The sequence below is a fragment of the Brienomyrus brachyistius genome, chromosome 13, assembly GCF_023856365.1.
Source record: "Brienomyrus brachyistius isolate T26 chromosome 13, BBRACH_0.4, whole genome shotgun sequence".
In the NCBI taxonomy this organism is placed as follows: Eukaryota; Metazoa; Chordata; class Actinopteri; order Osteoglossiformes; family Mormyridae; genus Brienomyrus; species Brienomyrus brachyistius.
Window position 1 is genome coordinate 12,850,441 of NC_064545.1, and position 143,808 is coordinate 12,994,248.

General features: G+C 46.3%; 6 protein-coding genes across 15 annotated transcripts in view; 4 read left to right on the top strand and 2 right to left on the bottom strand.

The window, feature by feature from the left end:
• The window catches only part of snrkb (SNF related kinase b), a 23,897-nt gene extending 19,158 nt beyond the window's left edge, over positions 1–4,739 (bottom strand). The window contains exon 1 of one of the 2 annotated variants that reach the window (XM_048972317.1): positions 4,617–4,739. The gene's annotated coding sequence lies outside the window, so the exon portion shown is untranslated. Of the gene's footprint in view, positions 1–3,604; positions 4,050–4,616 lie in introns of those variants that run through there. The other variant, XM_048972316.1, reaches the window with a different exon arrangement.
• Positions 4,740–8,780: 4,041 nt separating this feature from the next.
• On the top strand, positions 8,781–13,435 carry ldhd (lactate dehydrogenase D). The gene is made up of 11 exons (XM_048973149.1): positions 8,781–8,989; positions 9,340–9,452; positions 9,649–9,790; positions 10,390–10,531; positions 10,644–10,803; positions 10,967–11,166; positions 11,743–11,871; positions 12,023–12,150; positions 12,356–12,446; positions 12,614–12,725; positions 12,868–13,435. The coding sequence occupies exons 1-11, from the start codon at positions 8,888–8,890 to the stop codon at positions 13,031–13,033; spliced, it is 1,485 nt and encodes a 494-aa protein (XP_048829106.1). The 5' UTR covers positions 8,781–8,887; the 3' UTR covers positions 13,034–13,435.
• On the bottom strand, positions 13,426–40,841 carry znrf1 (zinc and ring finger 1). Of its 2 annotated transcripts, none has more exons than XM_048973151.1 (5): positions 39,509–40,841; positions 24,041–24,136; positions 16,890–16,995; positions 16,204–16,286; positions 13,426–15,484 (listed from the first exon to the last, which is right to left on the bottom strand). In XM_048973151.1, exons 1-4 carry the CDS (start codon positions 39,894–39,896, stop codon positions 16,229–16,231), a joined length of 648 nt encoding a protein of 215 aa, XP_048829108.1. In that variant the 5' UTR covers positions 39,897–40,841; the 3' UTR covers positions 13,426–15,484; positions 16,204–16,228. The 2 variants fall into 2 exon arrangements, with proteins under 2 accessions (XP_048829108.1, XP_048829107.1); XM_048973150.1 differs by lacking the exon at positions 39,509–40,841 and adding an exon at positions 25,172–25,886.
• Positions 40,842–42,054: 1,213 nt separating this feature from the next.
• gins3 (GINS complex subunit 3) lies at positions 42,055–45,951 on the top strand. The gene is made up of 3 exons (XM_048972766.1): positions 42,055–42,471; positions 43,223–43,456; positions 45,349–45,951. Exons 1-3 carry the CDS (start codon positions 42,301–42,303, stop codon positions 45,577–45,579), a joined length of 636 nt encoding a protein of 211 aa, XP_048828723.1. The 5' UTR covers positions 42,055–42,300; the 3' UTR covers positions 45,580–45,951.
• A 7,257-nt stretch (positions 45,952–53,208) lies between these two features.
• On the top strand, positions 53,209–90,108 carry ndrg4 (NDRG family member 4). Of its 7 annotated transcripts, XM_048972236.1 has the most exons (19): positions 53,242–53,348; positions 54,421–54,494; positions 59,481–59,574; positions 61,547–61,708; positions 64,488–64,526; positions 68,732–68,837; positions 71,806–71,926; positions 72,019–72,081; positions 72,357–72,417; positions 72,535–72,621; positions 75,619–75,675; positions 75,766–75,869; positions 80,125–80,181; positions 80,312–80,363; positions 81,727–81,774; positions 81,996–82,031; positions 82,279–82,330; positions 84,010–84,048; positions 84,788–90,108. In XM_048972236.1, the coding sequence occupies exons 2-19, from the start codon at positions 54,421–54,423 to the stop codon at positions 84,940–84,942; spliced, it is 1,407 nt and encodes a 468-aa protein (XP_048828193.1). In that variant the 5' UTR covers positions 53,242–53,348; the 3' UTR covers positions 84,943–90,108. The 7 variants fall into 7 exon arrangements, with proteins under 7 accessions (XP_048828195.1, XP_048828197.1, XP_048828193.1 ...); XM_048972238.1 differs by lacking the exon at positions 54,421–54,494 and having other exon boundaries at positions 53,209–53,348; XM_048972237.1 differs by lacking the exon at positions 84,010–84,048.
• Positions 90,109–109,564: 19,456 nt separating this feature from the next.
• Positions 109,565–143,808, top strand: part of smpd3 (sphingomyelin phosphodiesterase 3) — a 62,318-nt gene continuing 28,074 nt past the window's right edge. Inside the window, exons 1-2 of one of the 2 annotated variants that reach the window (XM_048973190.1) lie at positions 109,565–109,741; positions 129,130–130,994. In XM_048973190.1, coding sequence (XP_048829147.1) covers positions 129,432–130,994 — 1,563 coding nt within the window. In that variant the 5' untranslated portion in view covers positions 109,565–109,741; positions 129,130–129,431. Of the gene's footprint in view, positions 109,742–119,170; positions 119,293–129,129; positions 130,995–143,808 lie in introns of those variants that run through there. The other variant, XM_048973191.1, reaches the window with a different exon arrangement.

The window sequence follows — 143,808 nt, forward strand, 5'->3', positions numbered from 1 at the left end:
TGGTCCGGCCTGTATCCTCGACGGAAGGGTGGTGCTGCTTTTCAGCTAGAAAACCTGTAGGTGACTGGGGGGCCTGAGAACCATTAGAGGGCAGTGTGGTCTGAGAGGGTTCAGGCTGCAGACTATCGCTAGGTGATGGATACAGACCATGTCTGCCTGCTTTCTCACTGCTTTCTTCAGTTTATTTTTATGTTCCTGCTCATCGCTGACTGACGTACAGGATTGCCAGTCCCAGTCTGCTCCCCTCTATGTGCGTCAGACATGAATAATCCTGGCAGAGTTACATTACCTACCATCGGCTCTCCTTTCACTGTACAGTGGTTATAAGCTTATAAACTCTGCGACTTGTGACTTGTAATTGCCAGTGATTGCTTGAGTTACGGGAGTGGTCACACCAGTGTTAATCAAACTATCCTACTGGACAATAAAATGGCTGAAAGAGGCTATGGGTGTGGGGTGGAGGGATGCCCAGTACAGAGAATTTGGGGTTTGTGGGGAGGATTTTATTTATGGGGGAATTATAATTAAAGCAGAAGACGTTAGTAAAAGATCCGTCTTGTGGAAACATCTCTGCAAATTCTGGTTTTTCAGGTTGCTCTGATTAGACAGCTAATGCAAATGCACTCACACACATCATTACAAACAAACATGCTTCACTGCCTGCTCGCCCTAACGCACACATACTGCAGACGCACACACAGAGCGTCACACATGGCTACACAGCAGTCGCCCAGTCACCTGCTGCATCTGTAAGCAAATGCAGGAGTGCAGAGTGCAGTGTGGAGCGTGTGAGATAAAGACCTTGTCTTTGGGTGCCCGCACAGCCTGCAAGCGCCACCCTGGCACTGCATCACCAAAATGAGACGCTACAACTGCAGCAGTGAAAATAAATGACCATTGTGCCTGTGGAAATCACCGTAGGCCTGAGATGTGCCTAATTTCCTCCAGTGAAACACAGAGTTCTCTACAGGGAGAGGTGCGGGGTAAACCTTGCTCAGTAGGAAGGATATGCACGCCCACCCAGCTCAGAGGCCACCACACAGAGCTCCAACATCATGCTGTCTGTGTATGCAGGTGTCCCACGGAGAGCAGGTCACTGCAGGAAGTGAGTACATAAAGGAGACTCCCTGAAAGCCACAGTGTAAAAAAGCAGTGATCTCTCTCTCTCTCTCTCTCTCTCTCTCTCTCTCTCTCACACACACACACACACACACACAAACATGTTGGTGTACATATCTAAATGGGGACTGTTCATTCATTTCTATGGGAAAAACCCTAGAATGATTCCTGGTCTTAGAGGAATGTCTTATGAGGAGAGGTTAGCTGAGATGAATCTGTTCAGCCTAGCGCATATGAGATTGGGGGGGACACTATAAAGGTATATAAGATCCTAACAGGTCTTGATGCTGTTCAGCCAAATGGCTATTTTAATATTAGTTTAAATACTAGAGCTTGTGGCCATAAGTGGAAATTAGAGAACATTTTAAACTGAATTTGAGAAAGCATTTCTTTACACAGCGTGCAGTTGGAGTATGGAATAGTCTTCCTGTTAGTGTAGCGCAAGTTAAAACCCTGGGTTCCTTTAAATCAGAGCTAGATAAGATTTTAACAACTCTGAGCTATTAGTTAAGTTCTCCCCAAATGAGCTTGATGGGCCGAATGGCCTCCTCTCGTTTGTAAATTTCTTATGTTCTTATCTACAGCAGAGCACTGGGAAGCAATGTTTGTGTTTGGTGCTGAAAGTGCCACAATATGACTCTCCCACTACAGAAAGGCTTCTTTGGGGGCATAAGCTTCTCTGCCAAAAGAAACAGGGATTAAAGAGTGAGATGCCACTTTAAATATGACCTCATCTCGATCGTTTCCCACCATGCAGCATGCCTGCCCCCCCCGTCCACAGCGGTGAGGTCATCTTAGAGTCGGGGAGCGCTAGCGCTGAGCATGTTGGATTTGAAATATTCATCAACATGAAGAACTTTCAGCTTGAGTGAGCCATCTGGTTGGATAAGGTATAACTACCATCTGGTCTGTTACTATCAGAGTTAGTGCAGATGACCCGTCACCTGAGGCCGTGGCCCACATTTCGTAGTGTTCACAAGACTTGCTGCCACTGACCCGCTTAGTTAACAGGGGGCTCCATGAATACATCCTGTAATTATATCTGACGGACTCCTCTCATAACTAAGGACACCTCAAGAATGCTTTCCTAATGTTCCCAGAATGTTTTTTAGATAGACTATTTCTGAGCAAGAACGTCTTTTTGTTCCAAAGTTATTTTTTCAGGGAACGTCCTCATTTTTTCCCCATCTCGTTTTATTCATTGGTGTTCACTTCATAAGTCCGTCCCAATCCTATTTTTGTAGCTTTCACTCCCCCCTCCCCCGTCAGCCTGGGTCTGCTGGGGACAAATGGTCCAGTGTGGCAGAGCGACTGTATCCTCTGCACATACATAATGGCTTCCTTGCAAGCGAACAGCCCCTCATCTTCACATCCCCCCCCAGGGTCCCCTTGTGACAGACCACTTGTGTGTGGAAATACAGTGGCAGGGACGCTCTGTCCTGCCCCAAGTGTCATGTGACTGGGGGGTCATGAACCTCAGGGACTTTTCCAAGATCTGTGCTGGAAACAGAAGTTAACACTTATGGATCTAGTCCAAACCAGGAGAGCCTGTAGGGAGTCTGATGTCTGCTGCTCTGTCATACTGAAAGCAAACATGTCATCTTCAGCACTAGCTCATGAACCCTTCTAAGAACCATTTTCTGTATCCATGCAAGTGTAAAAGTGTATCCTTATTCCGTATTGCTAATCCAGAATTATGCTTTTTGATGCTCTGCATGACAGCAACATCACACAGCTCTACATTACACTTGTATGTTTTCTTCCAGAATTTCCCCACATTAACCCCAGCATGGTCTTATTCCCTTCCTCTGCTCCAAATGCCAGTGAGGTACCCATGTTCGCACTATAGGTTCTCAATCAGTTTTCAGTTCTGAATAGTTTAATTGGTAAAATTGATACTGCAGTTTGTGCTACATTCTGATTTAACTGACTGCTGTTTTAGCGTGATACCTGGTTTACAGACTGATTTAATGGAAGCAAGGGAGTATAACACCATAAGCAAGTCTGCTTCTTATGCCAATAAACCTTCATCGTTATCATCATTAGGCAATGGTAAATTATACTAAGTTATATTATTAGGATGTCTGTTACAGACTTACAGCCACCGTCGTCATTTAAGCATCAACAGTGTTCTTCATCATCACAATTTTACGTCATCACACATCGGCAGTAATTAAAATAATATTCATCCTGATTTTGTCCTACTCGGGGCTTCTCGCCCGAAAACGACAGCAGTGACTGAGACCCAACATAAAACGCCTGATTTCCCTCCCCTGGTACTTTCACATTCACACTCACAACTTCTGCGGTCCCAGCGCCCGACCGACACGCATTTCGCAGGAAAACAAAGTCGGGCAAAAACTCGGGCAAATCGCAAGGTGTCGGCGTCGTCACATTAAGGCAAATCGGCACATCAACCACATTTAGCAATCATGACACTCAGCGCACAATAATCCCGGTGGTCATCACTAATATAAAAACTTACCAAGAGAATAACACGGGTTCGTATATAAATGATAAAGGCTCCGTCCCAGCACTCAGGGTGCGTGCGTTCAGTGCCGCCGTCCTTTTCCGATGAACTTGGGCTACTCCTTGTCTCCTCCGCACGACTTTCACCCGCGTCGGTGCGAATCACGACACGGCTTCCTTTTAACGCGGCGCGTCCCGGATCTCTTCACACTCCCGCAGCGAATCGCGCTCCCGGCCCTCCGCGCTCCCGCTTCTCGGACCTGGCTCTCGGTGTATAGCCTCTCGCTGACGTCAGCTCTGCGGGCTGCCTCGGAGCGCTAGAGGCTGGGCATCTCAGGAAGCTGCGCTTCCCGAGGCTGCCAAGGCTATTATGCAACCGGGATCGGGCGGGCGGGGTTCAAAAGACGCGGAGAAAAGCATTGCTGGTATGTTTGCGTCGCGGGGCATCCTTCATTCAGTGCTCACTGCAACTTAGATGCAATAATTAGCTCAGCAAGCCAGCTACGCTGTATTGCAGTTTTAATATAACGCAAAACACCAAAAGGTAAATTACATTTGTCGTAAATGTATTTTATTATCTAATTAAGCAGAGGGAATATGAGTGACAGGGATTTTATTATAACTGCATGGATAACAAAGAATACTCCACCTGACTAAACATCCAATAACAGTGCAAAGTATTCATCATGAACAATGACGACCATTCAGGACAAATAACAGAGCGCTAGATGTGACCGTGAAAAGGAAGCAGTGGCGGAGCCACCCGCACTTCGGAGTCCAGGTCCATAAGCTCGCAGCATCACCTGTTAGGAACACGGGCCCCTCATCACGGATTCCGCGTCCGCGCTGTCTGACAAGGAGCTGCTGCTGCACCGTCCCGTCGTCGCTCCAGCCCCGGCTGACATCAGAATACATTACGGGCGACTCGGCGCGCCACATGATGACAGCGACACGAGCACACGCACTGACGCGCCATAAATCCTATATACTAATTAGGTCGCGAGGCATCGTTTGCCGCGAGAGCTCACCCGCTCGGAGATCATGCCTGGAGCTCAACGATGTCGCAGAGAACTGCAACACTTGCAGTCGATTTAGGTGTCTGCAGTGTCTGATCTGCTGCTCCCGATGAAAGCTTAGCCAGTGATGTAGCACAGCCTGACTGATGCATCATACTATTGTGCGCGCTATTCTTAGACGCAGAGCTACACACATGGTTTTCTCATTGAATTTACATCCTAAAGGGGAAAGATGTGTGAAAAAGCAGCATTTGACAGGTAAACAATTAAGGAGGTGACCACCCAGGGGCTGTCGCATCGTCACAAGCTCTCGAGCCTGACGATCGTTTGGCTCTAGATTAATGAAAGGGAAGGTCGCAGGACGACACTTGCGTGTCTGGGGAGAGTGATGAGTTTGCTGAGTATGCTCATCATGCCGTCCTGCCAAGGTCCCGTGGCCTTGTTATGTTGTACCAGCACGCACACACCCATAAAAACAGACATAGTCTGGTTTTCTCAGTACACACACACTGTATATCTACTGTTCAATTCCCTTAGGACAGTTCATTGAAAGTACAGCGTGTCCTCAGTCTGTAAGGCAGAAACCAGTGCAAAGGGCTGCGATGTGTGCAACAGGGACATGAGTAAACAAGATGAGGAGAAGGTGCAGAAAGGAACGTGTTCCTCTGCAGCAGGCCCTGGGCGGGAGGGTGGGGGCTCAGTGAGATGGGGTGAGTTGAGACTGACTTCAAAGACTTGGGTCAGTCTGACAGCTTTCTGTACATACAATTGTGCAATATTGTACATCTCTTTTTATTTCAGAGGTTTTACCTCACCCTACTGCCTACCAAATTTCCTGATTCAATATAACATAAACATTCCACTCCAATTTGTTCTTGATTCTTGTACAAACACCCTACATGCAACACACTGCTGATTATTCAACCATTTTTAGATGGTCTCATTGGTAAATCCTGAAAGTAGTTTTAGCGCCTATAATGGTATATGCCTCACGCATCAAAAGTTTAGCGGGAAAAAGTCAAGGAGGCTGGTTTTGACTAATTGTACATTTTATTTCCCCTACTCCTCCTGGGGGGTGATGCCTGGAGACCTCAATCTATCAAGATGTCCAGCATACCCTACTACATTTTAATGAATGCGAGTGTCTAAGTACCATTTTTTTTCCAAACTGCTTATCCTACTGGGTCACGGGGGGTCCGGAGCCTATCCTGGAAGCAATGGACACGAGGCAGGGAACAACCCCGGATGGGGGGCCAGCCCATCGCAGGGCACACTCACACACCATTCACTCACATATGCACACCTATGGGCAATTTAGCAACTCCAATTAGCCTCAGCATGTTTTTGGACTGTGGGGGGAACCGGAGTACCCGGAGGAAACCCCACGATGACATGGGGAGAACATGCAAACTCCACACACATGTGACCCAGGCGGAGAATCGAACCTGGGACCCAGAGATATGATGCAACAGTGCTAACCACTGCACCACCATGCCGCCCCTGTCTTAAGTACCAGTTTCATCAAAATAACCACCCCTTGCCTTTATCACAGCAGCACAGATTCACAGCATCCTTTACAGCAATATTTGGAAATAACCTGTATCCAAACCCTCCCAGAACCTTTTTAAGCAGGCAAACAGTTCTGTCTCATTTGCTAAACGCTCAATTTAATTCATGTTGGTCCAAGTCGTCCCATTGATGGACTTTCATCCGTCCGGAAGACTCGCTCCCAGTCCTGAACACTCCAGTGACAGTGTTGCTAAGCCTGTAGTGGCTCTTTTTCTTAATATCACGAAAGTGAAGGTTTTCTGCCAGCAACTCGACCATGCAGTCCAGCTGCTCTCAGTCTTTGCTTGACTGTATTATGTAGATAACCGGTTTCCCTCTGTTCAAATTAATCGCAGCCCTCAGACCTCTGCAGTCATCTTCCGATTTCTTTTATACGTCACAACTAAGTGTTGACTTTCAGAATGTCATGTCACTTCCCTTGCTCCAGACCATTTCTGGTGACTGTTGCTCTTTGTCGACCATTTTCTCTGTAAACAGCAGGTCGCTCATGCCTAGAGTTATTCAACTTTCTGGCTATTTGGCAATGAGAAAGCCAAACATAAAAAGAACTAATTATCAAAAATTTATTTTAACTTGTCAGTTGTGATGCAGAAGATGATCCAACAGAAGACTTAAACAAGGAGCAGACAGTACATGAAACCTCTCACAAACTGATCTGGGACAAGGCAGACAACTGGCTATCCTTTAATTTATTAAGACACAACCAAGAGAGGCCCAAACCAAGTCAAGTTCTGACATTAGTAAATAGAGGGAATGTCAATGCAGTAAATACGGACCCGATATATCTTCTTCAAAACCAACTGCAGCTTTTGTGTTTAAATGATGTGTTACTACAAGCTATAAAATACTGGAAGCATTCGGTTACATGTGTCATAAGTATTTCTAATATTTTCTTGTAATAAAAGTTTGAGAAAGTAGTGTATAGTTTAGTTAAAATCCATGTTTTAAATCCAAGAGTGGGACCAAACTTCTGGTCTGTAATGTGTAAACACACACACACAGACACACACACATACACCATCGAGCTCAAATCCCTGTAGTAAGGCATAATGTCTCCCATTCCAAAAAAGTTTTTTTCCACCTAAGTTTGAAGCATTAGCTGGAAAGTCCTAATGGAGGTGATACAGATTACATACACTTCCGTGGTGGGGATATATCCCACCTAACAGTTTCTGCTTATTAAAATGTTCCTGTTTTGAGCATTTTAAGTGTTTCAGGAAGGAGAACCTGCTCATGTCCTTCAAAAGGAAGCATAGGGTATGTTTTGTACTGGCTGGTCAAAATCCTTACCCCTTTTACCAACAGTCACTAATAGTTTCTGTAAAAAGCAGAAATGAACCATCTGATACACATTCTTAATATGTGTATACAACTTTGATATAAGACATCCCAGAACATGTGTGTGGCACCGGTGTCCTTTAAATATTCTGTTTTCCTCCAGCAGTCTAAAGATGTGCAACTAGGCTAATGGGTTCCTCGAAATTGGCTATGGTGTCTGTATTAATTAAAATGTATTTCCCATAACCTAGAGGACAGGGGGTTGACTTCCATTGGCTACAGAAGGCCTAGAGTTCATTTTAGGCGGTATTAAGTGAATCCAGCCCTACCATGTGGTAGCCTTGCCCTGCTGGTAGTGGACTGGGCAAAGGTTCATTTCAGTTTCACAACCACAATGACTTGTGATGGTTTTTTCATTCTGTAGTCATGTTTTTCCCCTTTGCCTGTCGGTATCTCTGCTCCCTTTTCACAGCCTGAAACCCTGACCAGCACAACCGGCTAGAAGATGGATGATGAATTTATCGTCCTAAATGGACAAAGGGTGCTTTTGTATACACTTTTAATGGTGATTTCAGTATTACGGGTGCACTTCAACATAATACAATGTAGTTTAACAACAATTAAGCATTAATGCCACCTGGAATTGATACCTGGAAGATAATTTCGTCAACAACTCTGCCAAAGTAAACATTTTTAACTACTCTGGAACGCTTTGAGAACAGTAAATTGGGTTTAAATGTTTGGATAGTTTATAAAAGAGAAAATATTGAATTCAAGGAGTAGATATACAGTACAAAAGCGCCAAACGTTTCACGCTTGAGTAACACCACTGTTTTTACAAAGCGGATACCTCGATCAGGAAGACGCTGTGACTCTGTGGGCAGTGGTTTGCTTCATCTCACAGGCTTTGTGATTTAAATCTAGCTTCTCCAGGTATTGCATCCCATCCAGGGTGTACATACCTTGTGCCCTATGCTCAGTGGGACAGGGGTCTGTTCACTGGCGAAAAATGAATGGAATGCTTGATCGCAGTCTATTACAGTTCTGTCGCATTGTTTTTTTTTCTAACACAGGCGACCACGAGAAGATTATACATCTTTATGAAATTTTCCTTGTACTACTACTTTATAGCCTTAGAAATGAACAAATTTCCGCGTGCATAAATAGTCTCCATATCATTTACTTACGTTTAACATCGACCACAATAGCGGTAGGTTACTTAATGCCCTGCATTAAATATATGGCCGCAGAATTTATACGAAAATTTCATAGAATTGCATGGGATCTTCTTTTAGGTTAAATGCGGTACTAAGCGCATTGGTTAGCATTCCACTATGGTGAAGCTTATGTAATTTTACCCGGAAGTACATTTATATGATAAGAATGACAAGGTCGGGCAAATTTTAACTTTATTATTTTGTGACTACACTGTAAAAATGGTCTTGGCTTTTTTAAGGCGTATTGGCTCTCTGCATACAAACCCCGTGTATCGTTTTGCCCACCAGTACTCTGTAGGTAGGAGATACTACTCGCCACGGGTAAGGGCATTAACATTTCTGTATTGTGTTTGAATGCATAGTCCATTTGGGAGAGAAATGCACAAAGTGTGTAAAGAGCAACGAGTGTAAAGTTATGCTCACTCGGCTGAAACAATTCATGCAAGATATCTTTGTTAATCATCTCCAGATGTTCCGTAATTTTCATTAAACATATGTTATTGCCTCGGCGTCCATAGATCCTGTCGGATCACGCATGTTCATTATTAATGTTGTTGCTGTTTTTTAACATCCCGTAACAAGCTCGTTTATGACCAGGATTGCGATGCTGTGTGCACCAGGCTTGCAAAGTAATGGCTTGAATCGAGGTGCAACTCTGCTGCCCCCTACAGGGCAGCACTCTCGAGCAGGCGGTGGCAGCGTTCCGGAGCGTAGTGGGGGAGGATGGTGTGTCACTGGGCACTGCAGTCAGAGACCAGCATGGCAGAGACGAGTCAATGCACCGGTGAGGGCAACTCATTCATATCCTGTCAGTTAGACACCTTCTCTGCTAGCAGATAGAAGCTCTAATCAGGGTGCGGCCCTGGTTCATGTCTGCTTGACTGCTAATTCTGCTCCATCTGGGGGTGTGTCCAATGCCCTCATTGAGTCGTCATTACTCTTTTTGATTCACCTGTGGGATCTCTGTTGGTCCTGTCCAGCTGTTGTCCTCCAGATGTAGTAGTTTGGCCCTGTTCTGTTGAGGAGGTCAGCGCCCTGGCCAAAATCTGCTATCAGCACCAGCTTCCCATCATCCCCTTTGGTACAGGCACTGGTCTTGAGGGAGGAGTTGGAGCAGTAAAGGTGAATGTCAAAAGTGAAGCTAACACAGTGTTAACGGAGTTGGGTAGTAGCAGTGTCGTATATGAGGGGAGAATGGGGAATGATTGAGCAGGGAATTTGAGCGTCAATTTACTGTACATTATTACAATTCTAAATTATAAAATCACAAATTGGGTTATGTTAACATCAGACTATTACCAGTTTGCACATTTCATTATTTAGTGAAAATGATCCATATTTATGTAGTCGCCCCACATGAACATCATGGTATAGTCCAGACTTGAAGAAAAAAAGATATCCACTGAATTCAGTTATATTCTGTACATATATGAGCATCCTAACCCAAAAAACATGTTACAACAAAAAAAAAAACAAAAGTAATTCCTAGTTTTTACCTTGGTGACAGGAGGGCTAATAGAGAGCAGACAGAAAGGACAGAAAGCTTAGGTCCTCAGGGACCCCCAGAGAGTCCATACCTTTGCTGTTGTGAAGGAGCAAAAACATGGATCATCTGGGGGCCCCTGAGAACTGGGTTGAGAAACACTGGCTTAAATGAATGACTGCTCAGTGATGTACATCTAGAGTGGCACTATCTCCTGGCCTGTGTGTCCTGTTGTCAGGGAGGCGTGTGCTTCAGCCTTGGCAAGATGGACCGCATCCTAGATCTTCATCAGGAAGACTTTGATGTAACAGTGGAGCCGGGTGTCACTCGCAAAGCCCTCAACGCCTCCCTGCGTGACACTGGCCTTTGGTTTCCCGTCGGTAAGTGCCACGCCCTGCCCCCAAAGAGCCCCGTCATTTATGCCTGTCTATCCTTCTGTCCCATTTCTGTTCTTCACTCCGCGTAACACGGGGAGTGTGACCTGCCCTGCAGATCCAGGTGCAGACGCGTCCCTCTGTGGCATGGCGGCCACCAGCGCCTCAGGCACCAACGCAGTGCGCTACGGTACAATGAGAGAGAACGTGCTGAACCTGGAGGTGGTGTTGGTGGATGGCACTGTTATACACACTGCAGGCAGGGGGCGCCGTCCCAGGTAGCGGAACAGGTTTGCTCTTCTAACCATGTGACCAGTGCATTTGGTGTCATTCATATTTCTTTTAGATATCCGTCATGGAAATATTATTATTATTATTATTATTATTAGTGCCCTGCTTGGTCACTTTGAATGGTTTCAGCCCAGGGTTCTGTACCTTCAGGAAGACATCGGCAGGATACAACCTAACCAACCTGTTCGTGGGCTCAGAGGGCACGCTAGGCCTGCTGACCAAGGCCACCCTGAGGCTCTCTGGCATCCCTGAGGCCGTGGTGTCGGCTGTCTGCTCCTTCCCCTCAGTGCAGGCGGCGGTGGACAGCACTGTGCAGCTTCTGCAGGCCGGGGTTCCCATCGCACGCATTGGTGAGCATGTCGTAGGTGTAGTTCGTGTGACCAGTGATCAGTGTGATCGGTGTGGTCGATGTGATTGGTGCAGTCCACATTACATGATTAGTATGGTCGGTGCAGTCCATATGATCAGTGTGATCGGTGTGGTCGATGTGATTGGTGCAGTCCACATTACATGATTAGTATGGTCGGTGCAGTCCATATGACCAGTGTGATCGGTGTGGTCGATGTGATTGGTGCAGTCCACATTACATGATTAGTATGGTCAGTGCAGTCCATATGATCAGTGTGATCGGTGTGGTCGATGTGATTGGTGCAGTCCACATTACATGATTAGTATGGTCGGTGCAGTCCATATGACCAGTGTGATCGGTGTGGTCGATGCGATTGGTGCAGTCCACATTACATGATTAGTATGGTCGGTGCAGTCCATATGATCAGTGTGATCGGTGTGGTCGATGTGATTGGTGCAGTCCACATTACATGATTAGTATGGTCAGTGCAGTCCATATGACCAGTGTGATCGGTGTGGACCATGTGATCAGTTCATTCTTCCTGAGCCTTGTTGACATGTGTATCCCTCTTCTGCAGAGTTCCTGGATGATGTCATGATGGACGCCTGTAGGCGTTACAGCAGCCTGCCATACGTCGTGGCCCCCACGCTCTTCCTGGAGTTTCATGGCAGCAAGAGCAGCCTGGAGGAGCAGGTCACCATCACAGGTGAGTGCCGGTGCGGGGGTTCGCATTTGGTGAGGCTGCCCGAGGTATGACCTGTGCACTGCTCCCGTGTGATTGTATGAAGTGGGGGTGTGATCATTGGTCCCGCCCTGCGTGGACCCTGTCTGACCGTCGTACCTGTTTTGTGGACCAGAGGACATCATACGGGGGAATGCAGGCTCGGATTTCAGCTGGGCTCGGGATGCAGAGACTCGCGAGCGGCTTTGGAAAGCACGTCACGACGCCTGGTATGCTGCCCTGGCGTTGCGGCCTGGGTGTAAGGTGAGGCGTTACCATGGCGACACAGGACGTGAGCAGTCATCTCCCTCAATGACACGTCCGGCGGAGAGCGATATACATGCCGAAACTGTGTGAAAATGCCCGTTTGTCTCTTCCATATTTATTAACGTCTATGTCGATTTTGCTCTCACGCTGAGGCGTCACTTTGCATTTGCATCCTCACTGCGGTGCCGTGTGCTTCCCACAGGCGTACAGCACAGATGTGTGCGTTCCCATCTCGCACCTACCTCAGGTTGTCGTGGAGACCAAGCAGGATCTGATGCAGAACCGTCTCACAGGTACCGGAGATGACACTGAACATACAAGCACATCACATTCCATCCACGTGTCCTGATCCCTCAGATACAGTCACAGTTAGCCTTGACATTTATCTATTTGCCCAAACACAAACACCCAGACCGCTCGCCTCGCTTGTGTAAGTGTGCTTCTGTGCTGGCCTCTCCAGGTCCCATCGCTGGCCATGTCGGAGATGGAAACTTCCACTGCTTGATGGTTTTGGACCCGAATGACACAGACGAGGTGCAGAGGGTCCATCAGTTCACAGAGAGGCTGGCTCGGTACGGTCCGTTGCCCTGTCTGTCTCTCCAAATGACCATTCTCCAGCTTTCAAATTTAAGTACTGAAAGAAAGTTTCCAATAAAGTGAAAACATACATGAACTGATAAACGTAGCATTTGTAAAGCATTTCCCCCAACACAGGAGGGCTCTTGCCCTGGATGGGACGTGTACTGGAGAACATGGGATTGGTTTGGGCAAGAAGGCATTGTTGCGTGAAGAAGTGGGACCCCAGACCATCAAGGTCATGCATTCCTTGAAGGCCGCCTTTGACCCTGCAAACCTCATGAACCCTGGAAAGGTGCTGTAAGAGAGCGTTGAGTAAACGCACAATCCATGGACTGCTATACCCAGGTTCACCATTAGGTGGCAGCATTTGGTTAAAAGCATCATCTAAATGACTGAGATCTTTTTACTGTTGTCACTTTTCGGTTCATGGTTGTAAGCACTGTGTGGTGAGTAGTTTTTTTTGTATTATTTATTTTGAATTTATATGTCGTGTATTATTTACTGTGCCTCCGTGTTGATAGCGTAACCAGTTGTGTAAATGATCAGACTAAGCTAATGGACAGGGCTGATCCATTCAGATGGCGTGCTAATCCTCCCCTTACTCAGCATAGCTCTGTGAAATGAAGGTACCTGCATGACACTTTTTTTTTTTTTTTTTTACCAAAAACACCAACGTCCCATTAATAAACACAATTTAAATGAACAGCGGTTTTACTGTAACAATGACTATGCAGTTCCAAAATTAAGCATTTTCGTCTATTTGTTTTCTATAAAGCAGAAAGAGCACATCTTGTATATTAATTTTAATTCTGTATTGTATTATTCACCCCACAGGTTGCACATCAAAATCATTCAGGTCTACCACCTAAAATCAAGCCTCCTCTCACATCTTGGAAAAAAAAAACCTGAACCAGTCTGATATGAAACAAAACAAAACCATAGATGTTTTCTCTGGCTCGGACTTGTGGGGTGGAGCTGATAGTGATTTCTGGAAAACAAGATATTCTGGGTATCTGAAAGAACTGGTCCATCTGTAGTTGTGGTTATTCAGTACTTCAGTCTGTTAAGCTGGTCTGAAGTGTGGAGGAAGGCTGATAATATATTACTGCCCTTTGTTGTTTCCGCACAAGCATTTGACTATACTTGACATTTGACTCTATTTGACTTTTTTTTTTTCTTTCAAATCAAGGCAAAATACAGCAAAATACATACCACAGCTCCCGAAAAACAAAAAAACTTTAAATGACTCCAGTCATTCTGAAGTTTGTGTGAACTCCGTTGATACTCGCCAACCGTTATTAAAAAAAAGTCCAGCAGCTTTTGTGAGGACAGTACTGTCATGTTGTCATGTTAGGCGTCAGGCCTCACGGACGTCACTGGGTTTGATGAAAACATGGGCAGGAATCTTGTAGGATGTGGTTATCGTGTGAGGCTTTCCCCTTTGACAGCAGCAGAGATAACCTCCATGTAAAAGAAGAGAAAATATGGCACCAGCTACTGCAGGTAGAATTGCACCCCGAGAATACACACGCACACGCACACGCACACGTCTCCCTCTGGGCTGCTGGGTGATTGTCTACAGGCAACACAACGCTGAGATGTAAACGGCGTCGCCTCAGAATCTGGACACGCTGTAAAAAGGGCAGGGATGATTGGCTTATTACACTTGGAGAACATGTTCGCTGCTGAGGCCTGCATATTTACAAATGACTGCACTTCAGGCAGGTCTGATTAGATTCGGCAAGTCTGCTGGAGAATTCAGGGAAATAGATGTTTTCTATAACATGTGGTACATTTGCAACCATTCAGGGTAGTCGCTTCAGCAAGCCTAGAAGGAAGGTTCCCCCTCTCTGACTCACATACAGAGGATGAGCCCCCTGCCCCCCCCCCCCCCCCACAAAGAAGCCATGTTGATCACAGGGTGTGGAGCCCCTGCACGCTTACCACTGAGGAAAATCAGGAGTTTTCTCAATAAAGTGTAAACATCTGTGTGAAGTTAAAAATAAACTGAAAAAGCAGGAGGAGAGAGGCAGGCGAAATGCATCTGTAAACATCTCAAAGCCCACCACGATGTCCCAGGCCCACCTCTGACCTCTCTGCCATTTTCGGAGTCTTCTCCTATGTGAAGGACAGATAACCCACCCCCCCCCCTCCGGTCATGCTGAAACTCCTCCTGGTCAATCCTTTTTCTGTTTCCAGCCGGTTTCAAATTCTTTATTTATCCAAGTAAGCATTACTGACTGGCTAGTTTGGGCCTGCATCGCACAAAGAATCCTTTCAGTACCACCCCCATCTTCTGAGCTGGTGGATGCTCTCGTGGGCTCTGACCCTGGCCCTCCTCCCAGCCTCTGCACCTCCTTCCTGTGAGGTCTCCTGCTAATGAAATGGAGTCTGGTGATACATGCGGCATGCTGCTCCAAGCTGTGCCTCCTTGTCCCAGATTGTCCACCTTGTCTGCTTCTTCATCCTGTCTTTCTGCGGGGGGGGGGGGTCGGTGGGGGGCTATCGGCACGCTGTACAGCAGGGCAGGGATGAGGTGGGGTGTGGCAGCGGGGCTGGGGGTTTCTGGGGGGGGCGAAGGGGCCAGTCTGTCAGGCTAGGGGGGACACTGGGTCAGTCTTGGAGGTGTCAGTGTTGCTCTGATATTTAATTTGCTATGTAATTTTCTCACTTGATTGGCTGATTTGCTTCTTTTGTTGTTTTTTGGTTGTTTCAGTGCCCAGGTATCTATCCATCCAGGCGAATAAAGTCCCTGGGATAGAGAGGATGAGAGAGAATGCGACACTGCTTATCATGTGCCTATATTTATGAAGGACTGAACAGAAATGTGACTGAAACTGCATATGTATCACTGTGCATGTGTATAACTGTGTGTGATGGTGTGTAACTGTGTGACTGTGTGCATCAGTGTGTGTGTGACTGTTTGTGTGTGATTGTATATGTGTGTCGTATTTTGTTCGGCTAAGCTTAGGGCTGGGTAGGGGTTGCCATTGTGTCATTGTCGTTCTGACCATAGAAATGAATGGATGATCATGAGAATACAGGTCTGTGTTTGCTTGTGTGTGTGTTTGTGTGTAACCATGTGTATGTATGTTCATGTGTCTCCACTGGTGTGTGTGTGTGCGCGCTTGTTCATCCCTGTTGATGAATGTGTGTGTGTGCTTGTTCATCTCTGTTGATGTGTGTGTGTGTGCTTGTGCATCCCTATTGATGTGTGTGTGTGTGTGCTTGTTCATCCCTGCTGATGTGTGTGTGTGTGCTTGTTCATCCCTGCTGATGTGTGTGTGTGTGCTTGTGCATCTCTGCTGATGTGTGTGTGTGCGCTTGTGCATCCCTGCTGATGTGTGTGTGTGTGCTTGTTCATCCCTGCTGATGTGTGTGTGTGGGTGTGCTTGTTCATCTCTGTTGATGTGTGTGTGTGTGTGCTTGTGCATCCCTGCTGATGTGTGTGTATGATGTGAGCCGCCATACCTGCGACAGGTGTATAACATGGGGCTCAGTCTGATGGATGTTCAGGGCAGGACCGGTTGATCTCAAACCAGGAATCTATACAGCTGCAGAGAGACTAACTTTAAATACAAATCTGAAGATAAACATTGTCTTTTCATGCTCTCAGTGCTCTCAATGGCATATATTATTCATATTATATATTATATAATATACAACACATATATCGTCTAGCATCCCATCCAGGTTGCATCCCAGCCTTGTGCCCTGTGCTGCCTGGTGCAAGCTCCAGGGCTTTCCACTCCCCCGACCAGAATAAGAGCTTGAAGATGGATGCACAATTTGAACTGTTCTTTTCAGTTCCAGACATTACTATATTTAGTGTGCTGCAGTATTGTGTGATCTGGTGCTCAGTGAAGCAGTGTTCAGTTTCCTGTGGGTGTCTTCCTCCCCCAGGGATAACATGCCAAATGAAATTGCTCTCACCCACGTTCTGCCTACTCATGGTCAAATTTGGAGGGGGGGGGGGGTGGGCAATCCATTGTTTAATGATTACCCCTATGCGGATAACCGGTTAGACACTTTTTAGTGTATTGTGTGGGCAGAGCCAGTTCCCTTAGCCTATCAGCCAGCTGTGAGCTTTGGTGAAGCTTAATTCTCACATATCCCTCTTCTGGTAGTTCTGAAGGCTTTGGGAGGCGGCCATTTACCTTTTGTGGTAGATGCAGAGGCAGGGTAGTCTGGCGATGGTGTCTCCCTGCTGGAGCTCCTCCAGGCAAATCACACACTCACCAGCATCCCTGGCCAGCACATCGTCTGCACAGAGCACAACACAGCGACGATGCTTACACACGGCATAGTATAAACTGCAGGTACACATGGCACAGTGCAGACTGTCGTTTCACACGGAACAATGCAGACTGTGCTTGCAGTGGACGAGGAGACTACTTACACACAGTACATTGCAGAATGTGGTTACACATGGCACAGTGCAGATTGTGTTTATGGTGGATGAGACTGGTGTTTACACATGGCACAGTGCAGACTGTGTTTATGGTGGATGAGACTGGTGTTTACACATGGCACATTGTAGATTGCTTCCAAGGCATTAATGAAAATGTTAGACACAGCACAGTGCAGAGTGTGCTTACAGGGCACAGAGGAGACTGTGGTTAGACACAGCACAGTGCAGAGTGTGCTTACAGGGCACAGAGGAGACTGTGGTTAGACACAGCACAGTGCAGAGTGTGCTTACAGGGCACAGAGGAGACTGTGGTTACACACAGCACAGTGCACATTGTGGTTGCAGGGCTCAGAAACAGATTAGCAAGGGGGCAAATAGATTGTGGATTTGCAGCACATCAGTTTGTGTCCTTAAACCTCAATAAGGTGAATATTCTAGAAAGCAGAAATTAAAAAGGTAATAAGAGCGAGTTACTGCCTGGAGGGGGCAGCATTGAGCATTGAGAACCCCATTCCTGTAGGGAGGGACTTCTCTGACTGCAGCAGTAAAGCACGACCACTGAGTCAGACTGAGCGGCTCCTTCCCTGACAGAGTAGTGGTGTTCCTAATGGTGGGGCTGCACCTTCGGAGAACGGGCAGCGCTGATGCATACATGGCGAGCCTGTTAGTCATCTCACAGCAGCACCGATCCTTATATCACCTGTAGCAGGTTCACGCTGACATAGCCCATCCGGGCATTTTTGAGATCTGACCGATGAGTTAAAAAACTTCTGCACAAGCTAAAGCTACCACAAGCAGCACTGGGGACTTGGCTGCACTTATCATCTGTAAGGTCCCTGTCATACGAGGCTATAAATACAATGACCATCTCTCACCTGTTGATAGACGAGTTTAATTTCTGTTAATCTTTTTTGCTCTCCCCCCCCATAATCCCAGTGCCTTTTCATTATCAGTAAACTTTGGGCTTATGGTTAGCTGGTGTGCTTGGTGAGTCATGGCTGCTCTGTGACACCTGGTAAGCACCCTCGCACTTCTCTGTCCTCTGGCCTGAAGTGAGGGGTTTGTGTGACAGGAAGTCAAATCTGAGACACACTTGCTGTGGTGCCTGCCTGCTTCCTGTAGTCAGCACTCTGCCCTACGTTTTTTATAGAAAAGATCTCACTCGACTAAAGATAACCGAGTGCATGCGACATTTTGGTGATCCATTCGATAAATACCCACATGAGTGTTAAAGCTGTCTCTAAACTGCCTGAATGTAGTGTGTGTCCCCTGGGTTGGCCTGTCATGCTATGCCATGTGCACCCTGCCCTTCTGAAGCCTGGTTCATACTCCGCACATGTACCAGTGGACGTATCCGCTCAGATGTTCATGACACGTTTGACGTCATCATGCGCCTCCGTGGACAAATGGCTGCTGCACTCAAAATTTGTGACTGCGGCGCAGTGTACATGCAGCTCTGGGGACACAGTGCATGAGTGATTTGCTAGCCTCCACCTTTAAATATCAACAGGGATGTTTTTGACAAGTATTGGCATGGTTTGCAAACCCTACAGGGTGACCTTACCTTTTCAAGGTAATGGATCTGTTACATACATGTAAATGAGTGTGTATATGAGAGCAGACTTGTCTCGAATTGAAAATCTCACGCCAGCCAGTGTGGCCACACGGTCAGCTGGCTCTCAGAATTTGTAAAACTAAGAAATGGACTAAAACCTCACTGCTGTGGTACGTGTGCAGGGAATATCAGAATAGTGATTTATATTATTATCCATCCATCCATTTTCCAAACCGCTTATCCTACTGGGTCGCGGGGGGTCCGGAGCCTATCCCAGAAGCAATGGGCACGAGGCAGGGAACAACCCAGGATGGGGGGCCAGCCCATCACAGGGCGCACTCACACACCATTCACTCACACATGCACTCCTACGGGTAATTTAACAACTCCAATTAGCCTCAGCATGTTTTTGGACTGTGGGGGGAAACCGGAGTACCAGGAGGAAACCCCACGACGACATGGGGAGAACATGCAAACTCCACACACATGTGACCCAGGCGGAGACTCGAACCCGGATCCCAGAGGTATGAGGCAACAGTGCTAACCACTGCACCACCATGCTGCCCCTATTTTATTATTATTATTATTATTATTAATAATAATAATAATAATAATAATAATAATAATAATAAACATGCATTGTGTGCATGTGCTTGACCAGAGCACTATGAACGATCCCATGTACGCATATGCAGGGTGGATATGCGAGTGCTGCTTGTGCAGAGAAGTATGAACCAGCCTTTAGGATGGACACCAGTCTCTTACTCCAGTTAAGAGGTTGATAGATGGGTGGGTTAATAATTTTCACTTCACCAGTTTATATGGCACGTGAAGTGTCTGTTGTGATAGCTGTAAATCTGACCAATTGTTGTTGCTCTAGTCCAAATTCAGGAAGGACCCGTTTAATCCTTCCCATAACTTGCATAAAATGCTGGATCATGCGACGCTTCACATGAACACGCATCTGTGGCAAACATGCATCGGCCATCTGTTCTAAGGAGCCGCAGTGTGTCTTAAGCTGATCTCAGGCCCCAAAGCGAATCACCAGTGGTGACAGGGCACTGAGGCTTTCAAGCAGAAGGAAAGGGAAGTGAGGCTGTTGTACTGTAGATATAAACAATGACCATGCGTGGGGGAGGGGTAATGTGACCCAAAGCTCCAGCCCCTCTGCTGTGTTAAAGGCTGTGCTTACCAGTGAGGCAGAATCATACCGCTGTATCTACCATCATGGCCGAAAGCCAGCGTTGTGTCTGGTAGTGTGGCAAAATTGTTGAATTATGCCCACCAGTGTAACAGAATGGCACCAGTGTACATATCAGTATGGCACAATTCACAATTGTGGCGTTATGTCTGGCAGCCTGACAGAGTCGTGGCGTTATGTCTGCCAGCCTGACAGAGTCGTGGTTTTATGTCTGCCAGCCTGACAGAGTCGTGGCGTTATGTCTGCCAGCCTGACAGAGTCGTGGTTTTATGTCTGGCAGCCTGACAGAGTCGTGGCGTTATGTCTGCCAGCCTGACAGAGTCGTGGTTTTATGTCTGGCAGCCTGACAGAGTCGTGGCGTTATGTCTGCCAGCCTGACAGAGTCGTGGTTTTATGTCTGGCAGCCTGACAGAGTCGTGGTTTTATGTCTGCCAGCCCGACAGAGTCGTGGTTTTATGTCTGGCAGCCTGACAGAGTCGTGGCGTTATGTCTGCCAGCCTGACAGAGTCGTGGTTTTATGTCTGGCAGCGTGGGAGAATCACGACATTGTGAACACCAGTGTGGCAGAATCATGGCACTCTGCCCGGCAGCTTGACAGAATCAGGGCACTGTGCCAGGCAGCTTGGCAAAAGCATGACATTGTGCCCACCAGATTGCAGAATCCTGGCGTTGTGACCGCCAGTATGGCAGAATCGTGCTGTCGTACCTGGCATCTTGGCAGAATCTTGGCTTTGTGCCAGGCAGCTTGGCAACATCACAATGCTATGTCTGCCAACCTGGCAGAATTGTTGTGTTGTACCCGGCAGTTTGGCAGAATCGTGGCGTTGTGACTGGTAGCTTGGAAGAATCGCAGGATTATGTCCACCAGCTTGCCAGAATTTTGCCAGTGTGCCACGCAGCTTGGCAAAATGGTGGCATTGTGCCCAGCAGAGTGGCAGAATTGTGGCCTTGTGCCAAGCAGCCTGGCAGAATGACGCCAGTGTGCCTGACAGCTTGGCAGAATTGTAATGTTGTGTCCACGAATGTGGCAGAATTGTGGAATTGTGTCCTGCAGCCTGGCAGAATTGTGTCCGCTAACTTGGCAGAATTGTCACATTGTGCCCGCCAGCTGGGGCAGAATCATGGCATTATGTCTACTAATGTAGCAGAATTGTGGCATTGTGCCCAGTAGCTTGCCAAAATCACGATGTTATGTCAACCAGCTTGGCAGAATCATGTTATTGTGCCCAGCAGCATGGCAGAATCATGTTATTGTGCCTGGCAGCTTGGCATAATCTCGATTTTATGCCAGATAGCATCTCAGAATCGTGGCACTGTACCCAGCAGCTTTACAGAATTGTGATGTGTTCACAAGGAAGGCAGATTTGCAGCGTTATACCTGACAGTTTGGCAGAATCGTGAAGTTATGTTCGTCAGTTTGGAAGAATTGCTCCGGTGCACTTGGCAGTTTGGCAGAATCATGGCATTGTGCCCACCGACGGGGCAGAATTGTGACATTGTGGCGGCCAGCATGAAAGAATCATGGCATTGTGGTTAACAGCTTGGCAGAATCACGCTTTTATGCTCAGCGGCTTGGCGGAATTGCACTTTTATGCCTGGCAGCATGGCAGAATCATGTTGTTGTGCCCGGCACTTTGACAGAATTGTGAAGTTATGTCCATCAATGTGGCAAAATCGTGCTTGGCAGAATCATGGCATTGTGACTGACAGCTTGGCAGAATCACGGCATTGTGCCCGCCAGCTTGGCAGAATTGTGGAGTTATGTCCACCAACGTGGCAGGATTGTGGCGTTCTGCCCACCAGCTTTGCAGAATCGTGGCATTGTGACCGACAGCTTGGCAGAATCACAGTGGTGTTCTTGGCAACGTCACAAAATCAATGTGCTGTGCCTGACAGTGTGACAGAATTGTGACATTACGTTGCAGTGTTGTGTCCACCAGCGAGGCAGAATCACACAATTGTGCCTGGCATCTTGCTTAAATCATGATGTTATGTCGACCAGCTTGGCAGAATCTCGCTGGTATGCCCGGCAGCTTTGCAGAATCGTGACGTTGTGCCTGGCCGTATGGTAGAATGGTGGTGGTGTGCCCAGACAGCTCTGAGCAGCCCGCTGGCCTGACATCCCTTCTGAGATGTAACCCTAATCCCCTAAGGCCCCATGACTTGCCCATAAAGCCAGTAATGGGGACACATCCTCCTGGTCAGCGCGTGTTTTTGTGGCTTATTGTTGATGGTGAAAAATGTTGACATTTGATACGTCAATATACACTAGGGCAGGGGGTATGACGGGGCTCTACAGTGCTGGTCGGGGGGGGAGGGGGGTGTTCCTTATGCAGGTTGTGATGAGGGACAGTAGCACTCACCTCGACCACCCTGCCACATGAAGGACTGGATCTCCTCTGCAGACCTCATCCCTGGAGATGAGGGACAGCCTGGGCAGTTTTGTGCTACACCTGTGACCTGTGGTGGTGGCCCTCCCCTTACGGAGCATACACCCCCCACATGAGTCTTTGAGGCCTGACTTTGCCGGATGATATTTTAATACCTTCGCCTAAAAATAGCTTGTTTTCCCGGGGAGGGGGGCACAAAGGGTGACAGCTTATTGGACAGAGTCGTTCTGCCCCTTGTGTTACCCTTGTCATGACTTTGTGTCACCAGTCTGCTGTGTGGGTACAGCCCATGTACTGGGTGGATGAGGGGAGCTGGGGAAAGAGAAATGGCCACCGGAAGACACACATGCACATGCGTGTGCACACACACACAGATACACACACGTAGACAGGAACACCACCCTCACCTATAAGTCATTTAGGGAATCTGCACATGCAGGTCATTATAGCAGGGGTGCTGAGTTGTCCACAGAGTTCTGGGAAATGACTTGGCTTCTTGTTGTGTGACAGAGGGGAGGGGGAGTCTGCGGCTGATTTAGGGTGATAGAAGACAGGCTTTTCCCTGTGGGCTTAACTGTATGGTATGTGTGTGTTTGTATATTAATCTGTACTGTACAGTGTGTGTATTAAGTGTGCATTCGAATTGAGACACAGCAAGAACTTATACTAATTACCGAGGAGAATTTATGGATTAAATTTTCCTTCTAGTCCTAAATTTAGGGGTCCCCCAGAAATGCTTCTTTTCTTATCAATTCCAGATTAAACCAGTTTTCTGCAGAAACGCAAGAGTTCTAAATGAAATCAGTAACCATATACAATATAACCCGTATGCACTACAGTCACCTCTCTGTCCATTTATATTAAATGGTTCTATGTCAGAACAAACCAGAAATACAAAAGAAACATCGCAGGGCACACTCACACACCATTCATACACACATGAACTCCTACGGGAAATTGAGCAACTCCAATTACCCTCAGCATGTTTATGGACTGTGGGTGGAAACCGGAGTACCCGGAGGAAACCCCACGACGACATGGGGAGAACATGCAAACTCCGCACATATGTGACCCAGGCGGAGAAACCATTAATTTAATAAATAATTTCATAGACCCAATGCAAGTCAACATTTTGGGGGACCTTTAAATTTTGCTCAGTCCAGTCGATATTTTGTATAAAGGTTCACAGCATGAAATGGAAACAAGGCACAAAGTGTCTAATTGTGTAGCTAGAACTTCTTTTGAATGCTTTTGTTGATGGACTACTCTAGTGTGTATGTACATTAATCTGAGCTGTAAGGTGTAGGTACATTAATCTGTACTATATATTGTGTGTTGGTACATTAATCTGTAGTAAATGAGGTGTACTGTATATGTACATAATTCTGTACTATATGATGAGTTTATGTACTGTACTGTATGGTATGCCTGTACATGAATCTGTACCACAGATAGCATGCATGTACATTAATCTGTACCACAGGGTGTGCATGTACATCTGTACTGTAGGTAGAATTTATGGTAATTGAAAAAAGAACCTAGTGCTTTCAGTCGAGTAAATGAGTGAATCTTTATTATACTGACTTGCATGCAAGCTCACGAATCATACATATGCAGAGCAGTCAGTCTGAATGGCCCAGTGCAGTGATAGCCTATGTGAGAAGGAGAGCGGCGAGTGAGGGAGACAGGGAGTGAGAGTGAGGGAGACAGAGCGTGGGGAACGAAGTGTGGCACATACAGGCTTCACTCACCATTATAAGACAGGCGGGGCTTGCTCAGACACATGATGAAATGTACCTCCATCTCATTGGAGGCCACAGACTTGGAGCAGACGGGACACTTGAAACCTGCAGAATAGACAAGGTGAAAAGGACATGTATAGAAGGCCATTAAACCATAGATACAGACTATTACCGTACACCAACCCAGGAGGTCACTGAATCACAGAGATGTACTCTGATATTACTATACACCAACCCAGGAGGTCACTGAATCACAGAGATGTACTCTCATATTACTGTACACCAACCCAGGAGGTCACTGAACCACAGAGATGTACTCTGATATTACTGTACACCAACCCAGGAGGTCACTGAACCACAGAGATGTACTCTGATATTACTGTACACCAACCCCGGAGATCATTGAACCACAGAGACAGACCAATACAGTACTGTATGTCATCCTAGAAGGTTATTAAACCACAGATACAGATGATGATAGTACTGTACATCATACCAGGATGTCATTAAACCACAGATACAGACTCTGATAGTACCTTACAGTAGGCCGTCTGAGATTAGGCAATGTAGTAAATGACACTGAAAATGCTTCGACAAATATTTTAAATCAATGCATTTAAAAAAAAAATATTTCAATGAAATTACCTTTTTGATTTCTAAAATTGCCCTGCGATGGGCTGGCCCCCCATCCTGGGTTGTTCCCTGCCTCGTGCCCGTTGCTTCCGGGATAGGCTCCGGACCCCCCGCGACCCAGTAGGATAAGCGGTTTGGAAAATGGATGGATGGATTTCTAAAATATCACTACATAAGTATAGGAGTAGTTCAAATGAACAAAAAGGTGGTTTTACTATGGTTTTATAATGTACAAAGGTTTGATGGCATACCAAAATGACACTAGGTTTATGCACGAGCACCAGAAGAGACTGACTGAGGGAGAATACAGCGATCTGGTCAGCAAGGCTAAATATTGGTTGCAGCAGCCCAAGGTCCAAGATCCTCCGGTACTCCGTGGCTCACGCCCTGGCTCCGACAGAGGACACATTCCTCACGGAAGAGGTCCATCTAAATCTGCAGCAGCTAAGGAAAGGGGTAGCGGAGGCGGTGATGTGGCTAGTTGCCCTGGACAGCGGTATACTGTACCCGAGGGTCCACTGCTGGAGCGTCCAGAGTTGCTCCCATCTCCACTGCACAAAGCAGGAGGGAAGAGAAAGAAGCGGAAGAGTCGGAGATGTAAGGAGAAGCCAGAAGAGGAACCGACGATTTTCTTAGGGGCTGTCTGCCCTGCTGCATACCGGGAGGAGCCCCTCCCGATCCTGAACTTGGCAGTGTTTACACCGGAAACCACGTCCCTGCAGCCACCCGATGCTCGCCTGCCCATAGCCACCGCCACTACTCTGTCAATGTCGGCAACACATCCGTTTTTCGGGACTCGCCTGGCTCTTAAAGGGGCCAGGTCAGTATGGAATGCCATCCCGCGGGTCCCATGGTCCCTTAAAGGGGCAGTGCCTGCCCTTACGGTGCCCACCCTGGCGGCCATAATGGACGTGTCTGCCCTGCCTGTCCTGCCTGACAAGCCTGATCTGCCTGTCCCGCCTGAGCCCGAACTGCTTGTCCCGGTGGCTGCGACGCCCCTGCTGGTCCTGAGTCGCCGCCTCCACCCCACGCTGCCTCCACTCTCTGCTCTGTCCGATGCCCCTGCGCCACCTCCGCCTGAGGTCCCGGCGCCGCCTCCACCTGATGCTCCGCTTCCTACTGTACCTGACCTGCACGCGCCTGCTGTTCCGGCTCCTGCTGGGTAACCTGTCCCTGCTCCACCTGCTCCGCCTGTCCCAGCTCCGCTTGCTCCGCCCATTCCTGAGGCGCCACTTCCGCTTGTGGCTCTGCCCGCTGCACCGCCCGAGGCTCCTGCTACGCTTCTGCCTGCTGCGCCGCCTAAGGCTTCTGCTATGCCTGAGCCTCCTGCTGCACCCGTGCCTCACGCTCCAGCTCCGGCTCCACCCACGCCTGAGGTCCTGGCCCAGGCACCGCCCGTCCCAGTTCCTGACTCTGCTCCCGTAGCCCCTGTCCCTGAGGAGGTCCCTGACTGCTGGACCGTCGCTCCTCCTCCCTTAGTGGAGATGGTGGAGGAGCTCAAATGGGACCCCTCGGGGATCTACCTGATATGCCCTGTGACTTCCCCTCCACAGCAGAGGAGAAACCAAAACAGTCACATGTGGCGTGCTCTGCTAACCAAATTTATTAAGCAGAGGGATACGTTGACTTTACAGATTACTATAGGATGCCAAAAGGGTAAAAAATGCCTCAACTTACATATTGTCTTAAGAGCACGTAATTTCTGCGTACATTAGGTATAAAATTTGTGTGTTTGAGGCGTTTTTTACATGTGCACTTGAGATGTTTTTTGAGTGTCCTCTTGACATGTAATCAACGCCTTGTTGAGACGTCTTTTGTGTGTTACGATGACAAGTAATTGACGTTTTATTTACACATTTTTGACACGCTAAAAGTGCCTTGATGTCACGTAATTTCCATGTACTTAAGGCGTACAGTACTCATGTTTGACTCGTTTTTGTGTATGTACTTAAGACCAGGTTCAGACGTTCAGCTGTTTATGACCCTTTTGCCGTTCCATAGATTACTCACTTTTGGGCATCACAATACCTCTCATTAATCTTTTAGGCCTACTACTGATATACTTATCTAATTGTGGGCATAAGTCACGTCCGTATAGTGCAGAAAAGCAGGTGTTCTGACATTTTAGCATACCTATCAAAATAGCATACTCTCCGTTAGAGCGCATGCATAGAACAGAATTACATAATGCTCTCTGCTGGTCCCCGCGGCTTCCGCCTCTCGCCCGCTGGGGTTCCCTCCGGCTCCCCGTTTCCCCCCACCCTTTGCCTCCTTGCCCCCTGCCTTTGTGCCTCCCGTGTTTGCTCCTTGTCCCTCTATGCCCTTGTCCCCTGCTGGTCCCTTTGTGCCTGCTGTAGGCTTGTCCCTTGGTGTTCTCCCTCCGTTGTCCCCTCTCGTGTTCCCGGCTCCAGTGATTCCAATATGGACCTAAGCCTCTATGAAATGTTCCAAGCACCTTGTTGGATCTACGGCATAAAGAATAAAGGCTGTTCAGAAGGCAAAAGGGAATCCAAACTAGCGCTAGTAAACTGTACCTAATAAAGTGGCCAGTGAGTGTACATTCACTACAGTGACAAACGTGGATTACTGTGAGAAAACATCTGTCTCTAAATGTCAGTCTCCTAGACCCCAAGCAAAGTAAGACAGAGAATAAAAGTCACATAAATCATAAAAACAAATTAGCAAATGAAGAATGTTTTAGAGCCAATTTGCCTGTATCTTAGACACTTGTGTATTACCAAGAGATAGGAATGATACTGATGGACATCAATCAAAAATACACATCAAGAAATGATTACCCCTCAACTCAATCATAAATTTAATTGTGACTAAATAAAATAAAATATTTATGATATTTAGAATAAAAAATATAAATATTTCAACATTAAGGTTAACTGTGTAATACAATCACTTCTTTTAGATGTAAAATTTGGTAATAAATCTACAGACAGCAGCAGCAATGAACCAAACACCAATGCACAAATAATTCAATTTATCATTATGGGGACAGAATATTACTTATAATATGAATAAATTAGTGATTTGAAAAGCTGCTAAATCAGGGGGAAAAAACTCCCAGGGATAAAGCAGTGATCGAATCTAAGACGTAGGAATTCTTCTTCTGTCTACAGGGAGCCCTCGGAGGCGATGGTGAATCATTCAGGAGCTTCTGAAACAGATGAAGAGCGACGAGGTGGCCTCCGGGGACAAAGACATCTTAAGCACAGCCATAGCGTGCACCTTCAAAGGCAGCTTTCCCACAACAGCTGTATTTCCCAAGATGAGCGATAGGAAAGTCAGGTCTTCTTATACTGAATCACTGTTAATGGGCATCCTGACATCCAGGATTTTCCTCTGCCTTGTGTCCTGTGTTTCCTGGAACTGGGAAAAGCTCCAGGCAGTTATGGAAAATGAATAGATTGTATATTTATACACTATCGACCATCATGTAAAAATGCCATAACTGACATGACAAAATTATATCAAACTGCACTGGGAAAAATGCAGAAATGGGCTCAGACACAATTCACATGCTCTCCTCAAAGAACACACTCAGATCTTCGGACTTAAATGCTTGTCTTTAACCTTCAGGAGGTAGCTAATGAGCAAGAGGGCTGAGTATGAAATGTAAAGAAAATGGTCAAGTACAGATTAATCAGATCTGAAAAGATCTTCTAACTGAATCAAGGTGTGTCAGTGGGTGTCCCTTCTAACTGAATCAAGGTGTGTCAGTGGGTGTCCCATCTAACTGAATCAAGGTGTGTCAGTGGGTGTCCCATCTAACTGAATCAAGGTGTGTCAGTGGGTGTCCCATCTAACTGAATCAAGGTGTGTCAGTGGGTGTCCCATCTAACTGAATCAAGGTGTGTCAGTGGGTGTCCCTTCTAACTGAATGAAGGTGTGTCAGTGGGTGTCCCTTCTAACTGAATGAAGGTGTGTCAGTGGGTGTCCCTTCTAACTGAATCTCAGTATGTCAGTGTGTGTCCCTTCTAACTGAATCAAGATGTGTCAGTGGGTGTCCCTTCTAACTGAATCAAGGTGTGTCAGTGGGTGTCCCTTCTAACTGAATGAAGGTGTGTCAGTGGGTGTCCCTTCTAACTGAATGAAGGTGTGTCAGTGGGTGTCCCTTCTAACTGAATGAAGGTGTGTCAGTGGGTGTCCCTTCTAACTGAATCTCAGTATGTCAGTGTGTGTCCCTGCTAACTGAATCAAGATGTGTCAGTGGGTGTCCCATCTAACTGAATCAAGGTGTGTCAGTGGGTGTCCCTTCTAACTGAATGAAGGTGTGTCAGTGGGTGTCCCTTCTAACTGAATGAAGGTGTGTCAGTGGGTGTCCCTTCTAACTGAATCTCAGTATGTCAGTGTGTGTCCCTGCTAACTGAATCAAGATGTGTCAGTGGGTGTCCCATCTAACTGAACCTCGGTGTGTCAGTGGGTGTCCCTTCTAACTGAATCTCAGTATGTCAGTGGGTGTCCCTTCTAACTGAATCAAGATGTGTCAGTGGGTGTCCCTTCTAACTGAATCTCAGTGTGTCAGTGGGTGTCCCTTCTAACTGAATCAAGATGTGTCAGTGGGTGTCCCTTCTAACTGAATCAAGGTGTGTCAGTGGGTGTCCCTTCTAACTGAATCTCGGTGTGTCAGTGGGTGTCCCTTCTAACTGAATCAAGATGTGTCAGTGGGTGTCCCTTCTAACTGAATCAAGGTGTGTCAGTGGGTGTCCCTTCTAACTGAATCTTGTGTTGGTTAGTGTCCCTTCAAACGGAATCTAGCAATTTTCACTATCAGCAGTTAAAAACAAATGACATATAATGTTCTTGTCGCAAACTCAAATTTAATTTCCACTTCCATATGTTCTCTGACACAATAAAATTAAAGTGACTTGGCTTATTTTACTAAGTATTTTTTTTTTAAAAATAAATGATTTATCAAAGAAGTACCTGGTGATGGTCTAACAAGCCGCCCAGTCTATGACAGATGATAGCAATCCACTCCGTGTGAGAGCTACTGCTTTTAATCTGCATGATAAATGACTGAATGAGCAGCTCTGGACAGGTAACCTTGGGGCATCATGGCCCAGTGAAAGATGCCTGCAGCATATCAGCATTAAGCCTGAGTGGCACTGCTACACTCTGGCCCTGGATGCTGGAGAAGAAGCTCAGCAGGCTGCCATTTTCTACTTCTTAGTGATACGGTACATATGACATCACACAGATCATGAAGAGAGAAACACATCATAATGAAATAACAATCTTTCGGAGTATGGCGGAATTTGGCCGTAAGGGACACGCTTCAATAATCTGTTTCTGCCCGATAACAACGACTAAATCAATGGGTCTGCAAAACAAGGACACAGGCACGTTTAACTATCCATCCATCCAACCATCCATCCATCCATCCATACATTCATCCATCCATTCATACATCCATCCATATTCTAAGCACTCGTTTAACCTGAATGGGATGTCATTCCACACAGGAAACATTCATGTCCACGCTCACACTCTATGGCCAATTCAGAGACACCAACTGCTGTAACTGCAAGCTATTGGAGTTTGGGAAGAAACTGGAGTGTGTAGCGGAAACCCACACAAACACCAGGGGAACAGGTAAACTCCATATACAGCAATAAAGGTGGAATTCAAACCCCCAGCCCCAGTGATGCAAATGCGGATACATATTTGCAACTGTTACAAACTTGCCGTGTCTTCAAGATGATCTCTGATTAAAGAAGGACCTCTTAGCAGCTGTGACATGCTTCCATTTTATCACACAGTCGGAGCTAACAAAACAGAGCCACAACTCTCTATATGGAGGTGACATCATCTGCTGGAACAGACACAGCGGAGAGCGGAGGAAGCCTGATGACGCAGTGGCGGAGTCAAGCGGCAGAGCGTTCGGCAAACAGCCCTGCCATCGGCGCTGGAGTTGGACCTGGACAGCCCCCCCGGAGGTCAGGCTGTGGCCTGCAGAGTCCCACTCACTCATTAGCAACAGGGTGACCCCCTTTCTTACACGCCTGACAGGCTTCCATGGAGACAATGTTGCTATGACGTGCATAACACAGCCATTAGCCTGAGAGACAGAGCAATTACTGTGATTCTCTAATGACTTTTTATGGAGACACAGGGACGTTGGGGAGCTCTCTGTACAGCCACTGTCATCAACAGCTCATCGTAAACAAAGGCTTCTGAAACCAGGTGTGCATTTCCAACAGTGGAATATCATGGGCAGTCAGACATTCGGATTATAGCATATCACACATGTATGCGTTATGGCTTGTTACATTCAGTATAAAGATACATCTTTTGTGGAAAGTCTCACATTAAGTGTATTGGCTTTCACACTAGTTTATTATGGGATGTTGCATATACATATGAGGAGGGGGGGGCAGGCAGCCCACGTGCTGCTGCTGAACAGCACCCCTCCCTCGTGGTAGCTGACCCACTTTTCCACTGGCTGCTATTTTCAGTAGTTCTGCAGGGAGGCGGTGAGAGAGAGAGAGAATGAGAGAGAATGAGAGAGAATGAGAGAGAGAATGAGAGATGGAAGGAATGAAGGAGAGGGGCAAAGACAGAATGTGAGGTTTTTTTGGGTGCTGGTGGGCTCGGTCCTCATGCAGGTTCACTGCGCTGGGGTGTGTGTGAGGGGGGTGTGTGTGAGGGGGGTGTGTCCCTCTCTCTGTTTCACTCCACACACAGACTCACATCTGCTTCAGACACTCAGACAGTGTCTGCAGGCTGGACACAGGGCAGCAGCTGCTATGCACACTCTGGATATGAACTCGTAACTTCCTAGGAATCCCTGGATTCACTTTGCTCTTGTTCCCTTGTGAGGTATTTAGGTTTTATTACTATAGAAGATATCAAGCTGTAATATTACTTTTGCATAATTATAATCATCATCGAAGATCCTTCTGATAGTGAAATAATGACAGTGACAATGATAATAACAATAACAGCTGAGGTCACATGATGGGAAGAGCCAGAGAACCAATGAAACGTCTTAGATACTGGAATATTTTTGTTGTGGCACTCAATGAGTATTACAGCTATGGATAATTATTCCAAGGAATTATATTTTACAGTAAATAGTTCATAGTTTAAACAACTGATTAAATCCCAGTTACTACTTGATGCTATTTAAATGAAAAAATATTAATGACAGACATTCCATCCAGCTGCAGAAAGGGACCCTGTTGACAGTAGGATCTACCTGAACATGCGATTAGATCGTAGGGATGGGGAAAGGCAGATTCATTGCAAGGTGAATGGAGAAGCATCTCCCAGCAGAGAGGACAAAAACTCCCTCTGAGAGGACCCTCAACCTTCTAAGGAGCTGAAGAAGATCTTAGGAATTTCGGGAAATCCACTTCTCATGCCGTGACACCAGTGGGGACTCCACCATACTGGAAGTAGACAAGTAGGGAAGAACGGTGATGTGTCACCGTCATGTGGGTCGAGTCCTCGGTGGCTATGCTCTCTCTTCAGGAGCCCCCCAGCCCCCGCCTGCATATATGTCGGTATGGCTCCAACACGATTTCAGCCTTGCAGTCTGCCTGTTCTCTCCAACACCTGCACACGGCACTTTTCCAAAGTACACATCCACCCACGGTCGCTCGCCACTGAATACCTCTCTCTCCCTGAAATGACATCATCCTCTAAAACTCCCCCTTGAGATATAATTCCGATTTCTTTGCCTTTTGCTATTGGAACATTTGCTGTTACACGACACAGCGAGTGGCAGGGGCTTCAGCCGTTTACGTGTGAGGTGCGCGGTTAGCTTGCTGCTATCTGCTGGTAATTCGCACTTCCAGGCCCTCATGTGTTTCCTGGCACAGATGTGTGACTACTCTGCTTGGTGATGGCCAAACCTTAATTCACTCCAGCAAACACCACAAAGATTTACATTTACTTATTTAGCAGGTGCTTTATCTAAAGTAGCATACAAGCGAGGATCAGAGATCTGGGTCAGGCCCTGGAGCAACTGATGAGGTTTCCCAGCACAGCCCTAAGGGACCCTCAGACAGTCCACATTTTTGCTCCCTCTGGGAGCACAAACATGGCTTGACTGGGATTTCCCGAAGACCATGATGAGAAACACTAATTTAGGGCCCTGCTTAAGGACCCAAGCATGATATGATTACTCTGGCAGCCATGGGATTTGAACCAGCAACCTTCTGATCATGAGCCTAACCTGCAGAGCCACACAATACCCAATGGGAAGCAGCAGAATATTTGGAGGGTGTCAAAGGCTGCACAGGTAGCCTGCAGACCAGCCAACCAGGGCTCTGCTCCTCACTGAAATTGAGTGCTTGACGTGTTATGAAGTCCCGACACCCCACCATCGCATAGGGGAGTCAGGTGGCCACCAGTGGGCTTTAATTAACCACACATCACATGGCTAAGGTCTCCCCTCACTCCCCTCACAGATCAGACCCCAAAACCTGAGCAAGGTCGTGGAATTCATCACACCCCCTCACTATTCCGCACTAACTGCTGACTAGTTAGACAAACTAGTGAAATGCAAGCATAAACTAGTCTACAAAATAAATAACAAGGCAGACTAAATGTAACTTAATGTTGAACCAAGATTTAAGGAGTAACGTTTGTGCACCTAGTTTCAGGGTCACACTGCGAGGCTGTGAGATGTAATTCATTAAAAGGAAATAATATATAACAGGAGCACACAGACTAATTATTAGCACTTAAAAATAAATTATCCCTTGTTGATCTCTGGTTCTGCAGTTCAGAGAGATGAAACCATTTTGCTGGGGCAGCTCTTAGGGGGCGGTTTACGGATTTAGCGTAGCCTCATGACCCGATGCATAGCAGTCTGTGGTCGGGCTCAGCTGTTGTACTGCTGTGGAGGTAATAAAACCCAAAACTCTCCCACAAAATTTGCTACAGATTATTTGGATAAATAGCCATTTGACTTTCAATAAAAGTGTCAGTTAAGGATGTAAATGTACAGAAATATTGTGTAAGCTGTTGTCAGACAAGGTACGTATAGGGTTTAGGCTGCTCCAAAATTAAACAGCAGGAGTATGCACATGCGCGTGTCATTCATCTCCCAGGCCTGGTCTGCTGTGAGCACCAGGGGTATTGAAACCAGCAGGAGATGAGTGTGAAATGAACTATCGATGTGGGCAGACGTCCATGTGGAGCAGCAGGGTGTTTTTAAACATGCGAGTGGGGGGCGGCCACGCTATCCTGCCCAGTCATGGGCATGGCGAGCGTGTTTGGGGTGTGTGACGGCCGTGTCAGCCCCCCACCAGGCCTGGCAAGGAACCAGCCATCGTGTCACAGCCCTCCAGGACGAAAGCTCAGTAGTTGGGGGGGTTCATGTTTTCAGTGTGTCGTCCCCCTTGTGTTCAATCAATCCAAAACACACAAAGCATCAGCACGCTCAGCTAATCAGCATCACACCTCCTCTGTGCGTCTGCAGCTTAGTGGATTTTAAACGTCACATTAATCCTACCCTTCCTCCATGATCACTTACTCAGCACAGGGTCACTGACAGTCTGAAGCCTAGGACGGGATGCATCTCAGGGCACACACATATCTTTTTGGGGACCGCTCATTCATTTCTATGGGAATAATGCTAATACTAACAATGACAACCTTAACCAGCCCTAACCATAACCATAAGTAACCAAGCAAAATTCAAGAGTTTTTGCATTTTTAGTGTTTTCATTGCAGTCACGGATTTTTATAAAAAAATTTCCCATATGGGGACCACGAAACTGGTCCATCAAATACTTTTTGAGTTATTGTATTAATTAAGAAAGTAACTACAGTGGTGGAGCACTGGTCCCAAAACCATATGTATTCCCCATCCGAGGAATATGATACTATATAGCAATACTCTGGGCCGCTTCTCATATAGTACAGCAATTACACGGTTATCCAGCCTAACACAGCGAAACGTCAGATCAAGTTCAGCACTCAAAGGTACAACAGTAGTTGCAGCCGTGAGGTTTCACCCTGTCAGTGCAGTTTTCCAAATGGCCTGTTTGTCTGAAATGCTCTTCACTGCTGTCCTTTGGGGGGAACTGATGAGCACGTGAAGAGAGTCCTTTCACTCTTCTGTTCTCTGGAAGGATGCACATCTCCATCTGACTGGCTCCCTCTCAGGGCTCCTCACTTTAGCTATGACATGCAGCTCCCATTCTCCTTATGCTGGCCCAGTTATCTAGCTGTGTGAGCATCTCTGTCAGCTCCGAAGTGGATTTCTCCCAACTGTAAATTACTGTGGGCTGAAAGACGATGGAGAGGGAGCTGGAATGAATGTGACATGTGACCTCTGTGTGTGTGTTTGTGTATGGATGCATCAAAGCAGGCTCCTTGATTTTAGGGTTGACAAGGTGAGGCTGTACGTCAGAGTGTGCCAGTGTGAGACGTAGAGTCCACATGTTTCATGTACAGAAAGAAAACTCCAGACTAAGATTTTGTTTCAGCCAACCAGTTCATTTCTCTATGACTATAACTCTTTATGCTCAACTGGTGAAGTATTGTGTTTTTGTTGCACAGTACAGGAAAACAGTAATTTAAAGCAGTAATGTACAGATGTGTAGCTTACTTATATATTATCAATTTTACTTGTATTTCTATAATGACTGTATGACTTTCATAAAAGGGTACGGCTATTGAAAACTGTCAAAAATGACTTAATTTTTGCTAGCATCACTTTCTAAGCATCAGGGGCCTATATCACAGGATTTTTGGGTCAGCAGAATTACTTGTTGGATTTAAGGTAGTCTGGGCTAAATATCAGTGAGCAAAGATAAAGTCCATTTAAAATGGTACACCTTTAATCTGACAAGTTAGTTAGCTAACCAACAAATCTCACTTTGTGATGTAGGCCCCAGTTCACCAGGTTAATAATCACAATACGGCTACATATAATTAAAAACACCAAACAATAGAATATGTTTAGGACTAAAGTGTAATGAATTTGTTAATATTTAGTATTATATATTGTAATGACTAATATATGAACATTTTTTAAATTTTATTGGGGGGGGGGGGTCAAAATTTTGATCAGCTGTTATTGCTATGGACAACCAACACCTGGGTGAGTCACCTTCAGAACGAATAGCTAGATTTCATTACCAGTTTGAGGCGTACAAGCATGTGTAATATCCAGACATGTCAAATAAGTAACATTATCAAATTACTGAAAACATACATATGCAGAAGGGAAGGTGTTCATTGTGTGTGTCCATGTGACCTCAATGCTATGGTGACCTGCAGGGGCAGGCAGTGGGGTGAGGGATGAGAACCTGTAAGCACTCGCTGAGATTGCAGCAAATAGCCAGGCTAAAAAAAGACTCGAGCAGTTTGGCTTCACATCGACGTGTGCGTTTGGCAGCAGGATGGCAGCCAAGTGATGAGGCGCTAGTAGAAGATTCTCCAAGTGAGGGAAAGGCACCGGTCCTCCCCAAGGTGGGCTTCTGAGCATTAAACGCTGCTGGAATACTTCCCCAAATACACACACAAAGGTAAAACCCTACATAAACAGGCGTTAATCACCATCGTCTCCCCCGTCAGGTGGAACACCTGTTGCCCATATATGGTCACACATCCTGCTCTGAGTCTGCAGGGACTCCGACTAAAGGGAAAGGACACGCGGTTCCCATGGAAACAGAAGACTGGGAGAGAGAGAAAGAGCGTAGGGGTGGGGGCAGCGAGAGATGAATAAAGGACTGGGAGAGCGGAAGAGTGAAGCGCGGTTGTTGTTGCCTTCCGGCATGGTGACTTTGCTACATTTGAAAACATACACATATCTCAGCCACTAGCCAATATTATCACACAGAAAGAAGAAACTCAGGTTAGCAGTGCCCATAGAGAGGATAACAGTTAGGGAGGTGGCTCCCAGGGCATGTTGGGTGTGTCACAGACCGGGGGGGCAGCAGTAGCAGTACGGACCAGGTAGAGCAGCCAATGGTCAATAGGCCAGGGCAAGCAATTCTGACAAAACCGACTGAATGTGGTCCCCTAAAGTCCAGGGCCCAATAGAAAAATATCGCACCCACCCCCACTCCATGCTCAGCCCTTATTCATGAGGATACATTAGGGTTATAGTAGACTGAGAGTTATGATACTTGGGTTATACCTGTCAGAGAATACTGCCCACATACTCATATCTTTGTCTGGACTCTCAGTTCATTTATATGGGCATAACCCTAATCCCAACCATGACAATCTTAACCCATACCCAGCCATAACCTTCACCATAGATAATCAAATAAATTACTTGAAAAATTGACTTTTGGCATTTTTAGTTTTCCAATTACAGTCACAGATTTTCATAACATTGAATTTCCCCTTGAAAAAAAAGCCAAAATAACAGGTAAAAAAAATCACATTGGGGAGATATTTGGTCCCCACAGCGTAATATATACATGATCCACACACACACACACACACACACACACACACACACACACATTTGTATGAGGCAGAAGGTACTGTGTGTGTAGCAATGCGCAGTGTTTGAGTGTCAGAGGATACCGTGTGTGTAGTAAGGCTTCTAACTTTGGGATTATTTGGGGGGTCAGTCCCCATAATGAGAGCAAAGACTGAGCATAGAGCAGAGATTCTCTACAAGCTAAAACAATCCAAAGCTTTGCCATCAGCTTTCAAGTTTGCTCGTCCAGTTGAGTCCACACAATGACAGGCGTGTGCATGTGTATGTGTTTTTTGTATGTGTGTGTTTGTGTGCGTATTTCTGTGCATATGTGTTTGTGCAAGTGTGCGTATGTGTTTGTATGCGTATGTGTTTGTGTAAGTGTGCGTATGTGTATGTGTTTGTATGTGTATGTGTTTGTGTAAGTGTGCGTATGTGTTTGTATGCATATGTGTTTGTGTAAGTGTGCGTATGTGTATGTGTTTGTATGCGTATGTGTATGTTTGTGTGTGTATGTGTGCATATGTGTGTTGTGTATTTGTGTGTATGTGTGCGTATGTGTGCATATGTGTTTGCGTATGTGTGGATCAGTTTAGCTGTTTTGGGTGGACAAATGTTTCTATCTTGTCAGAGAAAAGTTGTCACAAGACAAGTAAAATTAAAAAACAAACACTTCATATTTTTTCAAATACAGGCAAGTAAGTCAGCCAAAAGTGTTTGTTTTGTTGGTAATTTTCATGTGTTTCTGAGTGATTATGGTCTGTGGTTAAAGGTCAGTGACATCAGAATGGGAGTCACTGTGTATTTACCACAGCTACAATCATGGAGAGTGTGTTTTTGACGCTTGTGCATGTAAGGATGATCCTGAGCCTGCTGGGGGCATGGGGCAGGGGGTGGGATGGACAATAAGAAACAGAAACGCTGGATATTAGAGCTAGAGGAAGAACGGGAAGGGGAGCAGACTCCTTGGTCCTGTAGTGACCCATATTCCTCAATCATGCAGACTTTGCTGCTCTGCAGAAGGAGCTACACAGATGTTCAGGAGTGTTCCGCATGTCTTCCTGAAGAAGAAGGGCCTGACTGCAGCAGCCCCCCGGCCCTTTATTTGTTACCTACCTGCACTCTTTTATCCTATGGAAGGCACTGAAGGCTACATGCAGGAAGGAGCTTACAAAGCCACAAATCACTGCCTGAGAAGCCTGCCTGAACCAGCCTGACATGCCCACATTTAACACCGCAGGGTCCCTAAGCCCTGAGACTCACTCCTTTAACCGCGGTGTCATCTGATACACATGGTGACCAGGACTTCCTTACACAGACACGAAAGGGGAGGCACAGATATCTGTATGTGTGTGTTTGTGTTTGCGTGAAGGAAGGATGGAGTGAGATCAAATAGGCTAACCTTTACTTAAATCCCTTCACTTGGTTGCAGGATTGATCAAGGATTAGCTATCCAAACACCTTCTATATCTAAATATCAAACTTACCAAGTATTCTTCATTCAACTTCCAAAAATGTGATAAGACAATGTGAGTCTTATTATATTTGGCATTTTATGACAAATAATACTTCCAAAATAGACATGACAGCACTGAATAACTTTGGTTACACACAGGTTCTGTATGTGTAAGTTTTTGCATACATAAGATCTGTGTATCATGCACTGTTCTAGGAGGTGAAATAGATTACACACCTTTTGGGGTTTCCCACCACAGTTACCCAGGATAACACCGCTGAACGCTGAGGTACCAATGGTCCAACTCTCCCCACAGCAATGATTGGAACATTTGGGCCTCCCAGCCCCATTTGGTTGCAGTCACCCCCAGAGGTTCACCCTCACTGCCCCTGCTCTCTCCTCTCCTCCTGGGTGCGGTTTCCCTCCTTGTTTCTCTTTCCCCCTCTCCATGCAAAGCTGTCTTCCTTGACCCCTCCTCTTTTCGCCACCCACTTCACCCCGCAGATTGGGCTCCTTCCATCCCCCTGTTCCTGCTCTCACAGGAGAGGCACCTGTGGCTATACTGATGGACAGCCATTTTACAGGCAGACTCCATCTTTTATAGGCCGAGCGTTTCACCTGATACTGGAAGAGCAGGGAGTGAGCGAGAAGTATGAAGCCTGCCTTTGCCTAGAATTTTTCCTGTCCCCCACGAGATGTGTATGTGCAGCCCAAATCCTGTTAAACAGGAGGTGATCATGACCCCCATGCTTCTCAAATGCTAATCAGAGGCTGAAGTGTCTCAAGGCAGATGCAGCTTTGACAGGATTCACAAAAGACAAGACGCTGTGGTCGCAGGGAGCACCTACACAATGCCATGGCTTTGCGTTTCCAAAGGTCCATATGGAGGCACCCCATTAACCAATCCGTCAATGAATTGAATGTTGTTTAGTAAACACACTGGCTGGCACAGTGTGCGCTATTAACGGGCTGCACTTACCGCTGTGGGCGCTAAACCACCGCGGCGCAATGTGCAAGGGCAAGGCGTCTGCCAGCGACCCCCGGGATCCTAAGTACAGCATGCCGTCTGTGTGGTGTCCGCCTCCAGGCTCCTGGAAGCCGTTTCCGTGCGCAGCATCCGAGCCTGAACCCCCTCCGCCTCTGTCCGTGTCATTGGCTCCTCGGGCGGTGTAAAATCCAAACGGCACCGTGGCGCTGTGGTCTATGCCCATACCGGCCACGGAACTCACCGACCGACTCCGCAGTCCCATCGCGCCGCCTGGCCGGTAGTGCCCAAAGTGAGCCGAAGGTGGCACCGCGCTGTCATCCGTCGAGACGCCGGGGAAGGCTCCCCGGGGCCGGCCCGCCGTGCTCTGTTTGCCTCCCATCGCGGAAGTGGTGACTCGCTGTCAGCCGGGAGCCGTGGGAAGAATGGGCCCCCCTATGCGCCCTGTGTGCGGCGGTCCGCAAACCCCCAGATCCGACCCGGGAAACGGGAGCTGAAAAAAAAGGGCTGTCAAGTCTGACCGAACCGGCTGTCTCTAAGAGGCGCAACAGAGCATTTCCCCGAGCGGATCATGGGCGAGATGAACGTCCCAGTTCCCCTCGAATCACAGTATAACCTGAGAGATGGCGAATAATCGCGTTCGAATGAATCGCAAAATTATTCCTGTTTTTAACGGGGTGGGAAAACGCAACACACTCCTTTCCCGCGGCGAACCGCAGGGCGGTGTGTCCCAATCTCAGCCGGAATGGTCGTTCACAGGCAGGCGGCGCGCCTCCGCAGTATCTCCCGCTCCGTTATCAGCCAGTCTGCTCAGCCGACGCAGTGTGTCTGTCCGGTCGCCCGTCGCACGTCGTCGGTGTCCCCTGTTTCCTCCGGGCGCCCGCAGATTCGGCTCAGGTTGCGGCGCTTCCCCGCGTTGTCATAGCCGGGCTGCCGTCCTCTCAGCTCTGCTGCTGGAAGACAATAGGGGCGCTCAGTGCGCATACGCGGATTAACGGCATGGGGATGGGGTGACGGCGAAAACGGTCACGATACTGTACATCTAAGAAGAAAAAAGTTTATAAAGAGAGACGGTCACTTGACGAGCCACATTTCGGGTCATCATCGCCCCTTCGTAGCAATGCAACAAGATGTGGCAGATGTGATTTGCCATTATGGAATAGACTGCGGGATCAAAAACCTATGAGACTCATGATGGTGTACACGTCTCGGTGTACATTTAGTATCATCAGATGATATAATCAATCGGGTTCTTGAATTTTCCTGTGAATGCATCACTATAAATTCGTGACAGAAGATGCATGCACCGTAGGTCTGTGTCAGTGTCTGCCTCAGGGATCTCCACCCGAAAATACATTATTTCCGTGATTACATATTTTCTGCTTCGTGAGGATACTCGCCATGGTCACAGTGTCAGATGTTAACAAATTTATGTCGTGTTACGTCGTGTGTATGCGTGTGTGTTTATAAAGGGCATGCACACCAAGGGTTTAATAAAATACTAGCTGTTTATACACGATAGTAAATTATAACTACATTGTGGTTTTATATATGAGACTTTATAAATACAGCATTCTTAAAGGGATCATACTGCTGAACAGAATATGGTTGTAGGAAACTCGTGATTGCAACACGGGATGCTCGAGCCGATGAAGTAAGGGTAGCACTCCAGCCTCAGACAAGCTACCGGCTCCGCTCTCTGTGTGAAGAACTTCCTTGTCCCCGCTCTGTCCTGCAGTCCAAAGGCGTGCAGTTACAGTAGCCGGGATCCCTAAATCCCCCGTAATATATGTGACCAGCGACTGAGGGGCATTCCGTCCAGTGTGTACAGCATGTTTGTGCCACATGCTGCCTGGAACCTACTCCAGGTCCATAGGATGCGATAAATGGATGAAGACCTCTAATGGTCAAGCGGGTTACTGCAACCACCTTCATTAGCTCTTCACCTAGTAGTTAATTAAGCAAACTTACTAGTAACTTGGCGACATTGTATAAATATGCACATGAGTATATTTGGATCTATTTATGTTTGCGAACAATTTGACCTTAAAATATCTGAAATATTAACATGGTTATCAACAATTTATAGCAAACAATCCACAAATAATACATAATAAACAACAATTTATTGCAGTGTACCCTAGAGCAACTGTGTTGTAAAAGACACTATATAAATATTATTTAGAAAATTAATTGAAATGAACTATTAGGGACCACTATCTGATGCTTGTTATGAACATTTACAAAATTGCCTACTGATTTATTGTCGATAAATCTCATGTTGAAAAAAAGGTAGTCTGATATAATTATTTTGGCCGCAAACTTGTTAATAATAAACTTCATTTATGTCATTGGGAAATATCATTTTATGACACCGTAAAATAAATGACTATAAATTGATTTGGTAGTTAAATCTTTTCAAGAAGTGGAATTCGCGTCCAGAAATCCAATTGTACAGAATGAGATAGAAAGAGCTCTTTCGATAGATTAATGTTCAGCGTAGCCATCGAAAACACGACGCTTTCTTCTCGTAAAACTACTGGTAACAGCTATTGGAGAACAGCTTCGTAAGCCACTCACGGCGATCGGCAGTAGCTCGGCATTCGATTGATGCTGTCTGAAAGGAGCGTAAACAGTGACGTCAATTCGAATTTGAGCGCTAAAGTTCAGCTTGTGCTCGTGCGAGGGCGATTTAGGTCTGTTTTGTTGTTCGGTTTAGGCTGTGACGAAGTTCTTGGGACCGCTGAACATCTCAGTTTAACCCGCCCGGGACTCACCGAGTTTTCATGGAGAAGCAGTCATATATGCCCGTACCACCCGGAGTGGGAATGGAAGAGAACTTCTTGTCTTTGGACGACATCTTGCTCTCTCACGAGAAGCTGCCCTGCATGACCGAGACCGCTTTTCCTCGGCTTGGTTTTTTGGAAAAGTCCAGCGATACGCGGGACATCCCCGAGGTAATACCTTGTCACATATTAACTTATTTATGGAAGTAACCGGTAATTTGCGCCTGAGCAGTGGATCTAAGGTGCCATTAGCGGTGATCGTATCCATGACGGCAGTGTATAGTGTAACACTTGCTATACCACTAAAACAACAAATATTGCAGAGAATTGTTAAAAATTGCTTTACGCTAAGAAGTATTTGGCTCTACAGAAGTATTTCATTGAAATGCCAGTCATCATGGCTGCCAAGCACCCACAGTAAGTGTTTCTGCAAACACTCACCTTTGTAAGACACAATATTTTTGACTTTAAGGCTTTTGCTGTGACCTATAGGAGGACAAAAAATGTCCTCCTACGAAGTAGTTGCTTGACAGGAAAGCCTGCAATATGCTTTTGAGATTGGCAGGCTAGGTTCAAATCCTGTCTCTGCTCTGTGTATTTGCGTGGTCAATCTATTATGCTGGCTTGCTTCTGCAGCCCGAAGCCATGCAATTCGCTGTATTGGTATCTCGAAATTGACCATAATATATGTCTGTGTGTGTGTCCTCTTCAAAAGGCTGGTTTCGTGTCTGGGGTGTTCATATGCCCTGTACTATCTAGGATTGGCTCCATGCTCCCTAGCTGGTGTAAGACAACCACTAGTTACTGTAAGGATTTAGCCTTAAAGCCTGGATCCTCCTTTGTGCCATTTTCTTGTTCTGTATGATGATTTGTAGGAGGATTGGTTTTGTGTGACTGATGCTGGTGTGGCTGTTTGTTGTAGGGAGTGAAGATGGAGATGCCACTGTGGCTCGCCAAAGGCCTGTACGAACATAAGCGCCGCACGCTGGCTGTGCAGCTGCCCAAGGTGTACCGACAGGGCTGGCGCACCGTGTTTGGGGCTGACCCCACCGTGGTGGACCTGCACAAGATGGGGCCCTATTATTATGGCCTGGGCTCCCAGTTGTTGCACTTTGACAGCCCAGAAAACACAGAGATTGCCCAGACTGTTCTGCAAGTGAGTGCTGCCTATGATTTCACAAGGTCTCCGTACGACATTCCTCTCTGTTTAACTGAAAACAATGGAAATTAAAATGATGTGTACCCACAGCTACTACTGGGTGATGTATATCCAAAAAAATCTCAGTATTTATAGGCAGAACAGCCATTCATGAAATATAGCTTGGTATTTTCTGTGATGTGGGCTAAATGTTGAGTCGTAAGTCAGTCTTCCATGAGGTTCATGAGGTCCATGCTAAATCAACCAGGGGCTCCACGGGCATCATTCCTGATTTTGATGAAAACTTGGTATTTTGATCCTTATAGAGAACACTGAAAATTCCCCAAGTTTTATTGAAAAATTCTGATGCAGTCCAAAGTTATGGCTCTTTCAAATTTGGGTGCCACGCCCCTTTTTTGCACTCACGAATCGCGCATATAATTTGTAAGGGTTTTCAGGAGACCATATCTTCGCTTCTAAACATGCTAGAGAGTTGAAAATTGCTCTCCTGGCATACTTGTCCCTGCTCTTTCAGAATCGGGTATTAAGCTCAGGGGAAGCACTTCAAAGTTATGGACCTGCAAATATCAGTTTATGGTTCAACCCCAGACAGTTTTTTTTTCGGATTCTGAACCCAAGCTGTGGGGTCGCCACTACACCAACATCCAATATTCTTCTATATTTTTGTTATTTGAGGAATATACTGTAAGCAGATGCAAATTCATTCTAAATAGCAATATATCAAAGAATAAATGGTTATCTGAAAATGGTCACAGGACTGCATCAGAATTTTAAAATAAAACTTGGGGAATTTTCAGTGTTCTCTATAAGGATCAAAATACCAAGTTTTCATCAAAATCAGGCATGATGCCCATGGAACCTTTCTGGACATTGGTTGATTTGACACGGACTGACCCATGAGTCAAATAAAGCAGCTGCAGCATGAAAGCATTTTAGTCCACTATGTCTAGTAACAGATATTTTTTCCCCCTCAATCTATGACTTTGCTCTCAAAACAGAAGGTGAATGTTTAGGTAAAAAAAAAAAATACCCTAGGAATCTATACCTCAAACCTATTTCTGTAACCCCTCCCATCAGGTTCCCTGTGAGATGCTGAAGTTTGGATTTTAGCTGTGCATCCTGGGATTGTGTGCAACATCATAGCCAAACTTTGACGGCCATAATTTTAACACACTATAAAGTATATCAGTTTATATTGTTTTATCCCATGTCTCATAAAAAAATAATACTAATATTAATGTATATTGTAAGTAGACGACATATACCGCCCAGCCCCTACCTACAGCTTTATTTGTTCTTGCATTTAAAGGACTTTATTATATTGGGCTTTAGAGCATAGCTTTTGCAATAATGAGCCCTGGCTCTTGACATTATTCCGTCTGCTGTGCTGTATTTAATTGGCAGCGATGTCAAATGGTCTGGAAAACAAAGGAACTGGTAGAATGACATTCTGTTGCTTTTCTCCTGTGAGCGGCATAGAATTGTCCCCTTTGGCCACCAGGGGAAGCCATTTCTCCCTCTGTTGCTAAATCCAGGCTTTAGCTTAGTTTTGGATTTCTCCTCATAATGGCTCTGATTAATCAATGCAAATAGGTAAATGGTTTTAATCTTTTGAAATGAATTTACTCTATATTTACTGATATGCCGTGTTACAGGGTTTTGTGTTTCTACCAAAGCAATTCAGGTTAAGTGCTCCCCGGGGTATAATAGCAGAGCCCCATCTAGGACTTAAGCCATTTACAAGAACAGCTTTTTGAACCACAACGTTTACCTTTGTTCCTGATTTACTTTAGTGAACATGACTTCTTTATGTATAATGTAATTCTGGTCCCTGCTTGCTCCTCAGATATTTGTACTTTTACCTTGCTCACTGCCTGCTGTCTCCATAGACTTTCATTGGACGCTTCCGTCGGACTATGGACTCCTCTCAGAACGCCTACAATGAGGACACGTCTTTGCTAGTGGAGCGTTTGGATGGCCTGGAGAGAGCGCTATTCCAGGCTGGGCAGAGCGGGCTTAATGATTTCCAGCGCTGGGAGAAGGGACACTCTTCACACCTCACAGCCTCCAGCCTGGTTCTCAACTACCGCAAGAGAAAGATCACGGAGGTGCAGGAGTGAGGAGCCAGGGAGCTGGGCGGCCCCTTTGGTGGCGCCTCTATCTTTTTTAGCTTTCTTTTGTGTTCACACTGCTGAGTCACTGGTTCCCCTTTTTCGGATTCCTGCGGAGAGGTTAATGAGCACAGTTTCGATCTGAATGTGTGATCCGAGCAGCGCACAAACAGGCCATCCGGTTGAGCAAATGGGAACGAGGAGCTGTGACCTGCCAGTGCTGCACAAAGACCCCCAACGTCAGACAAAACAAAAACAAACAAAATGGAGAAAGCGAACGCAGTGTTGATTGGTAGTGGTGGGGGAGCGGTGGACAACTTTTACCGCGGGCCCCAAATCTCTGTGGATCTTTCTGTTTTTGAATAAAAACTGTTTATTTTCTGTTGGTGTTTTTTAAATTTTTTTTAGGGTTTTTTTTTTGGAAACCCCAGGTTTCTATAGAACACCTGTAAATAGTAACACATATAAATATTCTTTAATAGCTTGTCACCACAGTGCTGTGGTGTGTCCATTCCTCCTCTTGTCGGATGCTGGCTGTCCTTGTCGCCCGATTGCCAGATGCAGTTTCATGAACGTGTATGTGATCATTGTAGGGTGTGGGTGTGGGTGAAGGTTGTGGGCTGTGCTCAGACCGGCCCACTTTGAAACCACGCGCGCACTGCAAGAGCAGGGCTACAGGCCTATTCCATGACTAATTACCAGAGCAGATGGTTACGTGTTAAGCGAATGTAGCTTTATGAATTTTAAAAGCATTTCTTATCTCTACCTTGCTGTTAAAATGACATAACAGATCTTGCAGGGGGGTACAGGCCTGCCTCACATTAATAGGCAAATCAGAATATATTAGTTGTCAGGTTTGTGTTTGGAGCCTGAGGGTTTGTTATATGAACGTCCAATCCAGATATATTTACAGTGTCATATGAACCTGGGTAAGACACCTGGGCCCATCACGCATTGTCATGTGTGTTTTTATAAGAATTGTTTGATATTGGAGTCCTCGGAACTGTTTTGGAAAGACTGTCTATCTGCAGCTCTTGTAACTGCTGGTTTATGTCATGTTTATTTTCTGTGTTTTTACTTTGAGTTTTCATTTCCAGTTTACTCATACAGGAAGCTGTAAGTGCTTTTAAATCCATAACGGAATTCATCTGGATGAGCCCGGAAGGTTGCTGAAATTTGACCCTCAGTGTTTGTTTCTGCTTGAGATAGAGATCAGTTAGACTTTGTGAAAGCCAACAAACATTAAATTCAGGGAAACTGTTTGCTGACTGTTTGGCTTCAGTGCCAACTCAGGAATACTTGTTTTTTTTCCTCCCCCGACTCTCAATCTTGGTATAATAGTAACTGTTTATAGAGGAAAGTCTGCTTTGCCGTAAACTTGCTGTGTCGGGGGCCCATGTTGCCATGTTAGGCCTGGTGGTGGTACTGGCAGGGGTCGGCTGCTTGTTTGTGTCGGAGTGCCGCCTGCCTGCTCCTCGCGGCTGTGCTGCTGCTGCTGCTGCTGCTGCTGCGAGGTGACATTCAAGTTAGTGACAAGGAGGTGCGGCTGTCGTCATGTGCATGAGTCACTGTGCGAGGCCCTGGGAGTGAGCCTGCGCGGCACTGTGCCGAGTGCGGCCGGCCCTCCCCCCACACACCGAGGGGAGACGGAGCTTGGGACCATTATTTGACCTTGAGCACACGGTTTGGCCTGGCTGCTGCCCGCCAAGTTACGTGTGTGATGTTCTGCGTGTGCTTAAGATCCTGTTTACTATGGGAGAGGTCTTGCTCTGCGTTATCTGTCTCAGCCTGTGGGGATGCTGTAGAGCTGGGCTGTACTGACCTGAGCTTTGATGGAGGTGTCAGTTCAGCCAGTCAGCGATGGTGTTATCCTTGCAGAGCTCAAGGTGCATCTGATTGCTATAAGCTGTTAACTTGTCTGAAACTTTGCATATCCTGACCAGCTTAGGACATCGCTTAGGGCAGAAGCAACAGGCAGGGTTCGGGAATTTAGGCTGTAGGGAGGAAGAGGAGTCCAGTGTGGTTGGTACATAGGGCTGACATTTGCGCTTAATAGGATGTAAGTATACAGATGAGATGAGTAAACATGTGTCTCATCCATTCTAGTGCCCTAAATATCGCTTGAACTGTGGCTAATTCCTGACATCTGGGTGGTCCTCTTACCTAATTTTCTTCAAGGCCAGAAGAGAGAAACAATGTGGGCATTGCTGAGGGTTCTAGTTTGACAGACCCTGGAGTTGATGGCACACATTGTACACTGGGGAGAAGGAATCTGAAACAAATGGTTTATTTAAACAGCAGTCAGGTTCAGCGTGATTAGTGTACACACGATTAATTAACAAGTGCTTTTATGGGGGTGGGGTGGGGGGGGAGTCTGCTGTACTGTGTCAATAAAGGGAATACCTTATTCTCAATCTTCGTAAACAGCCGCATTTTTTCTGATGAGTGATGCACTTTGGGTATTATTATATCTTAACATGGTAAATATGGGAATTGCTTAGCTGCGTGTGGAGAGTTATAGAGAATAATTTGAATTTGAATGAAAAGGGGGTGTCTTGTTGTCAGACCTGGAAGTATGAACTCTGTCTCAGTAACTCCCCGCTCAAGGTGAGAAGGAACGTTTGGGCGGTAAGCAGGGAATGGTGGCTCTCGGCCCATAGCCCCTGGGGCTGCCTGTCCACCCCCGTTGTGTGATGCCCTCTTCTACACCATGTGCTCTTCCAGAGAAAGCATGGCGAGGCACTCTGGAAAAGTGGCAAACAACAGAACGGAAAGAAAACAACCCTCTCTTGCTGTTGCCAGGCACGGAGTCGTGGGGGGGAAGTAAGGTGGAGCTCAGCAACTCACTCTGCCAGCGGGCAGAGGGAGGGGGCTGCGGCACAGAGGATTGGGGACTCTGAAGGAGCTTTTAAGCCCACCCCCTAGACACTCCTGAAGCTGCTGCCATTGGAAACGGTTCGATCATCCTATGTGGAAGGGAAGCACTGAGGGAGATGGCTCTTAGCACTGTGCCTGTGTTCTTCCAGTACCTGAACAGGATTGGCGGTGTATCTAGGGGGATGGGCAGGGGTGGTGATGCGTATCTCACCTTCATAAATGTGTGTCTGTGGAGGGGATTGAGGCGGGACACCATCGACCCCATGTGGCTGAAGTGGATCTGCAGCTGACTGCGCAGATCATCTGTCGTGTTATAAATACAGCCTGCAGAATGTCTCCTTCTGAAGAGATGTGACTCAGGCATGAATGCTGCTATGCCTTCAGCTGAGACATGTATAGACAATTACATGATGAAGGCCTCCTTGCAGAATATTACCGTTCTTTGTACTCGGAAGTCATGTTCTGGGGCTTGCTGGGGTATTTTAAGGCAGCATTAATGCTGTATGAAATGGTTGTCATGGAGCTGTGTGCTTTGTGTTCCTGTGTGAGCATGTGTGAGAGGGATTTCAGGGGTGCCTCTAGGAATATCAAAATGCAACACAAGCTCAAGTTAATCTGGTTAATCTAAAGTAAATACATAGTTATGTCTGCATATTTCAAATAGTAGCCAGGGCACACTTTCTGTACACTATGTCTTGCCTTGTGTCAGGTGTTTTGTTGATTTTTATATTTCAATAGATAACCATAAGGGGTCCTTGTGTAAGAATATTTGGACCTCAGTAGACAAAGTGTAGGTCCAGTAACTACGAATGGTCCTTAAAATCACACATTACTGTAAGTGTTCAGCACTCTGTAATATTTCGCAAAATAATGATTCTCTAAAGTGTTCTCTCTAAAGTCTTATTAACATAAACACCCACCTTAAGCATCCCAAGGGGCTTCAAAAGGGATTATGTGGTAGTTCTCTCTTCCCAGGAGTGTCTGTGAGTGAGAGGGAGACACTTTTGTCCCTTTTGTCATCTGCTGATCAGGCTAGGCAAGGTTCTGAAGTGTTCTCTGAAGTCCTTAGGGTGGGCCGTTTTTTCCAGCGATAACTCCTGCAGTGAGCGTTCTCATGGTCTTATCACCTGTCACCACTGGGGGGCTCTGCACCAAAGAAGAATGGGGTTTGGGGATGAAGGACAGCTGCTGACCCTTGGTGGGAGGGAGTGTTTATCATAAACTGTCCCCTGGGTGATTTAACAAGCCAAATACAGGTAAAATGAAATGTTTTGTGCAATATCACGTTGGCTTCCTAGCACTGATTATAGTCCTATCGTGTATAGACAACACACTTCCAGGAAACACAGCATCCAGACTTTCATATCAGCTGAACTGTCGCTCGTGTAAGAACATGGTCTCTTCCCACGGAGGCTACACTTGGACTGGTTCCTTGTGAAACCACAAAGCAGATGCCATAGACAAGTACGATGGATATGGTGCTTTTAATGCCTGTTGTGTTAATTATTATTAAATTAATTTTTTATCAGCTTCAGTTGGTTACTCAGAACACAAGCGTGAATCTGCTTTCTCACCACCTGACAAGTTAGGTCTGGTAGCTAGAAGTTTCTGTGTGCTTGTCCATCTGTGTTCAGGTGTCAGGACACCCTTGGCCCTGATATAATTGGTGTCTGGTTTGCAGGTCACTTATGACTGTGAGACATGGACAGAGAACCAGATGATGGACAGAGGTGAAGATCTGATAGCAAACAGCACCGAGAGCTTGATCCTGCGTGCTGGAAATGAACACCTTCTGCTGCGAGTGGGCGACTGGGAGTGCCTATCTCTGAGCAGAGAGTATCACATGGAGCTTATTTCAAGTCCTGTTAAGACTGTGTGCCACACAGGGCTGTAGGAGACTCCTGAAGGACACTTTTATTTTACTGGCTGTTCAGTTGCTGACCTGAGTGATACTCTATCAACAAGCAAAAGAGGCCAAAAAGAACAGAGGGGGCCCAGTTCCCGATCTCTGTTTGAAAGGTAATATCAAACATGGAAAAATTATCATCAGTGCTACAGAGAACTACAGAGTACATAGTACCAATTTGCGTATATGCATACATATACGCGCTGCGATTTTTACTTACTGGATAATAACACTTTATTCTTTCGTTGCCTAACAATTTTCCTCTTGTAATACTGGGAACCCAACTGTGTATCCCAGGTAACGGGGTTACAGTCCAAGAAGTTACAGCTGCTTTGTGGCGCCTTGTGGAAATTACCATGGCCATGTGCTGTTTTTTTTTTCTTTTTTTCTTTTTTGACTTTTCTCAAGTTTCAAGCTTTAAAAAATGACCAGATTTTGCGCAGTGCTGGTCCAGGATCAGTAACAAACTGCAAACTACCACATCTAAAAGGAATGCAGTGGGACAGTGCATTTAGTAATGAAAACCATATAGAATCTGTGGAAACAGTTTCCAAGATGAGTACAATTTTATTTATTTTTTCAGGATGCATTCTTGTAATGTGTTCTTGTAATGTTGCACATTCTTTGGGCCTGGGTTCTTGGGTATATACTGCAAACATAACATTTGTGAGCTGTTCATTTAAAATCTGTTGTGTATTCACTGACATCTAGTACCTGGTTTGTGATTGGTAAGACCAGTCATTTTCTGTTGAACAGTAACACTGTTTCTGATGTATTCAGTAGAAAGTGTTATCCATCTATGCATGCATCCATGCATCATCCATCCATCCATATCGTAGCACTTACCCTGGTGAGGATTGTGGGAATCCAGGAAGTTATGTCAGGCAGCCTAGGGCGATTGTGGGTTGGGACATACTCTGGATTGGATACCAGACTATCATACATGCACACACTAGCACAGCCCTGGACTTATGCAATACTTAGAGTGTAGAAGACATGATACACTTCAAATTATGACTTTAATTCCATTTTGTTAATCGTTTTCTCAATTGTGGTGTCTGTCTTTAAACACTGATATAAAATGCATAAGACGAGGTAGTGTGCCTGTCAGCAGAAGGTCATTGGTTCAGATCCTGTTGTTGGCAGACTGATGTCACCGTTGGCCTCTTGAGCAAGGCAGCATGGGGGCCTTAAGCCCCAGTTGCTCCAGGGGGTTGTCTGGCCCAGCTTTCTCCAATGTCCGTCACTTTGGATAAACATTAACATAAATGTAATTTCAGGCCTGGCTCGCAGAGCTGTGCCGCAGAGAACCTTTCATTGACCTGCATGTCCACCTTCATCGGCTATCCGAGACCTTTTCAAGAAGGATAAAATGGTGGCCTTTTTACTTTCAGAGTGGATGCGTGAGGACAGTGAGCCGTGACCTCTCCTGAAATGGTCACTGAAACGGTGAGTAGACCCAGCACCACCTTGTCCTGTCTCTTGGAATCACATCAGATCCACTTTGGATGCCAAAATTAGTTTTGTAACATTCACATCACAGATGACGAGTAACTAATTGCATCTCGCCTCAGCCAGTGGCACTTTTAAATCGAGCAAGTCAATTAGCATTTAAGATCATCTTTACCCTTAGGCTGTGACCGAGTTCCTAGTGCCTGGCAGACACGCTGTGTTCATCATTCCTGATAAGACCAGTCCTTCTTCTGAAGCATTGTAGTGAGTGGTTTTGGGAAGATGTGTTTTTCCACATTTCGTGTTATAACTGGAGCCCTAAAGTCTGTGTACAGCCTTTTTGTTTTGGTCTTTCTCAGTTTCGTCGAGCTGGTTGTGTTTATACGCTGAGCCTGTTATTGCGGCTGCTTTTGGTGTGTCCCTCCCAACGGGGTTGTCCTCTCGGGTTCATTGTGCTTGGCATGGCTCCATGTGGGGCGCTCTGCGTCTTTCGTAATTTGCTTTATGCTCAGATGTGGCGTTTTAGCAGGGATTGGCATGTGTTGTATGTTAACGGGTTGGCCAGATTCAGCCCCAGAGTGCTACAGCATGTTCCAGAGAGTTCTAGTGTGTTCCGGCAGTCCCTACTGAGTGGCCTCTTGTGTGGATTTTCTTTTCTCTCCTGCACCTATCTCCTCCCCCTCCTCTCCCTCCTTTCTTGTGAGAAAGCGGGAGAAGGCAGTGATCGTAATGACATCCTCGTAAAGAAAAGGATCAGGCAGTGGAGTCAGACAGCAGACGGAGCGTGTATGAGTGTGTGTGAGCGTGTGATTGTCTGTGGTGGGGGGCGGGTCAGTTGGCAGATGTCCCTTTCATCTGTTGTGCTTCTGGGCAGAATTGTCTATAGGTCTCACAGAACAGAATAATAACTGTTAATGCCACGCAGCCAGGCTGGTGGGAATCATGTTGGGTACAACTGGGCTGTATGCTGACAGATACTGTGACATACACTGAGAAGGAATTGCGACAGGAGCATGCATTGGACTGCGAGGAGCGGGCAACATGGCAAGCACAGCGTCGCGCATTCAGTGATGGGTAGATATGTGATATTTGGTTAAATGTAGATAATGAAACGTCTCCTCCAGAGAGAGGCATCTGCAGCACCATATATGTACTTGAACCCCCCCCCTCCCATTTATTCACCCTCCTCTCTTCCTCTCTCCCAGTCTGTCGAGGTGGCATGTTCGCGCCAGGCAGCCGAGCACTGCATCATCTGGGCTGACACGTGCTTTCTGTTTATTGCTACGGAGGAGGAGGAGGAGAAATGGAAAGATGGAGAGATGGGAGGGCTGAGAGAGTGTGAAGGGGCGGGGGCGGGGCCGCAGGCTGGGGGAGAATACAGATAGGAGCGACCTCATAGGACAGACAGCCTCTGAGACGCGCGCGCGCGCACACACACACACACACGCAGACACGCGCACACATTCCCGAAGAGACAGAGGGAAAAGCAAGAGAGACAGCCAGACGCTGACTGAGAGAGGAGAAACCTGCACCACCATTACAGGTACGATACTGCCTCCCACCCTGCGCTGCTCTGCTTATTTTGCTCTTTATTTGATTCAGTAATTCATTTATTGCTGTTGTTGTTGTTTCCGAGATTTGCGGGGGTCTGACAGTGGGAGGTGTCTCTCCAGGATTGTTATGGTGTCTGAGATTCTGAACTCGTTAGGTTAACCTCCTGAGATGCTGGGGGTTGGGGGGAGGGGGGTAATGGTAGAACGAGCGCTGCTGAGGGAACCCACGCCCCGTGTGCCCTGATGCGTGTGCGTTTGCCATGGATCTGTCACGCCATCACGGGTAGGGTGATCGACACGGACACAAAGGGGGCTGCCAGAACCGAGCACTTCTTCTATGCAAAGCACTGAGCACCATCGGGGCCGCAGTAATACAATCATGTGGCTTGGAGATAAGAGCTGACACTCTCCAGTGACAGAAATGACGGCACACTGGATGTTTCCTGGCGCCTGTAGCGCAGACGGGGACGAGGTCATGCGTTTTGTTTACCGATGCTGCTGAAAGCCCCGTCCCTCAGCTTAGAGCTCTCTGCCGAGGTCGCTATTCCATTTGGTCGACAGCATCTTTTGTTCCTCTTGGGTAACTTGTTGATACCGGGAGGTGTATAAAGGGTGGGTGTGCAAGGTCACGGCGAATGTGCTCAGCACCCGGGCAGACAGGGTCCATTGGAGGGCTGCTGCTGGCTGGAACCGGACTTCAGTGGACTGTGTGGGTGTGTGCTGGGTTCCGTGAGACGCCATGTGCACTGCCCAAACAAAACCAGGCGTATCGTGTTCGCGGTGAATTCCCGGGCAAGTAAGATCAACACACTCTAATCGTCCCCCCGGGACATAACACTGTCCTAAAGGTAATATAAGAATTATTATTACGAGAAAGAAAAGCAGTTTTGAGTTTAACACTTGCAGGAGCAGAAGATGGATGAGCGTGTCAGTGGCTCTGCTGGCAGGTCAGTGCTGCTAAGATGCCGCCTGACTCACCCGCCTCGCGTTTCTGTGCCTCTGTGTCCTCTGCGAGTTCCCTCGTTTACCATCAACTGGTTTGGTCTGGTTTCGTTCAAATAGATGGGGCCTGGACTGGTGGGGAGCTTCCTTGCTACGGCTAGCTGCCGTGTTGCACAGAGCCTGCTCCAGACCATGTACGTAGCCTGGGTGTGTATGTGCGCGGCAGCTTCCCGCCTCCCTCCTATTCTCCCCTCGAATTTTCCGTCATCCTCCACCCTAACCCCTCGTTCCACTGCACCTCCATCTGGTCATGAGCCAGCCCTTTCAGTGGGGTCGACGGCAGGAGGTCGACAGCGGGCGGTCGCCCGGCGACGGTCGCCCCGGCGTCCCCGTCGTGGCCCCCCTCCCGTCGTGACTGCGTGCGTTTCTGCTGGGCTGGGGCCATGACATTCCTTCATGTTGGACCTGTACCCATCTGCTTTAAAAGCTGGCTCTGGATGTTCTGTTTGGGATTTTGATTCTGGAAGTGCATGGCCTGTCCATCTCACATACTTGTCACGTCTTTGTTTTTTGGTTGAGGCAGCGGGGTGTGGGGGGGGGGGGGTGAGGGTGGGGCTGGTTCCTTTTGAGATTAAGCTTCACTTTTTCAATCAGATGCTTGAGGCGACGAGAGTCCGCACATCTGATCTTTCAGAGAGGAGCTTACTGAGGGGATCACGACATCCTGTTTGGGCTTTGGGAATGATGGAGAGTACTTTTCTACATCCCAGCAATTGAGCAAGCTGATCTTCTGATCCACAATAACTGATATGGCTTCTAAAGAGGATTTATATGAGTATCTGACTGTGGGGGGTGGGGGAGGGCTGGGAGGTGGAGGACATGTCCCGATGTGGGCTTGCGTGTCGCTCAGCTGAATTATGAGATTCTTCTCCCAGGGCTAGCTGATCAAAAAAACCTGCCTGCTCTTAGCCGGCATTCGCATCTGTAGGCACGGCACAGATGGACAAAAACACTAGCGGCATCGCCTGCTTGTGCACCGTCGGAGCTTCACACAGGATGGACTGTTTTTGAGAAACATAGTGGAGCCCCAATGAATTCAGGGTGGTTTTGGGAAACAGGACTGCTGGTCTATAGGTTCCCTTCTTCTTCCAGTCAATGTTTCCTGTACATCTCTGAAGGCTCTGGAATATTCAGCCGAGGGGATCTGCGTGACAGTGGAGGCGAAACAACCATGCGGGAAATGTGAATCGGTCTGTTTCGCCTGATTTTAGACTCAATCTTCCCGCCTTTTGTGGAAAAAGGGGCCATCTAGTGAATTTTTAAACACCAGTCTTTTGTGCCCGTGGCATCAAAGGTCTGCAAAAGCTGCAGGCTCCTCTGAAGGTGAAACTGGGCAGCGAGGGGTTAATGATTCAGTGCTGGCAGAGCCCCGCTGAGGGCCGCACACGGCCTCTCCTTCTGCCCGGCTGGCACCGGACCTGAGCCCCGGATGCGGGCTCTGTATTTTGGCTGCCAGGCACGCCAGCACACCCCGAGGGCAGAGGGGGGTCCTTCCGCTTTATTTTTAATCAACAAATTCATTTTTGGCACTGGACTCAGCAAACTCTACACACACTGTGTGTGTGTGTGTGTGTATATATATATATATATATATATATATATATATTTTTTTTTTTAATGATGGCTGCTTCTCAAACAATGCCCATTTTCGGAGTCTGTTGCTAGGTTTGGAAGTGGGGGGGCAGGGGGTGTCACACAGAGGCATAGAGCCAGTTCAGGGCTTTGATGGAGCTTGATCCTATGGCGATCCCCTCCAACGGGCTCTGTGCACACAGAGGGCGGGGACAGCAGTGAGCTGCTCGAAGCAGAGGGCGACGTCACCAGAGCTTTCCGCCTGTCCTCTGTGAGGCGGTCCGAGGAGCAGGGGGCCGGGAGGAGGCTTTTAAAGGCACGCGAGGCTTAAGCCTGAGCAGAACTCGGAGAGATTTCCTGAGCTCTGCCGACAGTTGGCATGGCAACGAGTTTGGCTCCAAATGCGGCCTAGTTAGATGTCGGTGGAAAACCAGAGAATAGGGAAAAAACAAAAAACGTCTTATGTCCTCTGTGAAGAAAATACACTTTTTCTGTTTCCTAGTCTGAACTGGAAGAACTGGAAAGGATTTCTTCCCTGTTTTTACTAGGTATAATATAAGCCCATAGGGACTGTAAAATTTTCAGTAATACAATGTGTACTTTCCCAGTGAACTCTAAAACCAGGAGGGGCCCTAATTTTCTTCACTAACACATTAAATATAATTCTAAACCTTAATCAAATCTGTAAAACTGTTACGCATTTAAAAATCCATCCATCTGTCTTCCAAACGCTTGTATCCGGTCACAGAGAACCAGTCCCATGAAGCCCAGGGCCGTCCATCGCAGTACACTGTCATGCTGTAGGGGACCCACACAAACACTGGGCTAGCATGCAGCCTAACCGAGAACCAAGGGTGGGATTCAAACACTCGCCCTGGAGGTGTGAGGTAATAGTGCTGTCCCTTGGGAAATTACTAGAGATTTTGTGAAGAAAATATTCAATATTAAAATTTTCCCTTGTACTTGTACTTGCCAAAGCATGTACTTGTAATTTGTCAATATTTATTAATGAATGTCTAATGATTAGGTTAGCATCATGGCTCAGTGGGTTGCACTATTGAGTCACACCTCCTGCATTGGTGTTTGAATTTGGGCTGCATGAGGCTGTCAGTTAAAGGTCTTTGCTAGTGTTCATAATGCTGTGGGTCTGAATCCTATGCCCAGCAGAGTAATGCAGAGAACCCACACACATCAGTGGATCTGACCAAAAGATTAACTGCAAGGAACCTTCATTTCCGGTGTTTGTTCACATATTCACTTTCACTTCTGCTTTTGAATTTGATTGGGCTCCACCAACCTTCCTTTGATTGGATGGCTGAGCTCGAAAACAGATGGGAGAAGTATTTGAACTTGATTTACCTTATCATTTTTCAGCTTGATTTATAATTTCTCGTGGCATTTTCAACTAGAATAACCTTTTTAACTTGTCTGACGGGCATTGTCTTTTTGAGAAAGGGTCTTTAATGTGGTGAGAGTGGAGGTTTTCCAGCTGTCCTGATTTTCTGTGTTCCATTGTATTCTGCTGCTGATTTGTTGAGGACTGAAGTCTGTGGTAAATTAAGAGTGGGATAACTAACTGCTCCGGAGTCTGAGGGCAGGGCTGCAGTGGAGGGGGGAAGGTGCAGATGGACTCTGGCCAGAACCCGTGTGGGAAATAGAATGGGGCGTCCTGCTAGTCTGTTACGAAAACTTCTCCTATTTCTCTAACCACACCTGCTGTCTTACCATCCAAGCTAAACATCAGTCTGTGTGAAAGGGGGAGGGGTGGTGCGTTGTTGGTGGATAGAACCAGCAAACTGCTGCTGCTTGGGCCATGTTTAGCTCCTGCTGTGCCACACCTAAAGCTCCATTTGTCCCCACACGACTGAACCCCCCCCCCCAAGGTACAGAATCCCATCCCTCTGATTAATAAATCTGTGAAAATAATATGCCCTCAGCACACACATCACACACAGCCCAGTTAGGCCTGTAGATGTGATATATAATCATTTTATTAAAGTGGATGCTTGGCCATTTGATATAAATCCTTTTAGATGAAATGGCAAAGGAAATGTCCAATATACTTTAGAGGGGGAGGGGAGATTAGGGCTAGTCCTGAAGGGGGTGCCAAGCGTGGGGCCAAAGCCAAGTGACGCATGGTGGGGGGGAGGGGGGGGGATTACTGATCTGTATGAAACGCCACCTCGCTGGCAAGTGGGGGCTCCAGGGGCCTCCAAAGCCTCCAGCTGTGGACAAGCACAGATCTGCTGAGGTTCTGGAAGCTTCTGAAAGCTTTTGTCGTGCTGCTGGCTGAGTGGATTACCCCAGCCTCAGTGTCACTATACCAATGATATAGATGTGGATGTTGAATTCGGGGTGCAGCCTTAATACTGCAGAAAGTTCCAGATTGACTGGAGAGCACAATTGTCCTAGTGGAGAGTGAGCTATGTTGCTTTTGGCTTTGCACGCCGAGCAGTTCTCAGTTGGCAGAGAGAGGACCTGGCAGACCTCACGAAGAACGGGAAGCAGGGGAAGAAGCTCTGCTCTGGGCTGTCTGTGCCGGGATGTTCGCCGATGCTCCTCCATCGCTGCTCACCGTCCTCGTCCCTGGCAGTGTTCACACTGTGGATGTTCTGTTTCACGTCGGGTGTTTCCATGTTATGGCATTTCCTCAAAAACTCTGAGTTTGTTCGTCAAATTCCCAGAAGCTTCTTTTGTGTGTCTCATGCTCTTACTGGGTGCTCGAGCCGCAGTTTGTGGTGACTCTGTGCACACGTGTGTCAAGAGGAGCGTTTCCCTAAACTTGTGGAGACATTTATTCTTTAGCCATTTTTAAGATGATTATTAATTCTTGTATGTTCTTGGGTTTTATTGGAAAGGAATCAAACATGGCAAGTCCCCACAATGATAGGTAAACATGTGAGAATGTGTGTGTGACTGTGTGTGTAGAGACAGTGAGTGTATCCAACATTTCTGCCCTGAACTGCTAAGCTGAGAGTGAATAGTCAGTGGTGCTGGGAGATTGCTGCGGATGCCTGGATGTTCGGTCACGTCCCTTGCTGTATCCCTGACCTCAGTTGAAGGGACAGCTGCAGTATCTCTTATCGGATAGATAATCCATCTTTTGCTTAAGGATGGACGATTCGGCAACCCCTGCCCACTCTCTGATGACTGGTCTGTACCGGTCCATGACCTAACATTGCCAGTAGGGGGCACCCTGCAGAGACTCAAACCGTATGGTATCAGTTTGACTGCACTGCAGCCTAATGTACATTAGCCCGCTTTGACCAGGCAGTGCTAAGGCCCAGAGCCTCAGCCGGACCTAGTCCAGTTGTACGCATGGGTCATATTGCCCTGATCCTCATTAGTTCACCAATCCCCTTGCACCCAAGGACAACAAAGTTGCAATAACCCAAAAAGAAGTGATTTAAAGTGTAGAGAAGGTGAGGTTTGGCAGAGGGGCCATGAGTGATGTGCAGTGATACAGGTGGACTATGTGAGGTATGGCTGAGGACTGACCTGGCCTGATGGTAACTTGTTGCCGTGGTGACCACGCCTGCCCATTGCAGGTTGCTGTCCAAGATGGCTGGCATGAAGGAGCAGCAGTTTCCTGAGGAAAAGCCCCTGCTCCTCGAGCAGAGAGGAGGCCCTGATGCAGAGATGGTGAGTTTGTCTGTGTGTGTGTGGATTAGCTTTATATTACATTGCAGGGACTGAATGGCCCCCACAGTGTAATAAAAGCCTGTTTATGTGACATTGTGGGGACCATTTTTCAGGTCTCCACAAAGATCTGTGAATGCAATCAAAAATGTCAAAAGTCCCATATTTTGCTTGGTTACTTATGGTTAAGGTTAGGGCTGGGTAGGGGTTAAGGTCATCATGTTGTGATTACAGTTTTCCCCATAGAAATGAATGGAGAGTCCCCACAAAAATATATTTACAAACCTGTGTGTATATGTGTGTAGGAGTGGCCATGTCCCTGCTCACTGGCATTAAAAGCTCAAAGCTTATTCATGTAAACAAATGAAATGTGTGTCACAAATTAGAAACAATTGGACAGTCTGTCATTTAGAGTGTAGTGTGCATGTAATGGAAACATTAAAGCGGTATGTCTTTTACTCATTTACTGGCCATTAGAGCCTTACTGAGCTGCACCCGTGAAGCACCATGTGTTCCAGAGGCATGGTGAGAGTGGAGAGCGATGTGGGCCCTGCATGGGGCTGAGCTGCAGATGTCCCCAGGGCCGTGACTGGCCCGAGTATGTGGCTTTATTTCTGGCCACTGTGATGGAGCGCTCTCTCGCCCTGCCTCTCCCTCTCCTGGTTCACTCTTCTCAGCTTTCGTTCTCCTTCTGTCCTGCTCCATCCTGTTCTCCAGCCAGTCTGACCTTCCTCTCTCCCCTAACCTCCCTTCACCATCGACACGCCTCTCGTCTCTGCATTTTTCCTTTGCTCCTCTGTTCCTCACTTCATGTCTTTTCTTTCTCTGTCTCCTCTTCTCCTCTCTTCATGTGTCTTCTTCTTTTTCTCTCTCTGTCCCCTCTGCTCCTCTCATATCCCTTCTCCTTTTTCTTATGGCCTCCTCTGCTCCAGTCTTCATGTCTCCTCCTTTTTCTGTCTCTGTCCATTCGCTCCTCTCTTCATGTCTCTTCTCTTTTTCTCTCTCTCTTCTGCTCCTCTTTTCTTGTTTACTCTTGTTTTTCTATCCCTGTCCCTCGTTCCTCTCCGCTCTTTCTTTCTCTTTTCTCTCTGTCTACTCTGTTTTTTTTGCATGCCTCTCCTTCTTTTTCTCTCTTTGTCCCCTCTGCTCCTCTCTCCATGTGTCTCCTCCTTTTGTCTCTCTGTCTCATCTGCTCCCCTCTTCATTTCTTTTCTCCTCTTTCACTCTCTGTCTCCTGCTTCTCTTCTCATGTCTCTCTTCCTCTTTTCTCTCTGTCTCCCCTGCTCCTCTCTTCATGTCCCTTCTCCTTTTTCCTTTCCTGTCCCCTCTGCTCCTCTCTTCGTGTGTCTCCTCCTCGTCTCTCCCTGTCTCTTCTCTTTTCATGTCTCTTCTCCTTTCTCTCTCTCTATCCCCTCTGCTCCTTGCTTCATGTTTCTCCCCCTTTTTCTCTCTCTGTCTCCTCTGCTCCTTTCTTCATGTCTCTCCTCTTTTTTCTCTCTCAGTCCCATCTTCTCCTCTTTTTATGTCTATTCTCTTTTTATGTCTATTTCTCTCTTCTGTCTTCTCTGTTATTTTCTCTTTATATCTCCTCCGCCCTTCTTGCATTGTCTTCTTTGATCTGCGGCTTTTTTCTTTTTGTCTTCTCTTTAATCTCTCCTCTGATTTTTTCATGTGTTCCAAACCTTTTACTCTTCAAACTAGTGTCCCTCTATCGTCATATTTTAATATGTACTTCACTGCCCTTACAAACATCAGAGTACAGAACCTATGGATTGCATTTGTAATAGATTTAGTATATTCCAAAATCAAAAGAGATTAACAGATATTGTTAGATTTTGTCCTGAGTATTACTGATTTTGGATATATGGGTGAATGTTGACTAGTGTCCACGAGCCCTGTGTCCCCACCCTTTGTCCTTGCCGACCCACGCTTGTGCCCTGAGCCTTTTAACTGCCTTCTGTGTCTGTGTCTGAAGCCTCCGGAGAGCACCGATGGGGCACAGAATGCAAGCACAGCACCCTCCACGGCCCCCCCACCCGCAGCTGCCGCCCCTTCCCCAGGCCGCTCCCACCGGTGGCACATGATTGCACGCCACTGGCTCCGCATGACTCGTCGTCGGACCAGCGGGTCCATCCCGGTAAAAACACAGTAGGCCACACCTCAAACCACACCCTAGGCGTGACATTACTGGCTACACCCTAAGGGACATTGTTGACCACACCCCCAGGTGTCAGATTAAATTACAGATACTGCCACAGTTTATACTATCTCAGACCGTGCCCAGAACCAAGGGGGCCCATGCACTGAAGACCACTGTCCTTAAGTGTCAACTTGCAGACCCAACTGCCAAACAGGAAATTTTGAGCAAAGCCTGGTAATGAACTGCAGTTAGGGTCAGACTCTGGTGAGTGAAGTTTGGCAGCAGATCACGTTCCTGCAAACTTAAAGACGACGCCCAATTTGGCAAAGAAAAAACTCTCAGGCTTGTTTTATAGACTGAATGTACTCAAAGTTTATGACAAACATTATCATTTAGCTTCAACAGGTTTGAACAGTAAGAGCTAATGAAAGCGTATCAGTCCAGCTTCGCTGGTTCTCATTTAAATCCAGACAGATATGAAGGTCTTCCAATGTGCTGTGCCAGACAGGTCCGGCTCCCGCTGCTAAATGCTCATTTCCCTCCGTTTGCTCAGGCTCTGCGTCAGCTGCAGTGTGTTCTGGGATATGCAAGCCCTATAAGTAGACAATATTCCTGTTATGTAATGTGTTCTGTGAAGCTGGGGCCTGTTTTCTTCAGATCCACCCACCCAGCAACATTTGGTGGAAAGATTTAGATATTTAGGGCATCACAGAGGTGTAACTGGAAAATGTCTGTAATGAACAGCGTGCATCCTACAGACATGTTGTGTTTGCTGGTGACTGCAAAATGTGAATGGTTTTCAGGTACATCACGGTTACAGAGATGGGCTGTAATTGTAATATTGGGAATATCACCACTACTGCTGCAGTCAAATAATAATGACAACAATCAGTATTACTATCATGTTAATAATAATAATAATAATAATAATAATAATAATTTTGTACAGAACATGACATGCAAATGTGTTTAAAAATGTTTAATTATAGCGGACATAGTTTCTTAAAATTATGTTGGACCTTTACTGGACTCCTGCACTGCAGTGCTCTAGGGTAACAGAATTTCAGACACCACGTTGACGACTGACAGCTATTCTTTGTAATACGTTTAGTTTGTGTGTGCATGGAGGGCACTCAGTACTGTGCTTATGATTGTGAATGTGTGAATGAGCAGTGAAGCTTATGATTGTGAATGTGTGAATGAGCAGAGGCGGCTTCAATGACGGCCCTTTGATGTCCGCTTCCAGGATGGGGAGGTCATTCCTATTAAAAGGCCTTAACATTAAGGTGATCTGGCCCAGCCAAACATGCTGAGCTGGTGCAGATGTGTAGCTAAACCTAAGGCCTCCAGGCAGGAGAACACGAGTGACTTTTGATCAGCTTGTTGCGTCTGTATCAACGGACATAATCCCGAGATCACGACAAGATTAAGCAAAATATTCATAACCGGTATTGTTCGTGCAGCGTGCACCTAGACATCAGATTATTTATTATATAATGATGCCTCTTACTGCCACTGCAGGTCTGAATAATATAATCATAGCCACTTATTCAGATCTGAATCATATTTAAAAAAACGCCATTGACTTCAGATAAATTCTTACACATTCAGTAATTCATTCACAAAGGTGACAACTGTTAGATCACCACCAGCAATCCATACTGAAAAGTTAAAGCAGTGGCATATGTACGGAAATGGACATAAACCATAAGACACACATGCTAATAGTTGGCTAATAAAAGTCAAGTACCTCTGTGATGCATTATGTCATCTGCTCATATGCTATGTGGGGCTAACGGGCTGGAATACAAATGCTACATTGCTAGTGTGCTAAGCTAAGATGGCCAGCAGCTTACCCAGCACCCTGTCATAATTGATGGTCTAATGCTAAAATACTGCTAGGAGGTGTATACTGTCAAAGGGATGGAAGTGGAGCATCTTCTGACTGCATTATACTGCTGGATGCTTTGGGAGGAGCCTGGATGATGCTGCCATCGGCTGCCTGTACCTGTCACAGCTAGACTTCCATGTACAGGGATATTCTCCTGTTGGCTGGCCCATATCTATATGATGATGTGAGGGGCCATTTTTGGGACCTTTAGGTGAAAAGCAGCACACTTTCTTTGGTCTGGTAATGATCTCTCAACTACATGTACCTGCTGGGTACTGCTTTGATATGGGAGGTCTGGGGTGAAGAGTGACACCTGCTGGTGTGATAGTGGCCCTCCCCCCCTTTTCCTTCACTTTACTAGCCTTCCCCCCCTCCCCCCCCTCCCCCCCCCCCCCCCATGCGTGCTATTTATGCATGTATAACTGATGTCTCCACTTGGATCAAAACGAGCCTCATGCAGCGATGCCCTCTAACACGGAGTTTCTCGATCCGTGTCTGCACCGATGAACCTGCTTCTGCACTCATCTCTCGCCATGACCCTTGCCAGCACTCCTCAGCTCGTTCTCCATTCTCCTAACACTTCGCTGCTTTATGTCGCGCTGACCAGCCCGTTAACCTCACCGCTCCCTCCAGCCTTCACCCATGTGCCTGCTTTTCCACATCCATGCATATCTATCCACATCCATGCACATCCATGCTCTTATGGATGCGTCCAACTGCTTCCCTTCCTCACTGCTCGGGGCCTCTCCTCCCCCATCCCTATCATTACCCAGCTGGACCAGAGTGGCAGCGTCTTAATTACCACCCAGAGGACTCCTCCTGGGCAGCCTCTCTGTCTGCACCGATTCCTGTGAGTAACCATTTTTGTGTCTGTGCTCTCCGCAGGAGAACTGTGAAACCTTCACCTGCACAGGAGACTGGAAGGTACTGGAGTCTCTTTCATTCTGCTTGTGTTTTTCTTGCAGCTTGTGTAAGATGATGATGGTGATGCATGGTGTGCTTCTGACAGCAGACTTATACATTGGTGGAATGTGCTCTCTGCTGGCGAATATAAGCCACTGCAGCTTTGTTGTTGGCTTGTCCTTCTCGCTGATCATGGAGAATATGCCGGCCAGGACTGGAGATGCACAGCGTGTTTGAGAAAGCAGCGACCCGGAAGGAATGTTGGATCTATAGCTAATTATATTGCCAAAAGAACGTGAAAAGAATTTGTGACTAGCATAGCTTAGCATGAGCCTTAGAATGTGAGGCTCTATGTGTTCTGCTTTGTTTGTAAAGGCCATTGTCCTTGTTTTAAAAAATGGCTTCCCCCTTTTTTCTGAATGGAAGGCACACACACACCTATTAGAAAGCAGACATGACACTGACACTCACAGATACAGTGCTGAAAATGGTGGATGACATGCTGTAAGGTACACTGGTGTATGCTCGATGTTTGCTGGCACACCATTGGCTGGCTAAGGACACACCCACATTCAAGTGATTTTTCCTGCCTTTCTACTCCCAGCATCAGTGTCCTCTCTTCTCTCTGTAGGCTTTTCCAGCGTCTTTTTGTTTGGCTTGATCTGCATTTGGCTTTCATTTTCCCTTGATATTGAATAAGGTTTTCCTTATTTAAAGGTTTTATTTAAAACTAATTTGCTGTTTTCGTTAAGGACGTCATGATTATTTGTTGCTATATTTCCGGCCCTAAATTGAATTATCCTTTTCCAAAACCAAAATGTGTTTTTTTCTAATATATATGAAACAGATGTTATGAAACATTACACGTCTTGTCATATTTAACTATATGCAGGTATGTCTTTAATAGTTTAAGTCATTTATACTTTTTTGTTGATCCAACTTCCCCAAAACATGTAAGCTCTATACTTACAGAGTGGGAGGAAGGGGGTGTGAACACATTCACATAGTTTCTTTGTTCATTTATAAATACAAATGAAAGCTTGAAGATATATTGCAGTTATTTATTAAACTCAACTTGTATGGCCATCTGTGAAGAGTCATTGGGTAAAGATTAGTGGTTGTTGTTCTCTCTAAATGACATCCTTATAAAGGCTTTGTAAATAAAGGTCACTTTCCATGTTAAAGTACGGTGTCTTTAGCATGATGATAATGGTGTCTCTGCTGTTCGTTCCTCCTCGCATTGACTTACTCCGTTTGCTCTTGATTCATTGGGGGAACAGCCTTCCCCACACCTGCAGCAGGCTGCTGCAGCCTATCAGTGCGTGTTATCGGTGGAAGGCTTTCCTGGTGTCTGTTCTAGGGATTTAAATTAATTGTGAAAAGAGCAGAAACACAGATGGCCTCCAAATGTCTCAGTTACTGTTCTAATTTATTTGGCATAGAGGTTGAGAAGGATGCTGGTCTTATGCTGCAGCAGAGAATCTGGCTTTGGCTTTGTGTTTCTGGTGTAGCTTAGTGCAGTTTTCACGAGAGATGACTGTGCAGAACACATTCACTGCCGAATGTGGGAATGTGCAGGGTCACAGTGCACTGGAGATAATGGCCACCTGTTTTGCTGTGTGGACACGCATGTACAGAGACACATTATATCCGCTGTCAATGACACGAATACTGACAGGGCCTGAAAGATGTCCTCTCGTGTTAAATACATTAATCAGAGAATTGTGGGAGTGTCTAAGCAAGGGATTGGAGATACTGTGTTTGAAGGTGGGGCTTAATGGAAGATTGACAGGAATGGTGGAGCTCTGTAAGAAGAGGTCATGGCACACGTTGTTGAAATGTCAGGATGTAAGAATAACAACACTGAGGGCACGACTGGCATCTTCTGTTTTAATACATCTGTGGAGATCCATAAATGTTCTTACTCCTCAACTAAAATGGGGAGGATTTACTGAGGCGTGTGTTTAATGGAGACTGGAAGTCATGAATAAGCAGAGAGACGGTTAACCTGGCTTTCACTGCAGAAGGGGGGTGGGGAGATGGACCGACTTGCCACTGAGTCAGCTGAGATGAGGTAATGTTTGTAGGTTGAAAAGGTGGATCGAGATGAAATCACACAGAATGAGGGGAGGCGGGAGAAATGGGGAGGGAAGAGAGAGCTGGGGAGACGAGACAGATGGGGACGCAAGAGAGAGATGGGGAGGTGAGAGAGATGAGCAGGCAAGAGAAATGGGAAGGGGAAGGATATGGAGAGGTAAGAGAGATGGGGAGGCGCGAGAGAGATGGGGATGGGAGGGATATGGGGAGACGATAGAGATGAGGAGGTGAGTGAGATGGCGAGGGATTTGGCAGACGATATGCTCCAGGGAGTCGGCTATATTAGATGATGAAGGACACTGAGGTCGGTCTACTACAGCTGCACAAAAATGCATTTGGCTACAGTAAAAATGGTTAATCTGTGCAGACACTAGACTGCAGTAAACCTGCTTCAGCTGTACAAACACTGGCCTGGAGGACAAATGTCTTAGCTGCACAGACACCAGTGTGCAGAGTAAATCTGCTGTGCAGATGGCAGATTGCAGTTAAAGGCCTGCAGTAGGAATGCTTCAGCTGAGCTCCTGTACAATCGAGCATTGGTTATAAGTGTGAATCCACATCCCTCACCCAGCTGTGCTGCAAGTACAAGAAAAGGCACTCGGTTTGCGATGCAGATGCGAGCTGTGTTAATGGTGCACGTATAGGTTTGCATGTGCTGATGTATGTGGGAGACCTAGGTCTGTCTGTGACCACTGGATATGAAAGTGGGGCAGAAAGGCGTCTGCAGATGATTAGTTGAGCAGAGATGATACCGAGGATAAAAAACAGCTCCGGAATATGCTGTTTGATGGCCTACTGGCCAATCGGATGCGAGGAGTTAGCTTGGGTGGCCAATGAGAGAGCAGCGTGCTCCTTGCTGTGAGCTTATAAGGTATGGGGGCAGGGAGCTGAAATGCTGAACCAAACAAAGAGACACATCAGTGTGCACTGCCTTTCCGGACGCCCTGCCTTCTTGCACTGTCCTCCCCTTCGCCTTGTCTGTCCTCACACCCTGAGCAGCCATGCCTGAGTGCTGGGATGGGGTGAGTTATAGTATATTACAATTTATTGTGCGTGTGCAGTGACTTTATGTACGACAGTTTATTTCCCATGATTGATTGTGTGTTTGCATTGATTGCATGTGTTATAATGTATTTCACGTGATACTGTGTGTGTTCAGTGGTTCTGTGTACTGTAGAAAATTTCACATTTTTATTTGTGTGTGTGTGTGTGTGCTGATATGCGCTCCGCATTAATGCTGGTAGCTGAATGTTGATATGCTTGTGCCTGAGATACGCTAACCTTCGACCCTGATGAATTCATGGTGACCTCTGTGTGACTGAGCCCATCCTGCACGAGCGTACCCCCCATTCCTCTGGCCGTGTGACTGCCACTATGTCTCCCCCCCCGGGGGGGGGGGGGGGTCCTACTGTCAGTGTTTCTGTCAAAATGCAGCTGCTTTCTCCAGGCTGCGTAACGATGGTAAGTAATTAGCATGGCCCTCATGTGCATGACGGGAGGTATCAGTGCAGCTGTGCTGCTGAATAGCAGCCTGCGGGACCAGGGGAGTCAGACGCTCTGACAGGCTCACAGGCTGACACTCCGAACCCGGCCGACATGCACGGACCCGGCGACGTTTGCTTCTCACGAGATGAGACGGCTGAGTAGCTACTAAGGTGCAGGGGCCCGCTGGCTGCTGGATCGCTGTGTGGTGCAGGAATGATCCCAGTGAGGCTGAGCCTGGCTGTGCGTGTGCAGTGCTCTCGGTCAGGTGGCATCAGGCCGTCCCACAGACGCTGTGTCTTTAAGTGGATCCCGTAGAAAAAAGCTGCCCTGCCACTGTATAACTGTAAGCTTGCGATGCCATATGACGGCCTCCAGGATTCGGTCCTGTCTGTGGGCACAGAGACCCTGGGACCCGGGACCAGCTGGCCGGGGGGTGCTGAGGACAACCTGTGTGATGTTAGGGTGCTTACTTTACGATGTATTATTATTATGAACAACAATAATAATAATAATAATGATGATGAAGAAGACTAATCATCATGCATCACCACCATCATCATCATGCAGTGCATGTGAGTGCTTTGGCAAGAACACAGCCGTGTGTGTCATGACGCTCTCTCTCCATATCTGCGTGTTTGTGTCAGGAGCATGACATCGAGACACCCTACGGCATGCTGCACGTGGTCATCCGCGGGGCAGCCAAGGGCAACCGGCCGGCCATCCTGACCTACCATGACGTGGGCCTCAACCGTAAGTCAGCCACTGCTCCGTCCTCACAGCCTGACGGCCCTTGGCTATGAACGGCTTTGCTTTGCTTGACGACATGATAAGGTCCGGTCCCAGCAGATCATCTTGAAATTCAGTGTCCGTGTGCTTGTATGTGTGGACATGGATGCATTACATTGTGACCAATTGTCGGCACAATGCGATAAAATTCTATTATTTTGACCTTGAGGGGACGATTTTTTCAATCACTGCAAGGGAAAACTCAGTTTTATAAATATCTGTGACTGCAATCAAAAAACCAAAAATGCCAGAAGTCTTTTGTTTGGTTACTTACAGTTAAGGTTAGGGCTGGGTAGAGATTAAGGTTGTCATTGCTGGGATTATGGTTTTGACCATAGAAATGAATAGAGAGTCCCCACAAAGATATAATTACAAATGTGTGTGTGTGTGTGTGTGTGTGTGTGCGTGCATGCATGTGTTAGCTGTGCCAGTCTGTGTGTACACCTCTTACTTCTCCACACTGCGTACCTGTGGCTCTAGGCCCCCTCTCAGCTGTCCCTCTGGCTCCGCCTTTGGGACTCGGGGATGCGGGAGTGGCACACTGCAGCGGGCAGCTTGCTCTCTTTCAGGGTGCCAGATAAAAATAGCCCCGCTTTTGTTATCAAGCCGCTCCCAGCCCCAGCCTGGTGCTGATGGATACCAGTTTCTTAATTCTCACACCTTCATCCCCGAATTCTCACAGCCCTTCTGTGTCCCCCCTCCAGCCACCTTTATGTTTACCAGGGCTGCGTCCCACAGAGCTGTGCTGGTAGCTGTTTACCACCCTCATTCAGGAGGAATTGTGGGTCACCAGCGCGACGCACAGCGCTGAAAGTAGGGCATAACAGTGGGAGCGGGGAGGGTTTGCCCTTGGGCAAGGCCTGAATCACATGCCCACTGTGCACATCCAGTTAAAGTGCCATCATACCCCGGGGATTAAGGTCATTGTCGAAATTGGATTTTTTCTTTGTCTTTCACAGAGACATGTTTCTGTGCCGCGGACAGAATGCTGTCTGTCAGTGATTCTTTTCAGCAGTGATCTAATTCCTGATGAGTGAGGTTGAAATATGGTGTATATAGTGCTTGGATGTTGAGATAGGCTCTCTCTCCTTCACCTCCATCTCTCTGCTCCTCGTACCGCCCTCAATCTTGCCATTTTAATCACTGCTTCTCCTCCCCACTTCCTTACCTAATTTCCTTTTACCCATTTTTCACCTGCATCAGTTCCTCGTGCCTCAGCCGCAGAGGAAGGGGGGGAGGCAGTGGAGACATTAAATATGGGTCAGGAAAACATCCGCATCGTGCAGCACAGAGGGGGGAGGAGCCTGGATATACTGCAGTCGATCTGTTGTGGTCTGTGCCTCACCCCCGGCAGCAGACGTGCGAATCAGCGCGTGTGCATGCTGACTCGCTGGAGAAGGAGAGCGAGGAGGAGGAGAGCGAGGAGGAGGAGTGCAAACTGCTCCGGGCAGAGAGAGCGGCAGTGATGCTGGAGCGAGACTTTTTACATGTTCATCACATCCGCTCAGAATGTATCATTGTGCATATTAGTGCCTTGAGGAAAACATCTGGCAGTATATATACACACCTAAATGTGGCATCTTGGCGTTCTTGAAGGTAGTGGGGAATGTAATAAAGAGCACATCACTTTTACCTAAATGTTATCGTACATTTTTGATGCCATTGAACTTTGCATTCTCCCAGCGAACACTTTATAATGAGATTAATGTCAGTGTTAGCATGCTTGAACATAAGAATAAGCAGTACATGATGTTTAAACTATGAGGTGCCAGAGTTCATAAAGACCATGATGATGTCATACACCCTAATTGGTTTTTAGCAGTGATAATGTGCTATTAATTGCTTAAACGTGTAACAATGCAATGGTTTTCATTAACACTAGTTACATTCATCAGGTCTTTCACCTTTGTTACATTTTTCTTGCTCCATTTTATGGTCCTTCTCATTAGAATTAGTATCCACAAATGCTGCTCCTCTATTCACTCTCTGCCTGTACTCATTAGCATTAGCATCAGCAAACGCTGCTCCTTTCCTCACTGTCTTTACTTGTTCTCATTAGCATTAGCATCCACAAATGCTGCTCCTCTCTTCACTCTCTCCCTGTACTTATTAGCATTAGCATCAGCAAACGCTGCTCCTTTCCTCACTGTCTTTACTTGTTCTCATTAGAATTAGTATCCACAAATGCTGCTCCTCTCTTCACTCTCTGCCTGTACTCATTAGCATTAACATCAGCAAATGCTGCTCCTTTCCTCACTGTCTTTACTTGTTCTCATTAGCATTAGCATCCACAAATGCTGCTCCTGACCTCCCTGTCTCTGCTTGCTCCCTTGTGTTTTTTGGTTATTTGTACTCTGCTTGGGTTCCGGTGGCTTTGTTTTTTTGCCAAAAAAAAACAAAATTTTACTCTGTCGATATTTTCTTTTAATTATTTTGCTGTATCAACCTGATGCGTAACCTTATCTACTTTAGTGACCAGAAAGTTTTCAGTGCATGCAATGCAGTTTTTCCCTATAAAATCAAAAGTCAGATAAGCAAAACATATAAATTTAGACATATGTAAATATACAAATCATACAACACAAACAATTATACATTTCTTTGCATCTATTCCAAAGTTTCACTCAAATTAATTTAATGTTTAATTATATTGGGTGTAGCATTTGAGGTGGCAGAGCACAGACTTCTCTTAGCCTGAGGTCCAGCACAAATTAAGCACTGCCTGTATTTCCCCCACAGTAAGTGCTTCAGTTTGCTTACTATCTGGCTTTGAGGAACTCCAGACATTGAGAATTTGTTTCCCTTCTTAGTCTCCCAGATCCCCCATTGGTGGAATTTCCTTGTCTTGTTTTGGGATTGATTACAATCCCTGTGTCTCATAGAGTTTCCTCAAACTGGTCCTATGACACTAGGGTGCCATTTCCCTCCACAGACAAGCTGTGTTTCAACACCTTCTTCCAAAATGACGACATGCAGGAGATTACCAAGCACTTTGTGGTGTGCCATGTAGATGCTCCCGGCCAGCAGATCGGTGCATCCCAGTTACCCCAGGGGTAAGTTCTTGCCCAGAATTAACTTTCTTTCCATTCTTGAATAGTCTGTTTGCTCTGGGATTGATTAGGATATCTGGGGATTTCATTTAAAGGTACCAGTACCCCACTATGGACCAGCTGGCAAGCATGCTGACCAGTGTGGTGCAACACTTTGGGTAAGTACATGATGGCAGCCCTTTGTGGAGTCACATGCTTGCATGTGTACACACTGCATGCAGATACGTTTAATTATTATGGCAGTGTTTCACAACCTGGTCCTTGGGGGTCCACAGACAGTCCATGATTTTGTTCCCTCTACCGGGAACTGTGAGGGAGCAAAAACATGTACTGTCAGGGTCCCTGGGGTCCAGATTGGAAAACACTGTATTACAGTTTTAGTATTTACCACTCTATTTCTGTATTTGCTGCACATTACAATCTCTGTTTTCAGATTCAAGAGCATTGTGGGAATTGGAGTTGGGGCTGGCTCCTACATCCTGGCCAAGTTTGCTGTAAGGAGAGATGGAACATTTTCGCTTCATGAATCACTTTTTATACCTTTGTTATTTTCATATTTTTCAACCCTCTAACCTCTCACCATTACCCCCCCCCCCCCCCTTCTACCCTAGCTGATTTATCCAGACCTTGTGGAGGGTCTGGTTCTGCTGAACATCGACCCCAATGGCAAAGGTTGGATTGACTGGGCAGCGACCAAGGTGTGTGCAGAATCATACAGGCAAACAAACATGCAGGGGGCATGCGATCGTTACTAGCTACAGGCCAGTTGCCATTGCCTTGACAGCACCTCACGTACATAGGCCAGCTTTTACCAGATGTATCCTCTGTTCCCTCAGCAGATGAAATCCAGCAGAGTCACATTTGTTCACAGACATCATACAGATGCTATGATGGTAGCCATTTTGTTTCAGGATTGACACAAAATGGCTGTCCTCAAATAACAACAATAACACTGCTCAACAAAGATATGGGGGGCATTTTTTGTACGTGGATTACTCGTTTAGCCGGATGTAATTATTGACGATTTGGCATGATCCTGGATCTGTCGGTTTTTCGAAACTCTTGCTTGAAATGTGTTGTCATAGCAGCACATCCAAATCCTCAAACCTGCTCAGAGAAAGGTTTGTTCTGCGTAAACAAGGATTAGCTCGCGAACGTAATCAGTGTCTGTGAGTGGAAATCCAATCAGCCATGGCCTCGCCATTCATGAATCAGCAGCCAATTGATATCGGTGCGCAAATCATAAGGAGAGAATTTCATACGGAGAGGGATCTGCAACATCCTTTATTGCTCACGGAGGAAATTCTTTTCGAAAGACACCGCTTTAGCCGAGGGGGAATATTGTACCTCAAAGATTTATTAGCACCTTTTATTCAAATTAGGCGTAGTATATATACGTATATTTAAATGTGTGTATGTGTGTGTGTATACATATATGATTTTTTCTGTCTTTAAATAGTTATATACCAATATTTACCAGTTTGAAGTATATTCGTATGCTTCATTTTAACCTGTTCCCATGTTGTCATTGTGCTTATGTTTGATCTGGAATTATGACATACAGTAAAATCCTATTATAGTGGACTGGCATATAACAGAATGTCCCTTATAACAGACAAACGCTTTCAGCTGTAGTTTTGTTCGGCTATAACAGACATGCAGCTCAGCCGGGTGGCGTGCTGGTGATATCCAGCCCAGATATGTAGTCGGGATTATTAATAGTCACGCATCTGGGCAGGTAAAGTTGGATTACTAGATGTACAATATAATAATCTATACCACAGGTGTGTCTGTTGGGGTGTGGCATGAGTAAATGGTGTCCTATAGTTGTGTTCTGGGCATACAGCGACTCTGGGTATAACAGACTTTGGATATAACGGCACGCGACCCAGTAGGATAAGCGGTTTGAAAAATGGATGGATGGATGGATATAACGGACTGTTTTGCCAGGTACCTTGAAGTCCGTTATAACTGGATTTTACTGTATTAAATTATAATTAATCTGACACATAGGAAATAAAACGCTGCATTCAGTAAGTACAATGAGCACTACTTCCACGTTAAATTTGTCGGCCACTTTTTGCCAGCCGTCTTTTCTGGTTTGAGCTGCTTTTCCCATGTTACAGTACCCCTTGTGCATTTTAGTTCTTGAAATTCTTCATATCCTTTTAATACGAGGTCCTGCTCCGCCTGCGTGAAAAGCTGTGCCCTTCCTTTCGTCATTTTGTTGCAGCCTATCAAAGACTTGCTGACCAAGTTTTCTACACTTGATATATATGGGCTTTTCAAGCAGCGAGGGCGTGCGCCGTCATCTCGGATGAATGGATCCAGCTAGACCAGGGGTAGGCAATCTTATCCGCAAAGGGACGGTGTGTATGCAGGTTTTTCGGGTAACCTTTAGGTCAGCTGTTCAAACCCAGGTGTGAGGACTCTTCAGCCAGTCAGTCCTCTAATTAGTGGCCTAATTAGGGAGTCGCAGCGAAAACCTGCATACACACCTGCCCTTTGCAGATGAGATTGCCCACCCCTGAGCTAGACTAATCTACTACACAGCTGCGTTTGAAAAACCGTCTTATCCCGGATGAGTTTCACCGGCATTAAGTCATCCAAGATGAGGCATCTGATCTCGGATGATTTAAGCGACGTACGGAAAATACCCCCTTGGTCACAGAACAATTACGTCAGTTATGTGGATTTCAGAAATGCACTCAGAATTTTGCTATCACCCATAGTTTTCCAGTGATGTGATTTTTATTCCATATTGATAATATATAAATCCTCATTAATTATATATGGATATGTTAAAGGTTAATTTACAAATAGAAATAAATTCATTTTTCAAACAAATAGAAGGTGCCTTAAGTTTACAGCTGTAACACATTTGGACATACTGAGACAGGGTCCTGCTCCCTCTCTGATATGGACAAATGATACCATGGCAAGTAGAGTCCCAGTATGCTTGCTGATGTCTGCTGGACCCTTAAGAGGGATGTTCCTGAGGCCAAGTACAGCAGAAAATCACACATTTCTATTTTATACTGTAGATGAGTCGCTTCCGTCTTCCACATATATTGTAAATATATGTATAGCATAAAGTTTAATTGTGTGTCACTCAAAATCCTTGCATGATAGGGAAAGTCTGATTAGATATGTGAATTAAGCACAAAAACGCCGATTTTGATTCATGTGACTAAAAGAAAGAAAAAAGGTTGTAACTGGTGTAACAACAAGAAAACATGAAAACAACAACAACAGTAAGAATAATAGTAAATATGGATGATAATGAATATGGTGGTTCAGTAGTTAGTACCTCACCTGCAGAGTTAGTGGTTTGAGTCACATGCCTGCTTGCTGTGTGTGTTCCTTTTCCCCTTGTCTCCCACAGATAGTTCATTCTGTGTGTGGATGTGCTCTGTGATGGAGTGGCATGCCGTCTTGTACCCCTGCCTTGTGCCTTATGCTTACTGGGATAGATTCCAGACCCCTGGGGTCCTGTATTGGAGAAGTATTTAGAATATGGATGTATATTGTATGTTTTATTTACAATGAAATTTATGGCAGTGTGCGTTATTGGATTAAATGTGTTCTGAAAAGAGCATAAAACACAGTATTAATTGAGCTACTCTATTGCAGAGGGCCTTGAATTCCACCTTATTTTCTGCTGACACAACTGTGTCTATCTGTCTCCTGCTCAGCTGTCTGGACTGACCAGCGCTCTGCCTGACACCATCATGTCACACCTCTTCAGCCAGGTGAGGCCTCCATAGACTCCGAAAGCACTGCGGCATGCTTGCTGGATCCCTGGGAATCTGCTGAGAGCTCATCCACCTTTCTACCCACAGGAGGAGCTGATGAACAACACAGAGCTGGTGCAGTGTTACCGGCAGCAGATCAACAACACCATCAACCAGTTCAACCTGCAGCTCTTCTGGAACATGTACAACAGGTAGTACAGTCTGTACAGTGCACTGTACAACACACATACAGTCAAACTGTGCATACAGGTTAGTAATATAAAGGGTAATACAGTCATATACAGTCAGACTGTACATACAGATTAATAATACAACAGGGAATACAGCCACATACAGTCATTCTGTACATGCAGATTAATAATACAGCAGGTAATACAGTCACATAGGCTGTACATACAGGTTAATAATACCTCAGGTAATAGTCAGATACGGTCAGACTGTACATACAGGTTAGTAATACAACAAGTAATACAGTCACATATTGTCAGGCTGTACATGCAGATTAATAATACAGCAGGTTAATGTAGTGTTTTGTTGTACTCGGCACTTTATTGTTTTAACTATATGTTAGTTAGATCAACTAAATGTTAAATACCCTATATTAATATACTGGGTTGGGAGTAAAGGATGGGGTCATAGTGAGCTAGCTAATTATGGGGCCAGCTCAGTGTTGCATTTGCAGGATATTTGCCCTTCTGGATGTTTGCGTCCAGTCGGACTTCATCTGCGAGCGATGTAAGTTAGTGGCCTCACTCATGGTCAAGATGTGTGACTTCGAGGAGCAACTGGCTCTTGTCCAACACAACAAGGAGTTAGAGGAGAGAGGTAATACAGGGAGAATGAAGAACAGATAGATCGAGAGCTGGGTGAACGTAGGTCATAGATGTAGAACAGGGCGTACGCAGTTCACAGAGGCGGCATCACCTGAAGTGACGGTGTCTAACCGCTTTCAGGTGCTTCTAGCTTTAGAGTTGAAAGAGACTGGGGAGGTAGGTGGGCCCTTGGGCACCAAGGAGCCGCCTACTCCCAGGAGGAGGGAGATTGTGGTAGTAGGGGATTCAATTATTAGAGGTGTAGATAGTATTGTGTGCACCTATGAGTGTATGTCTTGCCTGCCTGGTGCCCAGGTAGGGGACCTTCCCAGGGACGGATTACGGACCGGGCCAGCGGGGCCGCTGCCCAGGGGCCCATGGGGTGCAGGGGGCCCGTGGGGGCCCTAGCCCAAAATAATTTGCAATGCTTATCAATGATGTATTTTCGTTTGTCTATTTTAGAGGGCCTACATTCTTTGATCCTCTGCCTACAAGGGCTCCTGACCCTATAGGGAGGGCGTTTGGCTGCCAAGGGCCCTTGAATTGTGGTGGTTGTGGTGGTGGTGCTGGTGAACGCGAACGTTTTGCCCAGGGGCCACACAACCCATAATCTGTGCCTGGACCTTCCGAATCGTATGGACAGGCTTTTGGCCCCAGCCGAGGTGGATCCAGTGGTCGTGGTGCATGTTGGCACCAAGGACAGAGGCAAGGGCAGGAGGGCTGTTCTGCAGGATAAATTTATAGAAGCTTAGATAAGCTTAGAAGCAGAACATCCACGGTGGTATTCTCTGGAATACTTCCCATGCCACGTACAAGCCAGTAAGCTGAGATAAGGAGATTAAATGTGTGGCTAAAAGGGTGGTGTAGGAAAGAGGGGTTTAGGTTTATGGGGCTCTGGAAGACCTTCTGGAACAGGTGGGACCTGTTCAAGCCGGATGGGTTGCATCTGAACCAGAGGGGAACCAGTGTATTGGGGAGGTGTATGTGTAGAGTAGTTGAGGAATTTTTAAACTAGGGACTGGGGGGGCAGGGAGGTTAGTTAAGAATATAGGTGGGGAGAGACAGAATGCCCCAATCAATATTAAAAGTAGACACTGTAAGAGGCCTACCCTTTGCAGTCTGTACTTAAACGTTACACGTTAAGAATATATCCAGTCCTTAGAAACTGAACGGGCAAGAAGGGAGGTGGGGTTGCAGTATACGGAAAAGAAAACTTGCAGGCAAGGGAGCTCACTGATAAAATTAAAAGTACAGAAGCTGTATGGATAAAACTAGATGCTAAAAACTCAAATGGCCTAATTGTCGGTGTTTGTTATAGAGCAACTAATGTAGCTGCAGAGGAAAGCAGAATGTTATATGACGATATCAGGATTATGAGTAACAAAAATGATGTGGTGGTTATGGGTGATTTTAATTTACCTGGGACACAGTGGGACACTGGCTCTGGCTCTTCTGTAAACTTGAGATGGTGGAATTAGTACAGGATTGTTATTTTACTGAGTTTGTTAATACCCCTAGCAGGAGAGAAGCCATTCTTCATCTTGTTTTCTCTAATATTCAGGATAGAATTGGAAAATTAGAGGTTTTAGAACAACTGGACAATAGTGATCATAACATGATTAAATTTGAGGTTAATTTTAGTGTCCGAAGAGCAGAGTCCAAAAGAAAAGTATACAGTGTTAGGAAGGCTACATTTAATGGTATGAGACTGAAATTAGAAGCAGAAACTGGATAGAGATAAATAGCAAAACAGTTGAAGATGCATGGGCATTTTTTTAAAAGCACATTTTAAATTTAGTTGCAAGTACAAGAGGACTTCATACCTGTTTCCAGCAAAACTAAATCTAGGAAGCTGCAACCAAGGTGGTTTACTACAGAAATTAAGAATAAATTCAGGAGGAAAATGGCTCTCTTCCACAAATGGAAAACAACTAATGATTTCGAAATAAAGCAGGAGTACTTAAGTCTACTGGTTGAGTTATAAAATAACATTAGACTCGCCAAGAGGAATATAGAAAGGAAGATTGCATTGGAAGCTAAGGATGACATTAAAAGTTTCTTCCAGTATTTTAACTCCAAAAGAGTTCTAAAAGCTGAAATCACTAATTTGCAGGATAGTAAGGGCCTTATAATTGAAAATGAAATTGATATAGTAAATGAGTTTAATGATTATTTTACATGGGTGTTCACAGTAGAGAATATGAGTAACTTATCACCATTTAGTACGAATACAGCGTCGTCTATGACCAATACATGTATAACTGAGGCTGATGTAGTACAAAGCCTAGCTAAGGTCAAAATAAATAAATCAAAGGGCCCTGATGGCATCTTCCGTATAGTTTTAAAAGAGATAAGGGATATTATTAGCCTACCTTTAACTTTACTATTCCATAAATCGTCATCTGCTGGTGTGGTACCTTCTGATTGGAAGCATGCTAATATAACACTCATTCAAAAAAGGGGATGGAATTAATTCAGCAAACTATAGGCCAGTCAGTTTAACTTCCATACCTAGAAAAGTACTGGAAGCTATAATCCAAGTGAAAATGGTAGATTATCTGGATTCAAATAACATTCTAAGGGATAGCCAACATGGATTTAGGAGAGGTAGTTCCTGTTCAACTAATTTACTTGAGTTCTTTGAGGAAGCTACAAGAGTAATTGATCACAAAAACGATGTGATCTACTTAGATTTCCAGAAGGCCTTTGATGTTGTCCCCCACAAACGGCTCTTGCTTAAGCTCAAAGCTGCAGGCATTTTAGGAACTGTAGCATCTTGTATTGAAAACTGGTTAACAGACAGGAAGCAGCGTGTAGTTATTAGAGGCACAATGTCACAGTGGGCCTGCGTTCATGCTGGGGTACCGCATGGTTCAATTTTAGGACCACTATTGTTCCTAATTTACGTTAATGATATTGACACCAATACAGTAAACTGGTTAAATTTACATAAAATACATACATACAGATTATTAATACAGCAAGTAATACAGTTACATACAGTCAGGCCATACATACAGGTTAGTAATACAATGGGTAGTATAGTACATACAGTGAGGCTGTACATACAGTATAGATTAATAATTAAGCAGGTAATACAGTTACATACAGTCAGGCCGTACATACAGGTTAGTAATACAATGGGTAGTATAGTACATACAGTGAGGCTGTACATACAGATTAATAATACAGCAGGTAATACAGTCACATACAGTCAGGCTGTACATATTGGTTATTACATACAGCAAGAAATACAGTTACATACAGTCAGACTGTACATACTGGTTATTACATACAGCAGGTAATACAGTTACATACAGTCAGGCTGTACATACTGGTTATTACATACAGCAGGTAATACAGTCGCTTACAGTCAGGCTGATTATACAGGTTAATAATACATCAGATACAGTCACATACAGGCTGTACTTACAGGTTAGTAATTCAGCAGGTAATACAGTCACATGTTTGGAATACAACAAGTCACATATTGTTTTGGAATACAACAGATCAGATACAGTTAGGCTGTAGACACAGTTCTGGAATAACACACAGACAAACACACACACACAGTCCTTCTGTAGTCACAGCTCAATGTCAGCTGATGTATGTGCTCTTTTGACTTGTGCTCCAGCCGTCGGGATCTGGAAATGAACCGTACGGGGTCTGCCGTGAATGCCAAGACCATCCGGTGAGACTCTCCCCTTTTCTGTTTGTGTGGCTCTGCACAGGTGCCTCTGCGTGCATGTCGCTGTCTTCCAGTCGCTACTGAACTAGACATCCACTCTCGGGTGTTTAATTAAAGTGCTTTGTCCCAACAGGTGCCCTGTCATGCTTGTGGTCGGTGACAATTCCCCAGCTGAAGAGGGAGTGGTATGTCCCTGCACTCTGTCTTCATCATCTGCTCATCCTCCTGTTCCTTCTCTTACTCCTCTGCTTCTCTCTGTCTCTATCTTCCCCATTTCCATACCATCTGAGGTTGGGATACTGGGAAAATGGCACCATCTTTAGTCTTCAATGTCAAATTATGTCAAGTCCCTATATTGTCATTTCACACATATGAAATGAAATTGCTTTTTTTTCTGGAGTAGTATACAACCAGAACCAATTGATTAAAAAGGATTAAAATGAAAACAGAATAAAAATCAGTACACAGTAATACACAACAACAACAATGAGAAATAAAAGAAGTAAATAGTGCATGTAAACAGACTGTGCAAGTAACAGATAACAGAAGCAGTGTAGCGTAAATGAGCATCTATCAGCATTTATGGGGTAGGTGGGAGCTCAGAAGCCTGATAGCCTGGGGGAATCGCTGCTACAGAGCTTGGTGATGGTGGACTGAATGTCCTGGAACCTTCTTCTAGATGACATGGGGTGAGCAGGCTGTTTGACGGGTGTGAGGGGTCACGTGTGATGGAGAGGCCCCTGTTGCTGCAACATTTGTTGTATATGTCCATAATGGTGGGTAGAGAGGTTCCAAAGGTCTTCTCTGCTGTCCTTGCTATTCAATGGAGGGTGTTGCTGTTTGAGGCTTTGCGGTTCCCGTACCAGACAGTGACGTAGATGGGTAGGATGCTCTCTGTGGTTCCTCAGTAGAAAGCTGGACTGGAAGGGGAGGCGTGCTCTTCTCAGTCAGCAGAGGGAGTGCAGACACTGTGGTGCCTTCTTGGTCTGGGGGGGTGATGTTGTTGGTCCCTGAGAGCTCATCTGATACGTGCGCTCCAAGGAACCTGGTGCCTTTCACCACTTCCACAGTGGAGCCGTTGACGGTCAGCGGAGAATGTACTCTACCCCAAGATAGGGCAAGGAACCCCCCAACTCCTATCTCCTTGGGAGAAAGTACAGACAGAGTCCTCTCTGCAGACAGAGACAGATGAAGGTCAGATACAGGGTCTTCCTCGGGGCGATGAGTGAGCAGAGCAGGTACAGAGAGCAGAGGGAGTGATGCGAGGGCAGGAGGGCTCACCAAGAGCCCATGTCAACTGGGAATTGGGGTGTGACTGCGGGCAGCTGCACGGTCTGAGTTGCATACTGCATGACTCACCACTGCGCCAGCCTGCCGCATTTGGGTGGCCCACTTCTCCCTCCCACCACGCCTGCAGGTACTCTCCACCGCCTCCTTCTCCTGTGTTCCCTGTCTCTCCACTCTTTTCTCTCTCCTCTTCCCTGCGTTTCTCGTCGTTCCCTGGTTCTTTCTTACCTCTTATGTTTGTTGTGTTTGTCCCTCGTCAAGGTTGAATGCAATTCCAAGCTGGACCCCACTAATACCACCTTTCTGAAGGTACAAGCGCCTTACGTTTCATAAAGTCAACCCAACAGTCTGATTAGACCAGTGTTTCTCAACACAGTCCTCAGCCCCCCCCCCCCCCCCCCCAGACTGTCCAAGCTGGGAGGGAGCAAAAACATGGGCTGACCAGTGTGAGAAACACTAGATTAGACTAACTGAAACGTACTAATGAAAAGTACGTATTATATACACGTCTTTCTCTCCTACAATCTCAGATGGCTGACTCCGGTGGACTGCCCCAAATCACACAGGTTGGTTTACCCCCTTTGTGTTTTCTACCCCTACATTTTTATACTTTACTTCCATGTGGTGAATGAACACAGCGAGGAGCCATGGAAAGGATGAATAAGTAGTCTGCGACGTGATGTTTAGGCCATCTGCCTATGGTCCGTGGGTGCCTGCGTGCTGGCAGGGCTGCTCAGGCGGATTCTGTCCAAGCTTGGTGTTGGGGGGTGTCCACGGGCCATGTGTAAGGAGGTGTGCTTGTTTGTTTTTCAGCCTGGAAAACTGACTGAAGCTTTCAAATACTTCCTCCAGGGAATGGGTTATAGTAAGTACACAACAATGCTCATGGAAACACAAGTAACAGCATGTGTGTGAGAACATATTATGGTTCAGGACCCTTTATGTCTCTGTTTTAACATGCCGAGGCTCTTAGGTATAAATGGTGTTTCATTCAAGAGCTGGGAAAACATGCCTGTTTCAAGAAGATGGCAGGAGGCAGGCAGGCACCCAATGCACCTGCGTGTCCTGCGTTTTGCCCTCTGTCTTTCGCCATGAACTAATACCTCTCCGTTCACATGGATGCTGCCAGCTTCCATTTTGTCTAGGTGCTTTAGCTAGAGTTGTAACTTAGATTTTAAATATGATCTAGTAGTACTGCACATATGTGGTGCTGGAAAACAGTATGACCTTACTGGGCTCTAGAAAACCATAGTAACACACAGTCAGTCACATATTTAGGGTTGCCTTGGAAATGGTACCTTTAGCATTAGCCTGTGTACCAATTAATCATATCCAATCACTGAAGCTGTGTACCCGTGAATCATATCTATTTGCATGGGGCCTTTGCCATTAACCTGTGTACCAGGGAACCCTGTCCATTCAATGGAGACTTTAGCGTTAGCCTATCTATCAGGGAATCTTGTGCAGTCAATGGAGCTTATTAAATTAGCATATGTACAGGGGCATCATGACCAGTCAAAAGAGCTTTTAGTATTAGCATATGTACCCGGGCATCATAATTAGCGAATAGAACTTTTAGCATGAGGATTTGTGCATAAGAACCATCAGCAAAGAGCTTTTACCATTAACCGTTGTACCACTGAATCATATCCAGTTAAGCTTATCTAGCAGGCAATCAGAATTAGGATATGATACTTTTAGCACGAGTCTAGGCCTTCTACTCCTACTTTAATCAGATAATCAATTGTGTTTTATGTGTGCTGTCTTTTCTTTGTGTATGTGTGTACGCTTGTACTTGTACCGTGCAGTGTGTTTATTATGTGTACGTGTGTTTTATGTGTGCTGTGCATTGTGTGTGCTTTACACCATTTGATGTGTTGTGTGTGCCTGTGTGCGTGTGGATTATGTTTATATTATATTGTGGGCAACCAAATATTCCCCACAATGTAATAAAAACCTGTTATTCTGATGTTGTGGGAACCATTTTTCAGGTCCCCACAAAGATCTGTGAATGCAATCAAAAAACTAAAAAATGTCAAAAGTTTCATATTTCATTTGGTTACCTATGGTTACGGTTAGGGCTAGGTAGGGGTTAAGATCGTCATGTTGGGATTAGAGTTTTCCTCACAGAAATGGGTGGAGAGTCCCCACAAAGATATAATTACAAACCTGTGTGTCTGTGGGCCAGGTATACATTACATTGTGGAGATGAAATTTTCCCACAATGTGATGAAAACCTGTTACTTTGACGTTGGAGAAACCATTTCTTTGGTCCCCACAAGGTAAAATTCAATTTAATAAAAATCCATGACTGCAGTCAAGCACTAAAAATGCAATAAATCTTGTATTTTGTTTAGCTACTTACAGTTAAGGTTAGGGCTGGGTAGGGGTTAAGGTTGTCATTGTTGGAAATTGGGTTTTGTCCATACAGGTCTGTGTGTATGTGTGTGTGTGTGTGTGTGCTAGGTGTCTAGCACTGTGTTGTCTGTTGTGGGCGGATGTGTTAATCTTGCCCCTTTGTGTCTCCCCTGCTCCTTCTCTCAGTTGCTAATATAAAGGATCGAAGGTTGAGTGGGGGGCCAGGTACTTGCTCTTGTTTACTCGTCCCCCCTTCCTGTTGATGTGCTCCACCTTCCACACCCAGGCATTTTGCTCTCACAGTGCTTTTCTCAACTCCATTTTCCCTTGTGGTAGTGCTCGTTCCTACTTGGTCCGTGCTTTATTGTCCGTATGGTAGATTTTCAGATTCGTCCTGAAAAGCCCCCTTCAGAGCACCCCCCCCCCACCTCCAGGTCTGCATTGCATGGTGTCTGGATGGACCAGAAACCCAGTCGCTGGGAGGCTGCTTCACAGCACTGTGTTGCACCATGTTTCATAAAACGCTGCTGGTTTTATGAAGTGTTTGCATGTGGAGGGAGTCCCATGTGCTGGCCTTTCCTAGAGCCAGATGGGAGAGATTTCCATGCCTTGCCGGGAGAGCAGTAAAACGCCCCATGCCATGTCCCCGGCATCCTCCGCCCTGTTATTCTCACACTTTGATGCAGGATATTGATTTGTGAGCTGTGCCCGTACCAGCAGTGTGCGTGAATATGTAGACATAGGGCCACCCACCTGTGGCCGCCTCAGCAGTTGTGAACACGATTTTTTCACTGTTGTATTTTTCTCCTGTCCATTTATAAGCTGCTGCTGCACTAAGCATGCATGCTGCTCTCCTGCCTGCTCTCCCTTCGGGGAAGTAACAGAGTCACGTGTTTTTACGTTGGCCCGCCTCCCACAGTACGGTGTTTCAGTGTCTGACCTTTGTATCCGTTGCCCTTGCCAGTGCCCTCAGCCAGCATGACCCGCCTGGCACGCTCGCGGACGGCCTCCCTGACCAGCGCCGGCTCTGTGGAGGGCTCACGGTCCCGCCCCTGCACCCATTCGGACAGCAGTGACGGAGTGGGTCAGCTCAACCACACCATGGAGGTCTCCTGCTGAGCCCCACGGGGGGCCTTACCAGGGGTGGGGGTGTCATTAGAGACGGCCGCCGGCCTCTTCTGTTTTCCTCGACACACTCCTTTCCTCCTTCCCTCCCTCCCTCCCTGTTTCTTCCTTGCTGTACCCCTCTATGAATACTTCTGTTTGTAATGTCAGGACATGTTTTTCCCATTTTGCCCACTGTCCCCTCGACACGCAGACCACCCATTCCCTGCCGCGTCATGCTCTATCTATGCCTGCTTCTTGTCCCTTTAACTTCCTCTGTATTGCTGTTGGGGGTGGAGGAAGAGAACGGTAATGCACAAATGTGAACCTTTCTGAAATTCTTGGGGTGATGCTCATTGGAAACTACATAGCAGTGTGTAAGGTTCTCTCTCTCTCTTTGTCTCTCTCTCTCACACACACACACACACACACACAGGTTTGTAAAGTATATCTTTGTGGGGAGTCTCCATTTATTTCTATGGGGAAAACGCTAATCGCAACATGATGACCTTAACCCCTATCCAGCTCTAACCTTAACCATAAGTAACCAAACAAAATACGAGAGTTTTGGCATTTTAACCTTTCTTGATTTCATTCACAGACCTGAAAAATGGTCCCCACAACGTCAAAAAAAACTGTTTGTATTACATTGTGGTGGATGGGATATTTCCTCCCCACAATGAAATATAAGCCTAATCCCCACACACACACACACACACAATATGTCAAAGCTTCTGATGGAGTCAGGCAGCTTCCCCGAGGGCCGTACTGTAGCAGTAACCTCTGGAGTTCTCAGGAGGCCTGTTAGAAGCCCACTGAGCCATTCTGTAGCACAGACTTCACATTCTGGATCTGGATTGATGGTGGAGGTGTAGACATGTGAGCAGGGCACATCCTGGGTGATGGCAGCGACCCTGTATTTCAGTGATTTCCTATTAAAGCATCACATCACTCACGAAGCACAGCATCACAGTATCAGGACAGCGTCACTGAGCAAGACAGTCATGCTCAAAGAATGTGACCCTGGTTGGAAATGTAGTCACTGAGGCATGAAGATCACAGAGGTTTTCATCCTTCATCGTATCAGACAGTGGCCCTTGTGTTGAGGGGAGTAAGTTGCTGCATTACACTGAACTCGGACCATTGCAGTGGAAATCGTTGACTCAGTCATGTCACAGACTAGGACATGGGACAAACGCATGGCATGTGAATCAGAGAAAGGAGTCGGTCTTTGTGACATATGAATCCATAACATCCCGCCTCCATATCTCCACCTGCAGAAGACCTTACATGGTACTGGACCCAAGGAGCTCCCTGGTGCCAGTGGGTCCACACAGGGATGTGTGTTGCCACAGATGGGCAGGCCAGGGTCTCCACAACAAAGACAATCACCTCCCCGCTCAAACCAAACCGGGCCTTGGAGCCAAGCAGAACTCACTGGCAGCAGAGAGTCCCGTGGGTCAGTGCCAGTCAACCAGCCCCTTCCCCTGTAGTACCTGGTCCTTACTACGATGATCATACCAAAGCTAGGCACTTGAATGGTGGCTGGGCACTACAGGAGAACTGGAGTGTATCTGCATGCATGTCTGCTATTACCCAGCAGAAGAACGCCATCATTTACATTACAAACATCATTATAAGACACATTATAGGGAAACAACTAAATGGCCCATAAGCATGCAACTACATCAAGGCATATTCACATTTTCTGTGAGGGCGGAGAACTTTGGACAATGTTTCACTGAATTAAAAAAACACATTTCACACTAAAGGAGAAACAGGCATAAAATCTTTACTGCCCTTTTAGAGACATTTAGAGAAATTTTCACAGTTGTATTCAGTATGAAAATTGTGGTGTTTTTCTTATCGCAAATGTGTCAGTGTATACAGTATATCCTCATCACAGGCTAACTTCTCCAACACTGGAAGCCACTTTCATACAGGATTCACTATCACCTTCTTTCACTTTCAGAGCAGTTTTTCCCAACCTGGTCTTTGGTTGGAAATGGTCCATGTCCATGTTTTACGTCCCTTCCTCCCACCCTACCAAAATGATGGACTGAAGGTCCCCGAGGACTAGGTTGGAAATCACTGGCATAGACGATCTTAGCCTGGTGTTCTTGATGACATGCTGGACTGAGTCACAAATTTCACACATTATCATTTCATTCATTTAAGAGGCTTCAGGACTGTAAGCGCCCATGTGTCATTTATCAGCCCTCACATTCACGTCACGCTACAGGGACCGACTTGGGGATGTGGGTGTGTTCTTTAAGGAGTTTGTGGAGATGTGACAGTGAGTCGTGATAAAAACTGCCGGACACACGAACACAAACAAGATTCCCACTAACTTTATTAAGTCTCATTTTGCTGATACTCTTGGCTCTCTTAGGATTGTGATTTGGTTATTTGGTTATTTGGTTACGGGGCGTTTTGTCATACCATGAGATCCTTATCACTGCCATGCCATTCCAAGGCCTCTCCCAAACCACTGCAAATTTCTGACCCTGTTAGATTTCCCAATACATGATTAAAATACAGTCACGGGTCTTTATTAAAAGTAGTCTTGAGTCATCTGTACTATCATTACAGCACCAGTGCTGTGAGTTTCTATACACCAGATCTTAAAGGTGATCTTAAAGAGGTTAAGGTTAAAGGTGATCTTAAAGAGGTTAAGGTTAAAGGTGATCTTAAAGAGGATGACAGCCACTCCTCAGCTGCATACCCAAGCTGACGTTGCTGCTTTATGAAGCTCTACGTAAGGCTATCAAATCATGTGACTCTGTATGTCAGAATGGTGTTTAGTGCGATTAAGGATTCAATGGAGAGCACCTGCTGCTGAGCAGGCCTCAGTGCTGCCTGGAGGCCCCTGTCCCACCCAGTAGGAGGTGGGGCCCTGGTCAGCTGTAAACTGGTGCGTTCTTCCTTTCCAGGCCATTTTAGTCCCACATCTGTCTGAATGTTGATCGTAAAGTGACGCCCTCGAAAGCTGGGGGGGGGGGGGGGGTCCAGTAATCTGTCTACTGGGCAAACATTTGTGTCTGCAAGGGGTGGAGCTTTATGGAGCAACTCACTCCAAGCTTGGAATGTAAGGCAACATCCAACCCCACTGCCTCCCCCAAAAATGTCGGTGCCCCGCCACTCACAGACACATCTAACCCAAGAAAGGGCTATTAGCTGACGTAACCACTTAGCAACCCAGCACCAGTTCACAGCTGCCAGGATCGCTAAGAGAGAGTCTCTTGCTAAATGGTCTTAGTGTTGCCTACATTTCGCAGAGAGAACGTGACTGTCATCTGCTCTTGAGAAACTGACTGCTATGCTCGTGTTTAAATAGCACTTGAGTGCAGAGTTTTGTGTCTTCTCTGTGACCATAAGCCATACTTCTAACAGAGCCCTGATTGCTCCAGTGCTCCCTGTCACCCTGTAATGCTGGCTCGGGGTGTGACTTTATCCTCAGTGGTCCTGTGTCAGTGTCGCTCCCCCTCTAATACCTGAGCTCAGCCCAGACTCTCTGCTAGCCCATTATCATTGCTCTGGTGTACTACATTTGCCAAGAGTGTAATTCAGCAGCAAAATGTTTCCCCACCCTGGTGTCAATGTTGCAGCCTCCTCGTTGCTGTTTTGGTTGGACAAAAGGACCTGTTAACTGTTAGCGCCAGTGAACAAGGATGTCAAGATCTTCATTCAGAAATTGGGGGATGAGTAGGGCCAGAGGTACTTGAGGAGGAATTAAGGAAATTGCTTGGCTGTTGAAAGTGAGCTGGTTTATTTCAGAGGTGTTGGGTGCCGGATGGGAAAGGGGGCTGTTTGTTTTCACTGTCAGACCAGGAACCAAGTTTTGTGTGCTAATGTTTTGGTCCTTGTAAGTGATCCATCAGGAGAACTGAATAGCCTGTGGCTCTTAAAAACTATATACGCTGTGGGAGGGGGTGTACAAATCAGTGTAAATAATGCAGTAATTATACAGTGCTAAAGCAAAATGTCTATTAGCTCAGTCCTGTAAACACATTTTAGGTATCTACTGCTGAGTTCCAGGTGGAGGTTATTCTGTGCAGGATCCGCTGTTTGAGAGACAGACAGGTGCAGGGCAATCTGTGTAAGGGACAGACACGTACAGAACGGTCTGTGTGGGGGACAGACGTGTGCAGGACGGTCTATGTGAGGGACAGACGTGTGCAGGATGGTCTATGTGAGGGACAGACGTGTGCAGGACGGTCTATGTGAGGGACAGACAGGGGCAGAATGGTCTATGTGTGTGACAGACAAGCACAGGACGGTCTCTGTGAGCAACAGACAGGTGCAGGACAGTCTGTATGAGTGATAGACAAGTGCAGGATGGTCTGTGTGAGTGACAAACAGATGCAAAACAGCCTATATGAGGGACAGACAAATGCAGAACGATTTGTGTGAAGAACAGAGAGGTGCAGAACAGACTGTGTGAGTGACAGATTCAGGAGAGTCTGGGTGAGCGACACAGATGCAGGATGGTCTGTGTGAGTGACAGACAGGTGCAGGATGGTCTGTGTGAGCAAAAGGCAGCTGCAGGACCGTGTGTGAATGACAGACAGCTGCAAGGCAGTTTGAGTGAGCTACAGAAAGGTGCAAGGACGATCCGTGTGCTTCAAATCTGATTGGCTGGCTGACTGTAAAGGACACATTATACACACATGACCCGAATGAAGCTCTAACACATTGCGAGTGCCCTAACCCTCTCCTGTCTAGGCCTGGGCTCTACTGTCCACGGTCTCTCCTAGCTTTAGATACCTGCTGTGTTTAAGACAAGCTGAATAAGAAAGGTAATACAATGTAAACTAGTGCAGAATTCTAACAAATACCACGTCTTCTTCTCTGCCCTCCTTGAGGTCCTTTGTTTTTATATTATAAATAGTATTATCCAGTGGTTTATCTGTTTCTGTGGGGTGTTATTATTACTCTTATTGTTACTGATCATTGTTACTATTATACTTAGAGACTATTTTGTATTGAGCAATAAGTTGTGGTGTTCTCTAACTGTCCTGTTGTGTGGGCGTCTCCCAGAGCTTCACTCCGCCCACAAATAGTAGTTCTCACTGTAACCTGCTTTAACATAATAAATTTAAAAGGTGTGAACATGAATATAACTTTGCCGTTACTTATACATGTACTGAACATAATCAAAAATAAAGACATTTCTCGCAACGTCTTTTGTCTGTCACAGAAATCAGCCTCATGATACGCTGACCTCACAACTAGCAAAACACAGAATATTGCAGAAAGAACTGCAGCCATGATATATATTACATGGATAGCAGAATGGCTTAACGAACATATCTTGTATTCTAGACCGTCTCCTACATACTAACCTCACAACAGAGTTAGGAGCTATGATGCTGTGGAAAACTGGATCCAATGGGAGCAGGGGTCCTGTAGCTGGTGGCGAGTTAGTCATCCTCCAAGGGCTTCTTCATGAGGGCACCATGCTGGGGGGTGTATCGGAAAGTTATAGCCATGAGGAAGACAGCGGGAAATGGGCAGTTTGAGGGCCTGTTACAGGGGTGGGTAAGGCCCTCAGGCGATGTACTGTAGGAGAATATTACATAATTATATAATTTTGTACTGTAAAATGTAATGAAACAATATCAATATATGGATCTCATGGTGTAGCCATCTTTATCTACTCTTAATACTGCCAGCATTAAAGGAGGACAGGTCTTACCAAGCAATAAGAAAAGTGAAGGAGTCACTCTTCTTCAACTGTAAAATATTAAAATAAAAAAAGATTTTAAGCACTCTTACTCTGATATTTAACCTATGTTATAAAACATAAAATACTGATATCGGTTCCATACTACAAGTATAGTGTGTTCATTTACAGTATCATATAAGGCTGCTCTCCTTAGCGTCTCCTTTGACATTCACTGTTGTGTTGCAGACTTCCACCACATATCAGCTGAAGTCTCTTCTTCACAGTCCACTTGTAGAACTGATAACATAGACTCTATACATTCATATATGGTGTTTAATTCACTACCCAACAACGAGTGTGTCACAGTGTGACCTAATTCATGTACGGTGTACCATATTGGCTTTCACATCCTAAATGACACTCGTATCATTGTTTTTTCTCTGGTAAAGCACTGAGCAGCTAAGCAGTTGAGTTCTACATGCCTGCTGCAGCCATGTGTTCCTCAGCCTAGTCTGAAGCTTTCCAGCAGGAGGAGCCCTGATGCTAAAGACAATGTTTCAATTTGCAAGTGTTGAGACAGGCATGCAGGGGGCACCAAAGAGCAGCGTGTGTGAGATGTGACGCAGTAGGACTCTTGTCCGAGTAATGAGAATGCTGCTGTCTGCGACGAATACGTGCAGGAGTTTGAGGGCGTGGCCGAGCTAATGGCCACTCGCTGGGAGCTGCAGGCACCGGCATGATGGAGCAGGCCAACCTCTGGGTCTTGTTGTGTTTCAGACAAGCGGAACAGATGGGCTGCTGACTGGCTGGCCGTTGCATTCTCCTGCTCTGATGGACGGTGCTGATTTATTTTTTGAACTATCGCAGTGGTGTCCTTGGCCAGCCTGAATTAATGAGCAAATATTTTGCTGTCCCAGACTGGCACTTTTGGATGTTTATCATGGGACTGCTATGCTATCTTGGGGAGATGCTTGTCACATTAATCCCATCCAGGACCTGCTGATGGTGCAGAAGCTGTCTCAGATCCAGAGCATGACTGAGAATATAACTAAGCAGCAGCATTCAGCCTCTGAAATCCAGGAGCCCCAATCATGCCCTGCACCTCTAGCAGATGGGGGAGACCCTCCAAAAGGCTCACTACAAACTGCTCAGATCAGTACTGGCCTACATCCAAGGGGGCAGTTAGATGCCCCGAAAACAACACGTCTTAACAAACCCTAACAGATCATCACAACACAAACATTCGCAAAGACAAGAGCCCTGTTATTCCTTATCAAGCCTCATTTCAGCAAGCAGCCCTTGGATCACTCCCTGAAGTAACCAGTTTGGCTTTCTCACTTTACAGCACAAAGCAGAAGCCATTTCAGTGGTTTATCCAGCCATTTTCTGTTCTGGGTACCCAACTCTTGCAAGTCTTGCACTAGCTTAAATTCAGCTAATTCTCTGTTTTGAAGAATAATGAAAACTCACTTGCAAATAGCTACATACAATTACATAAAAAACTGTATGTGATACACTGAAATCCCATCTAGGGTGGTCCATGCCTTGTGACTGATGCTACATGCTCCAGGCACTTCACAACAAAGAGAATAAACAGTTTGAACATCAATGGATTTGCACTCTCTCTGTCTACTGTATGTCTGGATCGGATCCTGTAATGGCCCGGTCCATGTGTCATTTCCCAGTCTGACCAGTGGGTGTTGCTGGTCTTCCAATCTCCCATTATTTCCCAGGTTGTTAGTGCCTAGTTTTTTCCTGTTCCCCTGCCTGTTACCTGGCTTAATAGGCTAAGCAGGTGGCTTTTAGCAGGTCTCAGCCTCAACGGTTTGTATTTTTGACTGTTTTTTTCTTTATTTGTTCTTTATTTACCTTGTTTTTTAGCCACCCTTGGTGTTGATCATCTGTATGTTAGTTGACCTCACCTACTCTTTGTTGCACCTAGTTTGTAATAGTTCACACCTGCCCCCAGTTAGCCCTTGATATCTGTGAGTATTTAATTGCCTGCCCTCGTTCTGTTCCTTAGTCAGTCATTGTGGCTGTTTGGCCTGTGTTGCAGTATTCAGTTGTTACTCTGAGTCAGTAGCTGTGGTTATCTCCCAGTCTAGCTCCCAGTCTTTGTGGTCACTATGTGGTCACTCTTTAGCTATTTCCTATTTTTCCTGTTTTGTTTTGATCCCTTCTGGTCCTTTTTTGTGGTTCCCCCTTCAGGTTCTGTTTAGTTAATAAAGTTCTCTGTTTGCTGTCTATCCATCTGTCTTCTAACCAGTTAATAATAGAATTCTTTAGTGGCAAAACGCTGTGTGTTGATCTTCAGGATGGTACTCACAAGGATTACAAAATTCACATTCACTTTTATTCCTAGTTGCCAGGTACACAAGTGTCAGGCAATATGTACACAGACATTCATATAGCACAGTGAGTTTGCATGTGAATTTGAAATGTATAACGTACATGAAATGAAGAGCCAGACTTAAGTATGTCTTACATTAAATCTGAACTAAATTGTTTCACTGTGCAGGATTGCCCTCCTCTGGCTGCTGGTGGAATAGCCAGCTCTATAATGTACTTATATCATCTGGAGTGTAAGCAGAAATCAGAGACCGGTTGCACAAAACACCTTATGTTTTCCCCTTAAGTATGACACTTAAGGTTTAATTTCTCCTTAGCGAAGGGATTTATTTAAGGGTGTTGCACATAACCTCTTAAAAGGTTTCCTTGGTTAAGGAAAAACATTAAGGGATTTGCTACAGCGAAAGACCTTTTACAGCAGTAAAATTGTCCCGTTTACATGGAGACGGTTCATACGCTTGCACTCGCGCCTGCTTGTGATACCGGTTATTGCCTCAGAAAGTTACTCACAAAGTAAAAAAAAAAATGGGAGAAAAGAAGACAAGAAAGCCAAATTGGTTAGAGGAGGAAAGGATTTTACCTTTGGAAGAATACAATAAAAGAAAGAACATAACCATCCATCCATTATCCAAACTGCTTATCTGGGTTATTATTATACTGTAATAATAAGTAATAGTAATAGGGTGTTTTGTGCAACCGACTTTATTTTAAGGAGACTTTAACTCGGACTTTAAGGAAAATCTTAACTGAAGGTGTTTTGTGCAACCGATCCCAGACTCTTAAGCTAAAACACATTAGTACATTCAGAAAGAATATAAACTTCATAGGCGGGCTGTGGAAAAACGTGCTCATACCTGCTAATGAACGCTCAAACATAACCTCCCATAATTGCATACGACAGATGCATTCTGGGGTTAGCCAGCAGAGGGCGCACTCGTCCACACTGAGCCATCTGGTCAGATTTCATTTAACATGCTTCTGCTCTATCCATCCATTCCACTAACCCAGTACAGGGTCACAGTGAGAGTGTGGATTAGGGGACACCCTGAAGTCAGTCTACTGCAGCTCTCACACATTCTGCGGGTACCATAAAGATGTGGGTGTTGGGATTTCTGCTCCAATGTCAATTCCAGTGAAAAGGTGGGATGCACACTAAAGACTAGGAGGCAGATGTGCATACGTTAGAGTGTGCAGTGTAAACTGCATCTTAGCCAGTCTGCAGACAACGCACACTGTGTGTGATGCAGCTTCTGAAATAATGCTGAATTCTGAACTCTACCACAGATTTAGCAACAGGGCTTTTCGAGATGCATGATTACTTGAAAGCATTATTTTTATTTATTTTACAACAAATTATTGGCACATTTTTGTCCCCCAGTTCCTGTCATTTCAACTAGAGTTCCAAGCATTTACAATAAACAGCACATGTCAAATTTTGTCAATATGCTACCGTTTTCTTCTGTGTTTTACTTATATTAAAGGTGATGGTGGGTATCCCCAACAGCCATGGCTAAAAACTCTGGTTAACAACAGTACTCAAATACACCACTTAACCCTTGACTTAACAAGTGAAGCCTTTTCTGCAGCTTCCATGATGTTCTTCATGGCTATTCGCCTGTGCTGTCCACCCATCCCTAGGAATCCCAGGATCCGATGTAGGGACTGATCAGCGAAGCCCCTGCAACCCACTTCAATGGGCTCGCAGTGGGCCTTCCACCCATTCCTCCGACACTCAGCCAACAGGTCAGCATACTTGGCCTTCTTCCGCTCTTCTCAGGATACAGTTAGCTCCAGTACCACCACCTGCTTGCTTGCCCCGGATTAAGACCATGTCTGGCCGGAGTGTTGTCACTGCAATGATGTCCGGGAATCTCAACTGTCTCCCCAGGTCAACCATTAATTACCAGTCCTTTGCGGTAGCAAGCAGGCCCCCCTGGGTCTTCTTTGGGGGCTGGGGCTTCTCGCCTGCTTGAACAAAGGTGATGGTACATTTAGAGGGGTGTTGCTGCTTGCTGTTGTTGATGCCAGTGCAGATGTCTGCTACTGCCCGCAGAACCTAGTCGTGGCGCCACCGATACCGACCATCTCCCAAGGCCCTTGAGCAGCAACTGAGGATGTGTCCTAAAGGTCCTCTTTTCTGGCAGAGTTGGCAAGCAGGTGAGTCCACCAGGCCCCAGGTGAACAGGTTGGCAGGGCTCGGGAGGACGTCATACACTGACTGGACTAGGAATTTGAAGTGGTGTGGCTCCACCTTCCAGAGTTCTGCCCAGGTGATCTTAAGGCCAGTTGTATGCTACCACTTAGTCCAGGCCCCCTGCTTGGACATGCCAACCAATCTGCTGGAGCGAGCTTCCTCCACCTCGGCACATACCTCCTCCTGGATCAGCTTCTGCTTCTCCTTTCTGTCCTAATTGGCAGTTGTCGGGTGCCAGATCTGGACAATAGACCTCTGCACTCAACTTCCGCCAACTTCACAAGCATATTCATGGCCAGTGCGAACAGGGACACAGAGATTGTGCAGTCGGTGATGATGCCCTTCTCTAGATGATGCCACTCCGATGTTAAAGTCCCAGAGGACACCCTCAGACTAAAGTTGTTATAATAGTCAAGGATGGGCCAGGTGCTGCGGCATGGTGGTGCAGTGATTAGCACTGTTGCCTCACACCTCTGGGACCCGGGTTCAAGTCTCCGCCTGGGTTAAATGTGTGTGGAGTTTGCATGTTCTCCCCATGTTGTTGTGGGGTTTCCTCCGGGTGGAGTGTGCCCTGCGATGGGCTGGCCCCCCATCCTGGGTTGTTCCCTGCCTCGTGCCCATTGCTTCCGGGATAGGATCCGGACCCCCCGCAACCCAGTAGGATAAGCGGTTTGGATAATGGATGGATGGATGGATGGGCAGGTGATGATGCTGTTCTGGAGGATTTGATGACCTCTCTGACTTCCTTGAGGGTGGGTTCATTGATGTTAAACAGGATTCTGGGTTCAGGTAGACATATGAGAGCTGCACAGTGGCCGAGGTCTTGCTTTTCTGCGTTTCTCTCCCAGCCCGTGAACCCCAATCCATTCGTTACCCCAATGGATTGGCAATGAAGGCACTGCACTTGCAGGCCCTCCCCTTGACCCTCTTTCGGTGCCACTCAGCGCTCCGCGGAGTGATTAGCCTTTCCCGCACCACACCTCTACCTTCTCTTGCTCACTTGCTTTCTTAATCTGGCTCCTAAGTGTCCGTAGCTCTTGTCTGAGTTGGGCGATCTTTGCTTGGCGTTGGTTTGAAATAGGTGCTGCAGTAGTAGTTTTGGTGGCACGTTGTTCCTTAATCCCAAACCTATCTGACGCGATGCCCATTATGAAGCTGCTCATTGTCCCATCTCCCTTAGCTGTTTCTTCGAGGGTTGTATCAACATCTACATCAAACTGGTACCACTCTGACTCTTTGTTGGCAGTGGGCCACAAAATCTGACGGTGTTCTGATGGTCTGCTTCGGGGTGCAGCTTCTGATGCTTGGAGGTTCTGGGCACTGTGGGGTCTGTCCGGGTCTGGCTCCTCCTCCGTCTTACCAGGTGCTTTGTCTGGCACTGTGCGTTGCACCACTAACTTCCTCATGCAGCCCATCTTGTTCTGGTGTATCTTCAGACCTCTCGGGTTTTTGCAGACCTTGCCACATCTCCAAGCTGCACTCGTTGTCGACTGAACGTTCACGTTAGTCATTGACAAAATATCTGTCCATTCGGAGTGCTCATTCTCCCCCCCTCTCAGGTGCCCCTGAGCATATTTATCCTAAGGGTTCATCATAGAGTTACATAGTGAATGCAGCTCAGCAAAACTACAACTGCTTGCACATTCTTACTGGGGCGTGATACACTGAAATAATAAAACAAAGCTGTCTGTTCATCATGTTTCTTCTCATTCAAATAGCTGAAAATTATTGTTCATTTAAACGTCACTTTCTTATTTACATTCATGGTTCAATCTATTTTTTACAGGGTAGAATAAATTATTTACATTGAGGCAACTTCAAATATTTAGTGTGATCGATTACTTTAAATATTTTAAGTTGATTCAACATTTCCGGCATTTAATTGTTTTCAGTGTGTACAGAGCACAGAGATCAAACACCTGCCACATATTTGTATGTCTTTTTTTGGCTTGTCAGTCAGCCTCTCCACCTCTGCCTAGCATGTCTCTAGCTGAAACCATTTATAGTCATGCACAGACACACAGTTATTAACACTCTTCTGAAAAGGTATGTAGTTAAGGGTATGTGATGCAGGTACTATGAACTCATCTGTTCTCTAAGGGATTTCACCTACTGCACCAGTCATTTCATGCGAACGGCCTGCTGCTGGCAGCCCAGTAGGGTCATCATCCTAACACAGAGGGCAGCAAATGGGATGCAAGCAGGAGGCAATCATGCGGAGGCAGGAGGCAGGGTGGCCAGAGCTGGTGGAAGGCGGGACCTCCAGTTATAAGCTGGTAAATCAGGTAAGTCACACAGCACCATAATTAGCATCCACTTATGCAAAATCACGCTGTACTCAGTTAGTAAGATCCAAAGAACAGTCAGGGGGTCCGACTCCTGACTCTGCAACCGAAGATTGAGAGAAAGCAGCAGATGGGTGGAGACAGAGGAGTGGAAGGAGAGGAGTGGATGCTGAGGGGTGGAGGGAGAAGAGTGGAGGTTGAGGGGTGGAGGCTGAGGGATTATGCTGACATGCTGGAGCGACCGAGCTGTGAATGGGGCAAGTCACTCACCTGTGCTGCAGCAGGCAGGTAGCTTCAGGAGAGTGGTTTTAGTCCCTCACCTCCCTGTAGACTGACGGCACAGTCAGCACCCCCACCACACCCACATCATGCTGCTGACCATCACAGACCACATTCCTCTGTATGATAAATAACACACTTTTCCTACTACTCCATACCATTAAGTGCCATGTGAATATTTAATATCTTTGAGCATGGTTCTAACACAGGCTGACTGATGAATGAAGCTGAACGCATTACTGTGTGGGTCTCTACAAACCATATGAATGAACTAATGCGGTAAGGGGATATTGTTGGATATTGTGTGTGGGAAGAGGTGTGTGCATGGGGCAAGGAGTGCTCTGTGCCTTAACCTGTCATTCAGCAGCACGTCATCAGTTAGATTGCATTGTATTTAGATCTGGGCGGCTTCATGGGCTGCACAGGCCGGGGATGCCTCATACAGAGCACACAGTGACTGGTCCTTCACCTGCGGACAGGAGTGTGGACACGCTGTGAATCCCAAGCCCAAGATATACTGTTACAGTCCCTTATCTCACAGAAACAGACCCTGACTCTGCATGACATAGATTAATTTGCATTGCTGTCTCTGGTCTCATCCCTGTAAAAACACACAAACCAGCAAGACTGTTTGCATATGCCCTGACTGAAATATATCACACAAATTTATAAAGCTTCGTGTAAATTGTATCATGAAAGAAAGTGTAGGCATTGAAACAGAAAATGGTGTACGCAAAAAATATTATCCTCTAGTTTTATCAAACCTGGTGTACATACATTCACACATAAGCAATCTCCACTTGATAAATCGGAACTTGTAGATGTGTATACATGAATGTGCATGAGATCCTGCCCTCTTGCCTCCCACAAATAACCATAAATGGTCAATGCAAACAAACTGCATATTCATATAATAGAAAACTATGGCCTTCTGGTTGCAAAGTCTGGCGATAGCGACAATAACTAAACAAAAAAATCCACAAAGAGGAAATGTGAACAGTGAGAAGGAGAGGCATGAAGAATGTTCAATTTGGGGGCCTGAGCACAGGTATCACAAATAAAAAGTTTGCTGAATGGCAAAAGATTGCTGCTGCAGTAAATTCTGTCAGCTCTACAGTAAGAACTATAACCAACATAAAAAAGAAAGGGTTGGATGTGAAGATAGACATAAAGAAATGATTCACTGTACATACAGTATGGCCTGTGTGAATGTAAGAGCTGGATGCAAACCTCAAACTTTCACATGTGTATGGCATCTATAATAAGGGACGCCCTGTTATGTGGTGTTGTGCCAGAGCATTTGGGAGATACTGATGTGGTACGTGAGACTCATAATGAGTGAATTACTGTATAAGTTCATCTGGACCATTGAGCTACTATATTTCTCAATGTCATGTGCATGACTTGCACAGTAATAGATTTACAACAACAGCTTGATTAGCCCTCGGTCCTCCTATCACAGTCTGAGTGTAGTAGATTATTCCGATTACATTAGAGAAACTGGAAATGTAGTATTTATGTTTGCCTGTTCACCAACAGCTTATGGAAACAGGGTCATCCAGCACAGAAGGCATGGAGCACCTGAAGGATGGTCGGGAAGGTTGGACAGGTACCTGTTGCCAGAAGGCCAACCATAGCCAGAACCTGTATACGCGCAAGTATAGCCCAGATTCGAGAGGCCGTTCGCTCTCACGTGAAGCACACAGCAACACATAACCCTAACAGAGCAGCTCCTTGAGGTCTACCTCGGCTTATAAGCCAGTCATCAGATAATGTAAACTCTATTGATCCCAGGGGAAATTCTCGTGCATACAGCACTGACGTTTGTAGAGTAAACGAACATACCTATACTGCAAAACTGACAAAGTGCAAAGACACTAAACATGTGCAAACAGTAAACAAATAAAAATAATATATATATAATGGTGATTTCTGAAAACTCTTCCTCTTCCAATCCTTCCATGTACAGAATCAGTAGCGGGAATGCCAATCACATCCTCATGAATACAGGCTATATACAGTATATATATATATATATATATATATATATATATATATATATATAGCAGTTACCAACATTTTCAATTGATGTGAAGAGGTGACAAGAAGTATTTTTTTAAAAAAGCAAGGACAATATTTAATCTACATGGAAAATAAATAACTATGTGCATTTTTGTCCTTCAAGTTTTCTTTAATGAATCCCGGGTTTTGCACCAGCGTAGTTGGGCTTCTTTTGTGTGCACTCATAGGGCCCCAGGTGGAAAGCTGCCATGCCTCTGTCACTCTCTTCCCTTTACCCTTTGTTGGGCTGCTCACTTCCTCTTGGCAGAGCTTTAAATTCCCCATGACACCTGACACACATACATGATGTAGCTGGTGGCACCATAGGCCACTGGTGACCAGGAGTAAGAGCTGCGGCACCCTCTCACCAGTAGTCCTGCATTGAGCAGAGAGGAGTCATTTTCTACATTAAAGCAATCGTTCATCATTCAAACCATTATTACAAATGTGTAATACATAGCACAGTGGCTGTAAACGTAACCTTTAAGGGCTGAAATTCAAGTTCCTGAAGAGAACCTTCTCTTTACCTTTGAGCTTGTAGTAATATGAGCAGTAAAATATAAGAAAGGATTTGCTTACAATAATAATAATAATAATAATAATAATAATAATAATAGCTTCCTTGCATGCTGAGCTGCCCCAGGCAATCACTTCCCCTGGGTGTATGGCGAACTTCCTGCCACATGCACACCTCCTGTGGGTGGGAAGGCCTCTTCAGAGAGCTACTCTCTCATTCCACTGTAATTACACAGCACTGCCGCGTCATCCCACTCCCTAAATAACACCAGAAGGGAGGCACTGGGCACTGAGGGCAGGGTCAGCCCTCCCAGGGAGACCTTAATGACAGGGCCTGCTTCGTTTTGAAGATTAAAAATAAAAAAATTGTACAGGCTTGCGCCCATCATAAGTCTGGATGCTGAACATGCATGCTGGCCTGATGGCCCAGATCTCTCACAGCCTTTCAAGGATTCACTCTGCCTGACAGTTTTAATTCCTGTCTCTCTCTCCCTTTGGATTACAAAGGTGCTTATTTTTAAAGAACCAAATACCTGGACGGAAAATACCATTCTGGGTGAGAGGAGAGGCGATCCATGGAAACGTGGAAACTGCCAGGAATGTGGCTTAAAAAAAACGCAGCAAATGTAGCACAGAATAAAAGATGCAGATGTGTCATTGCCTGCAAACAGTGAACGTAACGTGGCAGATACAGCGGTGCCACTGTATGAAAGCAGAGCGAATGAAATATAATGACATACGTAGTGGTGTTAGTGTACTGTATGCAAACGCAGCAAACGAGACAGACTGACAGATACAGAGGTGTTACTGTATGAAAACACAGAAAATGAAACAGAATGACTGGTATAGTCATGCTACTGTATCAAAACACAGCAAACGAAAGAGAATAATAGACATAGTACTGTCACTATATGAAAACACAGCAAACAAAAGATAATGACAGATATAGTGGCGTTACTGTATAAAAAGACAACAAATGCAGCAGAATGACAAACACTGTGGTGGCACCGTATGAAAGCCCTGCAAACAAAACAGAAAATGACAAACACAGTGGTGATATTACACAAAAACACAACACACTGACTGCATAAAACAGGCTGTGTTGCTATGGAAAATACTTTGAAGGTACAAAGATATATATATATATATACAAAGACACATTGAAGTATTAAACACGAGACTGTCAATACATAGAGACCTTGTTTGTGTTACTGTGTAAAAAGCTAACAGACCCATCCATCCATCCATCCATCCATCCATCTATCCATCTATTTTCCAAACCACTTATCCTACTGGGTCGCCCGGAGCCTATCCTGGAAGCAATGGGCATGAGGCAGGGAACAACCCAGCATGGGGGCCAGCCCATCGCAGGGCACACTCACACACCATTCACACACACACACACACACATGCAGACCTACGGGCAATTTAGTAACTCAGCATGTTTTTGGACTGTGGGGGAAACCAGAGTACCTGGAGGAAACCCCACGGCGACATGGGGAGAACATGCAAACTCCGCACACATGTGACCCAGGCGGAGACTCGAACCCGGGTCCCAGAGGTGTGAGGCAACAGTGCTAACCACTGCACCACCATGTCACCCCTGCTAACAGACCCAACATCCATCCCATCCATCCATCCATTTTCCAAACCGCTTATCCTATTGGGTCGCGGGGGGTCTGGAGCCTATCCCGGAAGCAATGGGCACGAGGCAGGGAACAACCCAGGATGGGGGCCAGCCCATCGCAGGGCACACTCACACACCATTCACTCACACATGCACACCTATGGGCAATGTAGCGACTCCAATTAGCCTCAGCATGTTTTTGGACTGTGGGGGGAAACTGGAGTACCCGGAGGAAACCCCACAACGACATGGGGAGAACATGCAAACTCCACACACATGTGACCCAGGCGGAGACTTGAACCCGAGTCTCAGAGGTGTGAGGCAACACTGCTAACCACTGCACCACCATGCCGCCCCCAGACCCAACATAGTTAAGAAATAAATATGCAGATTGTTACAGGAGCTTCTGCGTGAATCTGTCATCTTTAGGATATCTTTTTCCCTTGTGTTAGCAGATTAGAATCAATAATAAACTGGATAAAAATACTTATTGGTTTCTGGAAGCCAAAATGATGAAGATCTGCGCAGGTTATGAGCTGGGTGACGAAATTTGTGGCTGGAGTAGGGAGGTCTGTGGAAAAAAAGACGGAGAGGGGAGGAAGATAGACAGACAGTCTGTTATTACAGGAAACAAGGTCCCAGTGTGGCTGCACCTCTAAAGAAAGAGTCTCGCTTTCTAATTTGAAGGGCTGCTCAAAGTAGGCCACGGTCCTTCACCAGACTGGGCACACATGGTGAAAAGAACAGGGCTGAGGGGACACTACATGGGAGGGGGAGGAGCCTCTGTAGCCTGCAACCACCTCACATAAACAGGTTCAACCTTCCTGTCCTGCTTATATATAAAACTCTCATAACTGTACTCACTGCATGTTATGTTCATGTGTTGTAGCTGCTACAATGAGCGACTCTTTTGCGAATTATGAGCAAATTTTTGTCCCTCTTTCATACTTTCCTGCTATGCCTGTTGCTGATGAACAATTGCTAGGAAATCCTCTACCCTGTAGGGGATAGAGTTGTGTGTGTGACTGACAGCCAGCAGTCCTGTTTCCATGTAGCAAGTGTGGTGGGAAACTCCTATTGTGAGACCCATTCTGTGATGCCAAATTGACTGGTGCACTCTGAATACTCGTGGGTGTGTTTCTGGAAAATGATTGCTGAGATGTGGGTGTTTATGGGTGGAGTTGGAATGCTGATAGGTGTGGTATGACTACTGATGGGGTCAGTCTAAAAGTTGATTATTGGGGTTTAGGAACTAATGGTTGGAATCAGTATTTTTGGGTGTGGCTTGAGTACTTATAAACCTGGTCTGATACATTTTATCTGGCAAAGACTGCGGGTTGACTGCTGATCTTCGGCTGGGGTATATTCTGAATATTGGCTGAATGGGGAATTTAAAGAATCCTGGATATAGCAGCACGAATGAAAACAACTGGCAAATGGCATGGCGCTCTTTAGAAACATCAGCAAAGAGCTTTAATCTCATTATTTGTGCTCTCAGCAGGGAGATACATTGTATGCATCCATAAGTATGAAATCACTAACACACCATTGCCAGCAATTAGTTAACTAATACCCCCTAAACTCCTATTAGCTCGCTAATACCCCATTACAGCCTGTTAGGTATCTGATAGCCCAATGAACTCCTGTTAGCTCCTTAATACCCCATTACAGCATGTTAGGTCTCTGATAGCCAAGCAAACTCCTGTTAGCTCCCTAATACCCTATTGCAGCCTGTTAGGTCTCTGGTAGCCGAGCAAACTTGTGTACTAATCCCCCATGGCAGATAATATGGGCTACCTACTGGTTTGAATGTACTTCTGTCATTTCTCAGTAGGCTAAGCCTGTGGGCTAAGTTCCGTGGGCTAAGCCTATGTGTCTGTAATCAGAAGGTCGCTGGTTCAAACCCAGCCTCAGCATGTCTGTGGGTCCCTGAAAAAGGCCCTTAGCCCCCAGCTCCCTGGGTGCCCCAATAGGTGGCTGCCCTTCGCAGACAGCTTGCTCTTCAAAGAGCAAGTTAAGGGAGGTGTAAAGACAATTTCCCCACTGGGATCAATAAAGTATTATTAACTACTATTATTAATTATTATTATTTCTGTATAGCTCCACTACATCTATATGTGTGTGGCGAGGCACAAAAGTGGCTGTCTGAAATGGGCCTATGTTCCCACAAGGGGAACAGGGGCTGCTCAGGTTCCATCTGGCTAAGGTTTACTTGACCATGGCAGCAGAGAGCTGTTTATGGTGGTGTTTAGGAGGAGCGATTCCCTGGGCATGTGCATGTGTGCAATTCGGGGAGTACCTGTGTACTCACGTAGGAGTATGATGGTGCAAGCCACACTGTCGTGGACAGCCCGAAGACCTACATCAGGCTGGGATACATGAAACAGAGCCACCACTGCGCTCGTCTCCATTACTGCTCGTCAAAGTGTGTTAACGTGGAGGCCACACCTAGGCGGGAGTTCGCCATTACCCAGAAAGCTAATCACTTAGAAGTGGGAGCTATAAGCTGAGTGAAACCCAGCAGTGGGCAAGATCTAGATAAAATATGACCTATATTCATGGCCATGGCAGCTGCACTGTCATAATTCCACAGGGGGACAGGCAAGTTAGGAGGACGGGCGAGTGAAGCATGAAAACTGCTACTATATTAACACCAGGAGGAGCTTTATCTCCTTGGGATCTTCACTGTAGGGTGTGGAGACATACCAGATCCAGAGAAGGACCAGGCTGTTGGATTATGCAGGAAATGAACCTACATATTCTCACCATTGTACCTTTGTGAACAGCTCAACACGTCAGCTTTCTTTTCAATGGTCACATTTCAAATGTTTAATAAACATAGCTGTCAAAAACAAAGTGAACTGTGCTAATAGATCCTCATAGGCTAAAAACTGAGCAGCTCTGGTATATAAATTGACTTCCTACCCCAAGCAGAAGAAATGAGATACTATCTGTCATTGTTAGGGGACTGGCAGTAGGCAGCATGCACCAGTCCCTGACCTCATTCCGCATGACACATAAGTCTAATTCCCATTGTAAGTAGAAGAGCTTGTTCACTAGCCAGTTACAGTCACCCCCTTCCAGTTATATTCTGATCCGCTTTAAATGATAAACTAGAAGTGAACACTCAAAAGGTCTAAGCAATATAATCTGACAGAACTAGTTAGTAAATTAATCCACATTCCAGAATCTACCAAATGGCATCTTAATTATACAAATATATATTTATATTTATAGAAAGCTATTGCATATGTGGGAATCACACCAAGAGCAATTACTAAAGATTGGTCCAAACATTTTCCATTTTAACTCATCGTGGTTCCAGCAGCAGCAAAGTCATAAGAATGGGTTGGCAGAATTATCCGGCGATATACAGTACAGAAGAGCACAAGGAATGGGAATTGAGCCAGGTGGAAGTGCACCTATCAACACAAAAAGCAGGATTCCTCATAAACCAGAAGCAGACAAGCCCTGCGTCACACGATGACGCTGAAACCTTAGATAAACACCACAGCAGGTTTCAGTCACAACGAGGGCTTTAAAGACTGATTTACTTCTTTGCTATTCATTCTCTATGGCCATAGATTTGTCATATATGCTATACGTGTTTTTGTTCTGTCAAAGTTTATTGAGAACAAGAGAAAAACTGGAGACAAATTCCTTGTACTGTATGTGGAAACATAATTAGTCAATATAGCTGATTATGATTCTGAAATAGTGAAAAACATGCCTGTTTCTCCTCATCTCATTAGTGTAGTGTGCTTTCACTTATGTGTACATTTCCTGTTTATTTAGTGATCTCCTCATTCGTGTAGTGTGCACGTACATTTCTAAGCATGCTACACAGCACACCGCAAACCTGGAGTGCTACATGCTACACATTATCAAGCACTATCTTACCATTTAGCGTAATGTCTCAGCTTTCATCTCGCTGACGTCTCGGTGCTGTTTCTCTCTGCTGGTCTCCTTGTGCTTGGGGGATATACAAATTAGATTACAGACCAAACTCAGAGCCAACCAGCAGTAAAAGCAATGGGTTGCTGTGACATTAATGATTTATTACATGTAAAAACATCCTTGGCAGTAATGTCCCTCATGTAATCATGCCAAGTAATCAAAAAAAAAAAAAAAAACAGGGAGAGAGCATATAAATGAAAGGAAATGAAAGAGATGCAGAGAGATTAGAGAGGAGCAGAAACCTCGTCTGCAGTGTTTATCAGAAATGTCCTGAGAGCATAGCTTTGCCCCTTTGATTAATTCACTTCATTAGCTTTAGATAATTTCTAATTACTTATTATCTGTATGGATCCTCATAATCAGGCTCCGTCTGTTATTCATTTTAAATGTCACACTGTTGCTCTTGTCTTCTTGCTCGCAAGGCCATAGTTTTTGGTGTCCACAGTAAGGGACAGTTACATTGCAGGCATTCTGACTACCTCCCGTAATTAGGTTCAAGATTACATGAGTCTCTAGAGATAGATATGAAACTGTATGGAGTTATAAATGAATAATAAATGACAAAATGATGTTGTGTTGAAAGCACAGTGGAGTGGGGTTGCCCCCATGAATGTTCGCCACCCTGTTTACCACCTGAATGTATTATGTTGTCACATTATTTCGTAAGTATAACACTTGGCTTATTTCATTTGCATAATAATGCCATGCGTGTACACTGGGACCAGTAAGGGAGTGCTGTATCTACAGCAAGAAATAAGGATATGACAAAGTCACACCCAAAGCTGAGAGAATGATAATATAACAAGAACTGGGCTCTGAGGGGAGCTGACAGGTTGGACTCCACAGACTAATGCAGGTGTGTGTGGGATCAAGTCAGGCTGCCTGATTTGCCTGTCACACATGTATCTATAGTTTTTCAAGTACACACACACACACACGCACAACATATATAAACACATATATATTGTGGAAAACTTCACACCTGGTGCGTGGGGAGAAATTTGGCGATGGAGAGAGAGCAAGAGGTCTTGGTGTAGGCCAGCTGTCTCCCTGGTTAGGGAAGTGGAACGGGAAGGCGCACACCTGTGGGATCAGCTCCATGGCTTGGCTCATCTTAAATACCTCATGGAAGTGGACTCTGATTGGCTGAGCTGTGAAATTTCCTCGGCTACACCTGCTTGGTTTCTAGCTCACAGCATGCAAACCACACTGCCTTCTTATTCCTCCCAGATACCTTAACAGTGAAAATGGCAGCAGCAGACTGAGCACACACACAAGTGTTATTTGGATGGACTGTAGGCAATATATCACGAAGACTTATTGTTTGAAATATTTGGGAAAAATCGGAATATATAAATACTATTAAGTGATGACGGTAGTTACGTTCCTGACCCATCAGCGATAGGTGAAAATCTGCGATATAGAAAGACCATATAAAAATACTTTTTAAAAATAGTTTATGCCTTAAAATACCCCTCCCACACGTTTAAAACACATGTAAACGTATTAAGACATGTGACATACGTGGATGTCAGGCTAAGGATATGAGTATCCATCCATCCATTATCTTCCGCTGAATCCGAGCTCGAGTCACGGGGGCAGCAGTCTCAGCAGGGAAACCCAGACTTCCCTCTCCCTGGCCACTTCATCTAGTTCCTCCGGGGGAATTCCGAGGCATTCCCAGGCCAGCCGAGAGACAAAGTCCCTCCAGCGTGTCCTGGGTCTTCCCCGGGGCCTTCTCCCAGTGGGACATGCCCGGGACACCTCCCCAGGGAGGCGTCCAAGAGGAATCCTAATCAGATGCCTGAGCCACCTCATCTGGCTCCTCTCAATGCGGAGGAGCAACGGCTCTACTCCCTCCCGAATGACTGAGCTCCTCACCCTATCTCTAAGGGAGAGCCCAGCCACCCTGCGGAGAAAACTCATTTCGGCCGCTTGCACTCGCGATCTCGTTCTTTCGGTCACTACCCATAGCTCATGACCATAGGTGAGGGCGGAGTCCAACCCCCACCGAGAACGAGTCCGACTTACTGCTGACAAAGCGGACCAAGCTCTGGCACCAATCGTACAGGGACCGAACACCCCTTATAAGGCAGCCCGGCACCCCATACTCCCAGAGCACTCCCCACAGGACTCCCCGAGGAACGCGGTCAAATGCGTTCTCCAAGTCCACAAAACACATGTAGACTGGTTGGGCAAACTCCCACGCACCCTCCAGGACCCTGCCGAGAGTATAGAGCTGGTCCATTTTTCCATGGCCATGGCGAAAACCACACTGCCCCTCCTGAATCCGAGGTTCGACTATCCGACAGACCCTCCTCTCCAGCACCCCCGAATAGACCTTACCAGGGAGGCTGAGTAGTGTGATCCCCCTATAGTTGGAACACACCCTCCGGTTCCCCTTCTTGAAGAGGGGGACCACCACCTCGGTCTGACAATCCAGAGGCACCGCACCCGATGTCCACGCAATGCCGCAGATGCGTGTCAACCAAGACAGCCCCGCAACATCCAATGTTACCTAATAATAATAATAATAATGCACATATATATATATATATATATATATATATATATATATATATATATATATATATATATATATATACATACACACACACACGCACACACACACACACACACACACATACATCTCTCTCTCTCTTTCTCTCTCTCTCACTTTCTGTATACGTAATGGAATATGTAAAAATAAAAAAACATTTTAAGCTCATTATGGGTTCACAAAAAGTTTGCTTAGATCAATCGGACCACAAGCAAGGTACGCCATAGGCAGAACAAATTGAGAGCTGTGACGCGTCGGAGAAAAATCCGCGGTATAACAGGGGCACCACGGCTGAACCGCGATATAGCGGGGGATCACTGTACATCCAAAATACAAAAAAATCTGAGTGTCAGCATTCAGAATTTTATTTTATTTTCTAAATTTAATTCATGGTTAAAATTACGACTATAATTTCTTTAACTTTCAAACGGATCTGAATGTACGCTACCACAAGTAGACAGTAAATATTTGTTCGTTCCTGCAAACCTCGAAAAATATAATATTGCCTTCAGTGGTTTAAGGTGACGACTAACAAGACTGTTTTTCTTACAAGTCACAGTCAGAACTGAAAGACATTAGCAGGCATTTTACTCCCGTATGTACTTTTAACATTTTTATTTTACACCCCCCCCCCCCAAATAACGCCTAATAATGTTTAATTAATGTATTACAGTGTATTACCTCGAATTCCCTAAAGAAACGGCATTCGCAGTAACCATGGAAACCAAGTTGTGGCACACCCAGGTCTTTCTGGGAAATGTAGTTAATTAAAACTCTAATCGAATACCGGCAAATCCGATGAGGATCAGTAGTTTTATTACAAGATTAATCGTTTTTACGTTTTTCTTTAAGAAGTGGAATACATTACATTTATTTCAACAAATTATTATTAGATTTCTGGTAGCGATTTGTATTTTAGGGGCAAACTGTGTCATCTGTTTCGGTGGAGTTGTATCTACATGACAGGCATTCGGCCAATCGCTACTAGGAGTGGCCAGTCGGTGTATGTGTGTATGTATGTTTGTAGCAGGGTGCCTGTTATGAGGGTAGATGGTGCCAGTTGATTGGTTACTTTTCTGGGCTGCGATTGGCGATGACGGTAATGAGTAGGGCGTGGCGTCGTCGCTCAAGGAGGCTGACGTCAATGGAGCTGTTCAAAGTGTGGTGGTGCTAGAAAAGTAATTCATGCAGTCCGTCGACGTGAAATCGGCGACTGGGCAGTGGACTTCCATCACGAATCGGAGCGCTCCTGAGGCAGGGCAAATCAAGAAATCCTAAGCAAGTGACCCACCTGTATATGATCCCCATTGGTGATATTGTAAGTCCGCCGCCTGCGTCCCTCTCGTTTGCATCACTCTAAAATGGAAATTAGTAAGAAGTCAGAAGGGAAAGCGTTCATTTGAACCGAAGACACCAGCCCATATTTTGCAGATAAACATTTGCCGAGGCTCCTTTCATGCCATTCGTTGTGACAGCGCGTTTATTTATTACGTCTAAATATGTGCAGTTTGTAATACCTTTTCGCGGAAAAACGAGTAAGCCCCGCGTACTGCAGCCCACTGTGCTGGGTAAGGGCGGGTGCGATGATTTGCATGGGTTTGTGAAAGAGCAAGACGTTATGTACGGAGAGTTTGTGCTTTTCAGAACATCAGCTGTAGCTCTCATTTCTCAACTGATAATACATATAATACACCACGTACCATTTGCCGGTTACTCTAATAACTTATTGGCAATTTCTGTACCTATTGTTGTATGTATATGTCTCTAATTGCTTCTTCGTACATCTCTTTTCCCCGATGACTGAGTGAGGCTCTGGGAGTAATCGGCATATCTCCCTGCAGGTTGTAAGCACTATTGTAACGCCTCTGTGTTGTATACTTGCTTGGCGTTACACTTGAATAAGCGTCGGCTTTGTTGCGATATGTATACTGATGAGATGAGAGATTTCTTTAGTGGTAAGATCCGGATGCCTGTTGTGCCCCCTGGACAGTATCAAGAACATGGATCCTTTGTTAGCAAAATTTTGTACTTTAATTGTAAACATCACCGTAGTGAAACAAGTGTAGTGGTCTTCCGTAAAGTATAGTGTTGGTTCCGTAATTAATGAAAAAGGCATCTATACTATTTTTCCCTCAATGAGGTAGATTGCATTCCGTAAATGGATGGATTTGCCATGGATTGTGGGATGAATGTGATTAAGAAGCGAGTTGTGTAACGCTTCCCTATTGCATCGCTTTCCGGGATAAAGGCGTGGTTCGGGGCACTCCGCACCCGTCTGTCCGACGTCCCACTGAGCCTCATATCTGTGCCTTCTGGTTGGCATGGAAGTCCATCTACCACTCTCCCCTTCTGTCTATTTTTACACAAAGGATATCAGGCAGCTAAAAAAAACATGAAAAAGCTTGCGAAGTTTTGTAAAGACAAAATACTGAAAACATCATTCTGAATTTAGTGTGAGATATATAACGAAGATGGCAGGATTTATACCCCAGATCCTGTATGTTTATATGTGTGCATCACCGAGAATAGTTTTCACTGTTAATGTTTGCATGGTGATGGAGATCCCCTGCGTATTTTAGTCACTTTTAAATAATAAAATAGGTGGTCCAGGAGGGTTGGGGGGGGGGGGGGGGGGGGGTGGTGAAAGTGGATATGGTGGGGTTCAGTTTCATTTTGAAAACTGGCCTGCGGAATCCATTTTAGGTCATAGTCATTTATCCAAGATGAACTTGAACGAGACGTAAACTGGGAAGTCAGTCAGAGTTCAGTCAGTGGGAGTTCAGTAAGTCAGACGGTCAGTCAGTCAGTCAGTCAGAGTGTAGTCAATGATAGTCAGTCAATCAGAGTGCAGTCAATGGGAGTTCCTTAAGTCCGTCAGTTAGTGAAAGTGCAGTCAATTGGAGTTCAGTCAGTCAATCAGAATGCAGTCAGTGGGAGTTCAGTCAGTCACAGTGCAGTCAGTGAGAGTTCAGCCAGTCAGAGTGTAGTCAATGTGAGTTCAGTCAGTCAGAATGCAGTCAGTGGGAGTTCAGTCAGTCAGAATGCAGTCAGTGGGAGTTCAGTCAGTGACAGTGCAGTCAGTGGGAGTTCAGTCAGTCAGTCAGTAAGAGTGTAGTCAATATGAGTTCAGTCAGTCAGAGTGCTGTCAGTGGGAATTCAATAAGTCAATCGGAGTATAGTCAATGGGATGTCAGTCAGTCACAATACAAAGGGAGTTCATTAAGTCAGTTAATTAGTCAGTCAGTCAGCGCAGTCAATGGGAGTTCAGTGAGTCAATCAGAGTACAGTCAATGGTAGTTCAGTCAGTCAGTCAGTCAGTCAGAGTGCAGTCAATGTTAAATTAGGTCAAATTCAGTTATGGGAGGCCTCGTAAACAAATTGCCAAAGTTAGCCTGACACTGTGTCATTTGTCTAAAGTTAAGGTGAGTTACAGTGTCCCCTTATACCAGATACATAGTCATTGGAAACCAGCCTGGAAACAGATGTATGGATGTTTTGGCACACAATGTTTTAGGTGCACTTTCAAAAAAAAATAAAATTAAAAAAACGTTTCACTGAGGCAGATAACTCCTATCATTCTTGGTGCGTTTGTCTGGCTGTAGTCAATGTCACGAACTGTATCCCACTGCAGCAGAAATTATCATGGATGTGCAAAATCCAGGCCTGCTGGTAACAAGGCAATCTTCTCAGTCAGCTTTGTGGCAGTTAATCAAGGAGCTGGCTTCACGGAGGTTTTCATCGGTGGTGCACTGGCAGGATACGGACGGAATGAGTCGAGCCCCCTGGAATTCTCAGTCAGAAAAAGAACTAAGCATCACGCCGGTGCATCATCAACCAAATCATCACACAGGTGCACTCCACAACACCACCACTCCCCCCGCCTCTGGCAGCATGCATGTTCGGCATGTGGTGGACCTAGATGGAGACTGTGGCATAACCTGCCCGCTCCACTGTGCTGTGCTGGGCTGGAGTAATGAGCTTCCTAGTCTCTGGCCTTTGTATTAGATGGCTTATTAGCCAACCAACAATCATGCATGGTGACATCTGATTGCAAGAAGTGCCGTCTTCTGTCTGGGCGATTGGCCTTTGTTTCGCAGTCACTCATCAAGGCCTTTTAAGGTGAGAAGCTGCGAGCAGCACTGGTGCCCAAGCATGCTGTCAGCTCCCATTTTCTTCCTTGTTTCCCGTCCTTTATTATTTATGCACTTCTCAGACAGCTCTTTCCAGAACAACTTACATAACTTACTCATTTATAGTCATGAATAGCTACCTAGACATTCTAGCTTCATTTCCTCTTCCCAGGACTGGAACCTACAACCTTCCGTTTACAGGCTCCTTTTCTTGTTCACCCGCTCTTTGTCTTCGCGAGCACGTTGTGTGGCAGGCAGTGAGGTCGTGTGGCAGGGAAGCACTTAAATGCGTGTCAGTTGACATGCACTTTGGGAGGGAGGGGATCTGCTGCACGTGGGGGCACTTGGTGTGATCACAAAAACAAAGCATGGTGAACATGTTCTTAAGGGGGGGGTCAAAAATTAAACCAGAACACATCTCTGTTCACTGAATTTTTTATGCACAAATGAGATTGTTTCCAGATTATATCAACATCCACGGGTAAGAGGCAGCCGACCCCCTTGGCTATTTTTGTCGCTTTCTCCCTTGGTGCTACAGGGTGTATTTATGGATGGATACGGGTAGTGGAGGACAGGGTAAAGAGTTGGGCAGAAATGTCCTCAGTTTATTTAAGGGAATCCCACGGACAGCAAAACCTTCCCTACGGAAAGGAAAGGTTCCATTCTGAAAAAGATTGTTATTCCGTTATTGGGACTCTCCCGTACTTGCACTCTCAAGCAGGGATTAATTGGCTCTTGTCTTTGTGCTGCCCTAATGGCATCATTCCATGCGTCGGAGTCCCTGGGCATGTGGTGCCGGTGAAGCTTCAACTCTATAGGATATGTAATGGGATGAATAAGTGATGGGATGAATCACAAGGTTCAGGACATTTGTTCTGATGCTGCACCGTGGTTGAGTGTTAAATATTTACATCGATGTAAGGGTGTGTAAGTATTAAATGCATTGTGCTTCCTGTAAAAAGGATGTGGTGCAATGAGTGGTCTTATGCACGGTATAAGATGATCCAATATGATAAACGGAAGAGGTGACTGATTTAGAAAAAGCCCAGTGAGATGGACAGGGAGGCGGAAGGCGATGGGTGTAAATCCAAACCTGCAGCCAGCACGTCAGGACCGTCTGCCCTGCTACACATGAGAGGACGTGCTCCATGAATTCCAGGCTAAACGGGAGACAGGGGTATCTGATGCGTTCCTTCAGCTAATCTGTGCCCGTTTAGCGCGCTTCTCAGTTTCGGTGGTGCATGCTCGCGCAACACAGATGCACTGATAGAGAGTGAGTGCACACTTTTGGCTGGGGACCAGTAGTAAACGAGAAGCCACTAAATGAACAAGTGCAGAGGGTCAGCTTTCACAGCTGAAACTGCAGCCCGCTGTGGCAGCATGGTGAGCCGGGCCCGGACACTGGCCCTAGTTCTCTCTCTGCCAACCTCCGCGCCCCACCCACCGTCTGATGAGACGAGTTGGTCTGCACTTGATGCCTGACGTTGAATTCTCCTGCTCCCACCTCACTCACATGCCCCAGGCCTCAGCGTTGCCCCATAGCCACTTTCCTGCTGCCACTGCATTTCCCACCAGAAAGAGCAGAAATATGCCCTTATGTATTTTTGGCCTGCTTTATTCCCTCACCCTCTGTAATTATATGGGGCTGGTTTAGCATTGGGTGGGACCCTGGGTGGGGCTGTGGGGGGAGGCAGCAGCTCCTGTGGTAGGCTTTGCGTGGTGTGCTGGGCAGGCCTGACCACTAACCGACTCCATCTGCGCTTATTCTGCAAGTAGAGCATCATTTACTGGTCCTGTGGAGCCTCAAATACAGGACTGAGTCCGTTTGTATAGAGGTGGATTGTGTCTGGGCGGTTTGCCTGTCATTATACCACAATCAGGCCCACTGACATGCAGTCAACTGCAGTTTATGATTATCCAGGCAGGGGCCGGGTGGGGCCAGGCAGGGGCCGGGTGGGACCAGGCAGGGGCCGGGTGGGTTTGTATTCAGGGATACATGCGAGTGCTGGTGTGGGACTTTAGCCCATTCGCGCTGGATGACTGGGAAGGGCCCTCTTACTCCATTCTAACAGGCCACCCTTCTCCACCTCACTGGGGCTTTCGCTGAATCTGTCTCCTAACAGCTTCTAATGGCTTGTTCTCCCACCTGTTTCTTAGCCCCCCCCCCCCCCCCCCAGTCACACGGTGACTGTGCGTGTTTATGCTGAAAAGTGAAAATGTAGCGGCTCTGTCATGTTTATTCCATCTCGGAGCCAAACGTGTAAACATTCCTTTGGATCTGGTTTGCTTAGGGGTGAAAATTTTTAGTATTATGCAGGAAGCACAAACAGCCAGGAATAGCATTGGCAAGAGCTGGCAAACGAGGCTGGTATTACAGCTGGGAGCTGCAGGACTGTAGGGACACTGAGCTGGGAGTTACAGAGGCAGGAGGACATGTAGAAGGGACAGGGATCTGGGATTTGCAGTGTGCAGGCTGGAGGCTACGGAGATAAGGCCACGCGATTAATAGAGAACAACACGTAGTGGAGCAATGGCAGCAGAGCTGACAGCCCATAAGCCAGTTACCGTAACGACCGAGCACCGGACACTTTATCACAGAAAAGCCATAAAGTCTTGGGTAAAGAGAGCGTAAAGAGATTCTCAGAAGATAAACAGCTGGGGGCCTGCTGTGCGGAGAGCCTGTGATGTTGAGAACCGCCTGTCAGCAGTGACGAATCAAAAGCAGGGAAACAGTGGGCCAATCATGTGCTCCGCAATCAGAGTACCAGAGAAGCGATTGGCCACTGCAAAAACAGCCAGTGGCCCAAAGGAGAGGGGTAGACACAAAAATGAGAGAACAGCACTAAATTTGAAGTTTTCAGGGATGCATTTTCATTGATACAACATCCTAATAAACCTTAAAACTTTAATAACATTGTGTTAACTTATATTAAAAACCTCTACCTTTAATTAATTGCTAAATGTAAGCTGTACTATCTATGTCATTTGTTTTAGATGAAAATATAAAACTAATCAATCTTGTAATTTGAAAAGCATTGCTTAAATAAAATAACCTGTATTAATACTTTTGGATCATTTTGATTTAAACTAATTTAAATATACTTTTTAGCTGTTTTTATACAAAGCAGCGAGGAGATAAATATATTGCAAAATGAGTGAATTTACTTATTTCTTAGATGTTAAGACCTTGGATAAACTGTCTTTCTTATAAAAGCGAATTTAGACAATTGCTGGTTGGCAAGGTAGAGTTTGTTCTATAGGAAAAAACGTTGAATAAATTGAGCTTCAGGTTAATGGAAAACCCACTTACTGTATTAAATCGATGTGTTCCTAATGGACACTGAGCTGACACTGTTGCTTTCACACAGATGCAGTATTTTGTCAAAATCAGGTCTCTTTACCAGTTCCTGCCCGAGCCCCCAATCAGATTTCAGACTGAGAATCATTTTGATTTATATGGATTTTGCTGGTTTGTTTTCCGGCGGTTTAGAACCTGCTGTCTGGTCATCCTGTGAATTTTCTCCGTGATCTGGACTGTCCACTGGATTTAACACCTTATTCTGTTGTTTTTTTTTCTAAATAGCCAGCTTGTGACAGGGCAGTGTTTTAACCAAGCATTTTCAGAGGGAAAATGCAAAAAAAATTAAATAATAAATAATAATCAAAAGAAGCAAATAAATAAATAAATGCAAAGAAATATTTCCAAAATAGAAATATTTCTAAAATTGTTTGTATTTCTGTGGTACGGAGCAAAGTGTGTCGCAACCTAAGGAATGTAAATGGCTGAAAACAATTTATTTGTTTGAATTATATTTCCTTGACGGAACAGGCAGCGTGCCATGGCATGAGCACGTAAAGCAGACATGGTGTGTGTGATGGGGGGGGGGGGGGGGGGGGGTAAAGGAAAGGTGTATGGCGAAAAGCTGTCACCTGGCTTTCTTTTAGTTATTTATCTTTCCGTTTCCCTGTTTTTGTATTGTTCTCTCTTTATGATGTTGCACTGTATCACAACACACCCATGCAGAGCGCCTTGGGGGTAGCACTGTTGTGAAAGGCGCTATATAAATGTAAATTGAATTGAATGATAATCCTACATACAGATTATTCTTAATGTTTCTACTCTGCAAATTATACTAGAAAACAGTTGTGCTATGAAGCACGTTGTGTTACTGATATTGGTCCACACTGATCTGGATTTGAGATATATTTTGTACAGCAACCCTGAGGTATGAAAGTCCATATGAACAGAGCCCTAGGGCATGCTGGGTCATACCAGATCGTCCTCATAATTATCTGCTACCAGTATATGGGCAGGCAGGCAGGTGCTCTTCCCATGTAGAACACCAGCTTTGTGTCCAGGTTCGCGAATTTCATAGGGGTTCAGTGGAAGCCGGAAAGTCTCTCTCTCTCTAACATGTACACACACACACACACACACACACACACACAGGCTTGTAATTATATCTTTGTGCAGATTCTCCATTCATTTCTATGAGGAAAACTCTAATCCCAACATCACGACCTTAACTTCTACCCAGCCCTAACCTTAACCATAAGTAACCAAACAAAATACAAGACTTTTGACATTTTTAACTTTTTTGATTCACAGATCTTTGTGGTGTCCCCACAACGTCAAATGACTGGTTTTTATTACTTTACAATGTCACACACACAAACACACACATACACACACACACACACACACACACACACGCTGGGGACTGATTGCTGTCTGAAATTGAGTTTTAGTCATAGGTAGTGTGACAAATGTTTGCTCCTCTGGAATAAAAAAAAATAGCAGGAAGGGGGCTGATTGAGTTACTGTGATGATCGCATTGAGGTCATAGTGATGACATTATCTATTTCCTCTAATAGAATTAAAATCTCAATTACCCAGAGCCCTGCACAGAAAATGAGTGATCAGTTAGAGCAGGAGGGGTGGAGCTGGGGGCGGGGGGGGGGGGGGGGGGGGCGGAGAGAGTTGGCTGGAGGGAGATGGAAGGTTTGTGGGAACATTTCTACTGCTGTTGACGTAATATTGCATTGATAAAATATTAATTAACATGAAGTCATTCAAAGCAGGTTCTATCCACTGTCCTGACATCAAGCTTGCCAGTTGGTGAGTTCAGGCATCAATTACACATAGTCTCTGATCTGAGATCAGGCACACTTCTGCAGTTAGAGTTCATAAAGAGTCAATGATCTGAGATCAGGTACTCTGGTATGTTCAGATATTAATCACACAAAGTCTCTGATCTGAGAACAGGTACGCTTGCATCTTGAGGTTTGTATCGCAGATGGTCTTTGATCTGAGATCAGGTATATTCAGTCAGGCTTTGGTCTTACCCTCCATCACGGGTGCTGCTAGGGATTATGGACCCCATGAAAGCATATCATAATGGACACCCAATCCAGATGAGTTTAATTAATGTTTCAATTTTATTTGAGCCCTAGTCCCTCAGGGGCCACTCAAATTGCCGTAAGCCTCCACTCCTCCATTCCTTCCTCATACCCTTTTCCCTGTAGAGTATGTGAAGGTATCAGTCACAGACAGGCCTCTCCTGGGTTTCGTCTCATGTCCCACCCACATAGCCTTCTCTTCTTCCTTCTTCTCATCACACTGTTCACCGTTTCCCCTGTTTCCCTGTATTGTCTGTGGACACGGTGCTTTCTGACCTTCCCTGTTCATCCAGCTGCAGTTGGCTGGACTCCTGGCCCTGCTTCATGGCTGATGATTTGGCCCTCCTCTGTTGCTTTAATCTCATTGCCCTGGGCGCTGTGCCTGTATACAACTTCAGCTTCAAAAGTTGACACGTGAAAACATTAAACATTTTAGGTATTTCATGCTGCTGCGTCTTTCGGTTGGGATGGACGTTAGTCTGAAATCAGGAGGTCTCTCAGAGGAATTTGCAGGACTCCGAGGTAAGTCTTCAAGCATCTGCTGATGCTTGCTCCAGCAGCTCTGTGAAGCAGTGCTTAGGGCGTGCCACTTCTGAAGAAAGGCGCGAACATGATCAGATATTCTGCGAAGAAGACATCTTCCACACTTAACAGCTACCGCCCCTAAGCTCCCGCTAAGAGGTTGTCATGGTAGCCTGCCTCCCTTGAGCAGTCAATGGGGCATCAATGGTTGGTGTAGTCACTGTCCTCTCTGGGATCAGGGGCTTGGGGGGGGGGGGGTGCAGAACAAGGGCTTTCAAAGCAAATAAAACTCAGAGAAAGGTCAGTCCCACCCAGCAGCGAGGTAATGCTGAATGGAGACACCAAGTACTGCGCTGTCGCCATACAGAGCCGTTGGGAGCCGTTTGCTTGGATGAGGGGTGAGGAAATCACAGAGCGACGTGAACCTTGCTGACTCCTGCACTGTAAGGTTAGGCCGTGCCAGAGCATCACACGCTTTACAAGGCTCAGCTTATCCGTCACACGCAGAGAGACTGGCAGGGGCACCATCAGCATGCTTCCTACGAGCTCCTGCTGCGTGGCTGTGGCGTTGGCGCCTGCTTGCACGGTCCCTTTCATTTGAGGCTGGCTGAACTGCGAAGGCAGCTCCGGCCCTCTGAAGCGAGGGGGGGGGGGGGGGGGGATGGGGGAGGAGGGGTGTGAGCCACCGTTTCATCTTTCAAAGGCGAGACAAGTATCAAAGTGGCACGAAAGACCAAACGTGCATGCTGAGAGTGGCGAGTCCACAAAGAGCAGATTATTCTTCAAAGATTGCGAACGGCTCTTCTTCTAGATAGTGGTGAGCACAGCAAACCTGCGCCTGTGTGTCTGTGTGTGTCTGTGTGTGCGTGAGTTTGGGAGTCATGTGTAAATAGGGCATAATTGTTCTCTAGGACTGTCGGCAAAGCTCAGCTGTGGGGCTGGCGTATTAGACGGCTGTGTTAAGTGCTATGACACTGGCACGATGTTGAGCAATGTTGCAGTGGTAGTTGATGCGGTTGTGTATGTGTGTTTTTTTTGTGTATGTGTGACAGTTTGTGCCTTTTTTCTGACCCAGTGGGGAAATTCTCCCAAATGAATGAAAGCGAACCATGAAAGGCTTGAAAATACTTGCCATTTACTTTTTTGTTGTCCGGTTTCCCTGGTGCAGAGTTCACACAGTTATGGTTGTGAAGCCCCCATAATGAGCAGTAAGAGAACAGACATGCGTGTTTGTGTACCAGTGGTTGCCTGTCTGCATTTGTGCTAGCCGGCCTGTATTTGCATGCAGCTTGGCTGCAGAAGGCGCAAGGCCCGCGGACGTGTGCTGCTCGGCTCTGTGGTGCACCCGCTTCCTGCTGTTCGCAGCCCCTCCGATCGTACCCGATTTCCTTTTCTGCGCACTCATCTGTCTGTCTGTCTACACAGAGGTTCTCGGTGAAGGATGAGACCTCAGTGCAGATATTTAGTCAGAGGGTTGATGTGAGCCAACAGTGTCCACCGGGGATTGTTCAGTGCAGCTTGAGGTTTTTCCATGAGATTCTGCATTTGAGTTCTCGGCCTACCAAGCGTTCTGATCACGTTCCAAACCCACCCGCACACGCGGATTCCCCTCCCGGCACGGGGCTCTCAGATTGCAGATTTCATCTAAAGGGATCTTCGGGTCATGTGACCTCACTGTCCTGACGCCTGGCTAGTGGTTTGCCGAAGCAGGCCGATAAATATGTAAGTGGACAATGTTAGTTATGGTCTATGCATTCAAACACCTGCCTGGTGAGTGTTTCATTACATGTTTGCTTGTAGCAGATTTTGCTGGATATCCTTGCTTGTCTGCTATCAAACCATTGTCTATGATCTATGTAACACTAAGGAGTTTCACAGCTCAACATCTCTCCTGCCTTGTGTGAAATGCTTTATTCTCACAAATGTAACTCTTGATGTCCATATTTAAACAGGAGAGAGTTCCCCTTAAGTACTTAATGTACAATGTAATATTAAATGGACTGTTTGTGTGAACACAGACTCGGTGTGATGGGTTTCCCCTTTAAAGGCTGTATTTTGATCTGAAGGCAGCCTTTCAGGCACAGGTCATGCAGTCTCTAAGCTTCATAGGCCTGTAATTCTAATCTCTTCATTATATAGAACCACATTCTGTGGGGCAGTGTTTCTGTATTCTGAAGAGAATATATCTATCTGTGGGACCTCAGTGCATCACGAGTGAGTTTGTTCGTGGTCGTGAGTGTGTTCGTGGTTGTGAGTTTTCTCATGGTCACGTTTTAGTCTGTATTTGTTGATTGTGCTGTTGCTGAAGGTTCCATGTCTCAAAGTGACGGTTTACAGAGATACTATTGCACATCGGGCCTGTCAATGAGCCGCATCACTGACAGCATGTGTGCCCTCGGAATACCGCATGAACATTGTGGCCCTGGGGAGTTCAGATTGAACTATGGGGCACGCTGTTTGGTCACTGTTTATTTTATATTGGTGCTGATAGTTGACCGTACCTGACCACAATACTCTATGCCACTGTTTCTGCTGTGTTCAGCCCTTTGATATAGGAAGCTGCATTATACAAATACATCACTCTCAATTAGAAGCCCTCCATTACGTTCCTAAGATTTAATTAATTTAATTTAATTTAATTAAGAGACCTACTGGTAGTTACTGTAAGGCAGGGAAAAAAATTAACAAATGCTGACTACAGTTTGCTAAACATGCATATCTTAATTTGATGTAATTATTTCATGGAATGTTCTCTGTCCCAACAGCTCATTGTGAGTAATGATTATGGTCACATGACACAGTGTTACTTTCTGATAGGTCACTTAGCTCATTGTAATAGAAGGCTGGGTTCATCAGAACTGTGCTGTAATGGAACAAGATCGTAATGATATATTAATTCCTGTGGGAGATTCTCTTTTGGCCTACCCCATGTTGCTCTCCATGAGAGCGGGGGGTTAAAGGCCTTGCTCAAGGGCCTATATACATGTGACTGTTTTGCTGAGGCTTCAACCAGCAGCCAACCCATCAAAGGAGCAGAGGCCTAGCCCACTGACCCACACACCTCCGCAAGGAATAAAGAACTTATGACTTAAATAAAAAACACCCCGCCCCCACCAAAAAAAAAACAAAAAACAAAAACAGTTGCTTGTCTGTTAAAGCCATTTTCAGATGCAGTTATGGCATATTTATTGGATGCAGAATGTGCTTGTTTTGCTAAGACTTCCCAGCTGGAATGGCTATTCTCTCTATTGTCTTTGTGTCAGTAGTATCTGAAGGGTGAAGTTTGCTAACTAATCAAGCAAGAGCTAGGCAGCAAACATCTGCATTGATTTATTCCAGCTGAGGATGGCTGCCTATTCTCTTTTAGAAGCTTCTGGAACTTAGCAATTGCTTCAGTTCAGTACCATTCAAAGATCCTTTTCAGTGTTTATGCTGTTAATAATATTGTCTTCTGCAATGCATAGTCTTAAAGGGACTTTGATTGCTTAAGTTCAGGAGGTACAAAGATATCCTGGATTTAACACAACTATCTTCTGATATAAAGTTGACCTTCTTGCAAGCCAATATACAAAAGCTTTTTGTTAATTAACAGGGGCTGTAAATACAACTGAGTGCTTCTAGCAACCAGGAATAAGAATTCATTATTTATATGCCATTCAGCACATTAATCAGAATGCAAGTTAGAGTAATTTGCTGTATTTTCGAGTAATTATTTAAGGCTACATAAGTATAGAGTATACAACACACAGACAAACTATTACTACAAATAGAAGACATAGAGGGTCAGATCATATCAGAGGGTGTATCATACAAAAGCCAGAAGTGACAGAATAACACAAACTAAAGAATATACAAAAAACCTGCAAACAAAACAACGGGTCGACAGAATTACTCAGAACCAAGCCAGGGTAACCCTACTAAGTTTTGAGAATGGTTGCAATCTGGAATGTATTTACTAATGGGTTTGTGCTTTTGGCAGACCTGCATATAACTTACTATATCATGCCGTCCAGCTAATCGCCAGGTTACCTCTAAGATGCAAAGCAGGGCCCTCAGCCTCCTCAGAAGACTATGATACCATCAGGCGGTATAGGTCAGTATTTCCCAACCTGGTCCTTGAGGGCCTTTAGACAGTCCACATATCTGTTCCCTCCCAGCTCCTGGTGGACCAGGTTGGGAAACAGTAGTATTGGAGATCCATAGCTTTAAAAGCCACCCTTGCAGAAACATGTCAGTGATATGCCAGGGATCCCTGTTAGATTCCTGCTCTGGCCCCTATTTACTTCATCGATGAAAAATTCTTGTAAGTGGGAAGTATGAGCCCCTCTGGGTGTTATGGGCAGAGGTGCCGAGGTAATGGCATAAAGAGGTACAGTCACTGTAAGGGAACAAAACGAAACCTAAGGGGTAAGCATTCATGAGCTCGACTGACTGTGAGAGGAGCATCCAGTCTGAAGGAGATTTTGCGGTTATTAAAAGCCAGTCAGCAGTAGTTATGTATTTGCCTGGGTCACATCCTTTCCTTTTTTCATTTCTACTAAAACTGCTCCAGACCCCATGTCACTTGAATTAGTGTGCAGACAGGACTGGGTTCAAGCTCAGTTAGTCATTGAATCTTTGCCGGAAGTCCTCTAGTTCCATCGTACCCCCTTTTGCTGCAGCTGTAACATTGGCAAAATGTGGAATGACTTAGTGATACCAGGCTTTTTTCCAAACAAACTGATGAATTTTCTTCACATCCCATGAGATAAGATAATCCTGAGTAGCTTAAGTCTTGGCTGGGTCAACAGCTGTCCCTTCAGCAGACACAGTGTGGCCCAGGGACTTGGAGGAAGGTTTCAGGAATATACTTTCAGTTTCAGGGAGATGATAGTCTTATGTTGCCTTTGGAAGGCTTTCTTAAGGATTAGCAATTGTTGCTCCATAGACCTTGAAGGTGACAGCGGCTAATGTATCTGCAGAACACTATGCCCTTAGCCCCACCAACGTTGATTCCATCAGCTGTTGAAAGATCACTGAGGCATTCCTTGAACTAAAGGGCATGATCTTGAATTGGAAAAGACCAGCAGGACTAGTAGCAGCAGTTAATTCCCTTTGGTGACTGATATCTGCTAGTATCCAGACTGGGGTCTAGTGAGCTGAATACCCTGGCTACCTTAAAAGACAGGATCTTGTGTATTAGTTCATTGGCAAAACCTTTTTGTTGGCTTCTGTAAAGGACTTGTGTTATCTTGCTTGCTGTTAAACTGAAAATTCTGGTTTCACAGGAAAGAATTGTGCAGGAGAAGAGAGAATGTCTTTGAAGAGAGGTGGTCTTTTGCCCCTGGGACAGTGGGTGTTGGCATTCTACAGCTGCTCTGCTCATTCCGCCTTTGCAATCATCCCAGTACAACCTAACCAAAGTCTAAAAGCTTGTGTTGCCAAGTTTGATCACAGGCCTTTATATGATCCACAAAAAGCCTCCAAAATGTCATTTCCCATTCTCTGGCATGTGTCTGAGCTTCTCACATTTATCCCCAGCATCTGCTGCATTGACAACAGCTGTTCTCTCACTAGGACTTCACCCTTTCCATCTTCAGACAGGTACATGCTACTCGATCAACTATATCATGTCCCCCTGGCCTCTAGCACAGACAACTGCAGGTGTGACGCTTTTGAGCGAAGTACTAAGACTGGTACGCTCAGCCCTTTCACTCATGTTGTTAGTGATAGAATAATTCAAGCAAACAGTAACGTACGAGTAAAACCAATACAATGCAGATGAGAAAATAACAAAACCGAAAATAGAACCTGTACAAATGCCAGAGGTTCCCCATATTGGCTGTGTAACAGGTGCAGTCAGGTAAGATCATATTCAATATACGATTTATAATCAAACTACCACGACACATGCCACAGTGACATGAAGGTCCCTTAATGCACATGAATAGGCGAGTACATACAATACTGTCTTAGGCAGTCACAGAAATGGTTATCTTTACGTTGGTGTAAAACTATGCTATTATCCTATCAAAGTGTGTTAGCTGAACCATTTAAAAACCTCTCTTAAAATCACCTGAATATATGCAGCAACCAGCCGATGCACCCATGTAATTTTTGACTCAACCACCTCATAGCACATTTAGCACACCTCATGTGGCTGATCAATACCTCACTAACTTTGTAAAGCTAATTAGATGAATTAATTAAGTAAGCTGCTGGTGAAATTTAACATGGAATGGCTAAGGTGCCTCTAAGGAGAGGTTTGGGAACTGAAGTGGTGTTCTGTTAGCCATTCAACAAACTATCAGAAACGATTTGGGAAAACAGAAGAAATTCCTGCGTTTTTTTGTCCTAAGCAAAATGTACACTTACTATTCAGAGAAATAGCTTTAAACATTTCCTTTCTCTGCCCAAGACTTGTGCTGTAGGTTAATAGTGATGCAAACACGTACAAATATATATACAATGTTACTGAGACACCATAAACATAAAGCACAGCCAGCAATGTTCAAAATACTCAAAACCTTACAAGTGTGAAGTGACAGTGATGATAGTCTCACTCGGAATGGAGGCAGTCTGGAACGTTCTTACTAAATGGGTTATAGTCCAAGAGTATGGGATGATGATGATTCAGACGGTCCAGTGTAAAGGTGCAATCGTGCAATTCAGCCAAACGGTACAAATAATAGAAATGTTAGGAACATAGACACAGACCAGAGACAAGTGGATAGGATCCTATTATACAGCAAACTTTCTCCTACTCCTCCATCTCCCAGTCTCAGTCCCTTCCTTTTAATCATGTAACTTAAAAGGGAGTTAAATACAAGTTAAATTGATAATACCATTGCAGTTTTGTTTGTTTGTTTGTTTGTTTATTTAGATAAGACCACCACCAGGCTTTTGTTCAGGTGCCCCCTCCCCTCAATGGCCAAAGGCATGTTTTATATAATAAGAGTGGTATCATACCGTGTGGACAGATTACATATAGAATGCATGTTGTACTAACGATATAAACATTTGATGAAAATGTGTGTTGTGTCTGTTAAATAACTAGGCTTGAAGTTTTAAACTAAAGAAGATCTTTAGGGATGTGAGTTTTTATCCTACACCAGATCTCTCTATAGAGATTCTCATCATGTCTGTATGGGTTCAGATCCTGCCCCCAGTCATCTGTGTGGATTCAGATCCTACCCCAAGTCCCCTTTATGGGTTCAGATGCTATCTCCATTCTGCTGGGTGGGTTCAGATCCTACCCCGGTTCTGTGTGTATGGGATTCTCTCCCTGTATAACATGGTGTTTCTCTCACTTACTAAAAACATGTTGTTCAGGTACGTTCTCCCATTTACTCTCACTGTATGAGTATTTCACAAGTACCTAGTTGTCCTGTCAGTGATGTTTTTGCCCCTTGCTTCCTGTGATAGTTTCCATGTAGCCACCTCCCTAACTGCATAATCAATTGCTGGCCATGGATGGAATGGTTGTGCTTGATTAATGAGGAATGCTAATTGAATTGTTTGGATAATTGGCTTTGGGGCTGCGCTCAACCCTGAGCTTTGTGCACTGGTGCCAGTCCAGTGAAGCAAGCCTCATCTTGTGCTGTCGCTCAGGCTCATTTGCAGCGCCCCCTCAGCGCCCCCTCAGCCAACGGACAAAGGGGGAAGATCAAAAAGGCACTCGTCATCCCGGACCAGCCCCCTCCGGCGACTCCGTTTCTCAGTCTCTGTCCACTTCACTCACAGGTGCAATGTTCATAAGGCGCATTTTATTATGCGGCACGATGCCTACAGTTTATATAAATAATAGTGCGGCTGAATCTATCTGCACAGTCGCAGATCCTCATATAGAACAGAGATGCACGGACAGACACAAGCTGCAGACACGCACACATACACACATGCGCTCTCTCTGAGGAACACACACATGCTAAAATGCACATGTTCATAGCCCTGCCTTCAGATCATGTCCTTCCCTCATGCGCACACTGCTAGATCTCCATCACTGAGTGTAATATTAGGAAGGCAGACAGTCGGTCCAACTCAAAAATACCCTTTACAGGAGTACACCAGCCATTTTGTCTATTTCTCCACGAATTGGCTCAAATGTACAAGTGAGAGCGTCGTCAGATTGGAAGGCTGGCTGGGTGTGTGAGTATTGTTGAGGGAGGGCATCATGGGGGCTCCAGTCACCCTGCTGCTTAATACACACATACAGTTAGGTTTTTGTGTGTCTGGGTGAACCAACTTGCACAATCAACAGTCTGGTCGCTACTGGACTGTATCAGCTAGTTTTTGGCTGGTTGTTGATTATTGGCTGCTTGCCATTTACTGTTGGTTTCTGCCTGCTCGCCATTGGCTGTCTTCCATTGCCTGCTTGCCATTGGCTATCCTCCATTGCCTTCTAGCAATTGGCTACCCTCCATTGCCTGCTAGCCACTGGCCGTCTTCCATTGCCTGTTGGCCACTGGCTATCTTCTATTGCCTTTTGGTCACTTGCTGGTTGGTGACTCCATTGCTACTCTCCTCCACATGTCCTCCTTGCTTCCTGCTTTGTAACCTATGGCTAGGGCCGTGCTTGATGTTTCGAGCCCAACCCCCCTCTCCCCCACTTTCTGATTGGGGCTTCCTTGGGTGTGTTGTGCTGCTTGGTTGGCACACTGTGATGGTGGCAGCTGATAGGCTGAGATGGTGGGCCTCCGAGGGGAAAGCTGCTAGCCATGTTCTGGTAGGAGAAAATTTACAGCCGTTGGTTGAAAGATGAAGGAAGCCGCACACCTGCTTATGTATCTTGTCTAAAATTCTAATTCCAACCGTAAATCTGTTTGGGAACCCCATACACATCGGAGAGTGTAAAATATGCCATCAGCATTAAGATATTAAGTCAGGAAAAGTAGAATTTATGCCAGTATTGTGTTCATTTGTGTTATGTAATATATTCAGTGGATGGATATGATATGCTAACACAATAGGGTGCTTAAACGCAGTTAGACACATAGTGGGCATCTTCCTCAGATGGGGGTGGTTCTGAGCGATGGAGAAACCTGCATAGAAGACACCACAGATGGCGCTTTGGCCAGAGGAGGGGGCGGGGGGAGCTGTAATGTGGCCTGAGGGTGCTTTTCAGTGGATGTGACCCACTTAGAAGATATATTTACCCATGATGCAGTCTGTTGACCCCTGTAGACCCCCCCACGGACAGCACCCCATTCCCCGTCTCTGCCAGAGGCGTGTCTGCATCTTGTTCCAGCAGCAACCTCACATAAACTGAAAAAAATTAAACAATCAGGTTGGGCTGTAACAGTACACAAAATTCACGATTTGGTACAAACTTCAGTGTTGGGTTCACAGTTTAGCGCAAATAAGGTACTGAAGGGAATACAGAATTTGTTTTGCAATGATTTATTATTAAAACTACAAACACAATTAGGAACAGTTGTAAACCAAAGGTAATGCGTCTGTCGACATATCTGAAGATAAAAACCCAAGACATGCTTGTCTGTATATTGTAAAAATAAACATGTACAATAAATTTAAAAATAGACTTAAAATATAGCGTCGATCCTAATGAACTAAATCCCATCTAAATTCTATGTTCTCTACTGCAGAGTGTGACTGCATATTTGCAGCAATAAACACCTTTGTAGCCTATAGTTATTTTTTTGACCCGCCCTGAATTTCCTGGTAAAAGTTCCTTAAATGCCATGGGGAAACGCAGAATCTGTCTCTGCCTTGCTTTGGTATCACGCACACTTGAATGATGTCATCTCTAATGAGTTAGCATGTCGGATGTGTTTCCAGCAACATCTGAGTTCAGTGTAACAGACCTGACAGGCGGTCTTGGTCTTATCGACAAAGCCTACGTATTGGGAACCAAAATGTTCCTGAAGTGCCGATTATGACTGACTGTAACCAGCATTAGCCTTGACCAACTCGCAGCCACAATTAGCATAATGTTTTCTGTGCTGAACATCTAGGCCTACTTGCGAATTTAGGTCATGTCAAGAAATGTATTTTTTCATTTCATTGTCCATGCTGAAATGAAAATGATGTACCCAAATGGCACTTAAGGAACATGTGTATCATTATAACTGTGTAATTGGGGGAGGGGGGGTTACATTGGGGGCTGGGTGGGGGAAAGGCACTGAAAAACCAAAAATATGAGATGAGATTTTCTAAAGAACGCTGTTTATTCACAAAAAAGGGAACTGAACGCAAAGGCATTGAAAGGGAACTCATGCTTGCGCTTCTGTGCGGCCCCCATTCACATTTCCCAGAATTCACTGTGCTACTGGTGTGCCGCCTCCCATATGGCTGCTTCCTGTCTGTTTGCGCCCCTGAGGGCAGAGGGACAGACGTGAATAGAGACACAGCTGCGGTCACAATGGAGCCTCCTTGGGTGGATGTATTTGACTTCATTTTTGTCACAATCTCCTGCTCTCCAGGCATCAGCTCTACTCAGGTTCTAGGGGAGAGCAGCTCCACTGGGGTCAAGCCCGCTGCTCGGGCCTCCCTGCTGCACACTCCCTGCTCTCTGTGCCATGTTTACCAGTACGGTCAATATTTACATTAGAACAGCAATTTTTAGCGCTGACTGCAGACCAGTATACCCTGCCATATGGAATGTGGCCTGACTCCTGTTTTCTCTGCTCTCTCTCTTCTTTCCTTTGCACCCTAGGATCCCAAGAGTGGCTTTAGAAGTGAAGATGGACATTTCCAAAGTCCTGTAGCCATTTGGCGATGGACACATGTGGTGTGGACCTGGCTTGGCTATGCTGACCATTAACGGCAGACAGTAATACCTCATCCACTGGAGGGCAATTGGGGCTGGGGGGGGTTGGGTAAAGGGACAATGTTGTGCCTGGAGGCTGGTGAAAAGCTAATCATGTAGCTTTCTCCTACAAAGGGGGCACAGGCCAATTTATTTTCTAATTTTTTTAATTCCTTTTGGTTTTGTTGGTTTGGCTCCATAATCAAAAGATGGTACTTTACACGTCGCCCTTCTCCAGCTCCTTCCTGTGTTTCCTGAATGGCCTGTCATGGGGATTTATTTTCCCCTGCTACTGGCTGCTGGACCGTCTGCTGGCGTCCTTCCTGGCCACCTCCCAGGAAAAGCGGCGCCGCTCTCAGGACCCCTGCTACTTTCTGGCATTCTGTGTACTGGTGTCCACCCCGCTGTACCTGCTACTGCTGGTGGCCTCGCTGCCCTTTGCCCTTCTGGGCTTCCTCCTGTGGGTCCCCCTGCAGTCTGCTCGCCATCCCTACGTCTACAGCTGCAGGCAAGCAGTTGAGGGCCGCATGGAGGCAGCGGACGGGGTATGCACGGCTGGGCGGCTAGCAGAGTGGCGAGCCGCGGGCCGGAGCTTCTGCTTCAGCAGCGCCAACGTGTGCCTGCTGCCAGACTCGCTGGCACGCTTCAACAACCTGGCGGGCACGCAGAGGCGGGCACGCGAGGTGGGACGGCGCATCCGCAACGGCGCCAGCCGCCCACAGATCAAGATTTACATTGACTCGCCCACCAACACCTCCATCAGTGCTGCTTCCTTCAGTAGCCTGGTCCAGCAGGCGGGAGGGGCCTGGCGCCGGACATCTTCCTTAGACCACCGGCCAGAGAGCAACGGGGAGGCGGAGCTCAAAGAAGCAGGGAGTGGGGCACAGGGCGAGGAGGCCCAGGGGATCCCCGAATGCCCGCTGCACCCCGCTGAGTCACAGACTGCTCCTGAGTGCCCCCTCCCTTCCTCGGGTAAGCAAGGGCCCCCTGAGTGCCCCCTCCACACCTCTGGGCAGCAGGAACCCCCTGAGTGCCCCCTCCATGCCTCGGGGCAGCAGGGACCCCCTGAGTGCCCCCTCCACGCCTCGGGGCTGCAGGGCCCCCCTGAGTGCCCCCTCCATGCCTCGGGGCAGCAGGGACCCCCTGAGTGCCCCCTCCACGCCTCGGGGCTGCAGGGCCCCCCTGAGTGCCCCCTCCATGCCTCGGGGCAGCAGGGCCCCCCTGAATGCCCCATCCACCCGTCTGGGGTTCAGATTAGCATTAGTGCCCCAGAGCCAGACCCCGAAGAGTCCGAGTCGAAGGGCAACCACCAAGCGAGGGATGGCGATGCGGGCAGCCTGGAGAGCTGTACAGCGTCGCGGGAGTCGCTGACCCGCTTCCACGTGGCCGACAGCGGTGTGTCCAACAACACGCTCTCCCACCGCACCTCGACGTTCAGGCGGCCCACTGGGCGCAAGCGCCGCCACGCCGACGACGGCTTCGACCATGAGGTCTCCGCCTTCTTTCCCGCCAACCTGGACTTCCTGTGCCTGCAGGAAGTGTTCGACAGGCGGGCCATGGCCAAGCTGCGGAGACAGCTGCACCGCTACTTCCCCTTTCTTCTGAGCGACGTGGGCCGCTACGGCTGGCGGGGCTGCTGCTCGCGCTTCAAGTTTCTCAACAGCGGCCTGCTGCTGGCCAGCCGCTACCCCATCCTTGACGCGCACTACCAGTGTTACCCCAACGGCCGTGGGGAGGATGCCCTGGCTGCCAAGGGGGCACTATTTGTCAAGGTGAGACCGCTGATATGCCGACGTGACAGTATAAAGCATAAAGAACTGGCACTCAGGGCAGAGTTGGGTTGAGGCGTGCCATGTGCAGATACCACAAGGGCTGTGAGTGTACATATTGGGATGTTTCAAATGTTTCAAAACTCCCCTCCAGAACTTCCACTGTCATTCTCTGTGGCCTTTACTTGAAAGTATCATGAAAGATTCACTACTCATCTTGAAAGACCATGTTTACTCAAGCGACCGCATCGCATGACTCATGATCAGCACAGATGTTTCAATGACTAAAGTATTTCTTCCCTGTCAAGCACATTTCCTGCGATCAAATATGCAGATTGAGTGCCAGAAATATATTTAAATTCACCTTTTCTGCGGGTTTAACTGAAATTGAAGTGAAACTATGGCACAGGAATAGGAAACAACATCCTAATAGTATCTGTCCCAGGAAAAAATCCGTTCATAAAGCAATAATTTGCATACTTGTGGTAGTTTGCATGAAGACAGAGAGCACACAGAGCAGACAGGAAGCAGACTGGATTGCAAAACCAGAGGTTTCCACAGTAAGCACTGTGTGTGCTGCCCCCAGAGGATATTCTTTGCCTTGTGTTTACTTCGGCAGAGCCAATATCTATAAGGTGATATATGGGTGCTGGAATGTTTTAAGGCTGAACCAGGAAAAAGCGGAGAAGGATTTAATGCAAGCTCTTCTCAGACTTTCGGTGTCAGCACAATGTCAGGGTCTGATTCATGTCTGGCCTGCAACGTCGATCAGTGTGCATTCACTGTGAATTTCATTTACTTCAGACGCTGAAGGTGCAAAATTAACACACATTTATTGTGGGTTTTAATTTGCCCACAACAGGCGTCTTCGCCTTATAATGTGGAGAACAAATCTGGATGTGGTGGGAATGTACTGATGCTGAATGTAATATGACTTCAAATGAGAATACTGAACCATTCTTAATTTAATACTAAAATGCAGAGAACTTCCTTTAACCAGGAGGATCCTTCCTGTCCCCTTTTGGAGGTATTGTAATTCTCATAGTTATCATTAACAGCTATTTTTATAAGATTATTATTGCTAATGTCATGATAAAAATTACTATTCTCTGAATTTGCCGTGCGCATTTGTGCCCCCTAATGTTGTAACTTATACTGTAACTTATTTTAACTGTACATTTGTAGATAGAATCCGGGATTGACTTTTTTGACATCATGTGATCACATAACTGTGGCTGGATGCCACTTGATAGGGATGCGAGTCAAGCCATGGGGGAGTATATTGCAGTCAGCGGGGGGGGGGGGGGGGCACAGGGCATGTGGTGAGTGGGCTGGGCGCCAGGTCCGGTGCCTGCGCTAGTAACCGGAGAGCCGTCAGCAGGGCCACTAAACGCTCTGTCCTGCACGCTGCTGGATGAGCCGTCGGAAAGCAAAGCCTTGGTACCCGAATCTTTAAGAGGCGTGAAGCTGACACAGGTGAGCAGGACTTGCGCCTGTATGTTCTCTGCGAGACCGTGGAGCTGACCGATGCACCTAACCTCACACCTACACGCTCACCCTATGCGGCTTCCGCTTGGAGCCTTAGCAGCTAATTTCAGTCTTTCAGCATAAACAGACTTTGCTGAGCAATGATGCCACTCAGTGATACCAGTTTTCCTAACGTTGGCACCACCAGCTCGTGTTGGGGGCTGCTGGTGGCCCCACCTTCGGCATGCATAAGAGCCGGGAGTTTATAGCCAAGGGGGGGCTGATCGGAGATTGTTAGCTTGCACAAACAGTGTGCAGATAGGTGCCATAGCTCACTCGCTCGCTCACCCTCTCTGTCTCTATCTCTTTCCTTCACTGATCTGACCCCTTGCACGCCTGCATCTGCCTCTGTGGCCCCCTGGCTCGTCACGGGCCCCAGGTCCCCTTGCTGTCTCGCTGTCCCTTCTGCTCTGCTGTGGCCTGCCTGGCGCTTCCTCACCCCCTCGCGTCCCACTGCCCATCTCACGTCCCTGGTTGTCTGATGCCTTTGGCTGTCACGAATCCGCTCCCCTGGAACTGAAGTATTTACATAGCTTGTACTCTGGCAAGCTACAAAATGATGATGGTATATTTTGCCAAATGGCTGGGGGGGGGGGCCCTATGCTGATCGATGGTGATTGGGAGCTGTGTCACGATTGACTAGAAATGTCTTGGCAATCGACCGCCCAGTGAACACTGCTCTAGGGTATCTTTGGCCTTCTTTAGCGTGTCTGTCTCTGTGTGAATGATTAAAACACTTTGTTTCCCGCAGTCCAGATTCTGTCTGTGTCGTGCTGGGGTGTTTGCTCAGCATCTCGGAGTGCAGGCTGTTCTTTCCCCACTTCTGTCTGTGTACCTTGTAAACCGCCATGACTCAGTTGTAATAACACTCTTTAATTACACGACGCTGTCAGTAAACCCGGGAGTGCTCGCCGGCAGTGGGGTGGGGGTGGGGAGCGCAGAGCGACATGGCGGTGCACAGACGGCCAGGGTGCATCTCAGTGAAGTTGATTGCATTCTCAGCCGTGAGGCGTGACTCGTCATTCGCCCAGTGTAAACAGGAGGTAGGCCGTCACATCAAAAGAGCCTGCACTGCCTTTCTGGCTGATTCCCCGCTCACAGGAAGCACGGCAGATCCTCCCAGAATGCTGTGCTGTCTTCGGGATCTCCCCCGGCCCGTAACGTAACACAGCAGGGCTTCAGGAGCAGCCCAGCCTAAAGCTTCCATTTTATGCAGCATCTTTCACAAATGACTGTGTTGCTTTTATAAAGAGGTCACAAGTTGCTCTTATGAAAGCGCTTTTTTTTTTTTTTTAAAGCTTGTTACCTAGCAACTGACTGTCACTGACAAAATCACATGCGAGTGTTTCTTTAGTGAGCGTGGCACGATGCACAGCCTCTTGACCAGCTCTGCGGTGTCTTTTTGGGAGGTGCTACAGTACATCGGTGTATTTGCTGGAATACCCGGTCAACTCCTGGCAGTTTGATTTGCTCTGGATTCGGGACAGGCCTTACATGCACTTTATTTTATTAAAATCATCCAAGGAATCTTGGTTTGAAATTCTGAGAATTGTTGCTCCCGTTTTTGATGCATCTATTATTTATGGCTTAGCTCTTGCCTGTATACATTATTTAGGACCCCCTTTCTGGGGGGGCATGATGTTTTTATACACACACCTGATTTTACTCGCACACCTTCTGTGGCGCATCAAGCTCAGAGAGTCGAACTGCAGTCACCCATCCTGTGAATGGCGGTGTTGCGTCATGGAAAGAAATCGGATTGCGTGATGTACAAAGACCATGGGACGCATCCGCATGCCAAATGCAGACACTGCCTGGTGGGTTTTGGGGGATGAAACCTGCATAATTTGTGATCTCACATAATCCGTAGTTGTGAAACTATAGTCTTAGGGGAGAACGGGAAGATTAATTACATGAGCTTTGAGCTATTTAGAAAAAATATGCAACTGTGTGTAAATGTTTGAAATACACAGAAGATATATTGAATATTCAAGTTTAGCTCATGTGTTTTTTTTATGTGATATGTCCTGCTGCATTAACAGAAAGCTGAATATTCAATACAGAGTCCTGTAGTCATGCTTATTACAGAATGAGCCCTGTAGTTATTTCTCAGAGATGTAACTGAATATATTTAAATTTAATGAATCTAATGGTCAAAACGTGCTCAGGAAAGCGCTGGCCATGATGACTGTTTAGAAAGAAGGAGGGCAGTGATTTATGCCAGAGAATGTGGCCTTTCCATTACCGGTCATTCATGAGCGTGTGCAGCAGCAGGCTCACTGACGATGTGTATTCTGCAAGGCAGAGTCCTGATTCAGGGCCTCCAGGAAGGAGCAGTGGGCAGGCCATGTTCGGCTCGTCTTACGAGACTGTCAGTGGCTGTTGTCTCACTGCACTGTGGATGTCTGTTGTCTGCAGGCCCATCTCTGTCAGCCATGAGAAGAGCCTCGCAGTCTGCTGCCTGGTTCCATGCAAACAGCAGCGCCTCAAGGCGGTTACCGGGCCGAGTGTCCGGGTAGAAGATATATAGATCGAACCTTCTTGTGCATTCATTGTTTAAAGATCAGTGTAATGGGCACAGAATTGTTTAGCTGTGACGCAATTCTGCCGCCATCATTCTAACCTTCAAACGAAGTTGGTCATAAGAGACGTCTCCCTATCCTGGGAACTGAAGCCAAACAGCCTTCTGTTTATCTCCAGAATGTTCCACTTGGCTTGGTCTAGTTTTAGTGCAGGCCTGTCTTACTCCTGATTTTCAGGCTCACATAATCATAATAAACAGTCCTAGTCAGTTGTCACTGGGGCAAATCTTACTAGCTGCTGCTGTCATTGCATCAGTGTGATGTGGGTTCAGTTCCCATCAAGCTTCGTCTGAGTGAAGTTTTCCTACAGGCTAAAAAACGATCTATAAATTGCCTAAAGTGTGTAAGTGTTTGGGCATGTGGGTATGTGCCTTGAGATCAACTGGGAGGGAACCACTAGGAACTGGAAGGAAGCAAAAACATTGGCATTCTGGCATGGGACTGGGAGGGAGGAAAAACGTGTGAGAAAAAAGGCCTCATAGACGTACACAAAAGCGCAATGCTGCTGCTCAGGGCACAGTGAAGGTTGACGCCACTGGCTTGCAGCTTAAATGCTGGAAGTCTCTGTAAGGGAGAATCTGCGTATTAAATCCAGGCCGTTTCTTTGTGAGCTATTTCAAAGGCACCTGTTGGCTCATTTTTATCATTATCAGTGGCAACAGCAAAAGTGTGTGTTATTTGTTAAATTATGATCACTGCGAATTGGGATCTGCGCCCCCAAGGTTGTGGGTCCAAATTCCCTAGTCATCGGAGTACAGTACTCATCACCATTAGGCCCTTCAGCAAGGCCCCTAAGCCTGGTTACTCCAGGGATGATGACTGGCCCTGCTTCCTGATCCTCATTTCTGCAACAATTTAGACAAAAGCTTCTGCTTGATAAATAAAAGTAAGAGGACAAAAAATTAACAAACGAGAGGAGGCCATTCGGCCCATTAAGCTTGTTTGGGGAGAACTTAACTAAGAGTTGTTAAAATCTTATCTAAATCTGATTTAAAGGAACCCAGGGTTTTAACTTGTGCTACACTAGTAGTAAGACTATTCCATACTCTAACTACATGCTGTGTAAAGAAGTGCTTCCTCAAATCCATTATAAAATGTTCTCCTGATAATTTCCACCTATGGCCACGAGTTCTAGCATTTAAACTAATATCAAAGTAGCCATTTGGCTGAACAGCATCCAGACCTGTTAGAATCTTATATACCTGGATCATGACCCCCCTTAGTTTCCTTTGCTTGAGGCTAAATAGATTCAGATCAGATAACCTCTCCTCATAAGATATTCCTCTAAGACCAGGAATCATTCTCGTCGCCCTACGTTGAACCCTTTCCAAGGCAGCAATGTGCTTCTTAAGGTATGGTGACCAAACCTGCACACAATATTCTAGGTGGGGTCCTACTGTACCAAGGAATTGTATAATCGTAGCATAACCTCCCTTGACTTAAACTCCATGCACCTAGAGTATGTAAAATCATAAAAAAGCCAATGAAAATTATAGCTTAGAAGAAAATTGAGGCAGACAATCAAAGGGCCTGTTCCGTTTGCCCAGGCAGAAGCAAGAACACTGCAGTACATACAGTAAGAGGCAGCAGTCTCCTTCTCTGCAGCATTTCACCTGTTATTCCTGGGCTTGGTCCCTGCAACCCTCCTGTATTAAGTGTCTCATACAGACTGAGATATTTGCGGTCATTTCTGCCAGCAAAGCAATTAGTTTACAGGCAAATCAATGGAACGGAAGAAGAGTAAAATCAAGCATTGTTTTGTGGCAAGTTAACTGCCTCAGGCTAGGCCTGCTTGGGGAAACCTCAGCCTGATGAGAAAAACACACTGGCCTTGAGTGCATCTCAGTGTATTAATGAGGCAACTAATGGCTTGTGGGGCGGGCAATTGGCTTAAAAGCAGCAGGAAATGACACATGCACTTTCCTGAAAACCAGGAGAATGCGGTTTCCTTTTGTCCAGCCATGAACGTTCCCTAGTGTCTGTCCCTGAATTTTCTGTCACTTGCCCATTGACAATGGCGTGTGTTGACAGTAGGAGGACTCATAGATGAGTCTTTTGGGGCCTGTTGCAGAAGGTGCTGGGACAGTGAGGGCAGCCAGCAGGAGGCGCCATTGAGGTAGTCTGTGATATGTTCACTGATTTCATCTCACCACAGGCCAAGCATGTCATGCTTAAACCCAGCTGTGCAACAGCACATAAAGAAACGTGTGACTCGTCTCGTGAAGAGTTCATCATTTCGCGACTTACATTCAAACGGAACTCTTTTCTTTTACTGGCTGTGTGAAGTTGTGCTGATGTCAGTATGGTGCAAATCTGTCTTCATACTGACATCACATCCTCCAGGGGAACTGCTGAAGAGTTCACAGCTGCATGAGATTGCATTGCTTTCATGTGTTTAGAAAACTGTGTACAAGTGGGGATGGTTTGGGGTCATAGAAGTTAAGGACCCTGCAGAGATATGATTACTCGGCTAGTCAACGATGACCTTCCAAACATGCTATGCTACTGAGCTGGACACAGCCCAAGTCTCCACCCTCATCTTTAGGATGTAGGGAGTCCCCACTGGCCCAAAGACGCAATCCATTTGGGCAGCCAAAGGCTCTGAATACGTCTTATCCATCCATCCATCCATCCATCCATCCATCCATCCATCCATCCATTCATCACCGTAACCACTTAATCCCAACTGGGGTCGCAGGGGGGACCTGAACTTATCACAGGAACAAAGGGTGCAGGTAGGAAAGTGTCTTGAATCTGACAAAGAGAATTCTTTAGAATCTTTTAGTTGCAATCTTTGGATAATTTAGGTTGTTCTGATTATGCCGAGGCTTCCTACTTTGGGCTAAATTCATTCACCCTGGATTATGACATTGCACAGGATCTGCTTTTGGCTGATAAAGCGATATCAGTGGGGATAAAGTGTAACCAGTCTGGTCTCCTCTAGGGACTGTGGTGTGTCTATAGAGTAGCACAATGTTAGCTTGGTTGGCCAGTTCAGCTCATTTTAGCTTGGTTTAACTGAGTGATTCAACTTAGAAGCTCAGCTTATTTACAAGTTGCCTAGTAAACTTAGTGGCCTATCATGTGTGAGTTCTGCAGTTCAGGAACTGTAGTTTACCTGATTAACTCTGATTAGTTCTACATCTGCATGGCAGTCGGTCACTGTATGATAGAAAAGTGAAGCTGGTCTAGCCCTGCTGCCCCGCCCCTGCAATGGTAACAGCTGTGCCTCACTGGAGATTTGGTTTCTCTTAACTGGTGGTCATATTAAGCCAGGTCAGCTAGCTCAGTGTGAGGAACTGTCAAGCAGTGTCTGACCTCCGAGCATTCAGTATCCTTGAGTACTTCGTTCTCCTCCTGTGCTGTTCTGTGTGCCTGATCTTCCTGATTCCTGGGCCTGTAAGTATGTGTCTCTCTCACTCTCTCAGAACTAATGTGTGTCATGCTTCTCCTGTGTCTGCACGTGTGCCTGCATGATCCTGCACCCCCCTTCTGGATATCCGACTCCTGCTTGTGTTTTTGATGGCGTCTCCTGCCTAACGTATTGGTTTCCAGTCTCTGCCACATGTAGATCCTCGGTTCCCCTGGAGTTTCGTTACGATTAGGAAGACACTTAAACCTCCACTTCACCAGAGACAAGTGATTAGTCCCAAAGCCAGAGTCGCTAGGTAGTAATTCGCTGTGCTCCTCCCCACACTCTAAGGTGTGCTTAATCCTGGCTAGGAACTGTGGCAGTGGAACCATCTAGGAATTTACCAGAGCTGGCAAGTCTTGTTTCAGAAGAAAGCTTAATGTGCTGGCAACATACACCAATTGTGATTCAAAAGCAAGACACGGAGATCAAACTGAATCTAACCTTATTAAGCTGACTCATACACATACAGCACAGCAGACAAAGTCAAAGGAATACATTCGCCAGCAGAAGATGGACTTGGTAGTTGCAAGACAGATGTGGCTACAGATGCTGATCACGTAGAACCAGGCAGCAGCCCTGGCTACACACGGTGAGCGTGCTGTCTTGTGGACCCCTCCATAGATATTGAATCAAACAACGAATTTTCTATGAAGATGGTGATATTTTTTACTTAAAGATATTGTGCTTAAGACCTCTTTGTAAGAATGCTGATGGATTGCTGGGTTATCAGCTTTCAAGTCTGTCAGCCAGTTGTAACTTTACTGGTGGATGGTTAAGGTCGTTTGCTTCTTCTGCCAAGGTAGAATTTTCCCTGCATTCTATATCTTTATGATATTATGATATAATGGATTGAGACTGCGACCATTCGAATGAGACAAAATGTGAACGATATTTATATTAACACCAGACAATGTTTCTCCATCTTGGCTTTTTGGGTGACCATCTGTGACCTGTGACAGGGGTGGGGGTAGGATGGCTTCATGACTGGTGAGTTAGCGAGGCCCTGCCTGTGGGCTCACACTGCGGGGTGTTGAGGAACAATGGCTGATGATTGCCCTGACATCTTGAGCTCAGCCCTGTCGGAGCTGAGCTGATGGCTTTCCGCTGAGGCCCTGAGGGGCCAGCGGCCTTACAAGGTGCTGGAGTTATTAGGTTCTTTTCTTTTTTTGCTTGCATTAGTAGCCGCAGTGCTCTGGGACGTCAGGATTTTCATATTTTGTGTTCTGCCAGGAGACCGTGACACTCTGCGAAGCCACCAATCAGCAAGGCACTGCATCTGCTAAGATGCTTGTGGGATTGAACAAGGACATTGGCTGTCTGGCCATCCCTGAAGAGAGGGTGCAACCAGTTTTTGGGATGAGGGGACAGGGGAGGGAGTAAGCGGGGTTCAATGCAAGAGTCAGTGTGTCAAGGGCTGGGACGGATTTAGTGCGCGGGTGTGGCTGTAGCATGGTGCAGGCAGACATGGTGGACGACCCAGTTGCGACTCCCAGTCCAAAAACGGGGTTTATTAAATGAGCTAAAAACACTAACAAAACAAAGGACTACAAGGGGTCAAAAGTAAATGGGAATAAACAAGACTAATAACAAAAACAGAGCAGGTAAGCAGAATACACATCTAACACTGAGAATCAAACTCAGTCACAACCATTCAAAATCAACGAACCACTAGGGAATTGAACAGAAACAGGAACTAAAATACTAAGGGGTAACGGGACTAACACTGGACAGGTGAGGCTAACTGGGAACACAGGGCACCGATGAAACTACTTAACTCAAAGGAACTAAAACAAGGAAACTAAAAACTAAGCAACAAACAGGGAAACAGAATGTAACACTGGGGAATTAGAGAGATAAAAACACAAGCAGGGGCACAAGGAGCAAAACCAAAACCAAATAGAAATTCACCAGACACAAGAACTAGAAAGACTAATACTAATGATAAACTAGGGAGTAAAATACAAACACAGAAGAAGCGGGATTTTAACACGCAACAGAGGGATACAGATAATCGCGTGTGCAACAAGGTGAGCCATGTGGCCAACAGGGAACCGAGGAAACACTACATGCTGACAACAGGGGAAGACAGGAAAGACTGACCAACGCCGCTTGCTGGCCAAACGGGGAAGGGACACAGAATGGGACAACAGGGGCTGACCCTGACATCAGTGGGGTGTGGGGTCTCTGAAGGGAACAGGGGAGGGGGGTAAGCGGGGTTCAATGCAAGAGTCAGCAGAGTGTGGGGTCTCTGGAGGTGACAGGGGAGGGTGTAAATGGGGCTCCCTGCAGGAGTCAGCGGGGTATGGGGTCTCTGGAGGGCACAGGGGAGGGTGTAAATGGGGCTCCCTGCAGGAGTCAGTGGGGTGTGGGATCTCTGGAGGAGTCAGCAGGGTATGGGGTCTCTGAAGGGGACAGGGGAGGGTGTAAATGGGGCTCCCTGCAGGAGTCAACAGGGTTTGGGGTCTCTGGAGGGGACAGGGGAGGGTGTAAATGGGACTCCCTGCAAGAGTCAGTGGGGTGTGGGGTCTCTGGAGGGGACAGGGGAGGGTGTAAAGGGGACTCCCTGCAGGAGTCAGTGGGGTGTGGGGTCTCTGGAGGAGACAGGGGAGGGTGTAAATGGTACTCCCTGCAGGAGTCAGTGGGGTGTGGGGTCTCTGGAGGGGACAGGGGAGGGTGTAAATGGGGCTCCCTGCAGGAGTCAGCAGGGTTTGGGGTCTCTGGAGGGGACAGGGGAGGGTGTAAATGGGACTCCCTGAAGGAGTCAGTGGGGTGTGGGGTCTCTGGAGGGTGTGTGCGGCAGGTGGGGTGGGTGGCCCATGGGGGCAGAATCTGGCCACCGTTCAGTGTGACTGCCGTCACACCGCTTTAATTATCACAGCAGTGGGAACTTTAATTAAAAATGTTTCCCCTGAACAGCCAACGGGCTTATAATTAAAGCTTTGCAAACCATACATTGGTCTGGCTGAGCAATGTTTTAATGGTTTAATGAACAAGATGTGATCTTATGTTGGTGTGGGCATTATAAAAGCAAAGTGGGGTAGATTGGCAAAGTTGTCCCACTGTGTTACTTTGATGAAAAATAAAAATTGTTCCGTTTGGCTTAGAGTCGCGCTGCCTTTTATGTACTGGAAGTTCCTCTGATCTGTAATCTCTCTAATCAAAATATTTACTAGGCTACTTTTTTCTGCGTTTGATTTGCTGTCCATATATAACTAAGGTGTACAAGAGTCACAGATAAGCAGTCAAGCCTGGAGCAGCCTAATGGGATCTTACTGGCTGGATATTAAAGACATCTTTCCCCTTTTAACCTCCAATCAAGCAGTATATTGCCACTGATACTGTGATTAACCTCTTTTGGTCTCTTTTAAGTGGCAGCGAATTGTCTAAAGAAATGACCTCGATTGCGTTTCACTCCCATTGGATGCCCCTCCACTGGAGCGGGTACGCGGAGCAGCACACAGGCCACCTACGCACCCCTAGGGGGGGCTCACTTTACTCCCAGCATGCTCTGACCTCGGCCACATCGGTGTTCCTGAAACATTTATGCCACGGGGGAAGGGGAGAGTGAGCAGGGGGGTGGGGTGACCTGTGTTTGGGTCCTGAATGGGTGAAGAACCGGGTTAGAAGCACATCAAACTGATTTTCTGTGCAGTTGGCTTGAAAAGCCTCATGTGTATTGATGGGGGTGGGGGATTGTGGGGGTGGCCAAACCCTAACCCTGAACCACTTACAGGCCCCACATTTCGCTTGACAAATTAAGCACAAAATTATACTTCAGGGACTCAGAGACATATGTACTGCAGTTCCACAGAACCTATGACGGGAAGCTGCCATATCACTGTTTGAAGCACAAGGGGACACGTCACAGCATCATATGGAAGCGTATGGAGATAATCAATATAATAACTGCACAGCCAAACTCAGCCCAGCTGCAAACTTCAAAAGAAAATAGCATTGGCTAGCTGAATGAAAAACAGAACATTACTTAAAAAAAGATTTCTTCTCCCCTCTTTTTTTCTTTCATTTCTTTCTTAGCCCATGATATTCTTTTCATTTCTCTATGCTCCTCCTTCTCTTCTTCTTTTCAATTAAAAGAACACATGAAAGATTCCTTTGTGAAAAGTAAAGTACAACCAATAAATGATGCTAAAACTCAAAGGTCTGGACACTTTAAACAAAAAAAAACAAAACCCCCACAAAACTGAAAATGTAATTAAATAATACTAATATGCGTAATCACACAATAGCAGACAACTCAACCAGCTGTGCGACTTACTCATGATAACATTTCTGTGTAAGTAAAACTCCCGCAAGCGTAAGGCTTCTCCATTTCCAAATAAAATAGTTAGCAGGGAGCTCTCTTTAATGTTAATACACTCTAGCCCTGTCTCATAACCCCCCAGCCCTGTCCTCTGACCCCCCAGGCGTGTCCCCTAACCCTCCGCCCTGTCCTCTGACCCCCCAGCCCTGTCCCCTAACCCTTCGCCCTGTCCTCTGACCCCCCAGCCCTGTCCCCTAACCCTCCGCCCTGTCCTCTGACCCCCCTGGCCCTGTCCCCTAACCCTCCGCCCTGTCCTCTGACCCCCCAGCCCTGTCCCCTAACCCTCCGCCCTGTCCTCTGACCCCCCTGGCCCTGTCCCCTAACCCTCCGCCCTGTCCTCTGACCCCCCAGCCCTGTCCCCTAACCCTCCGCCCTGTCCTCTGACCCCCCTGGCCCTGTCCCCTAACCCTCCGCCCTGTCCTCTGACCCCCCTGGCCCTGTCCCCTAACCCTCCGCCCTGTCCTCTGACCCCCCTGGCCCTGTCCCCTAACCCTCCGCCCTCTCCTCTGACCCCCCCGGCCCTGTCCCCTAACCCTCCGCCCTCTCCTCTGACCCCCCTGGCCCTGTCCCCTAACCCTCCGCCCTGTCCTCTGACCCCCCTGGCCCTGTCCCCTAACCCTCCGCCCTGTCCTCTGACCCCCCAGCCCTGTCCCCTAACCCTCCGCCCTCTCCTCTGACCCCCCAGCCCTGTCCTCTGACCCCCCAGCCCTGTCCCCTAACCCTCCGCCCTCTCCTCTGACCCCCCAGCCCTGTCCTCTGACCCCCCAGCCCTGTCCCCTAACCCTCCGCCCTGTCCTCTGACCCCCCCGGCCCTGTCCCCTAACCCTCCGCCCTGTCCTCTGACCCCCCAGCCCTGTCCTCTGACCCCCCAGCCCTGTCCCCTAACCCTCTGCCCTGTCCTCTGACCCCCCAGCCCTGTCCTCTGACCCCCCAGGCGTGTCCCCTAACCCTCCGCCCTGTCCTCTGACCCCC

Excerpts from the sequence above, each read along its gene's own strand:
- znrf1 (XM_048973150.1), bottom strand. The coding sequence starts at position 25,883 with ATGGGCGGAGCAAGCGGAGCTGGGACAGGCGGAGCAGGTGGAGCAGGG. Across the intron at positions 24,137-25,171 it reads CTCCAGCAGTGGACCCTCGG|GTTTCAAGTGTCCCGTCTGC; the intron begins GTACAGTATACC and ends TCTATTCTGCAG. Across the intron at positions 16,287-16,889 it reads CTCTGCATCTACCACAAAAG|CTGTATAGATTCCTGGTTTG; the intron begins GTAAATGGCCGC and ends GTCTCTCTGCAG.
- gins3 (XM_048972766.1), top strand. The coding sequence starts at position 42,301 with ATGGAGAAGCAGTCATATATGCCCGTACCACCCGGAGTGGGAATGGAA. Across the intron at positions 42,472-43,222 it reads ATACGCGGGACATCCCCGAG|GGAGTGAAGATGGAGATGCC; the intron begins GTAATACCTTGT and ends TGTTTGTTGTAG. Across the intron at positions 43,457-45,348 it reads TTGCCCAGACTGTTCTGCAA|ACTTTCATTGGACGCTTCCG; the intron begins GTGAGTGCTGCC and ends CTGTCTCCATAG.
- ndrg4 (XM_048972236.1), top strand. The coding sequence starts at position 54,421 with ATGGGGCCTGGACTGGTGGGGAGCTTCCTTGCTACGGCTAGCTGCCGT. Across the intron at positions 54,495-59,480 it reads CAGAGCCTGCTCCAGACCAT|GTTGCTGTCCAAGATGGCTG; the intron begins GTACGTAGCCTG and ends TGCCCATTGCAG. Across the intron at positions 75,870-80,124 it reads TTCTGGAACATGTACAACAG|CCGTCGGGATCTGGAAATGA; the intron begins GTAGTACAGTCT and ends CTTGTGCTCCAG.
- ldhd (XM_048973149.1), top strand. The coding sequence starts at position 8,888 with ATGGTCTTGGCTTTTTTAAGGCGTATTGGCTCTCTGCATACAAACCCC. Across the intron at positions 8,990-9,339 it reads GGAGATACTACTCGCCACGG|GGCAGCACTCTCGAGCAGGC; the intron begins GTAAGGGCATTA and ends TGCCCCCTACAG. Across the intron at positions 12,447-12,613 it reads GATGCAGAACCGTCTCACAG|GTCCCATCGCTGGCCATGTC; the intron begins GTACCGGAGATG and ends TGGCCTCTCCAG.